Source organism: Stomoxys calcitrans, chromosome 3 (genome assembly GCF_963082655.1).
Source record: "Stomoxys calcitrans chromosome 3, idStoCalc2.1, whole genome shotgun sequence".
Classification (NCBI taxonomy): domain Eukaryota; kingdom Metazoa; phylum Arthropoda; class Insecta; order Diptera; family Muscidae; genus Stomoxys; species Stomoxys calcitrans.
Genome location: NC_081554.1, coordinates 122,842,298 through 122,986,476, shown reverse-complemented (window position 1 = coordinate 122,986,476; position 144,179 = coordinate 122,842,298). Strand labels below are relative to the sequence as shown.

At 36.7% G+C, this 144,179-nt stretch overlaps 2 protein-coding genes across 3 annotated transcripts; one reads left to right on the top strand and one right to left on the bottom strand.

Moving 5' to 3' along the window:
• Nucleotides 1-62,882: 62,882 nt before the first annotated feature.
• LOC106092801 (aquaporin AQPAe.a) lies at nucleotides 62,883-139,221 on the top strand. 2 transcript variants are annotated; one of them, XM_059364488.1, is made up of 7 exons: nucleotides 62,883-63,118; nucleotides 127,577-127,716; nucleotides 127,829-127,932; nucleotides 130,502-130,645; nucleotides 133,579-133,726; nucleotides 133,808-134,034; nucleotides 138,731-139,221. In XM_059364488.1, the coding sequence occupies exons 2-7, from the start codon at nucleotides 127,626-127,628 to the stop codon at nucleotides 138,764-138,766; spliced, it is 750 nt and encodes a 249-aa protein (XP_059220471.1). In that variant the 5' UTR covers nucleotides 62,883-63,118; nucleotides 127,577-127,625; the 3' UTR covers nucleotides 138,767-139,221. The 2 variants fall into 2 exon arrangements, with proteins under 2 accessions (XP_059220471.1, XP_059220470.1); XM_059364487.1 differs by having other exon boundaries at nucleotides 133,808-134,082.
• LOC131996127 (uncharacterized) lies at nucleotides 80,772-81,179 on the bottom strand. The gene has a single exon (XM_059365578.1). It carries the CDS (start codon nucleotides 81,177-81,179, stop codon nucleotides 80,772-80,774), a length of 408 nt encoding a protein of 135 aa, XP_059221561.1.
• Nucleotides 139,222-144,179: the final 4,958 nt, after the last annotated feature.

The window sequence follows — 144,179 nt, the reverse complement described above, 5'->3', positions numbered from 1 at the left end:
TCGATCCGTGGAGCGAATATAGATTCGGATCATTACCTCGTTGCAGCAAAGGTTCGCACCCGTTTGAACATAGCGAGGAAAGTACGATCTGACACTGCACGGAAGCAGGACATTGAAAAGCTGCAAACACAACAAATGGCAGTGGCATACTCCACTCGACTGACCCAACTGCTTGATGAAAGCACTCCTTGTTCCGATGATATAAAGGCGCAGTGGCAAACTATTGCCCACTCCATGGAAAATGCCGCGAAATCCGTACTTGAGTACCATGGTACCAAGAAACCCATGGTACGACTAAGAGTGTCGAGATGCTACTGAAGCCAAGAATACGGCATATAGAGCAACCCTGCAATCAGTAGCAACGCGCCAGATGAAGGAGAGGTAACAGGAGAAAAGGAGAGAGGAGAAACGTCTATTCCGCAGAAAGAAAAAGGAAATGGAAAGACGTGAGTGTGAGCGAATTAAGATGTACAGGAGTCAGAATGAAGTCCGGAAATTCTACAAAAATTAAACATCAAACCGAAGGCTTTGGTGCAGGCACATCCTACTGCAGAGACAAGGAAGGAAATCTGGTCACTGACACAGATATAACATGCTGAGGATATGGAAAGTACATTTTACCCAACTGATACCGCAGAACCAGTCCCTGATGATGGTATAGCATGTTTACCTCCTAGTCAGAATGAGGTCCAAGTAGCAGTGACCCGACTACAGAACAATAAGGCAGCAGGAGCCGATGGGTTACCCGCTGAACTATTAAAGACCGGAGGCGACACGCTGATAAGGCGTATGCTTATCTGCGCAATCTGGCTAGAAGAACGTATACCCGATGATTGGAACCTCAACAGACTATGTCCCGTACACAAGAAAGGAGACAAGACGGAATGTGCCAACTACAAAGGAATAAGTCTCCTCCCCATCGCATACAAGATATTCGCGAGCGTACTGTGTTAAAGATTGAAACCTAAAGTCAGTGAGATAATTGGGTCCTATCAATGCGGCTTTAGACCTGGTAAATCCACCCTAGACCAGATATTCACACTGCGCCAAATCCTGGAAAGACCCGAGAAGGACAAATCAACACATACCATCTCTTTGTTGACTACAAAGCCGCCTTCGATACTCCTTTACGTTCAAAGGTATTTCAAGCCATGTCTGCGTTTGGTATACCTTCAAAATTAATAAGACTCTGCAGGATGACACATGCTGATACGCGTTCCTCAGTAAGAATAGGAAAGAATCTCTCCAAACCATTTAATACCAAACGAGGTTTCAGACAAGGAGACAGCCTATCGTGTGATCTCTTTAACATCCTGCTGGAAAAGATTATACGAGATGCAGATGTGAATAGATATGGCACACTAATCACAAGAGAACACATGCTACTCGTCTATGCCGACGACATCGATATTACATTGTAGGTCGGTCACCGGAAGTAGTAACTGCAGCCTTTGAAAGAATCGAAATAGAGTCATTGAAACTAGGTCTGGCTGTAAATGGAGATAAGACGAAATTGATGGTTTCAGCTCCCAAAAAGCCTTGCACAACCAAGCAGATAAAGAAATTGGAAAAAGTTGGAAACCACAACTTTGAGAAAGTCAGTAAATTTATCTACCTCGGCACCGCCGTAACCGAAACGATTGACACCAGTTTTGAGATAAAGCGGACTAAGTAAGCAGTTTAGAAACAAGGCCACCTCTCGACAGACGGAGATTACACTATACAAGACACTGATACTACCCGTGCTGTTATATGGTTCTGAAGCATGGGTACTTGTGAAAGCAGATGAGGCAGTGCTTGGAGTATTTGAGAGAACGATTCTTGGTAAAATATATGGACCAGTTTGCGTTAACGGAGAATATAGGCGACCTATGAACCACGAGCTGTATGAGCTGTATGACGACGATAGCATGGTTACACACATCAAAATACAACGGCTGCGTTGGCTAGGTCATGTTGTCAGAATGGATGAAGAAGCTCCAGCAAAGAAGTCTTTTGAAGGCAAACACGGTGGTACACGCAACCCGGGAAGACCAAAAGCCCGATGGAAAGATCAAGTTGTGGGAGACACCTCGAAACTTGGTGTCAGAGATACTAGAATGAGCGCAGAAGATCGAGGCGCTTGGAAAGCTATTCTACGTTCGGCTAGTGGAACAAATATTTTGTAGTAGCCAATTAAAGTAAAGTATTGTCCCGATCGGTTCACTTTTATTTTTGGGTGGCATTTTACGGTAATGGGGTGGGGCCGTCTTTTGCGATATCAAAAAATTATATAGCCTATTGCCCCTACCGGACCACCTCCCACAATCTGTGAAAATTTCAAATTGTTTTAGCCATTTTTGAGTCTATACGGAACAAACAAATTTACAAACCCACAAACAAACACAAATTAATTTTTATATACAATATATAGACTAGCTGAGCCCGGCACGCTCTGCTGCGCCCGATAATGCTATGTTGGACATTTCTGCCTAATTTCAGTTGAAAATGTATTCCAATTCGCTGTGGATTTTTTCTATTCTCAAATACTTCTTATTTAAACCCCAATAAGTAAAAATTCTGTTTAAGGATGTGGTGTATCCCAAGAGACTTAGTCTCAAAAATGGATGTCAATTTCGTGCTCCAAAGACCTTTCATTTTATCCATGCTGCAATGGTCGGTTAATATGTCCGATTTGAGGGGTTTTTTGGGGGTGTGCTGACCCACGAAACATTTAGTCCCACAATTGGGTATCATTTTCTACTCTCAAGTATCATGAATTTGTAGTGATTGGTTTATAAATCCGTTTGGCGGGTTTTGGGGGTGAGCGGTCCTCCTGGGCACCCCATGGCGGATTCTGATACCAAATTTTTGATTATAGGTTAATATAAGTGTGCCAACAAAATTTCGCTCAAATCGCCCTACCTATCTCCGAGATCTAGTGTTTTGAAAATTATTGTTAATGCCCGTCTTATAGTGGGGAAGTTAAGTTAGGTTAGGATAGATTAGGTTGAAAAGAGGGTGCAGATATTAATCCTTAGGACATATACCTTAGGGCATAAATGTCCTTAGGACATACACCTAAGCCAGTAATCGGCTTGTTGTGCGCTCTAAAAACTATAAAGTAACCTCTAAAAAGAAAAATTTAAGTTAGGAATTCTATGCTACTTACAAAATCTTTAATTGTTTTCAATACCACTCCCCTAAGTTGGTTCATGTTTTATATTGTGTCTCCACCTAAGTACCGGTATCTGTCGGACGCGAAAGTCGGGCAATGACAAACCGTTTAGCTGTTCCACAATGTTGCATGCGCATTCGTCGCCCACACCCTTAACTCCGTTAAGGCCCGGCACCCAAACGATGCGGATTTTCCTGTCCTCAGAGAAGGCGTTAATCTCCTTCTTACACTGCAAGACTATTCGTGACCATACCGTCCTGGTTGTTATTGCCCTTTTGGTAATTTTACTATCGGTAAAGATGTTCAGACTCGACGTCCTCGCGTTAGCACCACACCACTTCACGCATTCCATGATCTCTGCCTGCAGGACCGTATTATGGTCAGGCAGTCTAAAACAGATGTCAGTCCCTGGGTTTTCAATGTAAGCCCCCAGGGCCACTCTGTCCTCTAGCTTTGATCCATCCGTGTAACATGACCTTCCAGATGGCAATACTATTGTTCCGTCAATCCAAGACTATGCCGATGGCAGCAGTGCGTCGCACTCGACTTCAAGGTTCATCTCAGGTATCCGATTGGAAACCTCTCCACTTCCTTCCAGGTTTCTTATCGTCGCCTCGATTATACCGCGATGGTATAAGCTGCTCCCATCCTCAATCCATTCTCCCATCGCCTTAAGTCTCATTGCCGTAGTGGCTGCCTCACACTTAATCTGTATGTCAATGGGTCGGATATCTAGAATAATCTCCAGTGCCCTAGTGGGCGTGGTCCTCATCGCTCCGCCTTTGCCAAGACAACATGTTCTCTGAACCTGTTGTATGGTCCTTGTGTTGCACTTTTTCTCCATAGCAGTCCACCAAACTACTGAGACGTAAGTAAGTATTGGTCTAATCACGCTCCTGTAGAGCCAGTGGACTATCCTAGGATTCAGGCCCCATTTCGAGCCTATTGCCCGTCTACATAGTGTCCAACATCTGTGAGCCTTCTCAGTACGCTCCTGAATGTGACACTTCCAATTCAGTTTCCTGTCCAAGATCTCACCTAAATATTTGACCTTGTCAGATATTGAAATCGTCTTATTGAGGAAACGTGGTGCGTTAAATTGGCCCACCTTCGTCTTCCTCGTGAACAGGCATATTTCAGTCTTCTCTGGTTTCTCTTCAGTCATATGCCATATGCAAGACCCGTTCGGCCCTTCTACATAGCTCATTCGGATCCTTACCTCTTAGAAGTATTAAAACATCGTCTGCGTAGCAGACGGGTTCAAATCCCTCCTCAGTCAGCATCCGCAATAGGTCATTTATGGTGGTTACCAATAGGAGTGGCGATAAAATGCCCCTGTGGCGTGCACTGTGCCACTGTCTCCCTTATATTTATGCCATTGGACACACAATTTATCCACCTGTTCCTTAGCATATGGTTTATCCAGTCTCCAAGGACCGGATCCACCCGGTACTGGTCTAAGGATTGGATCAGTGTGTCGCCCCGCACATTGTTTAAAGCCCCCTCGATGTCAATGCATACCGCCAGTGTGTACGTTTTGGCATCGAACGATTGTTCTATTTTATGTACAACCTCGTACAGGGCAGTCTCCACCGGCCTTCCCTTGACATAGGCATGCTGTTTGTATTTGAACAATTCGCTGGATGTCATACTCTTTATCATGGTGTCCACAATACGTTCCATGGTTTTTAGTAGAAAGGACGTAAGGCTTATGGGTCTGTAGGCCTTTGCCTCCTGCCGGGCTTTCGGAGAATACGAAAGTGGGGAAGTTAAAAAATAATACCGCAACGAAGTCATAACGAAGATAACTGCTGTATGATCAATTTTACCCACCCTGCTCTCTTTCTGTTCATTTTGGCTTCTCCGATTTAGCGCCGTTTACTGCCTGTTTTCAATTGGATCAACTAAACCCATTTCTAAACAGCTAGTAGATGGCGCTAACTTAAATGTTAGTGCTACTACTTTGCCTCTGTTCCTTATTGGAATGTTCATGGGCAAAATTTTCAATTTAGCTACTATTCGCTTGGAGTGGCTTAACGCCGATAACATTGATCATCATGTAATAGTTGTCTATACCTATTAAATAGTCATCATTTGGTCTTTTTATACCCTCCACCATAAGATGGGGGGTATACTAATTTCGTCATTCTGATTGTAACTACTCGAAATATTCGTCTGAGACCCCATAAAGTATATATATTCTTAATCGTTGTGAAATTTTATGTCGATCTAGCCATGTCCGTCCGTCTGTACGTCCGTCCGTCCGTCCGTCCGTCTGTCTGTCAAAAGCACGCTAACTTCCGAAGGAGTAAAGCTAGCCGCTTGAAATTTTGCACAAATACTTATTATTAGTGTAGGTCGGTTGGTATTGTAAATGGGCCATATCGGTCCATGTTTTGATATAGCTGCCATATAAACCGATCTTGGGTCTTGACTTCTTGAGCCTCTAGAGTGCGCAATTCTTATCCGATTGGGATGAAATTTTGCACGACGAGTTTTGTTATTATATCCAACAACTGTGCCAAGTATGGTTCAAATCGGTTCATAACCCGATATAGCTGCCATATAAACCGATTTTGGGTCTTGAATTCTTGAGCTTCTAGAGTGCGCAATTCTTATCCGATTGGAATGAAATTTTGCACGACGTGTTTTGTTATGATATCCGACAACTGTGCCAAGTATGGTTAAAATCGGTTCATAACCCGATATAGCTGCCATATAAACCGATTTTGGGTCTTGAATTCTTGAGCCTCTAGAAGGCGCAATTCTTATCCGATTGGAATGAAATTTTGCACGACGTGTTTCGTTATTATATCCAACAACTGTGCTAAGTATGGTTCAAATCGGTCCATAACCTGATATAGTTGCCATATAAACCGATATTGGGTCTTGACTTCTTGAGCTTCTAGAGTGCGCAATTCTTATCCGATTGGAATGATATTTTGCACGACGTGTTTTGTTATGATATCCAACAACGTTGCCGAGTATGGTTCAAATCGGTCCATAACCTGATATAGCTGCCATATAAACCGATCTTGGGTCTTGACTTCTTGAACCTCTTGAGTGCGCAATTCTTATCCGATACTACGAATCCTCTCATGACCATCAACATACGTGTTTATTATGATCTGAATCGGTCTATAGCCCGATACAGCTCCCATATAAATCGATCTCTCTATTTTACTTTTTGAGCCCCCAAAGGGAGTTTTTAATAAAATTAAATTAAATTTCCATATTAAACGATTTTCTGTGGTAAAGAACTAATTTGCCAGTCTATATATTTGGTGCAGTGGCGATAGTTCTTACTATTAAACCATCTAAAACTTTTGAACAAAAAAGTGTTGCTGAGCAGCACGTCATTTGGTCATGTCTATCGATGAGCTAAAAATGGTTGCAATCCTAATGTTAAGGTTTGCAACTCGTCCTATTACACTGAACGTCAAAATTTTTGGGGTATGGCGGCCTACATTTATTTGTGTCCCCACACATTGATTAAATCACGCAGTGTCCTGTCAGGTCATTTTGATTGATCGACTGTTTTGGGGTTAGGTGGTTCGCTAGATATATGAAGATATCAGATTCGCAGTCCACAAACGTATACTTTTAATTTAACCCCATCATGACAAATTGGTGTACACAGCCGTTTGGCAGGGGTGTCTATATGAGGGTTGTGAGCCACACTCCATCTGCCACTTGAGCACATATTTTAATGACGCACTCCACTCAAAAATATGTATCATTTGATCCCCCATTATTTTAATTGGTCAAATAATCTATTGGAGGCGACTTTTGGAGGTAGATTCTTGAGCACAAAGTTTAATGTCATATTCGTAATCAACTCTCAAATACCTTTCATTTAAGCCTTCTATAGCTATGATTGAGTAAAATACCCATTTAGGGGGCCTTTTGGGGGTGGCCTTTTTATACCTTTCATTTGAGTCCCATATTGATATCTACGTCCAATATGTTTGCTTGGGAAACTTTTAGGAATGGAGTTTCCCTGGGTTCCTTGGACTTGAACTTTTAATACCATATTCGTATTCTACTCTCCAATATCTTTCATTTGATATACATATTGTCCCGATCGATCAACCTTGATTTTTGGTGGTGTTTTTGTGGTAACGGGGTGGGTCCGCCCCTTTCTAATATCAACAAATTATATAGCCCATTCCTCCTTCCTGACCATGTTCGTAATCTACTACCGAATAAATTTCATTCGAGTCCCATATAGTCCCGATCGGTCCACTTTTATTTTTGGGTGGTACTTTTGGGATAAGGAGGACCACTTCCCACAATCTGTGAAAATTTGAAAGAAATCGATTCAGCCGTTTATGAGTCTATATGGAACAAACAAATTTACAAACCCACAAACAAACACAAATTCATTTATGTATACATAGATTGATAGGGTTGGAAATGGGGTCAAGTTGAAGGAGGATATAGACTGGCATAATACAACTCACTCTCCCAATTTTCAGCAAAGTCGGATAATTAATGTGGCTTTTATGAGCTTAAAATCCTAAATTGGCGGTCGGTCTATATGGGGGCTATATCAAGATATTGTCCAATATAGACCATCTTCGAAGTCAACCTGAACTTAAGAAAAGAATCTATGCAAAGTTTCAGCTCAATATCTCTGTTTTTAAAGAATGTAGCTTGATTTCATTAGACCGGCGGACGTGGCTAGATCGTCTTAGATTTTTAAGATGATCAAGAATATATATACTTTATAGGGTCGGATATTTCGATGTGTTGCAAATGGAAAGATAAAATGAATATAACCCTTTCCTTCGGTGGCGGGTATAAAAACATAAAATCGCCATCCAGAAGCATCGAGTTTTAGGTTCTACTTAAAAATAAAAAAATTAAATAACATCCCATGAGTTGAGCAATATTGCATCATTTCAAAATCTCTTTGGTTTAGAATAATCATCACCCATGTGCTTGAAAAGTGGCATAATAAAACAAGTAAAAACATAATAAGTTGGGCCGTGTCCAACTTTGGATACCTACCACCATGGATAGTCATTATCCCAATTTGATATCTCCACTATTATATCCAAATAGTGACAAATCCGGAATATTTTTCATTCAGGTGCAGAGAAGCTTAACTCAAGTCACAGTGTAAGCGAAATTGAGCAAAAAATCTTTTTTTTTTTTTTAATTAAGACAGTAAATCGGCAGATCGGTCTATGTGTAACTACGGTCTGATGTAGACCGTAATTGGGAAAGATGACAAGGGATTTAATATAACTTACTTTACTTACCTTTATTGGCTATGACAGAACATTTGTCCCTTTAGCCGAACGTAGAATAGCGTTCCAAGCGCCTCGATATTCTGCGCTCATTTTATTATCTCTGACACCTAGTTTCAAGGTGTCTCCCACCACTTGAACTTTTCATCGGGGTTCTGGTCGCCCTGGTTTGCGTGTACCATTGTGTTTGCCATTAAAAGACTTCTTTGCTGGAACTTCTTCATCCATCCTGAAAACATGACCTAGCCAACGCAGCCATTTTGTTTTGATACGTGTAACTATGCAATCGTCGTCATAAAGCTCGTGGTTCATACGACGCCTATATTCTCCATTAACGCAAACTGGTCCATATATTTTGCGAAGAACCTTTCTCTCAAACACTCCAAGCACTGCCTCGTCTGATTTCAGAAGCCATGTGATCTTTGTCTATCGAGCGGTGGGCTTGTTTCTAAACTGCTTAGTGGTGCCAAAGTGGCATCTGTTTGCCAGTGTTATTCTTCGCTTTATTTCAAAACTGGTGTCATTCTTTATGGTTACGGCGGTGCCTAGGTAGATAAAGTTCTGACTATCTCAATGTTGTGGTTCCCAACTTTCTCCATTTTCTTTATCTGCTCCGTAGTACTGGGCGTCTTGGGAGTTGATACCATCCATTTTGTTTTATCTTCATTTACTGCCAGATCCACTTTCGTTGATTCCCTTTCGATTCTTTCGTCGGCATAGGCGTGTAGATTATGTTTTCTTCTGAGTAGTGTGCCATATCTATTCACGTCTGCATCTCGTACTATCTTCTCCTGTAGGATATTAAAGAGATCACACGATAAGCAGTCTCCTTGTCTGAAACCTCGTTTGGTATTAAATGGTTCGGGGAGATTCTCTACTATTCTTACTGAGGAACGTGTATCAGCAAATGTCATGCAGGGTCTTACTAATTTTGCAGGGACACCAAACTCAGACGTGACTTGAAATACCACGTCTGAGCTTCTGGCTTCTTTGTCTCTGCAGGAGGATGTGCCTGCACCAAAGCCATCGGTTTGATGTTTAATTGGTAGATTTTCCGGACTTCATTCTGACTCCTGTACATCTCAATTCGCCCACACTCACGACTTTTGATTTACTTTTTCTTTCTGCGGAATAGACGTTTCTCCTCTCTCCTTTTCTTCCAATAAATTTCATTCATCTAACGCGTTGCTACTGATTGCAGGGTTGCTCTGTACGTCGCATTCTTGACTTCAGTAGCATCTCGACACTCTTGGTCGTATCATGGGTTACTTGGGGGAGGCTCCCGATACCCAAGTACGGATTTCGCGGCATTTTTCATTTGGGTGGGCATTGGATTGCCACTTGGCCGTTATATCATCGGAACAAGGAGTGCTTTCATCAAGCAGTTGGGTCAGCCGAGTGCAGTATGCCATTGCCATATGTGGTGTTTGCAGCTTTTCAATGTTCAGCTTCGGTGCAGTGTCAGATCGTACTTTTCTCGCCATACTGATACGGGTGCAAACCTTAGCTGCAACAACGTAATGATCCGAATCTATATTTGGATCACGGATCGATCGTACATCTAACATGGATGAATGCCTTCCATCTATCACAACGTGATCAATTTGATTTGTCGTGTTTTGACCGGGTGACAGCCATGTGGCCATGTAAACCTTTTTATATTGAAATCTGGTACTGCTAGATGTCCTTCCCTATGTTCGCATTAAAATCTCCCAGAACGATAAGAGTATCATGGGCATGGGAGGGCTTGTATTCTCTCGTAGAAAATATCCTTGGTCTGCTTGTCCTTGTCGTCCATCGGGTCGTGGGCGCAACTAATGCTGATGTTAAAAATTTTTGATTTACCGATTAACCACAAATCCACAGCCAAATTTATGCCTCGTGTCACTGCAGCTATAGTATAGTTCCTCTCTTTGGTGTTTTTGTGACGCCATTCCCTGTCCATCGCACTTTCCTTAGACCAGTACCGGGTGGATCCGGTCCTTAGAGACTGTGTCCTATGACATGTGGCGTGTGTCCTCACATGTGTCCTATGACATGTGAGGTACGCCACAGGGAGCCATTTTATTCTCACTTCTATGGGTGACCACCATAAATGACTTATTACGGATGCAGACGGATGCTGCTACGCAGACGATGTTATAATACTTCTAAGGGGCAAGTGTCCGAGCCATCTATGCAGAAGGGCCGAAAGGGTTTTGCATATAGCATATGACTGGGCTAGACCCAGAGGTCTTAATGTTAACCCAGAGAAGACTGAAATATGCCTGTTCACGTGAAGAACGAAGGTGGGTCAATTTAACGCACCACATTTCCTCAATTGGACGATTTCGATATCTGACAAGGTCAAATATTTAAGAGTAATCTTGGACAGGAAACTGAATTGGAAGTGTCACATTCAGGAGCGTACGGAGAAGGCTCGCAGATGTTGGGCACTATATAAACGGGCTGTAGACTCGAAATGGGGCCTGAAACGGAGGATAGTCCACTGGCTCTACAGCAGCGTGGTTAGACCAATACTTTCTTGCGCCTCAGTAGTTTGGTGGACTCTGATGTGGAAAAAGTGCAACGTTTGGATTATACAACAGGTTCAAAGACAACATGTTGTCTTGGCTTAGGCGGAGCGATGAGTAGCACTCCTACCAGGGCAACGGAGACCATTCTAGATATAGACATACAGCCTATGGGACTTAAGACGATGGGAGAATGGATAGATGATAGGAGCAGCTCATACCGTCGCGGTATAATTAAGGCGACGATAGGAAACCTGGAAGGAATGGGAGAGGTTTCCGATCGGATACCTGAGACGACACTTGAGGTTGAGATCGAACCGCTGGCAGCAGTGCCTCGCTGCCAGCGGCACTTTCTTGGAGTGACGGAACCCTAGTATTTGCATCTGGAAGATCATGTTACACGGATGAACCAAAGCTAGGGAACAGAGGTTGCCTGGGGTCTACACTGAGAACCCAGGGACTGAGATCTTCCTTAAACTGTCTGACCATAATAGGGTCAGGCAGACGGAGATCCGGGCCATCGCGGAATGCGTGAGGTGGTGTGGTACTAACGCGAGGACGTCGAGTATGAACATCTTTACGGACAGTAAACAGGCTGTGGAATCCTTTTCGAAGTCACAGTTCTCCATGAAGACTCAAGATTCTCTATTAAGAGCAAAAGTTACATGGGTGCACTTACTAGCGTTCACTACAATTCTCCATTTTTGGAGCCATTGTTCTAGCTCTCGGGTGTTCTTACTAGCGTTCATTACAATTCCCCATTTTTGAAGCCATTGTTTTAGCTCTCGGACGTGTATTTGTAACTCTTTAGACGCATTTATCGGATTGCGATGAATGCTTATAAGATCATCTGCAAAAGTCGACGTGATCATTGTGTCAGTAGTAGGCATATCTGCAGTATATAAAATATATAGCATAGGACCCATAATGCATCCTTATGGAACGCCGACGCTTATATTTTTGACACATGAGACAGTGCCTCTAGATTTCGTCTTAAGTGACCTATTTGCAAGATAACTTGCTAACAACTTATGGGTATTGGTATCCACGTACACCTTGTCTAATGCTTTTCTTATAGAAGTTGTTATACTTGTTCTTGTTACACTTGTTCTGGGGTGCTATGGCTTTCTCGAGAACCGAACTGGTGATTATGTTGTTCATCATAAAAATAATAAAACCTTTTTTCAAATACTTTTAATAAAATTGATAGGAGACTTATAGGTCTTTAGGACTTTATTTGTGTAGGGTTCTTTCCCGGTTTCTGGATCATAATTATTTCAGATCGTTTCCAAGATTGGGGAAAAAACGAAGACGTAATATGCCGTTGAAGATAAAAAATAATATTCTAAAAGCTGATTGCGAGAGTTCTCTTATCATTTTTGTGTTAATAACATCTCCGCCTTCGATTTCATGAAGCGTCAAACGCAATGAACTGTATTTACTGCAGAGAATTCAAAAGCTTAAGTTTGAAGGTTTAAAAGTACGAAACTGTTTGGAGTATCATTACGTGTGAAAACTTTTTTTCGAAGATCGAGCTCTTTGCCATTCTTTTCTGAGGTTCCTTTTCTCTCCGACAAGGTTGTCGATACTAGTTGATTGCATTGGGGAGGAGCTTTGTTGTAATAGGACTTTTGTGTAAACTACTGAAGTCGCGCTAGTTTAATCGCTTTGACCGCTTTCTGAGTGCAAATATATTTCTTATATTTAGTCCAGACTGTGATCGAATTATAGTGTTTATTTACACTTCTAGAGTCCAACAAAGTGAGGATTTGGGAGTGATCATATGAAAGGTCTAACGATGGACGAACTACCATGTTTTCACGTTCTATATTTCCTACTAACACGAAGTCAATTAGGTTTGAAGTTTTGTTAAGGTCCTTGGGCCAATAGGTTGGTTGCCCACTTGAAATAGCATCCAGCTTCGAAGATGTTATAGTTCTGCACAGTTGTCTGCCTCTGGATGTAATAAAGCGTGTTTAGCATTACAGTCTTCAGCTGCAATAAATATCGGTCCTAGGGCCGAGAAGTATTCGAAAAATTTAACTTTATCAATGTTGCATCTAGAAGGACAGTAGATCGCCGATATGACATTTTTGTTATAAGTGATGTTGATTGAAGTTGCTTGAATGTGGTTGGTCTTGTATTCGGGCAGTGGACAATATTTGATTGAGTTACGCATAATGATTGCTAAATTGCCATTTATTCTAAAGCAGTTCCTCGAGGTGAAGTTGGTCTTAGAAACTGGCAGAATATTAATACTTTGGTTTCGTAGAAAGTGCTAAACTTCTTTTTATGTTGGCTTAAGCCGTTTGCATACATACCAGTAACATATTACTAGGGGCATTATTTTTGGTTGAGAATACTTTAAATTAATATGTTTTGATTGTGCATCATTTCTTGAATCATAATGAAAATATAGTTTGAACTAATTTATCTTTAGAATTCTCAAGGGACGATTTAACTGGGGGTATATATAGTTTTTCTTAGTGGTGGTCAGTTTTGGCCTTTTTGATGCATTTTTTATTGTTGGACAATTGCTGCATTCCTTGATGCTTGTATCGACTTTTGTATGTGGGCAATCTACAGATTCTTGCACGTCGCTACATTTAACACAAATTGGGGGTAGCTTACAATAACCCCTTGTATAGCCAAACTCTTGGCAGTAAGTACATTGAGGGGGACCATTGCGTTTTAAGGGATCCTCCACAGTAATTCTTCGATTGCACAAGTTTCTGTTTTACACTTGAAGACTCGTACGTCAACTCAACTTTAAATATCAATTGAGGAATTTTGTTTTTATTTAGAATATTTATGATGGATTTAATTTCGCAACCTCCTTTTTCGAGTACTTCTTCGATTTCTCGGGAGCGACAGAACTGTCAATACCCTTAAAAACGACAACAAGGACTTTCGAACTTTTGAGTTTGTAGGTTAGGTAAGGTTGAAAAGAGGATGCGGATGTTAATTTATGGACATACAGTAATCGGCTTGTTGTGCGCTCTAAATATTAAAAAAAGGAAATCTCGAAAAAGAAAATCTAAGTTAGGAATTCCGTGGTACTTTCAAAATCCTTAATTGTTGGATCATACCTGGTATTCCGTCCCCAACTCAGTGCCGGTATCTGTCAGACGCGAAACCCGGACAATGACAAAGGAAATGCTCCAACGTATCATTATCTTTTCCGCATGTCCTACACATGCTATCACTTGCCGCACCGGTTTTACGTAAGTGAGTCCTATGTGTCCCGCTCTGATACCAATAGTTATACTGACCTCCTTCTTACTTCCTTTCAGAAATAGCCTCGTCTTCTCACGATCTGCATCCCCCATAGGGGGATCGCTGTTCCACGATGTTGCTTGCACATTCGTCGCCCACACCCTTAACTCGGACTGCGACGACCCGAAAGGCTTCGGGTTAAAAAAGTTTATTTACGGTAGTCCTCTGGCCTTCACCGCCAAATCGTCTGCCCTTTCATTCTCCCTTACTCCTTTATGGCCCGGCACCCAAACTATGCGGATTTTGCCATCCTCATCTGTTAATCTCTTTCTTACACTGGAAGACTGTTCGAGACATTACCGTCGTGGTAGCTATTGCCCTTATGGAAATTTCACTGTCCGTAAAGATGTTCACGCTCGACGTCCTCGCGTTAGCACCACAGTACCTCACGCATCTCCGTCTGCAGGACCGTATTATGGTCAGGCAGTCTAAAACAGATCTCAGTCCATGGGTTCTCGATGTAGACCGCCAGGCACTCTATCCTCTAGCTTTGATCCATCCGTGTAACATGATCTTCCAGATGGCAATACTAGGGTTCCGTCAATCCAAGAGTATGCCGCTGGCAGCAGTGCCTCGCACTCGACGTCATGGTTCATCTCAGGTATCCGATTGAAAACCTCTGCCCTTCCTTCTACGTTTCCTATTGTCGCCCCGATTATACTGCGATGGTATGAGCTGCTTCCATTCTCTCATCGCCTTAAGTCGCATAGCCGCATTGCCTACATTTAATCTGTTGGTCTATGGGTCGGATATCTAGAATGGTCTCCGTTGCCCTAGTAGGAGTGCTCCTCGTCGCTCCGTCTATGCCAAGACAACATGTTCTCTGAACCTGTTTATAATCCGAACGTTGCACTCTTTCCACATCGCAGTCCACCAAACTACTGAGGCGTAAGAAAATATTGGTCTAATCACTCTCCTGTAGAGCCAGTGGAATATCCTCGGATTCAGGCCCCATTTCGAGCCTACGGCCCGTCTACATAGTGCCCAACATCTGTGAGCCTTCTCAGTACGTTTCCTGTCCAAGATCACTCCTAAGTATTTGACCTTGTCAGATATCGAAATCGTTTCGTTGAGGAAACGTGATGCGTTAATTCGTCTTCTTCGTGAACAGGCATGTTTCAGTCTTCTCTGGGTTAACATTGAGACCTCTGGGTCTAGCCCTGTCATATGCAAGACCCTTTTGGCCTTTTTGCATAGCTGGTTCGGATTCTTACCCCTTTAGAAGTATTATAAGATCGTAGCAGACCGATTCAAATCCACCCATTTATCCACTTGTTCCTTAGCATATGGTTTATCCAGTCTCTAAGGACCGGATCCACTCGGTACTGGTCTAAGTATTGGATCAGTGTGTCGGTCCACACATTGTTAAAAGACCCCTCGAAGTCAATGCATAACGCCAGTGTGTACGTTTTGGCATCGAAGGATTCTTCTACTTTATGCACAACCTCGTGCAGCGCAGTCTCCACCGACCTTCCCTTGACATAGGCATTGAGTTGGTAAGTGTAGTATTTATTCTTTTCTTTGTCCAAATGAGCTACTATAATCCTATAGATGCCTTCGGTATAAGTTTGTACATTAGTCTCCAGAACGTTACCTCTACGTTAAGATACGACATGAACATTATTATTACCTAGTTTCTGCGACAATTTGTTCACAAGGTTGTTTCCCGTTTATTCACGCAAATATATAGGAGGAGGTTTTGCTAGCATGGTAACGGTATTGTTCTCGTCCATATCGTCTGTACTCAACAAAGCGTACCGGTTTACATTTAGCGTTTCGGCATCTTTCGTTTTTTTTTGGATTTGGCTCCTTCGGTGAAGATCTTCGGTTCGATTTTTATGTATCGATCAATTTCGGGTTGAACTTTATTTTTCGGTTGGTTATTATCATTATTGTAATTTGTAGTGATTTAAGGTGTAGATTCGGTTGACCCAGTTGTAGAAAGGTGTGTAGTGGATTGAGCCATACTTTTAGGCTCTTCAGTGTTAAAACCAGAATTTCTCTGGTTCACACTCTCAGATGGAGCAATTATTTTATTGGACAATTGTGGTCAACACGAGAGCGAACGAAATATAGGTTTCACGGTTAACTGTCGTCGCTCTTTGTTTGGCTTTTTGCATTGGTTTCCACTGATGTCATTGAAATGAAAGCATTTCTTCCGTTGAGACTCATGTGCCTCTCATTGGAGTATATTCTGTTTGTTCTTTTTTTGTAAGACTTTAAGTAAGCACTTAATAATAATATAGGTTACATCTTTATTATAAGACGAACTACACTTTCACTATGTTTAAGTAACTGATTGAGTGTCAGATCGCTTAGTAATGTTAAAATTTTTTTCTTCGCAGTGACTTTAAAAACTCGTCCACGAGAATGAAAACGGAATCTTATATATAAAAATCAATTTGTGTTTGTTTGTAGATTTGTTTGTTTGTTTGTATGTTTGTGTGTTCCTTATAGACTCAGAAACGGCTGAACCGATTTTCTTGAAATTTTAACAGATGGTGCATAATGACCCCGTGGTGAAAATAGGGTACTACATTTTTTGATATCTGAAGGGGGGCGGAACCTCCCCCTTACCCTAATTTTCAGAAACGCCAGATCTAGGAGATGGGTGGTGGGATTTAAGCGAAATTTTGTGTGCTCTCATATAATACCCTAAAAATAAAAATTTGGTATCCAAATTTCGGGTGGGGTACCTAGGGGGGCTGCCCCAGCCTAAAACCTACCAAACATATATTTAGACCAATCACGACAATATGGACTCAAATGAAAGGTATTTAGGATAAGAAAACGTATCTGATATCCAATTGTCGGACCAAGTGCTAGGGGGACCACCCAAGCCCCAAAACACCCCCAAAACGGACATATTTACCGATCATGGTAATATGGGACTCAAATGAAAGGTATTTGCGAGTAGAATACGAATCTAATATCCAAATATAGGACCACGTTTCTGGGGTTCCACCCCTTCCCCAAAACACCCAACAACTGGACTTATTTACAGATCATGGGAATATGGGGCTTAAATTAAAGGTATTGGCGAGTAGAATACGAATCTAACATCAAAATGTGGGACCACGTTTCTGGGGGTCCACCCCTTCCCCGAAACGCCCCACAAACTGGACTTATTTACTGACCATGAGAATATGGGACTTGAATAAAAGGTATTTGAATGAAGAATACGAATCTGATATCCAAATAGGGGACCAAGTGTTTGGGGGGCCGTCTCTCACCAAAAACATCCCCCAAAGGGTACCAATTTACGACCATAGCAATATGGGGCTCAAATGAAAGGTCTTTGGGAGTAAAGCACGAATTTGATATCAATATTCGGGAAAAGTGTCTATGGGGCCACGCCACCCCACAAAACCACCCAAATAGTAAGTATTTTCTGACTATTGCAATATGAGGCTCAAATAAGAGGGTTTTTAAAGTGGAACACGAATCCGATATATATTTTCAAGGCCAACTCACCGAGTGGCCACCCATCCCCCAAAACACCCCCCAAGCCGGTCATGTTTGCCGACTATGAAAATATGGGGCTCAAATTAAAGGTATGTGGGAGTACACCACGTATCTGATATCAACATTAGGGTCCAACTGGAACTAAATATTCATAGTTTTTAGGGCCAATACCCCAAACCGGACATATTTGCTGACTTTTGCAATAAGGAGTTTAAATGAGATTAGAAAACTAATTTGATATCCAATTTTGAGGGCAATAGCAATATGGGGTTCAAATAAATGACATATAGATATACAGGGTGATTTTTTTGAGGTTAGGATTTTCATGCATTAGTATTTGACAGATCACGTGGGATTTCAGACATGGTGTCAAAGAGAAAGATGCTCAGTATGCTTTGACATTTCATCATGAATAGACTTACTAACGAGCAACGCTTGCAAATCATTGAATTTTATTACCAAAATCAGTGTTCGGTTCGAAATGTGTTTCGCGCTTTACGTCCGATTTATGGTCTACATAATCGACCAAGTGAGCAAACAATTAATGCGATTGTGACCAAGTTTCGCACTCAGTTTACTTTATTGGACATTAAACCAACCACACGAATGCGTACAGTGCGTACAGAAGAGAATATTGCGTCTGTTTCTGAGAGTGTTGCTGAAGACCGTGAAATGTCGATTTGTCGCCGTTCGCAGCAATTGGGTGTGTGTTATTCGACCACATGGAAGATTTTACGCAAAGATCTTGGTGTAAAACCGTATAAAATACAGCTCGTGCAAGAACTGAAGCCGAACGATCTGCCACAACGTCGAATTTTCAGTGAATGGGCCCTAGAAAAGTTGGCAGAAAATCCGCTTTTTTATCGACAAATTTTGTTCAGCGATGAGGCTCATTTCTGGTTGAATGGCTACATAAATAAGCAAAATTGCCGCATTTGGAGTGAAGAGCAACCAGAAGCCGTTCAAGAACTGCCCATGCATCCCGAAAAATGCACTGTTTGGTGTGGTTTGTACGCTGGTGGAATCATTGGACCGTATTTTTTCAAAGATGCTGTTGGACGCAACGTTACGGTGAATGGCGATCGCTATCGTTCGATGCTAACAAACTTTTTGTTGCCAAAAATGGAAGAACTAAACTTGGTTGACATGTGGTTTCAACAAGATGGCGCTACATGCCACACAGCTCGCGATTCTATGGCCATTTTGAGGGAAAACTTCGGAGAACAATTCATCTCAAGAAATGGACCGGTAAGTTGGCCACCAAGATCATGCGATTTGACGCCTTTAGACTATTTTTTGTGGGGCTACGTCAAGTCTAAAGTCTACAGAAATAAGCCAGCAACTATTCCAGCTTTGGAAGATAACATTTCCGAAGAAATTCGGGCTATTCCGGCCGAAATGCTCGAAAAAGTTGCCCAAAATCGGACTTTCCGAATGGACCACCTAAGACGCAGCCGCGGTCAACATTTAAATGAAATTATCTTTAAAAAGTAAATGTCATGGACCAATCTAACGTTTCAAATAAAGAACCGATGAGATTTTGCAAATTTTATGCGTTTTTTTTAAAAAAAAGTTATCAAGCTCTTAACAAATCACTCTTTATGAGAATAGAGCATGTTGCTGATATATTTTCAGGGTTTAGTGTTTGGGGGACCACTCCAAACCCCAAAGCACCCCTAAATCGGGCATATTTACCGACCATGTCAATGTGGAGCTTAAATGAAGGGTATTGGGGGGTAGAGCAAGAATCGATACCCATTTTCGGGACCAATTTTCTGGGGGTCTACCCCACAAACAGCAATTTTTTAGTGACCATCGCAATAGGGGGCTCATATAAAGTTATTTGGGAGTAGAATACGAATTTTATATCCAAATGTAGGACCATGTATTTAGGGCATCCCCCCTTTCCCAAAACACCCCCAAAGTGAAAAAATTTTTCGACCATGCCAATATGTGGTTCAAATGAAACGTATTAGAAAACGAATTTGAAAACCTATTTTGGGGCCATGTATTTGGGGACGCCTCATCCTGTAAACTCCCCTTAAGCCAATGGCAATATGGGGTTTAAATAAATGGTATTTGAGAGAAGAGCACGATCCTGACTTTTTTTTAGGGCCAAGAATCTAGGGGACCATCTCTCCCCCGAAAACGCCACTAAATCAGACATTATGAGAATATCGGGCTGAAATGAAGTGTTTTAAGAATGGAGTACACCTTACATCCAAACTAAAATTCGTAGACCAATAAAGATCATGTGGGATTCCAATAAAGGCACTTACATTGTTAAACTATTAGTCAAATTAGCATGATATTTTACTAAAAGATCTTTAATTGTCGAAAATAAACATTCCAATGAGACTTTTGTTCCATATAAAGTAAAAGAAAGCGCATCGGAGCGGGCTCGGGTCAGCTAGTGTAATATAAAAACATAGCACTTTTAGGTGCTCGGACACGACTTCGGAGTCGGAGTAGACTAATTATCCCGGAGTCTAGTCAAAATTTGCACGACTCCTCAGGCCTAGTTGGAAGTCATAGAGGAACACTACGTACAAAATTTCATCCCAATCGGATAACACTTGCTGTTTCTAGGGGCTTACTATATCAAATCGAGAGAATTAATATATGGAGGTGTTGCAAACACAATGACTAGATTAGTTTTGAGAGGTCAAAAACAACTCAAAGTTTCTAATTGCGTTGATGTCGCACAATTGTGGCCCATGCATTCGAGCATTAACTAGGAGATCTGTCGGTACGACAGCTATTTCAAAATATGATCCGATCTTGACAATATTCAGAAAGTGTATCGAAGGTAACAAATGCTCTCCTCATAAGCCCAAGACCCTATATCGGGAGATCGATCTATAAGGCCGCTATAGCCAAATGTGGTCTGGATAGGGCCATATTTAAAACTTATGTCAATAACACACTGGTAACATTTTCGCGTAATAAGCACACATTTTATGGGTTTGAGGCGCTAATCAAAAGATCAGTCTATATGACAAATATATTTGTACAAGCCTGTCAAGGGGTCTTATATAACTCACTTTACCAAATTAAAACAAGTAAAAAGTCATTATGTTCGGCCGGGCCGAACTTTGGATACCCATCACCTCGGGTATATATGTAAACTCCCTTTCGTCACAATCCGGTGAAAACCGGATAAATTATGTACTCAAGTTCGGCACGGATACCGGGTGGTCTAATAAATATAAGTCACTTTTCAGTTTTGTAGATCAAAATATTGGTCTTTTTGGCAGTTATATCCAAATATAAACCGATCTGAACCACATAGGATACGGATGTTGAAAAACCTAACATAAGTCAAATTTCAACGAAATCGGGTAATAAATGCGCTTCTTATAGGGCCCAGATTTTAAAACGAGAAATCGTTCTATACGGCACCTATAACCAAATCTCGACCGATCTGGACCAAATTAAACAAGGTTATTGTAATCATCCTATTTTATTATAACTCCACTACTATATCAGTAATTATATCTTAATAGGTCTCGATCATATTTTTTTCAGGTTCCTGCTTTTTATGGGATTAAGACTCTAAATTGGAAGATCGGTCTATACGACAGCTATATCTATATAGTCCGATCTGACTTATATTTGGGTCGGATGTCGGGAGGCTTAAAAAACTCATTATTTCAAATTTCAATTAAATTGAAGCTTTATGTGTTTCAGACCCTTAAACGGCAGATCGGTCTATATAGCAGCTATATGTAAATATAGTTAGGCAGGCTTAAAATAACTCACTTTATCGGCAGATCGGTCTATATGGCAGCTATCCGATCTGAACCATATTAGGGTCGGATAACGGGAGGATTAAAATAACTCACTGTTTCAAATTTCAGCGAAGTCGGGTAAAAAATTCAGCTTTTATGGGCCCAAGACTCTTAACCGACAGATCGGTCTATATGGCAGCTTTGCATCTAAGTATAGTTCGATCTGAACCATATTTGAGCCAAATCATGCAATCACCCTTCAGAGGTTCAGGAAGTCAAACTAGGAGATCAGGTGATGAACCGATTTAGAAGATCGGTTTATATGGCAGCTTTATCAGGATATAGACCGATTTAAACCATACTTGGCGCATTTATTGTAAGTTATAACAACGCTACGTGCATAATTTTAGCCAAATCGGATAAGAATGACGCCCTTTAGATTCTCAAAAAGTCTAATCGGGAGATCGGTTTACATAGCAGCTATATTAGATTATGAGCCGATTTGAACCATACTTGACACAGCCTCAAAATTTCAAATAAATCGGGTGGTAATTGCGCTTTCTAGAAGCTCATGAATTCAAATCTGGAGATTGGTTAATATGGCAGCTATATCAAAACATGGACCGATTTGGCCCATTTTCAATCCCAACTGACCTACAATAAAAAGAAGTGTTCGTGCAAACCTTCAAACGCTTAGCTTTAATTCTTCGAAAGTTTGCATTCTTTCGACAGATTGACGGACGGACATGTCTAGATCGTCCTAAAATTTCATGACGATGAAGAATATATACTTTATGTGGTCTCAAACGAATATTTCGAGGTGTTCTAAACGGAATCACGAAATAAGTTATACCTATCCTATGTTATAAATACGTACAAGCCTGAAACAAATCAACAACCGACAATGTGGGTCTTCGAAGACGAGCCAAATCCTACAAAAGTTGTTCGTAAAAGAAGCTAATTGAATTGTATATTCAACCCTTTTTTGATGAAAAAAATTGCATTTTCATTAAAAGGCCATAAACTCTATTTTGGAGGCCACCGTGGTGCATGCATGCGTTAGGATGTCCGCCTATGACTCCGAACGTCTGGGTTCAAATCCCGGCGTGAACATCAACAACAATTTTAGCTGTGATTATCCCCCACTAACGCTGGCTACACTTGTAAGGTATCCTGCCATGTTAAAACTTCTCTAGCAAGTGGTGTCGCTATGCGGCACGCCGTTCAGACTCGGCATAAAAAAGGAGGCCCCTTATCATTGAGCTTAAACTTTAATCGGACTGCACTAATTGATATGAGAGAATTATCCCCTTAATGGCATGTCCATGGGAAATTTAGTAATTAGTAACACTAATTTACCTAAAACTAGGTCATTTACGTGACAGCGCAATCAGCTGAAGAAGTGAAGCATATGTAAAATCATATCTCAACCTACGCTTAACTTCGATTTATCAAATAAAAACGTTCTCCTGTAAACTTTTGGTTAAGGGGACGATATGTTATTGTCTATTTCTATGCCTTTAAAGAACTTCGTTATTTCGTTTTCAACTCATCGAAGTAGTGATCTGACACCCTTCACAGTATATATGTATATTCATGATCATTTGAAACCCAAAGTCGATTTAAACATGTCCTTCCGTCTATCCGTCCGATTTCAACCGTCTTGGGTGAAATTTTCCATGTAAAGTTCAGTTATGGCTTTTAACATCTATGCCGAATTTTGTTTGAATTGGAAAATTGATAAAAATAAAATAATCGTATAAATTGATCTCCGAATCGACTTCTTGAGCATCTGGAGCTTTTATTTTTTGATCCTGGAATTTTGCGGGAGGTGTTCTGTTACGCCAACTGTTCCCCAAATTTGGTTATAATCGGTCCGTAACCTGATATAGCTGCCGCATAAACCATTCTCCCGTTTTCACTACTTAAGTTCCTTAGTGGCGCAATCGTTTTCAAATTGGCATTTGCATTCTGTTATGACTTTCAACTGCATTTTGCTTTTGTTGCTATCAATAAAAAAGTTGCAGTTGTAAGGATACATGAAATTCTGCACGACCAATCTTAACCCCTTTTTTCATTAAAAAAAGCTAATCAAAAGCTTTTGGAAAAAATAAAAACCTTTTTCTCCCTTCCAAGCAACTATGTTTTTATACCCAAAAACTAATTTTCTTAATATTTTATGACCATTTAGAGAATAAAGTGGATTTTAATGACTGACATAAAATCGCAACTGCTTATAGTAGTGTAGCATATAGTAGTAGTAAGTTTATAGCCATACATTTATGTATGTAACATAGAAACCATGAAATGCAGCAAGACACTAAATCGGTTTCCAGAAATCTCAATACCAAAGCATGACCTGATACGACGGAGACTTTTTTAAACTTAACGCCTATCTAAATACAATGCATTAGAATACCTCTTTGCCTACTCGAGAAAGAATTTTCTAAAACAGCTCTATATTTGGCTATTTTCATTTCCATGTAGCGTTGATGGGTTAACGCGCTTTTAATTGTTGCAACGTCATTGAGTTAGAAAATAGATTTGGATATGGTTAAATGGGAAAGCATGCTTTCTTTTATCGTGGGTGACTTTTAAGACCTCCACGCATTCATTCTTCCTCGAAAATTTATCATACAATTTTATTTGATATGAAAATAAAGCATACTTTTTGGCGCTTGTTACTGCTGATATCAACAATGCCGCTCGGTTGTTGTTAGAAAGAGATTTAATAAAATGATAGACATACGGTAAAAACAACTAATTTTTATACCCTACACCACAATTCTGAATCAGGGAAGTACAAGAGCTAGCCCACTGTTAAGTATACCAATCGGTTTAGAATTGTGCAATTGTTTATTAAAATTGGTTGATTGCTGTAATAGCCACTATTTTAATATTTACAAAATTTTGTAAAAGTTGTTCCTCTTGAGGTCTAAATCCCCAATTTAATTTGGGGAATCTTTTATTTGACTGACAACAAAACCAGCTGATTTCTTTATGTTTTTGCCAGAAGGATTAGAGCTAGCTCTAGCAAAAAAATGCATATGCTATTTTAAAAAGTGATTTTCATATATTACTTTCATTTGTATCACACATGTTCAACTCTACTAATTTTGACATGTCATAAGACACCTACATACGGTGTAATAAAGCCTCCAGAAATTCGAAAATTACTGGAGAACATGCTTTATATTTATGCATGTACTGGCTGAATCAGGTCCGCTCCTCTGCGCCTTCTTTTACAATATGTGGAACAAAATTATTCTTTGAACATTCAATTTCGACAATAAAAGAGCTTTTAGTGAAGTATCATGCTACGAAAATTGTATATGTATAGCGCTCTACTTATAGTTAATGGGTTTATCTGAATCCCATATGATCTCATTGGCCTATGAATTCGCTCGGATGGTTAAGTTTCATTCAAGTTTGGATTTTCTTAAAAGACTTGATTATCGAGATCGATTATTTCATGGGGATTTTGGGGGTGGGAGGGCCCTCAGGGTGGTGTTTGGTGGATTAAGGGGGAGGTGTGGACCCCCAGAAACGTGGTCCCGAAAGTGGGTATCAATTTTAGCCCCATATTGTAACGGTCGGTAAATATGTATCTCCTATTTTAGGGTTTTTGGGGGATTGGGGTGGTCCCCAGACACCTGAAAAATACCAGCATCGTGCTCTAGTCTCAAATGCCATTTAATTAAACCAATTATTGCAATTGGTTTATGAGGAGTTTATGGGATGAGGCGTCCCCCAAATACTTGGCCACGGTCGGTAAATTTGTTCTCTTTGAGGTGTTTTGGTGGAAGGGCGGTGATATGTTATTCGCATTCTACTTCCAAATACCTTTTATTTGAGCCCCATATTGGCGTGACCAGTAAATAATTCCTGTTTGTGGGTGCTTTGGGGAAGAGGTAGACCCCCAGAAACTTGGTCCCGAATGTGGGTATCAATTTCGTACTCTACTCCCCAATACCTTGCATTTGGGCCCCACATGGCCATAGTTGGTAAATATGTCCGAGGTAGGGGTGTTTTGGGGAGTGGGGTAGTCCCCTAAAGACTTAGGCCGGAAAAAATATTAGCATCGTCCTCTACTCTCAACTTTCATTTTTTTGAAACCTATTTTACAATTGGCCTCAAAATTTAATATCAAACTCGTTTTCTCCCTTATTGGAAAAATCAGCAAATATGTCTGGTTTGGGGGGTGGGCCGTAAAAACTAACAACACCGAGCTCCACTCTTTGAGCACCAAATTGTCATGGTGAGCAACTATTTCCTATTTGGGGTTGTTATGGGGATGGGACGTCTCCTAGACTGTTGATCCCGAATGTTAATATGAGATTTGTGGTCTACTCCGAAATAACTTTCATTTGAGCACCATATTTCCATAGTCGGCAAACTTGTCCGGCTTGGGGGGTATTTTGGGGGATGGGGCAGCCACTCAGTGACATGCCCTTAAATATATATATCAGATTCTACTAAAATATCTTTTATTTGAGCCCCATATTATTTTCTCGAATATTGATATTAGTCCGTGCTATTCTTTCATAAGCCTTTCATTTGATCCCCATATTGCTATGTTCGTAAATTTGTCCTTTTGTCCTCTAATACCATTTGTTTAAACCCCATATTGCCATTGGTTTAAGTGGAGTTTATGGGATGAGGCGTCCCCACACACTTGGTCCCACATTTGGATATCGCTTACGTTTTTTAGACTCAAATACATTTTATTTGAGCCCCATATTGCCATAGTCAGTAAATAATACCTTTCATCTGAGTCCCATATTGTCATGATCGGTAGATATGACCGATTTAGAGGTATTTTGGGGGTTGGGTTGGTCCCACAACTGAAGCTCAGATACGTTTTCTAATCTTAAATTCCTTTCATTTGAGTCTCATATTGTCGTGATTGGTTCATATATAAATTTTGTGGGTTTTGAGAATGGGGCGGCCCCCAAGGTACCCCATCCAAAATTTGGGTACCAAATTTTTGATTTTAGATAACTTTAAGGGAGCTTTAACAATTTCGCTTAAATCGCACCACCCATTACGGAGATCTGGCGTTTCTGACAATTAGGGTAGGGGTGAGGGTCCGCCCTCCCTTCAAATATCAAAAAATTTAGTACCCTATTTTCACTATGGGGTCATTAAGCACAATCTGTGAAAATTTCAAGCAAATCGGTTTAGCCGCTTTTGAGTTTATATGGCACAAACGAACAAGCAAGCAAGACGGTTATAAACATATTTGGAAAGGTATTTCAGAGGGTTATTACAATGAAAAAAGTGCGGAAATTTCAAAATTTCACCCCAAAAATGATTTACATATTTGGGGTGAAATAGAAAAAAAAATCAAATTAATTTTTTTTTTTAATAAATATGTAACTTTGAGGTCCTATAAAATCGAAACGAATAAAGAAATCATCATGATTTTTTCCAATTTAGATAATAAAATCGAGTAAAAGCGTGCTAAGTTCGGCTGGGCCGAATCTTATTTGCCCTCCACCATAGATCGCATTTATCGAGTTCTTTTCAAAATATCTCTTTTTAGGCAAACAAAGGATAAAAGAAAAAAATTGCTATGATATTGGAACTATATGAAGTTATGGTCCGATTCCAACCATGATTAAATTGAATGTTGGAGACCACAGTAGAAATCATTGTGTAAAATTTCATCCAATTTGAGTAAGAAATGCGCCCAAGAAGTAAAATAGAAAGATCGGTTTATATGGGAGCTGTATTAGGCTATTAATCGATTCAGATTATATTTGACACGTATGTTAAAGGTGCTCAAGAAGTCATGATCGCAGATCGGTTTATATGGCAGCTTTATCAGGTTATGGACCGATTTGAACCATATTTGGCAAAGTTGTTGGATGCCATAACCAAACATGTCATGCAAAATCAGCCAAATCGGATAAGAATTACGCCCTCTAGTGACTCAAGAAGTGAAGATTCAAGTTTGGTTTATATGGCAGCTATATCAGGTTATGGACCGATTTAAACCATACTTAGCACATTTGTAAGAAGTCATAACAAAACACCTTATGCAAAATTGCAGCCAAATCGGATAAGAATTGCGCCCTATAGTGGCTCCAGAAATCAAGATCCGAGATCGGTTTATATGGAAGCTATATCAAAACATGGACCGATATGACCAATTTTCAATCCCAACCGACCTACACTAATAAGAAGTATATCTGCAAAATTTCAAGTGTACTCTTTCGAAAGTTAGCGTGCTTTCGACAGACAGACGGACGGACGGGCGGACATGTCTATATCGAATTAAAATGACATGACGATTAAGAATATATATACTTTATGTACATATATATATACAAACAGAATGACGAAATTAGTATACCCCATCCTATGGTGGAGGGTATAAAAAAGAATAAATGATGGCTATTTGATAGGTAGTCATATGGAATGAATGACTATTCATAGACAACCACCCAATGACGATTTACTCTAAGCGAGTAGCACCAACATTTAATTCAATTGGTTTTCCTTGATCCAATTGGATTTAGTTGCAAACAACCAGTAGATGGCGCTAATTTGGAGAAGCCAACATAAACAGAGAGAGAGGGCAAGGTGGTAAAAAATAATCATCCAGCATTTATCTTTTTTATGACAACCTATTGGTCCTTTGAGTAGACAAAAATAAAATATAGCAATTTCATTGCGGTTATTTGCGGTATTACTTTTTAACTTTTCCACCCAAGACGGTGTTTAATGTAGTTTAATTGCCATAAAAAAATAGGGGTGGGATGAAAATTGACTCTCACTTTTGGGACCAAGTCTCTGGGGGTCCACCACCCCACAAAAAGGACTTTTACTGACCATTGCAATGTGCGGTTTAAAAGGAGGTACTTGAGTGTAAAAAAATCCATCGGAAAAATTTGAATACATTTTCAACTACAATTAAATTAAAATTGTGTTTGTTTGTTTGTCAGTTTTTTTGTTTGTTCCGTATAGACTCAAAAACGGCTGAACCGATTTCCTTAAAATTTCCACAGATTGTGTGGGTTGGTCTGGAAGGAAACATAGGCTATATAATTTTTTGATATTGGGAGGGGGCGGACCCTCTCTCTTACTCCAAAAACGCCACCCATATCCGAAAGTGGTCCGATGGGCTCAATAAGTGTTTCAAATGAAAGGTATTGGAGACCAGAAAACGAATATGGTATTAAAATTTGGGTCCAAGTACCCAGCGGGCCCCCCTAACTCCAAAACTCCTTTAAACAAATAATTCGAAGTTCATGCCAATATGGAACTCAAATGAAAAGGATTAGGCAGTAGATTACAAATATGGCATAAAAAATTAGGTTCAAGTAATGGGAGGTCGCCCACCCCCAAATGGGCATATAAGCCGGTATTAGGGAGTAGATTACGAATATGACATTAAAATTTGCGTTCAAATCTAGGTGGCGCTTTTCCTCCTAAGGATGCGTCAAATGGATTATTTGAGCCATTATGACAATATGGGACTTAAATGAAAGGTATTTGAGAGTAGAAAACGAATTTGATATCCAATTTTGGAGCCAAATGTTTTGGGGTACACCCTAAAGCACCCCCTAAATTGAACTTCATTTCATTGATATCTAATTTCGGTGCAAAGTGCTGGTAGCCGCCCCAGCCCCAAAACACCCTCCAAACGGTTCATATTTACCGCCCATGGTAATATGGGGCTCAAATTAAAGGGATTTGGAAGTGCAGCACGAATTTGAGAGAAGTATCCATGTGGATACTTCTCTCATATCAATAAGTGCAGTCCGATTAAAGTTTAAGCTCAATGATAAAAATATTTTTTCAATACAGCTGCTGGGTAGAACAATATGCCTTTAAAATATCTTAAGCAAAACGTTTAAAACAAATTCTTACAGTCGCCCGATATACTGCCAATGTTCACCAAATTTCAGAGCTCAAGCTCAATCCAAAAAGAAAGTACCATTTTGCACTCTCTAGTATGTTAAGTTTAAATATTGTACAATAAATTTCGTACAAAAAATTTGTATCTCTATCCCAATTTATAGATAGAAAAAACCATTTTGTACTTTTAAGTACCCAAATGTAACAATTTCAAAAAAAAACTTTTAGTCGCCAAACATTTACTGTCAAGGTGCACCGGTATCCCTGTATTTTAGAGCTCTAACTCAATCCATAAAGAAAATACCAAATAGTACCCATTACAGCATTATGGGACATTCTCTTCCACACCTTGTTTGACTTAATACGCATATTCTATTTTTTTTCAAAACTACGATAATTTTTACCAAATTGGATACTGTACATGAAGGTAATCTATTTCCTACTATTTTCTACTTTTTGGTACCGAAATGCACGATTTTGCAAAACTTTTTCCACCCTATTTTTTCGAGAATGGGAAGAAAGGATACATATAGATAGCACCCAAAATTACCACATGATTACCTTCAAAGGACTCTGTGGCTTCCGATCACATTGTCATCATTTGTTTATCGGTCAATGTGCCAATTTACGGGAGTGGGTTGGGATTAGATTGGCCCCTGGATCACTAGATCCATATTTTAATATAAATACCTTTTCTATTCTAAAATTCCTTTCATTTGAGTCGCATATGGTTCCAATGGGTCTACTTTTTCTTGATTTGTTTCGGGTCGTTTTTTGGGAAGGGCAGCCCCCCTCAGACGTGGCGCAAAATTTGATATCAGTTTCGTATTCCAAACTCAAATTCTTTTGAGTTCCATATTGTCTCAATCAGTGTGGATGTCAGTTTGGAGGGGGTTTCATGTTGGTGCAGCCTCCCTAGGTATTGAACCAAAATGTTGTGATAAGTTTCGTATTGTACTCCCAAATACCTTTCATTTGCGACCCACATTGTTTCATCGGTTCACTTTTTATTATGGGTAGTTCTTTGTGGTAGGGGAGAGTCTGCGCACAATACCACGAAATCTACAATAGATCCACAGATACTGCATTTTTTATCTTCCGTCAACAGTGTCTTTTTCCAAGCCAATATAGGTTCTATAGAGATAAACAAGTAAAAGCGTGCTAAGTTCGGCCGGGCCGAATCTTATATACCCTGCACCATGGATCGCATTTGTCGAGTTCTTTACGTGGTATCTCTTTTTAGGCAAACAAAGAATATTGAATAAGAACTGTTATGCTATTGGAGCTATATCAAGTTATAGTCCGATTCGGACCATAAATGAATTGAATGCTAAACATTGTAGAAGTTATTGTGGAATATTTCAGTCCATTCGAACAAGAATTGTAGAGACCCAAGACCCTTGTAGAGACCCAAGAAGCAAAATGGTAGCTGTATCAAGCTACTGATCGATTCAGACCATATTAGACACGTATGTTGAAGGTTATGAGAGAAGCCGTTGTACTAAATTTCAGCCAAATCGGATGAGAATTGGGCACTCTAGAGGCTCAAGAAATCAAGACCCCAGATCGGTTTATATGGCAGCTTTATCAGGTATATGATAGAAACATACAATTTGTATTAAATTTCAATTTAATTCGTACAATTAAAAATTTGTTCAACGTATGCCTTCTTTTCCAATTACTTGCATTGATACAAAAAAAAACGGATTTCATTGTCAAAAATAATTAAAGCAAATAACACCTTGATTGAAAAGGTTTAAATAAGTCAATACCATGTTTATTCGGTCAAATTTAAGACAATATTTTTTCTGTGTATCTAACTGGTCCATAAAAAAATGTTGTAAAAAACACAACGTTTTAGACACTCATTAAAATTTACTTTTTAAAACCGATACATTTGAAGAATAACAATGCCAAACAACATGTGAATTGCAAAATAAAAGTTACAGATTTTTTTACTTATTTTTTTTTAATCAGTCATGTTCATTACCGAATCGATGACGTAAAACTGCCGATTTAAACTAGCAATGCAATAAAAAAATTCATGCAAGAAACCGGTTGGCTTATCTCATTTGACTCATTCGAGCAAGCCCCCAAATTGATTGTACGCAAATCTGATTGAGAATTTGTATGATTAAGGTTTATTTATTTATACGAGTATATAAAATATTAAAATAATAGGATATAAGTTTAAGATATTGATTATTTATTTTAGGGGTTTTGAATAGTAACAAATGAGTAACAAATGTGGAAAAGTTATAATGCTTTTGTTTGTTTATTCCATTAATCATATACTGATGTTCAGGAAGAAATGCCTACATTTGTACGAGGGCGCCGACCTAACAAAGAAAACGCAAATTTCGGAAAATTTTCTTTATTTTTCAACATAATCTCCTCTTAGCTTTATACACTTTTTCCAGCGACTTGCAATAGCTTCGATAATCCTTTTGTAATAAAAACTGTCTAGCTCCAATAGCCATCAGCCGCAACTTCCACCTCTTCATTAGAGGCAAATCTTTTGGGGGATGTACTAATTTTGTCATTGAAAGTTATCGAGCTAGATGAGGTCAAAGGAATTTCAAAGAGTCCTGTACATCGCATTTTGACGGAAAATTTGATGATGAGATAGCTGTTCACAAGATGGTGCTGCGTTTGCTCTCAATACAACAGAAACAGCGCCGTTCACAAATCTGCAATTGAAGCTCCATGAGCACTTAATTTTCCAGATTAAACTCCCTCGGATTAAAAACAAGTAAAAATCTGCTAAGCACGGCCGGGACGAATCTTTTATAGCTTCCACAATGGATCGCATTTGGAGCTATATAAAATTATGGTCCGATTCGGACCATAATTGAATTAAATGTTGGAGTCTGTAGTTGAAGTCATTGTGTAAAATTTCAGCCAACTTGGATAAGAATTGCACCCTTTAGGGGCTCAAGAAGTAAAATTGGGACACCGGTTTATATGGAGATGTATCATGCTATAGACTGATTCACACCATATTTGACACGTATGTTGAGGTTATGAGAAAAGCCGTTGTACAAAATTTCAGCAAAATCGGAATATAATTGCGCCTTATAGGCTCAAGAATTATAATCGGGAGATCGGTTTATATGGATGGTATATAAGGTTATGAACCTATTTAAACCATATTGGCATAGTTGTTGCGAGACAAAAAAAATGCCTTGCGTAAAATTTCAGCCAAATCGCCCTTTAGAGGTTCAAGAAATCAACATCCGAGATCGGTTAATATGAGAGCTATATTTGGCTATGAACCGATTTGAACCTTATTTACCACAGTTGTTGGAAGTCAGAACAAAATACCTAGTGCAAAACCAAATCGCATAAGAATTGCACTCACTAGTGGCTCAAGAAGTCAAGATCCAAGTCGGTTTATATGCCAGCTATATCAAAGCATTTACACTTCCAACCGGCTTACACTAATAACAAGTATTTGTGCAAATTTTCAAGCGCCTAGCTTTATTCCTTCGAAAGTTAGCGTCCTTTCGACAGACAGATGGACGGACGAACTTGGCTAGATCGACTTAAAATGTTATGACGATCAAGAATATATATACTTTATGGGGCCAAAGACAACTATTCTATGATTGAGGGTATAAAAACTAAACACCACCGTAGCGGCTTGAAACTTAAAACATTTGTTTTGCAAGGTTGACACTTTTTCTGTTCATACTACTACTGCCATGTATAGTCAGGTCGGCTTCTTTTAGGACCACCGTCGCATGAGTTATCGGTTACACGTTGCACAATATTATTTAATATTATTGGTTGGTTATCTTCTCCATGCCAAACCGAAACCTGTTTCGAAATCTTCTCTTATATATAAAAATCAATTTGTGTTTGTTTGTCTGTTCTGTATAGACTCAAAAACGGCTGAACTGATTTTCTTGAAATTTTCAAAGATAATGCATAATGACCCTAATTAATGACCCAGAATCGCCAGATCTCGGAGATGGAAGGTGCGATTTAGGCGAAATTTTGTGTGATCTCTTATAGTAACTTGAAAACAAAAATTTGGTATGCAAATTTCGGATGGGGTACCTAGGGGGCCGCCCAAACCCCCTAAAACGTACAAAATATATATATAGACCAAACACGACAATATGGGCCTCAAAGGAAAGGTATTTAAGATTAGAAAACGAATCCGTTATCCAATTGTCGGACCAAGTGCTTGGAGGTCCACATATTTAACGACCATGGCAATATGGGATTCAAATGAAAGGTATTTGCGAGTAGAATATAAATCTGATATTCAAATTTGGGACCAAGTGTTTGGGGGGTCGCCCCTCCCCAAAAATACCCCCAAAGAGGACAAATTTACGATTATAGCAATATGCGGCTCAAATGAAATGTCTTTAGGAGAAAAGCACGAATCTGATATCAATATTCGGGAAAAAGTGTCTGTGGGATCACCCCACCCCCGTAATACCATCCAAATAGGACGTATTTGCTTACCATTGCAATATGGGGCTCAAACCACCTCACGCACGAAAACACCCTTAAATCGGACAAACATATTTACCGATATGGGGCTTAAATGAAAGGTATTTGGAAGTAGACCACGAAATGTATACCCACATTTGGGACACAAAACCCACCAACCACCACCCTGGGGGCCTTCATATAATTTAATGTTGTGGCTTAGTATTTTTCTTTGTATTAAGAAAAAGACATTACGATTTGTTTCAAAAATTATTTAGTGCATTTTGCCGCTCGAATAAACTCAAACCGAGACACCAATTTCGGCTACTTTTTTAGGCTATATCCAGTGTGAATCTGACGTTCTGGATAAAATTTCAGTGAAAAGTGGAATCGAATGGTAAGTTGTCATTGGATAATCCATTGCGGGTACGGAATTGAGAATTATGTTCGGTATTGTGGATAATATATTTATACTGGAACAAATCTAATTTTCAGCAATGAGTTTTATTATAGTAGTTCGACGGCTAATAAGGCCTTTGTTATTGTGTATATATGCAAAACCGCTTTACAATCTGCAATCTTTCAAAAATGTTCTATGAGGTTTCATTCTTTCGTCTGCCAACAGACGAAATATCGAATGCCATTTTGGATTTTGGATGAAAGTGGAAAAGAGTATCTACTACACAATATTAAGCAAATTTGGTAAATGGGAAAAAGTAACATTTATAAGCTTCATTTAAAAACAACAACAAAAATATACCACTTACAGTATTTATAAAACATGACTCATGAATTATTTTAAAGTCGTCAAATTAATTTGATTATTTTTAAACTGATTTAGAGATGGGTACATGATTTCTTTTTAAGCTTCTTATTTCTTCAGAGTAGTCTAACAAGACAATTACCATTGGGTTTGCGTGACCGCTAAGCCTTGCAAGTATCTGCTACTATATCTATTGACTTCATCCTTTACAAACGATATGCTTCATTCTGTGTGAAACAGTTTACTACAGACATACCATGATGCGTTTGTTATTGCATGGAAAGATTTTGACCAAAAGCATTGAAGAATTTCAATATTTGAGATGCTAACAATAAGATAGCAATAAGATACTTCCATGCCATCTTGAGAATTGTCTTGTAGAGAATAATTTTTTTTCCAATAAAAGTTTTGACTTACGTCCCACAGTGGGATAGAACCGTATGAGAATGGGTAGAGATATCTCTTAAACATTTCGAATTGTTAGAGCTGATGTGTTAGCTGGATCATGTGCAAATCCTCGAAACAAAACGAGACATTGTAAACCTCAAGTGGATTTTTTTTTGTAGGGATTTTTGAGTACTATCCAGCAAAAAATATTAGAAATCGGACCACAAACAAAAATTTTACAGCCCCAAAATATTTTCGAAGTACCGCGGTGACCAACTTTAGGGTGCTGCCAAAATGTAGTTGGGCCTTTAAATTTTGCACACAACTTCCCTAACACCTCAGCTCTAACCATTTAAAATTTAAAAAAAGAGATATCTCTACTCGTTCTCCCATGGCATATTTTATACAAGTTTTTTCGGTTCTTTCCCACTGTGCGTCCTAATAACCAGTGCATTTTCTTGAATTTGATGTTAATCAAATTTTTTGTTGCTTCTTTATAATTTTTTCAAATTAGCCGTCTATCAAGTATAAATTTAGAGGTTTACTTTCGCATGAACTTCAGTTTCATTTAGAAATACTGGTAGACAAGTAACTCAGCTTTACTCATTAAAACGTTAGTGTGATTTCGACTGACAAAGAGATCTAGTCGGACTTGATCAACTTAATTATTGTTATTGTGTAGCAACTTCTTCAGTTCTTACAAGACCCAGTCTTATATTTTTTTGGAAAAAGGTCTTTTGTGCTACCTTTTTAAGAAAAATCTACTTTTTGTGCGACCTTTTCAAAATAATCAACGGTAGTCCTGGTGGCCACATTGTGTATTATATAGATCTAGAAGCTATAGCTGAAGTTTTCCATAATGAAATATTACCACCATCCTATCGTACACTAATCTTTGCAGATCTTTCCTTTTTCTCATATCACTGCAGTTTGTTTTAAATTTGCCGTCATTCCTAATTCGGTATTAAGAATTCAGAAATATTCAGAAAATTTAAATAATTGTTGATAGTTTTGTATATGATTTCAAACAGTCTTTGACGTTTTACGTGTATAATATAAAATTGAACTCTAGGGTTGATAAACAAAGATATGACACTTTTTTTTATGACAAATCACACTTACGTAGAAATTTAGCAGTAAGGAAAGTTTACATATTTAACGGTTTGACCGAGTCGACATATCCGGTACTAATCAAAAGTACATTTATTAAGACCCCAAGTAAGTCTTTACTCGTAGTACATATAAGCGTGCCGAGTACAGTGCAGGGCAAAATGAAGTAAATTTTTTCAACATCTGCAAAATTTGTATCTGTTTTTATAAAATAGGATGAGGGGTTCTTATATTTCAGGAAATAACGTAAGAACTTATGAACATGTCAACAAATGTTTACTTATTTTGAAAAAACATGATTTAATCAACCCACTCTATTTTTGTTAATCTTTGGGTATAGTTACGAAAAACGTTAAGAAAATATCAAATTTTTGTAAAAAATACTTACATGAAATTATTTGTCCCAGTTCATTTACATTTTCATATTAAATTAGGATTAATTGTTTTTAAGTGCTCCCTTTAAGCCATTGGCGTAAAAAATGCATTTATTTATTTCACATGTATTTAGTTCATACGTTTTTATACCCACCTCAGAAGGAAGGGGGTATATTCATTTTGTCATTCCGTTTGCAGTACATCGAAATATCCATTTCCGACCCTATATAGTATATATATTCTTGATCAGCGTAAAAATCTAAGAGGATCTAGCCATGTCCGTCCGTCTATCTGTTGACATCACGCTACAGTCTTTAAAAATAGAGATATTGAGCTGAAACTTTACACAGATTCTTTCTTTGTCCATAAGCAGGTTAAGTTCGAAAATGGGATATATCAGTTTATATCTTGATATAGCCCCCATATAGACCGATCCGCCAATTTAGGGTCTTAGGCTGACAAAAGCCACATTTATTATCCAATTTGCTGAAATTTGGGACAGTGAGTTGTGTTTTGCCACTTGATATCCATCTTTAATTTGGCCCAGATCAGTCTAGATTTGGATATAGCTGCCATATAGACCGATCCGCTGATTTTGGGCCTTGGGCCCATAAAAGGCGCATTTATTGTCCGATTTTGCTGAAATATGGGACAGTGAGTTGTGTTAGGCGCTTCGACATCCCTCTTCAATCTGGCACAGATCGGTCCAGATTTGAATATAGCTGTCATATAGACCGATCTCTCGATTTAAGGTTTTGGGCCCATAAAAGGCGCATTTGTACTACGATATCGCCGAAATTTGGGACAGTAAGTTAAGTTAAGCCCCTCGAAAACTTCTGCAATATGGCACAGATCGGTCCAGATTTGGGTATAGCTGCCATACAGACCGATCCGCCGATTTAGGGTCTTTGGCCCATAAAAGGCGCATTTATTTTCCGATTTTGCCAAAATTTGGAGTAGTGTGTTGTATTAGGCCCTTCGACATCCTTCTTCAATTTTGCCTAGATCGATCCAGATTTAAATATAGCTGCCATATAGTGAGTTAAGTTAAGCCCCTCGACATATTTCTCCAATTTGGCCTAGATCGGTCCAGATTTGGATATAGCAGCCATATAGACTGATCTCTCGATTTAAGGTTTTGGGGCCATAAAAGGCGCATTTATTGTTCGATGTCGCCGAAATTTGGGACAATGCGTTGTGTTAGGCCCTTCGACATTCATCTTCAATTGACCGATCTCTCGATTTCAGGTTTTGAGCCCATAAAAGGCGCATTTATTATCCGAATTCGCCGAAATTTGGGACAGTGAGTTGTGTTAGGCTCTTCGATATTTTCCTGCAACATGGTTCAAATCGGTTCAGATTTGGATATAGATACCATCTCGACCCATATATCTCGATTTAAAGTCTTGGCCCCATAAAAGGCGCAGTTAAAATCCGATTTCGATTTCGTTTTCCAACACCCGCGTCGTATATGGTTCTCATCGGTTTATTTTTAGATATAGCTACTAAAAAGACCAATATTTTGTTATAAAGAATTGAACAATGACTTGTACTTATTAGTATTTGGTCCAAATCGGAACATATTTCGATATAGTTCCTATGGGGCATAAGGTATGCATTTTTACCGGATTTTGACGAAAGGTGGTTTACATATGTACCCGAGGTGGTGGGTATCCAAAGTTCGGCCCGGCCGAACTTTGTGGAGTTTGATAGTTGTTCACGTGAAAATCCAAATAGAGTACCATCCGTAATATGATAAAAACTCAACATAAAGACGCATATTTCAGTGTACAAAGGAATTTAGTTTTTACTGCTTTTTTCAGGAAATTTTCCCTTCATTTTTCAATTTGCAGTTATTAGCTGTAAAACATGCCAAATGAAAGAAAATAAATCAAAATACACAAATATTAAAAGTATTTTATTTAGCCATTAATCGGATTTTCTCGCTTAGTTTGTATGGAGAAAAATGCTTACTAAGCGGCTTGGCTTATGCCCGTCTATTATCGCCGTTTATAAGGGGTGCTTTATTTACCCATTAAGCGGATTTCTAGCTCAGTATGGAGAAAAATGCTTTCCGCGATTAGCTAAGCGGCAAATATTATATATCGGAATGACAAAGCTAAAAGAGGGAGATCGCAATATATTTATTCAATGATTAAACGTTCTGCAAAACACTGCTTATGATTTTTATAAAATCACATTAGAGAAACATTTATTTCTGTTTGCAATACATTGAAATATCCATTTCCAACACTATATATTCTTGGTCGTCTTATAAATCTAAGACGATCAAGCCATGTCCTTCCGTCTGTCTGTTGAAATCAATTTATAGTCTTCAAAAATAGATATATTGAGCTGCACAGACTCCTTTCTTGTCTAGAGGCAGATTAAGTTCGAAGATGAGCTATACCGGAGTATATCTTGATATAGCCGATCTATCTTCGACACCGATCTACCTATTTAGGGTTTTAAGCCCATTAAAGCCATATTAATTTTCCGATTTCGCTGAAATTTCGGACAGTGAGTTGTGTTCGGCCTCTTGACAGCCGTGGTTAGTCCAAAATTAGATGTAGCTCTCTCGATCGGATCTTGGGCCCATAAAAAGCGCATTTATTGTCCAATTTAACTGAAATTTGGGTAAGTAAGTTATGTTAGGTCCTCGACATCTTTTTTCAATTTGGCTTAGATCGGTCCATATTTTAATATAGCTGCCATATAGACCGATCTTTCGATTTAAAGTCTTGAGCCCAAAAAGGCATATCTATTGTTCGATTTCGCTGAAATTTGGTATAGGGTTTTGGTATTGTGTAAGGTTCATCTCAATTTAAGGTATTGGGCCAATAAAAGCATGTTTATAACTAGATTTCGCTGAAGTTTGATACAGTGGGTTGTGTTAGGCTCTTCGACATTCGTGTTCAATATGGTCTAGATCAGTCTATATTTGGATATATCTGTCATTTACATATACCGATCTCTCGATTTAAGTTCTTAGACTCATAAAGGGTGCATTTATTAACCGATGTATTTGGTACAATGATTTGTGTTAGACCCTTACATAGCCCTTCCCGAATACGATGGAGATCGGACTATATTTTGATATAGCTGCTTTGGTTCATAAAAAATGAATTTTCCACCGGTTCGGCCCGGTCAAACTTAATGCCTTTTTATTTGTTTTGTTGATATTTGATTATTTTGGATGGGTGTTAGTGTTGCCAATGATAAAATACAAAGCATTTCGCGGGAAGGGCGTTTTATTCATCCATAATCTGGCGTATCCGCTAGAAAATAAATAAAAATAAATCCGCTAGTAAATAAAACAACTCAATTAATAACTTTGTTGGTAAATAGAAATAGAAAACATTGCTTAGGATTTTAATAAAATCACATTTATGAAATCCGAGACACATTTATGTAAAATAAATATGATGTATTTTCTTGTTTTGATGATATTTGATTATTTAGGATGTGTGTTAGTTTTGGCCAACTCTAAAATACAAAGCATTTAGCGGAAAGAGTGCGTTATTTATCCATAAGCTAGAGAATCCTCTAGATTGGCAAATAATGCAACCCAACTATTGTACTGTTGAATCCTCGTATACAGATTCAATCAAAAGATTAAGATATTAAAACATTCACTTTTGCACTCTAGTGCAAATGTGCGCTGGTGACATGCAGAAGCAGTAATAGCTAATAAGTGCAACAACGAATCTCAACTAATGCCATACTACATATAGTCATGTACTTTTGCTGTATATTGGCACTCTTCTTCAAAGAGTGTAGGATTCTGAGAAGACAGTTGACTGCAGCAGCGCTGTTATTGTTTATCGCCGACCTGGCGAATATCTTTGATCACATCAGATGTATGTTTACAAACAGTGTTGGGTTTATGTTGGACTTTCTGCTATAGAACTCGTTTTCCCCTTGATTGTTAGGTTAGTTGAGGATCAACCTACCACAGGTATTTTTTGTTGCTTTAATTGATTTAATTGATGACTAAATTTAAGTGACATCATATTGAACTTTGGATAACAAATTTAAGCAAAGTTATCTAATAAAAGTTTTTTCATACAAAAAAGTAGTTTTTTACAAGCATGTTGTATAGTGCTGAAGATAAGTTTAAACATGTAGATAGACCCAAGATTGCAAGTAACGACAATAGAAAAAATATTATACTAAAAATATTTATATATTTTTCATTATGGTCCCAGGGTTCTAAAAAAACAAAAATAGTCAATCCCACTTTAAAGCCTCTCTTCTTCTCAATGATACCATCTGTAAAGAGTATTATAAACTATATAATTATATACTTACATAGTTGAAATGAATCATAATAGATACCAATCTTACTTTTTGCGTGCAATACCAAGAAATCTAGATCCACGTGTGTTATCTTCCATTCTCAGCGCACAAGTCAATATAATCTATATATGAATAATAAAATATTAAAATAAGATGATATTAATAATATGTATTTATAAAACCTCGTTACATTCTACAATGTCCTCCTATTTGTTGCGTTTAGAATTTATTCTTTTTATTTGTAAACATTCGACATTTTTCTGCATAACACTATTTTAAATGCAACATTTTTATTCCCACACCACCACTGTGGTACAGGGTATTATAAGTTTGTGCATTTGATTGCAACGCTAAGAAAGAAAAGAGCTAGACCTATTGACAAGTATACCGATCGGCTCAGAATCCATGTCCGTCTGTCCGTCTGTGAGTCCATGTATTCTTGTAATCAAAGTGCAGGTCGTATTTGTTGTCCAATCATCACGAAATTTTGCACATATCACTTTTTTGGTCCAAGGACGCTATTGATTTCAGTAAAAATCCGTTCAGATTTAGATATAGCTCCCATATATATGTATCGCCCGACTTAGCCTTAAATGGCCACAGTAACTACAATTTTCCACCGATCTGCACAAAATTTTACAGGGATTGTTTTGTTACCGTTCTAAACATATCTGAAAACTTTCATCAAAATCGGTTCAAATTTGGATGTAGCACCCATACATATTTATCGCCGGATTTGCACTTATATGACCGTAGTAACAACAATTTTCAAGTCGGTTCAGATTTAGATATAGCTCTCATATACATATATATTTATATATTGCCCGAATTTAAAATTGTAGGGTAGGTGTAGGGTATAATATAGTCGGCTCCGCCCGACATTTGCAAAAAAAAACCATACTTCTAATTTTCTTGGTATTTTTTTTTTGTCTGGCGATGCAACTTTATGTCTGTATTTGATAGAAGCTAGACATATATTTCACTTATTCGGGAAAGGGAACAAAATATAATATCGGCCATTACACAATTTATACTATTAAATGACAACACAATTTTGCTAACTTTTAAATGTTTTTTTTTTGCAATTATATTCTTTGAATAGAAAGCATTAAACAATGGTCTAAAGCCGGACGATATCCTGCAATGGAACCTCAATTAAACAATTAAATAAAAATTTAATTAGTACAATTAAAAATATGTTAAGCATATGCCATATTTACCAATCACTTGCCGAGATACAAGAAATATCGAATTTCTATGTCAAAAATAATTAAAGCAATTAACACCTTGTTTGAAAAGAAAGAAAAGAAAGTCAATACTATGTTTAATCGGTCAAATTTAGACCCATATTTTTTCTGTGCATGAATTTGGCAGTGAAGGGCAGAAGACTGTCTTCAATAAACTTGGTTAATCCGAAGCCTTTCGAGGACAAGTTAAGGACGTGAGCGCCGAACGCTCATGTAACACTTTGGAGCAGCGAAGGTCGGTAAGACGACTAAAATCCTATGGGGAGATCTGGACACAATACCAGACATGAACCAACTTAGGGGCATGGTATAAGAAACAATTAGATTTCTTTTTCGAGGTTACTTTTTAGTATTAAGAGCGCACAACAAGCCGATTAGTGGCTTAGGTGTATATCCATGGGGCGGATTAATATCTGACTTGTTCAACAGTAGGAAGGCATTTGGTTTTTAAGCAATACCTTCCTACACCTGTTCCTGTAGTACTAAAGGGTGATTTTTTTGAGGTTAGGATTTTCATGCATTAGTATTTGACAGATCACGTGGGATTTCAGACATGGTGTCAAAGAGAAAGATGCTCAGTATGCTTTGACATTTCATCATGAATAGACTTACTAACGAGCAACGCTTGCAAATCATTGAATTTTATTACCAAAATCAGTGTTCGGTTCGAAATGTGTTCATTCACCGTAACGTTGCGTCCAACAGCATCTTTGAAAAAATACGGTCCAATGATTCCACCAGCGTACAAACCACACCAAACAGTGCATTTTTCGGGATGCATGGGCAGTTCTTGAACGGCTTCTGGTTGCTCTTCACTCCAAATGCGGCAATTTTGCTTATTTACGTAGCCATTCAACCATAAATGAGCCTCATCGCTGAACAAAATTTGTCGATTCACTGAAAATGATTTCACTGAAAATGATTCACTGAAAATGATTTGCAAGCGTTGCTCGTTAGTAAGTCTATTCATGATGAAATGTCAAAGCATACTGAGCATCTTTCTCTTTGACACCATGTCTGAAATCCCACGTGATCTGTCAAATACTAATGCATGAAAATCCTAACCTCAAAAAAATCACCCTTTACAATGGACTAGAATGTCTAAGTGAGTCTGATAGCAGACGGGCACTTAAGCCTAATCTTTGCAATGCTCTTGCATTTTTGTCATTACCCTGGTTAAGTTAGAAGATGGTTTATACCAAACACAAGAAATATAATCATTATAATCAGGCCTGTTGAAAAAAATTTGCAAACCATGGCACATAATACTTGCTTGCAATAATCAATGCCCTTCTCAACAAGAGGAATCTTAACTGATTTTAAACTTTAAAGGTATAAAGTTTAGAAAATAAACTTAAATCTACTTTTTTCGCTTTGCGAATTTGAAAACCAGAAGAGGCCGGAATGTGTATTTTAACTGGAAAGTGTTAAGATTAAAAAATTTTTTTAACTATGCTCCTTTATCAAAAATGAATACATTCTGATTACAAAAAAAAAAACAAGTAGCAGTGTGCTAAGTTCGCCCGAGCCGAATCTTGGGAACCCACCACCATGGATTCTGCTAAAAATTTATACAATGTAAATTTGGTTGAAGGGCATAATTTTATATGGAAGTCAAATCGGGAGATCGGTTTATATGGGAGCTATATTAAGTTATATTCCGATTTGGACAGTACTTGGCACAATAGTGGAAAGTCTTACCAGAACACCACATACAAAATTTCAGCCAAATCTGACAAAAAGCTGGGGCTAGTAAGGGCTCAAGAAGTTAAATCGGAAGATCGGTTCATATGTGAGCTATATCAGGTATAGACCGATTCGGACCGTACTTGGCTTAGCTGTTGGAAGTTATAACAGAACACTAAATGCTAATTTTTAGTTAAATGTGACAAAAATTGTGGCTTCCAGGGGCTCAAGAAGTCAAATCGGGAGATCGGTTTATATGGGAGCCATATAAGGTTATAGATCGATTTGGACCGTACTTGGCAGAGTTATTGGAAGTAAAAACAGAACACCACGTGCAAAATTTCAGCCAAATTGCTGCTTCCAGGGGCTCGAGAAGTCAAATCGGGAGATCGGTTTATATGAAAGCTATATCAAAATCTCAACCGATATGGCAATCCGTTTGCGACCTAGATCAATATTAAGTATTTGTGCAAAATTTCAAGCGACTAGCTCTAAGCGTTCAACCGCTATTGTGACTTCGGCAGACGAACGGACGGTGTTACAAACGGAATTACTAGATTAGTATACTCCTATCGAATGGGGGTGGGTATAAATATATCTATTATATAAAAATTAAATTATTGCACTTTGTTTTTTTGTTTGTTTGTTCCGTATAGACTCAAAAACGGATAACCGATTTTCATGAAGTTTTCACAGATGGTAGATTTTGGGCCACCACCTCCAAAAAAGCCCCAAGAGGACACTTTCATACTTTGGGCAATATGGGTATCAAATGAAAGTTATTTAAGAGTACGAAATTGGCATTCAAATGTTACCCTAAGTGTCGGGGGCCCCCATCCCCAAAAACACCACCCACACAAGACACTTTAACCGCTTTGAGTAATATGGCTATCAAATGAAAGGTATTTAAAAGTTAAATACAAATCTGACCCAAAAAATATTTTTTGGTGACTGAGGGCCCTCCCCACCCCCAAAAAACCCCAGCAGGGAAATTATACCGATTGGGACAATATGGATATCAAATGAAAGTTATTTAAAGGTTGAGTCGAATGCTTATATAAAAATTTATTCCTTGCTGTTCGACATATTTACCGATTGGGACAATATGGGTATCAAACGAAAGATATTTTGAAACTGAGTACATATCTGTTATAAGAATTTGGTTCAAGGTGTGTTTGAGTCCTACATTACCATACTGGTAAATTTTTCCGGTTTAGGGATTAATTCGGAGGTGGGATGGCCACCCAGACTCTTAGCCCTTAAAGTAAATATAAGATTCTACTTTCAAATAAATTTGATATGAGCCCCATATTGGCATGATCGGTAAATAAGTTCTTTTTGAGGGTGGGGTGGGCCCCAGGATCATTGTCCCGAAAATGAGTATTAATATCGCGAAAATTAATCAATTTCCACCGTAAATAGCATTTATTGGGTTGCCCAAAAAGTAATTCTCGGTAATATAGTAGTAATATAGTCGGCGTTGACAAATTTTTTCAACGGCTTGTGACTCTGTAATTGCATTCTTTCTTCTGTCAGTTATCAGCTGTTACTTTTAGCTTGCTTTAGAAAAAAAGTGCGCGAAATTTTGTTTACATTTGTTTGTTTGGCGTCAATTTTAATATGGGTACCACATGTATTGAAAGAAATTCATTTAACAAACCGAATCAACGCTTGTGATATGCACCTTAAACGCAATGAATTCGATCCGTTTTTAAAACGAATCATAACTGGAGATGAAAAATGGATTGTTTACAACAACGTTAGTCGAAAACGATCATGGTCCAAGCATGCTGAACCAGCTCAAACCACTTCAAAGGCTGATATCCACCAAAAGAAGGTTATGCTGTCTGTTTGGTGAGATTGGAAGGGTGTGGTATATTTTGAGCTGCTTCCAAGGAACCAAACGATTAATTCGGATGTTTACTGCCAACAATTGGACAAATTGAATACAGCCATCAAGGAGAAGCGACCAGAATTGGTCAATCGTAAAGGTGTCATATTCCACCAGGACTACGCTAGACCACACACATCTTTGGTCACTTGCCAAAAACTGAGTGAGCTTGGCTGGGAACTTTTGATACATCCACCATATAGCCCTGACTTTGCACCATCAGACTACCATTTATTTCGATCTTTGCAGAACTCCTTAAATGGTAAAACTTTCGGCAATGATGAGGCTATAAAATCGCACTTGGTTCAGTTTTTTGCAGATAAAGGCCAGAAGTTCTATGAGCGTGGAATACTAAATTTGCCAGGAAGATGGCAAAAGGTTATCGAACAAAATGGCAATTATATATTTGATTAAAGTTCATTCTAAGATTTATTAAAAATGCATTTACTTTCTTTTAAAAAATGCAATTACTTTTTGGGCAACCCAATATATAATAAGGAAGTTTTTTTGGATGGGAGCGGCTCTCCAAACAAATGGCCTTTCAATTGGATATCGATGTTATTGACATGAACATCGAATATATCTGTTTAGAGGAGTTTTGGAGTTGGGGCGGCCCGCTGGGTACTCGGACCTAAATTTCAATACGATACTCGTTTTCTAGTCTCCAATACCTTTCATTTGATACCCATATTGTGTCTATCTGTCCACTTTTGGTTTTGGGTGGCGTTATTGGGGTAAGGGTAAGGGTCCGCCCCCAACCGATTTCTAAAAATTATATAGCTTATTTTTTCTTCCAAATCAGTGAAAATTTTAGAAAAATCGGTTCAGACGTTTTCGATTCTGCAAACCGAGTCCCATATTGGCATATGCCCATTTGGGGCGTTTTTTGGGGGTGGGGTGAACCCTTATACTTCGATCTGATTTTGTATGCCAGATTAGTAGTCTACTCTCAAATACTTTTTATTTAAGCCCCATATTGACATGATCTTCCTATATGTCTGTTTGGAGGAGTTTTGGGGTTGGGGCGGCCGGATGGGTACTTAAACTCAAATTTTAATACCATATTCGTAATCGACTCTCCAAAACCTTTTATTTGATTCCCTTGTAGTTCTGATCGGTCCAATTTTGATTTTGGGTTGTGTTTGGCACCGACATTAAAATATTAAATAATAAAATATTAAAATGAAATATTAAAATATTATAGCCTGTGTTTCCATCCAGACCAATCTATACCATCTGTGAAACTTTAAGGAAATCGGTTCAGCCGTTTTTAAGTCTATACGGAACAAATAAACACAAATTAATTTTTTTTATATAGAAGAAGGAAGACTATATGAGCCCGGCCTGGTTCGCTGCGCCTTCATTTACACCAAGCGAAAAGTATGTTTGACATATTAATTCTACAGATTTGTATACCCTACACGTTTTCGATTCTGCAAACCGAGTCCCATATTGGCATATGCCCATTTGGGGCGTTTTTTGGGGGTGGGGTGAACCCTTATACTTCGATCTGATTTTGTATGCCAGATTAGTAGTCTACTCTCAAATACTTTTTATTTAAGCCCCATATTGACATGATCTTCCTATATGTCTGTTTGGAGGAGTTTTGGGGTTGGGGCGGCCGGATGGGTACTTAAACTCAAATTTTAATACCATATTCGTAATCGACTCTCCAAAACCTTTTATTTGATTCCCTTGTAGTTCTGATCGGTCCAATTTTGATTTTGGGTTGTGTTTGGCACCGACATTAAAATATTAAATAATAAAATATTAAAATGAAATATTAAAATATTATAGCCTGTGTTTCCATCCAGACCAATCTATACCATCTGTGAAACTTTAAGGAAATCGGTTCAGCCGTTTTTAAGTCTATACGGAACAAATAAACACAAATTAATTTTTTTATATAGAAGAAGGAAGACTATATGAGCCCGGCCTGGTTCGCTGCGCCTTCATTTACACCAAGCGAAAAGTATGTTTGACATATTAATTCTACAGATTTGTATACCCTACACCACCACTGTGCATTTGTTTGCAACGCTAAGGAGCAGAGCTAGACCCATCGATAAGTATACGGATAGGCTTAGAATCACTTCCTGATTCGATTTAGCTATGTCCGTCTGTCTGTCCATGTATTCCTGTAATCAAGGTACAAATTGCATTTGTTGTCCGATTTTCACAAAATTTTGTATATGTTTGTTTTTTCGTCCAAGGACGTATGTTATTGATTTTGAAAAAATTGTTCCAGATTTAGAAAGAGCTCCCATATATATGTTTCATCCGATGTGCCCTTTATAAAGCTGTAGAAGCAACAATTTTGGTCCGATCGTTACACAAAGTGTTTTTTTACGTCCCAATATGTGTGCAAAGTTTTATTGAAATCGGCCTAGATTTAGATATAGCTCCCATATATATCTTCCATCCAAAAGACCTTTTAAAGGTGAAGGAGTCACAATTTTGGTCCGATCTTTACCAAATTCAGCATGAAATGGTTCGTGTGACGTCTTAATACGTGTGCTAAATTTCATCTAAATCGGTTCAGATTTAGATATAGCTCCCTTATATAACTTTCATGCTAAAAATTTCATCAAAATCCAACCAGATTTAGGTAAAGTTCCCATATATATCTGTCATGCGTTTCGACTTTTAAGGCAATAGCTACAATTTTGGTCCGATCTCTACAAAATTTTGCATGCGATTTTTAATTGACTAGAATGTCAATATGTGTGCATAATTTCATCAAAATCGAATCAGATTTTGATAAAACTCCCATATATGTCTTTTATGCGTCTCGCCTTTAAGACTGTATAAGCCGCAATTTTCGTACCAACGTAAGAAATTCGTAGAAGGTTTTATTCAATATTTCAATAGGTATGCAAAATTAAAGACTGACCAGATTTGAATATAAGTGCTATATATTAAAAGTATTACGTAGACTCGGTGTTGCCTTTCCTTACTGGTTTCTTCTAAATTCTTTATTCTATACATTTTTTTTATATTTTATCTTTGACAAAGACAGGCTCTTAAATTATTTTAAACAATTATTGTTAAGGCTCGTTTCAGGGTAGGAACGCTAATATAATACCGCAGACAACTTCAACTAAATTCCTATATTTTATTTTTCTTTACCATAGGTTGCCATCAACTTCGACCACTCTTCCCTCTCTTTATTCGTGTTTGCATTTTCAATTAGATCTACTTGAAAACAGCCAATAGAGGGCGTTAAATTAAATGCTATTGCTACTCGCTTGTTAACGCCTTTAACATTTACCAGCAAGGCGGCCTACATTGTCCATTGTACTAAAATTAATTAAATCACACAGTATCCTGTTGGGTAATCATGATTGATCGACTGTTTTGGGGTGAGGAGTTTCCCTAGATTTATTACTAGATTAAAGATATCAGATTCACAGGCCTTAACCTCAAGTTAAAGTGCTACCTGGGTATTGGACACAAATTTCAATATTTCACATATTTTCTTCTTAACGTCCAATATGCCTATTTGAAGGGGTTTTGGGGTCGGGGCAGCCCCCCATGTACTTGGACCCAACGTTTGATATGAAACTATTCTTCTCCCGAATACCTTTCATTTGAGCCCAATATTGTCCCGATCGGTCCACTTTTATTTTTTGGTGGGACTTTTGGGGTAAAATGGAGAAAATAATATAACCTATTGCTCCTTCCGGACCACACCCCACAATCTGCGAAAATTTCAAAGAAATCGGTTTAGCCGTTTTTTAGTCTAAACGGAACAAACAAATTTACAAAACCACAAACAAACAAACACAAATTAATTTTTGTTTATATAGATAGTTGAGCCCGGACCGCTCCAAACAATATGGGGGCGTTTTTGCGGTTGGACGATCCCTCGCATACTTCATCCCAATCTTTAATACCATATTCGTATTCTACTCCTCAATATCTTTCATTTGATACCCATATAGACCCTATCGGTCCACTTTTGATTTTAGATGGTGTTTTTGGGGTAACGGGGGAGAGTCCGCCCCCTTCCTATATCAACAAACTAAAAAGCCTTTTCCTCCTTCCTGACTATTTTCGTAATCTACTCCCAAATACCTTTCATTCGAGTTCCATATTGTCATTATCGTCCAATAAACCTATTTTAGGGGGTTTTGGGGTCGGGGCGGTCCTCCAGTTACTTGGTTCTAATTTTTAATATGAAATTCGTAGTCTACTCTTGAATACCTTTCATTTGAATCCCATATTGTCCCGCTCGGTTCGCTTTTATGTAGGGGTCGTACTTTTAGGGTAAGGGGGGGTCCGCCCCCTATCAATATCAATAAAATATAAAGTCTACTAGCTGACCCGGGACCGCTCCGCTGCGCCTTCTTTTACTTTATATGGAACAAAAGTTTCCTTGGAATATTTATTTTCGAAGACCTTTAATTAATGAAATACCATGCTAACTGGACTAAGAATTTAACAATATAAGTGCGTTTATCTGAATCCCTTAGGAACCTTATTGGTCTACGAATTTAAGTTTGGATGTAAGGTGTACTCCATTCTTAAAATACTTCATTTCAGCCCGATATTCTCATGATGTCTGATTTAGTGGTGTTTTCGGGGTAGAGGTGGTCCCCCAGATACTTGGCACTGAAAAAATATTAACATCGTGCTCTTTTCTAAAACACCATTTATTTAAACCCCATATTGCCATTGGCTTAAGATGAGTTTACAGGATGAGGCGTCCCCCAAACACATGGCCCCAAAATAGGTTATCAAATTCGTTCTCTAATCTCAGATACCTTTCATTTGAGCCACATATTGGCATGGTCGAAACATTTCTTCCCTTTGGGGCTGTTTTGGGAAAGGGGTGATGCCCTAAATACAAGATCCTACATTTGGATATCAAATTCATATACTACTCCCAAATACGTTTATTTGGGCCCCATATTGCGATGGTCACTAAAAAATTGCTGTTTTTAGGGTATTTTGGGAAAGGGGTAGACCCCCAGAAAATTGGTCTCGAAAATGGGTATCAATTCTTGCTCTACCCCTCAATACCTTTCATTTAAGCCCCACATTGACATGGTCGGTTATTATGCCCGAATAAGGGGTGTTTTGGGGATCGGGGTGGTCCCCCAAACACTAAGCCCGGAAAATATATCAGCAACGTGCTCTATTCTTATATATCTATATATCACTTATTTGAACCCCATATTGCCATTGGCCTCAAAATTGGATATCAAATTCGTTTCCTAATCTCATTTAAACTCCTTATTGCAAAAGTCGGCAAATATGTCCGGTTTGAGATATTGGCCCTAAAAACTATGAATATTTAGTACAACTCTCTTTAAGATCCAAATTGTCTTAGTGAGCAAATACGTCCTATTTGGGGGTTGTTATGGTGGTGGGACGTCCGCTAGACAGTTGGCCCCTAATGTTGATATCAGATACGTGGTCTACTCCTACATACCTTTAATTTGAGCCCCATATTTCCATAGTCGGCAAACATGACCGGCTTGGGGGTGTTTTGGGGGATGGGCGACCGCTCAGTGAGTTGGCCTTGAAAATATATATCGGATTCGTGTTCCACTTTAAAAACCCTCTTATTTGAGCCTCATATTGCAATAGTCAGAAAATACTTATTATTTGGGTGGTGTTGTGGGGGTGGCGTGGCCCCATAGACACTTTTCCCGAATATTGATGTCAAAGTCGTGCTTCACTCCCAAAGACCTTTCATTTGAGCCCCATATTGCTATGGTCGTAAATTGGTACCCTTTGGGGAATGTGTTTGGACCAAACACTTGGTTCCATATTTGGATATCAGATTCGTATTCTACATTAAAACACCTTTTATTGAAGCCCCATATTCCCATGGTCAGTAAATAAGTCCAGTTTGTGGGGTGTTTCGGGGAAGGGGTGGACCCCCAGAAACGTGGTCCCACATTTGGATATTAGATTCGTATTCTACTCGCCAATACCTTTAATTTAAGCCCCATATTCCCATGGCCTGTAAATAAGTCCAGTTGTTGGGGTGTTTTGGGGAAGGGGTGGACCCCCAGAAACGTGGTCCCACATTTGGATATTAGATTCGTATTCTTTTCGCAAATACCTTTCATTTGAGTCCCATATTGCCATGATCCGTAAATATGTCCAATTTGGGGGTGTTTTGGGGCTTGGGGTGGTCCCCCTAGCACTTGGTCCGACAATTGGATATCAGATACGTTTTCTTATCCTAAATACCTTTCATTTAAGTCCCATATTGTGGTGGTTGGTGTAAATATATGTTTGGTAGGTTTTAGGGTGGGGCAGCCCCCCTAGGTACCCCTTCCGAAATTTGGATACCAAATTTTTATTTTAGGGTACTATATGAGAGCACACAAAATTTCGTTTAAATCTCCCCACCCATCTCCGAGATCTGGCGTTTCTGAAAATTACGGAAAGGCGGAGGTGGAACATTCAAAGCTTCAATTTGTGACAATCGGCCATCAGTTCATTTCGGGCTTCATTTAAAAAAATTCCATGCACTTCGCTAAAGGCATACCCAGTTATCCTGGAATGTGTAAAGTGTGCCTTGTATAGGTTTAAAGTCTTGCAAGCTCCACAATTCGTTGAAATATCTCTGTTGCGCGGCACCAAGAATTTCTAACTGTTCAACCATCTCGTTGAGGAATATGCAAGTCGAAAGCGGCTTTTGACCTTAGAAGACATTTATGCCTGGGAGCCACCGTGGTGCATAGGTTGGCTGTCCGTCTATCGCCCGAATTCAAATACTGCCGGCGAGAACTCCTTAACATTTTTCATCAGTGGTTATCCCTTCACCAAATGCTGGCAACATTTGTAAGTATTGTAGCCTTGTAGAACTTCTCAACAAAGAGGTGTTACTTTTCGCAAGTCGTTTGAACTCGGCATAAAACAGAAGGTCCACTTATCATTGAGTTTAAATTCGATTCGATAAAATTATGTTCCGTTACTATTCAATTCCTAAGCAAGACTATTCCAAAATTCTGTCATTACGTCCTTTGAAATTTTGAAAAAGCCACACGCAATTGTCCTGTTATTTTGCATTTTGTTGAGCAAAATCTCGTGCTGATTTTTGTTCACACTTCGGCTCCTAAAAATTTTAAATAAGGCATTATTGTTCTAATAAAACCTCACAAATACTTACATGTTTAAAGCAACTCCCCAGCAAAAACGATGTGAACAAATTTGTGGGAAAAAAATTAAATATTTTTGGGAAAACCCAAGTTTACGATAAGGGGATTTTTTGTTTGATGTGAATGGGTTAATATTGCCCTTTGAATTATCACAAAAAAGGAAAACATTTCATGGGAAAATTTGTTAACGGTTGCAAATTTGCGGAATGAGAAAATATTTCGAGGGAAAAACTTTGACGATAGGGGTGAATATTTTGTTGTTGGGCAACTGCCACTACCTGTAAATAAATATATCTTTGTTACTAGCTGTTACTAAAAAATGTAAAGCCTTCATGGAGTAGGCTAGAAATGGACTCCAAAGATCCAACAGCTGCGGTGGTGGCGTCAGACTGTAGCATGTTGTTTTCCCCTCCTATAGGTGTGGATGCCTTGGCACCTGTAGTCGAGAGTAATGCTTCAAGCGCACAACTAGTCATCAGACTAATTAATGAGGAAGAGACGAATAAATCAGAAGGATCCACAGTTCGTCCCCAGCCTTTAAGTGAAGGTGGTGTTTCCAACTTGGATTCAGATAGCGACAGTGTCAATGAAAATGTCATCGCAGCTGAATAGAGAGATGAGACCAGCGCGATGACGGCAGAAGTGAGCGAGGGCTTTGCCAAGCTCACAAGCAGACCGAAAAAAAGATCCGGGGCATGACGAAGGAGATAGAGGAGAATGTACCGGCATCGCAATCGGGTGAAGAGCATAACGCTGCTGAAATGCGGAAGAAGAAAAAAAGCTTTCCGCTTTCAAGTACTCTGGGAAAACCAAGCCAGCCATCCAGCAATGGAAACTCCAGACAGTGTCCTGCGGAGGTAGACAAAGTCGGAACAGGAAGGAAGGAAGCGCGCACGGCCCCTGAGTCTTCATGGAAGACTGTGACTTCCAAACTTAGGCCACAGCCATCACGGAAGGGGAAGATGGTCGCTGTGAATGGTAAGGAGCCGCCCTCTTAATCCAGAGTGGCATGGAAGCGCAACAGAGATGAGCTGACATATGCAGTCATCAATATCGGCAGTGTATCCGGAAGGATTCCACCATAACATCGGTCCCAAGTGAAGGATCTGGTTAACGAACGGATTTTCCAACATGTGTGGAACTCTGTAGAGGGACCACCCATACAAATGATAAGCTGCGAGTATAAAGGGGACATCTTTACGCTGCGTTTTGCGTCGGCGCAATGTATTGATACCGTCAAACAGCTCATTAGAGGTATCAATGCTCCCTGGGAAGGCGCAAAGCTCGACCTGGTCAGAGAGATGGACATCTCCCAGCTCATGAGAGGGACGGTCTTGATCAAGAGATGGGACACTAAATTTGCGACGGAATGCATATTGGGATTCTTGGGCAAACAAAACCAAGGTTTGATCGCAGAGAAGTGGAAGGTCTTCCACAGGGAGGAGAGGGAGAAAGGAACTCTCCTTATGCTTAGCATTGATCAAGTCTCCGTGACAAGTTTGGCTGAGACTAAAGGCATGGCGCACTGCGGTAGCAAGGCTTTTTCAAGATTGGGAAGACTAGGATAGTCCGAAATCCTTATATTAAGACATCAGGGGGAGCAGTGGCAGGTGACTCAATACCGCCCAACGAACAGGGGGCTGACGACGAAACAATCATCGCCTCTTTCAATATTTGAAAGACTATGATAAACAAAGATTCTTATACGAAAGAATCTCTGCAGTGGCGAGAGACCCAACACAGCCTACTAAACAGGGACTCGACGACGGACCTATTACCGACTGAAAGATTCGGAAGACTAGGATAGTTAAAGATCCTAATATTGAAACATTGGGCAGCGACAGGAGTCTGAATGCAACCAAACCAACAGGGAGCTGACGATAGTACGATCACCTACTCCCAAGCCTATTTACTTAAGATTTGGAAGACTAAGATAGGCAAAGATCCTAGTATTGAGAAATCAGGCAGTACAGGGAACGGAAACTCAATACAGCCTAACGAACAGGGATCCGACGATGGAACCATTACCGACTTTATATAGAGTCGGAAGACTAGCAAACAACCTAATACGATGATATCGGTTAGTGCAGTGACAGGAAAGTCAATGCAGTCTAAAGAACAGGGAGCAGACGATGAGATCATCGCCCACTCCCAAGATGCACATTTACTGGAGGACCAATGATTGAGGTAATCCAGATAAACTTCCCCCGGAGCGAGACTGCTTCATACGCTCTGATGGAGAAAATCAGCAAGGGTAGGATTCATATTGTCTTAATTCAGGAGCCATGGACGACCCGGAACAAAGTTTCTGGCCTGAACCATATCGACTACCAATTACTCTATGCTAACACTGGTACTCGGCTAATGACCTGCGTTGCTTGTCATAAAAATTTTAATTAAATATTTTCCCCAGAGTTGTCAACGTCGGATGCAACAGTGGTGAGACTCTCTGACACCGCCATCCACGTCGAAGCTGCAACGGCTGGCGAAGAAAGCAAAACAGACAGGAAACGAGGTACTAATAGGGTGCGAAGGTAACTCTCACCACATTTCGTGGGGTAGTACCAACACTTATAAGAAGGGCCAAGCCCTGGCAGACCTAAAAACACTTAATATTGGTAACACTGCTACCTTTGTTAATAGGATTAGGGAGGAATTATTAGATGTGACGATATGTTCAGAAAATCTGATCGATGAGGTTCAGGATTGGAGGGTCTCCATGGAACACTTTTTCTCTGACCATCGCTACATTAGGTTTAGAATAGCACGGCCAGCGCCGAATCCGATCAGCTTCCGGAATAAGTTGAAAACCAACTGAACAAAATTCGTAAGACTACTCAGAAGAAGACTTGGGCAAGATAATTTAGATTCTCCAAGCATAGAAGAGATTGACGAAAATGCCAACAGGATTACGACTGTACTGGTGGGGTCTTTCGAAGATAGTTGTCCTCTTCGGGAAAGGAAATCAGCCCAAGAAAAACCCTGGATGACCAGGGAGATTCGCAACAATGGAAAAGAGGTCCGCACACTTTTTAAAAAGCACGTCGTAAAAACGCGGTAGTTTATTGGGATGTGTATTACACACGGCTCAAAGAATACAATAGGATTATCAGAGCGGCAAAACGTGCCTCCTGGAAGCTTTTCTGCGAACAGGTCGATAGCGTTAATGACGCCGTTAAGATTAAAAGTACCATTAAAGCTAAAGGAGCAGACGGACATACTGCGTGATAGCTGCTACTTATCCATCAAATTTACGAGGAAAGAGACATCAAACAATCTTGGATCCACTTCCAAACAAAAATATAGGGAAGGTGGCACTCCTGACGGTGTAGAAGACATTCTTGCATGCCTAGGTAAGTCAGTAAAAGCTATATTTCTCCCACAAAAATTGCAAGAGTTTTGTATTTTCACACTGGAAAGTTAATGTTCGCACCAACACCACAAAACCAAAACAATAACATCAGCTGGCCTTGTTCTTCAAACATAGTGATGATATAAAAACGATAAATCTCGATAACTTTGGAAAAAATATCGATTACGAAAAAAGCGAGTTGCCAACCACAGCAAATTTCCGTTAAAATATTTCTGGTTTCAACTTTGAAGATGCAACGTACTCCTCCAGCTAACCCCACTGCTACCCAGCAAACAATTAATGTTCAATCTGCGAAACGAAACAGAAACGAATTATCCCCAAATATTGAAACAGAAAGGGCAGTAACTCCGACTGGTCTTTCACAAATCGAACTCATAGAGCTTATTAGCAGCACAATCAATTCAAATTTGGATGAAAAGCTAAAAACTTTGTCCACAAAAGAAGACATAGAAGAAGTCAAAGTAGAAATCAACTCTATAAGTTCGGAAATAAACCAATTGAGAACTGAAAATCAGAAATTAAAAGAGGAACTTAGATATGTACGACGAGAATGCGAAGAAAACAAGAAGGACTTAATGTGGATGCACGAACATATCAAAAGCAACAAGATTTTTATCAGAGGGCTAAATAGTTCAAGTGAACCTGTAAATGAGGTGAACAACATATTAACCAATAAATTAGAACTCAAAGTGATGGCTAGATCCGTTCGGAAGATACACGAAAGAAATGGTAGAATGACTGTTGTGACAGAGTTCACATCAAGCCAAGAATCTGAGGATGTCATTCGAAATGGTAGAAAGTTAGCTGGTTCGAACATATATATAGAGCGTGATCTCATCCCTTCGAAGCAACAGTTGAAAAAGATCTCTCTATGTCTGAAGTCAAAAATAATGAAAATATCTAAGGAGCATAATATTACTGTGAGAGAAGACAAAATCAAAATAAAAAATATATGGTTTACATGGAATAAGGACCGAAAACTAGTTGCCGGAAAAAACGATGCCAAGGATGAACTACATAAGATCTACGGTGATATTATTGAAACTTTGGACACCAATTACGAGTATTTGCTATGTGAAACTCAGTCAAAAAACTAATTACAACCCCAAATACAACTTACCGAAACCTTACTGCCTTATCGTATAACGTCAATGGAATGGAAAACAAATATTTATATCCATCATTCTTCAATTTCTTAAATAAAAATGATATACTTGTATTAACAGAAACACATCTACTTGGAAATAAATTTGAAAACGTTAAGAAATATTTCCCTGGATTTGAATTGTATAATGTTCCGGCAATAAAAGTACACACGCACGGTCGTGGAATTGGTGGTATCATATTTGCAGTAAATAACACTGTTTCAAGAATGGGTATAAACCATCGAGTAATAAAACATGAAAATATAAACTGCTATCTGTTTTATTCCCAACAGGGACCAATATTTACAATCATACCTCAATATTGGAGACCCGCACAATGGTCATATGACTATAATAAAATCCGTAAACTTTTCGAAGAAAAAGATGTATTTAATCCAATTTTAATTGGGGACCTTAACTCAAGGATAGGAGAAATATCACAAGAAGTAAACGAAGTATACAGGGAATTATTCTCAGCTGGAATGAACACACGAAAATCTCGAGATAAACAAGTTAATAGAAAGGGAAATCTACTTGTAGAACTATGTACAAATAATAATATGCTCATTCTAAATGGTAGAACACGCGGAGACGAGGAAGGAAATCTTACCTTTATAAGTGGAACTGGCGCATCCGTAAATGATATTTGCGCAGTATCACAAGAAATACTAAATCTGGTAGAGGAATTTGTAGTAGAAAATAAAACGTGGTCAGACCACTTGCCAATAAAAATTCAACTCAAGTTACCTACAGAAAACACTACTAACAAAGGCCTTAATTTACTTCCTAAACTTTTATGGAATAAAAATAAAATCAGCAGGTACCATGTAGATCTCCAAGAAAATCTAAATAAGTTTATAAGCAGATCAAATGACCTTACATTGGCCGATCTTGGAAACACAATAAAAGCGTCAGTAAAACTTGAGGTACACCAAAGAGGATTTACACCAAAACAACCTTGGTATGACTTTAAATGTCACAATGCAAGAAATAGTATGTTCTCTCTGTTAAAAACTTACAAAAAAGACAACTCACTTGAGTCCAAAACACAATATTTAGAATCTGCCAAAAAATACAGATATATATGCTTAATCAGTAAACAGAACCATAACAGATATTTATTGAATACAATAAACAATGTAAGCGACTCTAAGCAGTGGTGGAGAGCAGTCAAAGTGATAAGGAACCAAACATTTCAAATAAGTCCAACAATATCATCAGAATGTTTCAAAAATCACTTTCAAGAGCTTTTAAACCCTCAACAGAATGCATTGCAAATATCTTACGCCCTAAATTTTAACACTGATCTGATTTTAGATAGTGAAATCAGTTTGGTAGAGCTAAAAAGTGTTCTTAGAAAGTTGAAGATGAATAAAGCGCCAGGAGAGGATCGAATCCCATATGAACACATTGTATATGCAACAGAAGATTTCCATAAGCAATTAGTAGTTAGATACAACAAAATTCTAAATACTGGAGATATTGACAATGCATTTAATAAGACTATAATATTCCCGATACATAAAAAAGGAAATATGTCAGAACCTTCAAATTACAGAGGAATTGCGTTTATGAACTGCTTGGCAAAAATAATGATGGGTATCCTAAACGAAAGACTATGTAAATGGGTAAATCATCATCAGGTGTTATGTGAATATCAGGCCGGATTCAGAAAAGGTTATTCCACTGTTGATAACATCTATAATCTAGCATCTATTGTGAGCCTTAAAATCAAGGAAAATAAAAAAGTATACGCATTTTTTGTGGACTTCAAAGCGGCTTTTGATAATGTTCACAGAAAATCACTTTTATACAAACTGGCTCAACTTGGTGTATCAAACAAGTTCGTAAAACTGATTCAGAATATATATGACAACACAGAATATGCGGTTTGGACAGGAGAGGAACTTTCGGAATATTTTGGAACTGATTCGGGTGTTAAACAGGGATGCCTATTATCGCCAATGCTATTCTCTCTATATATAAATGATCTACATGAACACTTAGAAGGTGGAATATACATCAAAAATTTGAACATAAGACTTTTGCTATATGCAGACGACATTGTTATCCTAGCAGATGATATACATATACTGCAAACCATGATCTTAAACCTCGAAAACTACTGCAGAATGTGGAACTTACAAGTCAATATGAGCAAGTCTGAAATACTCATATTCAGAAAGGGAGGAAGGCTTAGCGCAAGAGAGAAATGGATGTATAATGGAAATGAGATTAGAATTGTAAACGAGTATAAATATCTAGGCGTCACATTTACACCAAAGCTATCATTTTTAAAGCATGTAGAAAATCGCACAAACCAGTCAAAGATGGCAATAAATACCACATGGACTAACTTTCTGGGAAAAAAAGATGTCAATATTCCCATGAAATGGAAAATCTACCAGGCCGTTTGCAGGGCAATACAAACATATTCTGCTCAAGTATGGGGATTTGCTCACTTTGACGAGGTTGATAAACTACAACGTTATTTTTTGAAGAAAATACTGAAGGTGCCCTGTTTTGCACCTAACTACGCACTCATGCTCGAGACCGCGGTTGAAAGTTGCCATTTATATACACTAAATCTACATCTACAATACATACACCAAATAATGCACAAATATCAAGAAACTCGTTTACCAAGAAAGCTAACTAATTTATTACTGCAAGAAGAAGGATTTTGGGTATCAGATATTAAAAGAACTGCACAACGATTAAACGTACAATGGCCAAATACCACGAATGAATATGAGTGGAATTTATTCAGCACATGCTTGGTTAATAGTGAACGACATTATATCTTTTATGAAAACTTGAAGTTAAAATATCAAAGCCAATCTAGAATATACAAACATTTAGATTATAGAATGGGAGAAATGTACTTTACTGATTCTTACTCTAGCGATCAAATTTCCTGGGTCTTTAAGGCAAGATGTGGATTGATCAACCTGAATGCCAACAGATTTAATGCAGAAAACGAGGAAAGAAAATGTTCTATGTGCAACCTTAATCGAGATGAAACATTACTGCACTTTCTTGGAGAGTGTCCTGTTTTGAGAGAATTTAGAATTACAATATTCCAATCTGCTGTGCTATCTGAGGAAACCATGATCAACATCTTAGACGGCCGTGAACCTGACAATTGGCGACAGCTAATTTCATACTTAAAAACTTGTTTATCCTACAGGAAATTTCTAGTAAATGAGTACAACTCCGTATAGAAGGCATGAAAAGTTATATATATGACAGACGGCTTATAACAGAGCCATTGTCTATTAATACCTTACTTTCTTTTTTTTACCAAACTGTAATTACAGATCAGCAATCTATTGTAATGTAAAGAAATATGTTGGTGAATAAAGAAATTATTATTATTATTATATTATTAAAAAGTTTCTCTCAAAAACCCATGTTCAAACTTAAACGTTAGTAGGTAACATGGCAGTGAGAGCAGAGACAACGGAGGACATGTCAAGCAGGTCTAGACAACATTCATGCAGACACGGTAGCAGATGCGGTAAATGGGTGAAGTTAATCCTTGGAGAACGACCGCCTTCAGTTGCAGCTGAAGAAATGGACCTCCCCCGTCAAACCATAGTAGTTCTGGCTCAATTACGTTCCGGCAGATGCAGCCGCCTCAATTCCTACAGCGAAGATTGATGCAGAAGTGCCACCGGAAACTTGGAACAATGATGTTGATCGAGGGTTTATAATTACGGAATTTCAAACCATTTAAGTCACCCGGACCTGATGAAATATTTTTGATGTTACTACAGAAAGAGACCGACTATTTGGCGCCTCAACTGGCCTCAATTTTCACAGCGTGGCTGGGACTTACATACATTCCGAAAGCCTAGCAGGAGGCAAGGGTCGTATGTTTCCCAAGCCCGGCAAGGCAAGTAATGTGACATCAAAGGCCTGCAGACGCATAAGCCTTACATCCTTTCTACTCAAAACCAGCGAACTGCTTGAATACAAACAGCATTCCTATGTCAAGGGAAGGTCGGTGGAGATTGCCCTGTACGAGGTTGTACATAAAATAGAAGAATCCTTCGATGCCAAAACGTACACACTGGTGGTATAGCATTTTATTGCCACTCCTATGGGTGACCACCATAAATGACCTATTCCGGATGCAGACTGAGGAGGGATTTAAATTATAATACTTCTAAGGGGTAAGGATCTGAACTATCCATGCATTAGGGCCGAAAGGGTCTTGAACAGTCTTGCAGTGTAAGAAGGAAATGAACACCTTCCCTGAGGGTGGCAAAATCCGCATCGTTTGGGTGCCGGAACATAACGGAGTAAGGGGGAATGAAAGGCGGTGAAGGCCAGAAACGGTCAGTAGGACAACGAAAATCCTATTGGGGATCCAGATCGTGAGAAGTCGGGGCTATTACTAAAAGGATGTAATAAGGAGGTCAGTATAGCTATTGGTATCATAACGGGACACATAGGACTACGAGCTCACTTATGTAAAATCGGTGCGGCAAGTGATAGCATGTGTAGGGCATGTGATGAGACGTTGGAGCACTTCCTTTGTCATTGCCCGGTTTTCGCGTCTAACAATTACCGCCACTTAGGTAGGGCCACAATACCAGACATGAACCAATTAGGGGCGTGGCATGGAGAACAATTAAGGATTTCTTAGTAGCACGTAATTCCTAACTAAGATTTTCTTTTTCGATGTTACTTTTTTAGCATGGTGCGGATTAACATCCGCACTCTCTTTTCAACCTAACATATCAATAAAACAGTACTTTTATTTAATTTATAGGATCTGCAGTTGTTACATACGGCTATGCAAATTTGCCCGTGAACATTGCATAACGAACAGGGGCAAACTTCTCACATATTTTTTTTAAGCTGAATGATAGGGCTTCCTTTTTATAGCCGAGTCCAAAGGACGTGCCGCAGTGCGACACCTATTTAGGGGGAAGTTTGTACATGGCATGGTACTTCGCAAATGTAGCCAATATTAGAAGGAGATAACCACCGTAGAAATTTGTTTTTCTGATGTTCTCGTCACAGGCGGACATGCAAAACTCTGTGCTACGGTGCCCTCCATACGGCTATGATCAGGTAATGTTTTTGATTCCTATTTCTTTAGAGTATACCTTAAAGCTTATAAGGTCATTCCTGCATATAAATTGAGCAATGTGAGATCCGCAAACTGACTTTTCATTGGTAATTTTTTACTTTTCGTATAAATTTAACCCACTTGTAAACAAAGCAACTACCATAAACAATGAGACTGACCCACTCCTGTATTAACTGGAAAAAAAAAACTTTTTTTGAGCGCAACTTAGAATTTAAAAAATTAAAAAGCTTAGGTTAAAACCACAGTGCGCGATTAAAATTGAAAGCATTAATAAAGCAGAACGTTGGCTGATGCTTCAATTGGTTGTGGCGGTTAAGGTATTCGCATACGCTCGATTGGCGAGTGATATGACTGAAGGGGTATATAACACTTATTTTATCCAATATTATCCGTTGATCCAAATCCGACTCAATTATTTCATTCACTCGCTTGCTCTTGTGTTCATTCATTCATATGTTTGCCCGAATGTTGGAAATTTTTTCGTTTTTTTTTTGCTGCCACAGGTTTTTATGTGCGCGAGCTTCGTTGTTTTATAAGTTTCTGCTAATTATTTCTTATGTCTTTGCTGCTTCATACTGCCTGAATGCTGCCTCATGCTCTGCTTACTTATGCGGCTGCTGTTGTCGGAAAGTCGTTGCTGCCGCGTTGTCTTTAGCTTTGCGAATTTTCATTGTAAACAGTTTAATTCGAATAGCCAAAGTGCGCGCATCTTAAGTTAACAAAGTTCTTAAGTCATAACCAAACACAAATAATACAAAAAAAAATATTTTTTTTCTAAAAGTGTGAAGATAAGGAACATTTCAATATTGTTCGAGTGCCTAATAAAAGATAATTAAAAGATATTTTGTACAAATTTACTATTATAACTCATCTAGACTTTGCTTTGAAATATTTATCAGAAACCAACAACGGTGAGTTTATACCCTTCATTAACGGTTTTTTTATACGTGCAAATATCGGTTCGGTTTTGTTTACAATGGATGTTTTCCAAAGTCCAAAGTGGAATTGCATATTGTATATAATATCAGAATATAATAATTTAACCTACTAAGGCAGTGTCACTCCTACAAACACTTTTGTTCAAACATACAAATAAGCTATGACCAATGTTTGAATGTCGTCAGAGGGTAGGTAAGGTTAGGTTGAAAAGAGGGTGCAGATATTAATCCGCCCTATACCACTATGGACATACACCTTAGCCAGTAATCTGATAATCGTTGCGCGCTCTAAATACTAAATAAAAAAGTAACCTTCAGTAAGAAAATCTAAGTTAGGAATTTCTTGCTACTTACGAAATCCTTGTTTTCCATACCACGTCCCAATGTTGGTTCATGTTTGGTATTGTGTCTCCACCTAAGTGCCGATATCTGTTAGACGCAAAATCCGGGCAATGACAAAGGAAATTCTCCAATGTCTCATCATCTTCCCTGCATGCCCTACACATGCTATCACTTGCCGCACCGATTTTACATAAATGACCTTGTAGTTCTATGTGTCCGTTATGATACCGAAAGCTATGCTGACATCCTTCTTACTTTCTTTCAGTAATAGCCTCGTATTCTCACGATCCGGATTTCCCATAGGATTTTCTTCGGCAAAAGTTGTGCGTTGCTCTTACACAAGATCGGATCAATAGTAGGTGAAAGTACTTCCTTTAGAAGTACTTTTGTAATTCTAAAGGAAGTGTTTGATTATTCATGATCATCTATTTTGGACCACTGATAAATGTTAGTTTTGTCCAAGGTTTAAGCGGATATTTTTATTGGGCTTTATTTGGCAATACTCGTAGTAGTAGCGCGAGTCAGATTTGTTCAAAAAGTTCAAAAAAGAACCATTTGCAATTTACGAGAATTTAAATGTAAAACAGGAGATACATACATGTTTATGAAAGCTATACAAGTTGACAATTTAAGATTCTTCCTTATTCATAGGATTTTAGCAATGAAAATGAAAAATTACTATCCAATTGTTATTATTTGAAAAATTATTTTTTAAACTTAGCATTATAACCAAAAAAAAAACTATACTTTTAAAAGCGCTCCTATTTAGAAGGCTATTGTGCGCCTTTAACTATGGTACACTGTTATCTTGTCCCTAACTAAATTTGCTAACTTTCAACGATATTTTCACCTTCGTTTTTAATTTTTATCATTAACAAAAAGTCACAAAGGTAATGATCTATCAACCTACCATTTAAAATAAAAAAATCCTTAATATCAAAGAAAATGTATTTCACCAAGAAAAACGATTCCTTAAAATGTTGGAAAATTTATCATCTTTAAGATAAGTTTGCTTATCTTTGGCTTAATATCTATCTTATGTTTTTCAAATAAAATCACTTCGCAATCACTTAACAGAACAATCTGGCTCATCGCAGTTACTTGAATAAAATGAAAATGGATTTAAAATCCAATCCTTAGTATTTCTAGATTTTTTTTTAATTCTAAGCGATTCTTCAGTGGTTTACCTAACTTTCTTAAATATGGTTCAGTGGACACGGATTTAGATATCTCAAACATTTTCACCTATTTTTTTGCGAGTACCTATTCTGATAAACTTTACACACGCGACTATTAATAACCTTATATAAATATAAATGCAAATTTTGCCCATGAACATTCCAATAAGGAACAGGGGCGACCCCTTATATATTAAGAAATTCCATTAACATAGATGTTCCACCGATAGATGAAGACACTATAGAACAAAACTTACAGTCAAAAAATCTACATTTTAGTAAAACCTTCGATAAGGTTAATCATTCACTGCTGATTTTGAAATTATGTATATGTGGTTTCAGTAATTCGGTTTTAAATTGGCTAAATTCATATCGGATTGACCGCAAAATTGAAATTTTGGTAATGCGATCTCTAAGACCGTCATTGTTTCATTCGGTGTAGCCATCTCGGCCCGATCTTCTTATTTCTTTTTATTAATCACTTACCTGCTATAATAAAGCATTATAATGTTTTGATGTTTGCCGATGATGTAAAAATCTTCAGGTCTTTTAATGGCCCAGATGATCAGTATTATTTCCAATCCGACCGTGATCTATTTTTAGAATGGTGTGATATTAATGTTATGCAACTGAATATTTCCATATGCAAAATAATGCATTTTTTTAGACGAGCTCATTTTATTGCAAATAATTTTATCGGATACCATGTGCTGGAATTAGTCGTTTCATTTAAAGATCTTAGGCTGCTTATGGATCCACATTTAAACTTTCGTCACCATATCCCTATGGCAGTTGGTTAAGCCTACGGTGTCCATGGTTTTATGAAACGTTGGAGCGGAGAGTTTAATGATACTTCTATGACAAAAAATTTATATACTTCTTTAGTACGTTGAAACCTAGAATACGCATCTATACTTTGGGACCCTTAGTACACTCTTCACTCTAATCCTCCGAAGACGTGGGTGGGATCGGCAGTATCTACCTTCAAATTGGTGTACACTGGGCCTTATTAAAATATCTACATTGTCAAGCCGGAGGCAATATTGAACATAATCTTTGCAATGAATATCATCCACGGGAAATTTGAGTCTGAGTTTCTGTAGAATTTTTAATGTCCCGATCATACCTACCAGAATTTTTAAATTATTACGTAAAACATATTTTACAACAAATTTTGCAAACAGCGATCCTTTTCGTCGTAAATGCTATCAATTTTACAAGCTCTATAATATTATCAACATATCTGAGAATCGAGACGCATTAAAAAGAAATATTATATTGTATTTAATATGTTGTTGTTGTTTAGGGTATCAAGAGGTCATCGTTGCCCAACTGTTGTTTTAGATAAAATCACTATCTAATTGTGGCACATAATAACGTTGTTATAATTACAAATAACATTTCAGTCAACAAAATAAATCCATGCAATGTTATTGAGTGTTTCAAGAAGAAGGCAAACAGATTGAACTCATTATATGTTGTGTTAAGATAAGACCGTATCAAAGTAATAGGTCGACACTTAGAACAATGTTTAATTTGTAGGACTTTTATCAGTTTTAACCACTCCTCACACATATCTCTTATTTATGAACAAGACTATAGTATGCCATACTACATTATAGTAATTTAGACTAAATTGAATCATTTTGTTAAAACAATTGATAGATTAATTTGTTCCCATTATAACGGATCGGTGCGGCATTGTGTGTCGTAAAGAATGTCTTTTGATCTTCAAACCAGCAAAACAAACAAGGTTAAATGACAGTGTTTCTTTATTAGTGAGTACAATAGTTAACAAGGAGAAGCAGAATGTTCATTGCAGTGGCAAATTTTTTACGAACATCACATTAGTAAATTTCGGAAGACTTATTCTTATCACAAAAGCTGGAGAACAGATGGAGAAAAAATCAAATTCTCAGTAACTTTGTTGTCATTTGTATAAATTGCAAAAATTTACTTCTTAAGAACGAAAGAACATCGGCGATGTTTCGAAATATTCAAAAAACAAAAAAATATATTAAATTATTAACAAAATAAAAAATCAGTTAATTATTTTTTCACATATAAACTCAAGCCAGGAAAATTAAAGCTTTAAAAATTAAATATAAGATATAATATACATTTTTTAAAGAATTCTAGGCATTCGAAAGCTAGAGTAACTGCTTCCTAACTAAACTGTTGTAACAAAAAAAATAGAACTGTTCCATTCTTAACAGAATTTCCGTTGCTACAGCAATCTTCTTTGCTGATTTTTTAAACAAACTTCTTTGTTTTTTATATGGATGGAATTACTTTCGGTGCATATGCCAAATATTATTCTTAATAACTGAATGAGGCCTTAAAACAGGTTTATTTGACAACTCTGTAAAGGAAATCTGTCAAATAAACCTATTTCAAATAAACGTAAAGTTTTGTGGATACTAGTGTAAGCCAATTGAAAAACTTTTTACAAAAGTAATAGGTAAATAAGAATTTAAGTGAATCGAACTTCTGAATTCAGGCATACAGGCATGTTAGTGAAATATATTTTTATGGGATCTATATTTTAATCTGACCCATCTTTAAGAATATATTTTCATGTGGGAAGTTTTTAAACGCCGGCTTATAAAAGTCTTGACAACAATATAAACATGTAAAGAAGATCTGTTGATAAAAGAGCTAGCTACGAATAAAATAGTGAATATTTGGCAATGTGTATGTGAGAGCTGTTTGTAGCTCAACTTACAACGATGTAGACCAAATTTATTAGATCCCAAATTGTATTATTAGTTCAAATCGAAATATATATATATATATATATATATATATATATATATATATATATATATATATATATATATATATATATATATATATATATATATATATATATATATATATATATATACATATATATATATACTGGTGTAAGTCAATTGAAAAACATTTTTCCATTTTTTTTCTTTTTCTCCAATCCTCGAAACACTTCCACTTAAAACAGTTCCTTCGATTCATTTTTTCGAATAGTCACAAAACGGCTAACTGACAATGGCAGATATTACCAAAAATATATGTGACATGTGTACCAACATAACAAAAACAAGTAAAAGCGTGCTAAGTTCGACCGGGCCGGATCTTATATACCCTCCACCATGGATCGCATTTATCGAGTTCTTTTCCGGGCATCTCTTCTTAGGCAAAACAGGATATCTGCTATTACAGCCATATCAAGATATGGTCCGGTTTGGATCACAATTAAATTATATGTTGGAGGCTCTCTATTTACTTCTTGGGGGCTCAAGAATAATAAACACGTATGTTGATGGTCATGAGAGAATCCGTCGTACAAAATTTCAGGCAAATCGGATAATAATTGCGACCTCTACAGGCTCAAGAAGTCAAGATCCCAGATCGGTTCATATGACAGCTATATCGGGTCATGAACCGATTTGAACCATACTTGGCACAGTTGTTGGATATCATAGCAAAACACGTCGCGCCAGGATTCATTCAAATCGGATAAGAATTGCGCCCTCTAGAGGCTTAAGAAGTCAAGACCCAAGATCGGTTGATATGACAGCTATATCAGGTTAAAGACCGATTTGAACCATTCTTGGCACAGTTGTTGGATATTATAACAAAACACGTCGTGCAAAATTTCATTCCAATCGGACAAGAATTGCACACTCTAGAGGCTCAAGAAGTCAAGACCCAAGATTGGTTTATATGGCAGCTATATCAGGTTATGAACCGATTTGAACTATACTTGGTACAGTTGTTGGATATCATAACAAAACACGTCGTGCACAATTTCATTCCAATCGGATAAGAATTGCGCACTCTAGAGGCTCAAGAAGTCAAGACCCAAGAGCGGGGTATGTGGCAGCTATATCAAAACATGGACCGATATGGCCCATTTACAATACCAACCGACCTACACTAATAAGAAGTATTTGTGCAAAATTTCAAGCGGCTAGCCTTACTCCTTCGGAAGTTAGCGTGCTTTCGACAGACAGACGGACGGACGGACATGGCTAGATCGACATAAAATGTCACGACGATCAAAAATATATATACTTTATGGGGTCTCAGACGAATATTTCGAGTAGTTACAAACAGAATGACGAAATTAGTATACCCCCCATCTTATGGTGGAGGGTATAAAAATGAGAAAGTCAAACAACTCACGAAACTTAAAAATAGCGGTTATTTTTTATTGGACCTCATATATATATATATATATATATATATATATATATATATATATATATATATATATATATATATATATACTTCCAAAATAATATGCGAAATTTCAAAAAATTTGCGAAATCTACATTCGATACTTTGATCATAAATAACAATGTGAATACTGGGAGACGGTCATAGCCGCATTTATTTGGACTCGATCGTATATCCTTAAATATCTTTTCTATTTATTTAAATGTATTAAAATCAAATGGCCTTAGTGTAGGGGTATATTAAAATGATAATTTTAGTTTACACACCTTGTTCTAACTCATTGTTTAAAATATTCAAAACATTGTTCAGCTTTCCTTGCATTCACAGTTACAAACATATTTTAAATGCACAAAACGTGATTCAAATACAAACAAATATGTAAATTTCTGCCATTGACATCTCAAAAACATGTTTGTTATAATTTTTATTCCGACGCAAATAATTAAAATAAGTAATGATATAGGATGAATATATTTTTGGTAACACGAACTGAAATGCTTTTTTCGCAAAATATTTTTACGCTCTTCAAAAAACAATAATCAACCCATATGAATTTTAAACATACATCTTTTGCACCTGCTAATTAATAAAAAATAAGTAATTCTTATATTTCCTTTTCAACTGATGTATTTGTTATGTGCCAATAAAATGTAATATTTTCAATTACATCCGTTTGTTAAATTGAAAAGTTTAAGCTGGTTTTGCTATTTGATGTTTGCTATTCCACTTCCTTACACACCTGGTGGGGCGTTTTTAGAATTTTCTATTGTTAATAATATTGTTTTTAATTGACTATTGATAAATATATGTAATAAAAACATTTTATCATGAGCTAATAACAATGGTCAAATCGACTTTTGTTTCGTCAAAAAGTTTTTTTTTCTACCTCGCATTAGCGCATTATTTCAAAATTTATTTTGAGGTACAAACATTGCAAAAACTATGTGGATCAAGCACACATCATCTTCTTTGCGAATTCATATCAAACAATTAAGAGCGTGCTAAGTTCGGCCGGGCCGAATCTTATATACCCTCCACCATTGATCGTATTTGTCGAGTTCTATGCGCGGTATCTCTTTTTAGACAAACAAAGAATATTGAATTAGAACTGTTATGCTATTGGAGCTATATCAAGTTATAGTCCGATTCGGACCATAAATGAATGCTGATTGACATTATAGAAGTCATTGTGTAATATTTCAGTTCATTCGGATAAGAATTGCGCCATGTAGGGGCTCAAGAAGCAAAATCGGGAGATAGGTTTATATGGGAGCTGTATCAAGCTATTGATTGATGCAGACCATACTAGACACGTATGAAGGTCATGAGAGAAGCCCTTGTACAAAATTTCAGCCAAATCGGATGAGAATTGCGCCCTCTAGAGGTTCAAGAAGTCAAGATCCCATGTCGGTTTATATGGCAGCTATATCAGGTTCTATATCGATTTACGCCATACTTACCACAGTTATTGGAAGTCATAACAAAACACCTCATGCAAAATTTCAGCCACATCGGATGAGAATTGCGCGAACCGATTTGAATCATACTTAGCACAGTTGTTGAAAGTAATACTAAAACACTACGTGCAAAATTTCAGTTAAATCGGACGAGAATTGCGCCCTCTAGAGGCTCAAAAATCCCCAGATCGGTTATATGTCAGCTATATCAAAATATGGACCGATTTAAACCATACTTAGCGTAGTTGTTGGAAGTGATACCAAAAAACTACGTGCAAAATTTCAATAAAATTGGATAAGAATTGCGCCCTCTAGGGGCTCAAGAAGTCAAGATCCAAGATCGGTTTATATGACAGCTATACCAGATTATGAACCGATTTGAACCATACTTGGCACAGTTGTTGGATATCATAACAAAACACGTCGTGCAAAATTTCATTCAAATCGGATAAGAATTGCGCACTCTAGAGGCTCAAGAAGTCAAGACCCAAGATCGGTTTATATGGCAGCTATATCAAAAAATTAACCGATATGGCCCATTTACAATACCAACCGACCTACACTAATAAGAAGTATTTGTGCGAAATTTCAAGCGGCTAGCTCTACTCCTTCGGAAGTTAGCGCGCTTTCGACAGACAGACGGACGGACAGACGGACGGACAGACGGACGGACATGGCTAGATCGACATAAAATTTCGCGACGATCAAGAATATATATACTTTATGGGGTCTCAGACGAATATTTCGAGTAGTTACAAACAGAATGACGAAATTAATATACCCCCCATCCTATGGTGGAGGGTATAAAAACAACTTTTACATATTTTTAGTGTCCAAACACTAACAAAAATTTTAGAGTGGCGGATTACTTTCCAAACAGATTCGCTTTCAGTCTATTGTGATACCATAAGAACGACAGAACATTTTTAAGGAGAAGAGGAGGGACGATCGAGCATTTTTTAGGAGAAGATAACGGATATTGAGTGATTCTCTCTTTCTGTGCCTGTATTCCCTCCTGGCACTCAATCGCCTTGTCACTCTGGATCATACCCTAACCTAGGAGAGAATTTCTTCCAGGTTTGCCTCGTTCTCTCCTTTTTTTGTCTCATGGATAGGTTTTACTAGGATGTATATTTATCTACATATGTCTGTCCTTTTAAAATATTAAACATGTTAGAACATACGCCAGTCGTGGCCTAGCGGTGGACGTTTTTCCTTCTGCGTGTAACAAACAAGTAATAGTGTTGGGTAAAAAAAGCTATATACCCTATTTTCACTGAATGGCCGAACATATCCCCGGGTTTCAATCTGTACATTTGCGGGAGAAATTTTAGTTTTTAGTTTATAATATTTGGTTATTGGATAAAGGGTTGCCATGTTTTATAAAGTTCTAAATTTCATTTCATTATTTAAGGAATTCATTTTCTTAAACTAAATATAAATTTTATTTTTGTTGAAGACGCTTCAATTCAATTCCGCGGTTTTTGATTTTTTGTTTTGATAGGGACATTAAAAATACATTATGTTATACATAAAAGAAATGTGAAAAAATAGACATTGTTTGTTGATTTTGGCCACAAAAAGTTCTTGCTTTTTTGAGTATAAATATTATATATGTGCATTTTTGCGGTTTTTAATTGCTTAAAAGATATGAGACCGACAGCAAAAAATAGAGGAAAGTCCGATATGCCGCATTTCTGAGATTCAAAGGTAATTAAAGGGATCAATTCTAAAAAAAAATCCTCTTTAAACGAATGTATACAATATTTAATTTTTTGGCAAAAGTCTTAAGTGTGGAACCATTTGTCTTTTACTACAGTGGTGTCACAATTTACTAAAACTGTTTAAGAGTCTGTGGCAGACTACTTCTGCTACCTTACCTAAATTAACGAAAATGAAATGCTTAAATGTCGATATTAGTTTATACCAATGATTTGGATAATAAATTGGAAATTAAACATTTCAAGTTTTCTAATGAGAAACGTATGGCACTTTCACAATAAATTGTATCAATACTGCATCAAAATAGGATCAGTTTAGGCTATAGCATCATTCAAAAAACTTGTAATCCAGTGTAGTTTTTATTTCAGCAACTAAACTATATACTTCAATATTATTTTTTGAATAGCTATACAATCTCACCTACTTTGAAATAAAGGCGAATAGTAATACATTTTGTGTCGACTACCACATAGTCTGCTGAATGTTTTATTGTTCTATACAAATTGTAAGATATATTAATTTTGGGGAACTAACAAAGTGTATACATATATATCGTATATATGCACACCAATTTTTTTCTGAACATTATATGTGAACGACCTTTTAGGCTGCTACTAAAACTATGTAACAAGTTGTCTTTATTTCGTTGGATATTCAAACTAAGGAAAATGCAAAAAAAGTCGATCGTAGTCTTGTTATATGGTAATGTCATTTCTCTTACGGCCTTATTTACAAAACTTAATATAGATTTAAAATAGTTTGATTAAAAAAATTTCTGTTATAGAACTGTCAAATAAACCTATTTTAAGGCTTCATTAAGTTTTGTAAATAAGGCCGTTAATATTTCAAACTAAAGTATGTTTCTTTTTCGCAGGAGAAAACAAAATATTTTTAGTTCACTGAAATTAAATTAATATTACAGTTGTATTGATATAATTACAATAATGCTACCAAATGCACAAGGTTTAGACAAACGTTATAAAATACACGCAAAAACAAACATCCTATAAATCGGCAATTCCATTGTTTAGGTGGTTGCAGTATTACTGAAATATACGAATATTCATCGGAAAAAAATATATTTAAAAGCTTCACAAAATATAATATTTTTGCAATTTTATTCCCATTTATGAATCATCAATTCATGTTATAAGTATTGCCAGCAAATACTTTGACCTCTTTGGAAATCAATTCTTTGACCTCTAATGCAATTATTCAATATAAATATGATAAAAAATTCTATTTTTCCTCGTTTCTTTTGTTATTGTATTGCTTTTTCGATATGTTCCTTTCATTGATTGGCTAGTTATCCCTGTGGTAAATACCAAACCAAAAACACATGAACTTGAACTCACATAGATTTCAGATTTATTGTAGATATAGTTTTGGTTAGGTTAGAGTGTAGTCTGCCATAAGACTCACTTAGACGTTTTCGTTCATTGTGATACCACTGGAAAAGAAGAAGGAAGATGCCTTCTAGTTCCTACCGTTGAACCATCCAGATCCCTTTAAAAAGCCCAACAACTTGCGAATGATCACATCCGCTAAATCAGACAGGTTATCTAAGAAATGAAAACCTAAAGTGGAACTTCGTCTGACTGCCAGTGCGGGACACACACAGACAGAAGGTGTTCTATAGCCTCTTCTTCTTCGATGTCCCCACAGCTTCTGCAAAAGTTGTTGCTGGCAACCTTCAATCTGTCAGCATGTTTTTCGATTAGACAGTGACCCGTCATGACGGACACAATGACGGAGACGTATGTTCTAGCCAATGACAGCAAAACAGTAGACCTCTTCAAGTCTAGATTAAGCCACAAAGTTTTGGAATGCTAACAGCCCCCTCTTTGTGACCATCTATCATTCATTGTCCTTCGAGCCTGGTCCTGAAAATTTAGCTTACATGTCGCCAGAGGCATACCCACAGATTCCAGTTTCACAGGAATGTGTAGGGTAGTTCCTAGTCTCGCAAGCTCGTCCGCATTACAATTCCCTGGGATATCTCTGTGGCCCAGCACCCAGAACAGGTGAATTTTGAAATGTTCAGCCATATCGTAGGGAGATCTGCGACAGTTGGGGGCGGTTTTTGCGTTCAGAAATACGTTCTTCAGGGATTTAATAGCTATTTAAGATATTAAGATATTTATGCCAATCGTCGTTTTGACATTATATCTTTACCATTTTACCACTTTCTTAATGGCAAGGATCTCCGCTTGATACACACTGCAGTGGTCGGGTAACCTTTTCGATATGACCAGTTCTAGATCTTTAGAGTATACCCCAAATCCCACCTGCAAAATCGGATATTATATCATGGATACACAGTGTCTGTAGCCGCCCCATGACCATGGAGAAAGCTTCCTTAGCCTCACGGCAGTGGTCGCAGCAATTTGTCTAGCCACAATGTCGAGAGGCATAACATGTAGCATTAAATCCAGTTCATCAGTAGATGTCGTCCTTGGTGTGGCTGTGATGCACAAACAAGCTATCCTTGGATCCGGTTGAGTAGGTGGGCTTTTGAAGCGCCGTCATCCAGACCTCAACACCATATAGCATTATAGGTCTAACAACTGCAGTAAACCCCCAACTTTTGCCAATGGCTCTCTTCCAGGTGTATAAGCCTTTCTTGCCATTCTTGCTCTTTCCAAAATATTGAATTTGAAGTTCAATTCCCTGTCCAGCACAACACCCAGGTATTTTGCTCTTTCTTTAAATAGAACATTCTCTCCTCCCAAGGAGACAGGTTCCTCTGTATTCAACTTATATCTCCTGCTGAAAATAAGTACTTCTGTCTTACACAGATTTCGTTAGCCCACTTCGCTGTTGCACGTAGAGCTTCCTGAAGTATATCTCTTAGAGTGCTGGGAAACTTTCCCCTAACCGCAATAGCAACGTCATCAGCATACGCGATCACTTTTACACCTTTTTCTTCTACAGACAATAATATATTGTTAATGGCTATATTCCACCACCTTCAGGTGTCCCTTTGCTGACCCATCTTTTTAGATCCACAGATCCCAAGCTTGTCATAATACATCTTTTAGTAAGTTATTAATAATCTTTCTTACGGTAGAATTGATGCCTAGAAACTCCAATTCCTTCATGATTGACGTCGATGACATTGAAAGCACCTTCAATGTCAAGAAATGCTATCATTGCATATTCCCTATATAAAGCCGACTAGGCCGCGAAGAACTGTTTCAATGGATTTGCTCTCACTATATGCATGCTGCTGCCGCGACAGACAATCTCCAGGGATCTTTACCCTTAGATATGTTTCTATCAAACTCTCTCTCAAGAGCCTTCAGCATAAAGGAGAGGATGGCAGACTTATAGGACGAAAATCTTTCGCCTTCGTGTGGTAAGGTTTTCCTGCTTTCGAAATGAAAATTACCTTCGTGTCCCTCAATCCCACAGGTATATATCACATGCTGATACAAAAAGATTATACATATCTCCCTAAGCCAAGGAACCCGTCTATCTTGTAATTCAACCGATATAGATGTAGTAATAAATTTTATAGGCCCCGTGGCGAAGAGGTTAAACTTTCCGCCTATACTGCTAAATGTCTGTGTACAAATCATGTCAAGAAAAAGAAAATTATTAATTTGTGAAGTTTGTTACAGTGTATAGCTTCTATTCTGAATAATGTCCCTGGGCGGCACGTCATTCAAACATACATATAGCAAGAAGGGTCATTATCCTTAAGTTAAAAAAAAAAGAATCGCTCGCCACGTTCATTAAAGTAAAAAAAAAAGAAACCCCACATGTGTTGTATAGTTCCGCAGAAATCAGGGTTGGAAAAAAATATAATGTTAACTTTTTATGTAGTACCAATATGTCAAAATGTATTAAGTTCGGCCGTGCCGAACTCTACATAACCATAACCGTAACATATATACATATCCACTATTAATGCCGATTTGGATCATATTTAGTTAAGATGCCCAGTCTCAAATTTCAGCAAAGTCGGATAATAAATGCGCCTTTTACGGGCTCAAGACCTTAAATCGAGACATCTGTCTATGTGGCAACTATACCCAAATATGGTCGGATTTGGCCCGCTCAGTATCTTAGCCAGCGTATGGAAAAATATGGGTCTTGTCAAATTTCAGCTTAATTTGTAAAGGCAGTAGCGTGATTGCAACAGACCGTCGGATAAACGGACAGACACGGATATCGTTAAATAGTCTTAGAATTTTTTTTAGGGTCGTAAAGTGTTTTGCTAATGACTAAATGAATATACTCCCTATCCTATGGTGCAGGATTCACCAATATAAGGTTAGGTCACATTCGAAAACATAAAGTGAATAGGCCCCATAACATCATTGAGGATGTCAAATGTGTCATCAAATGTCAGTAGATTTTTGTTTTCTTTCATTCTCTCCTTCTTTCTCTGAAAAAAAAACTATCTGTTTTGTTATTTGCTGTTTGTTAAACATTTTATGGCATATGATTTTTCTGCTGACAAAGGCGTAGACGTATTCAATTTAAAAACATGTTTCTTGAAGCCGCAGTCTTGGAAAAGAAAAAGTTCTAAATGGTCATGAATGTAAGAGGTCTTGCAGGATTCACTGAATAAGGTTAAGCCAAGCGATCAGCCGATATACTTTTTTTTTAATATTTGGCAGTACTTGGCATTGAGGATGTCAACTTGTTCTCTTTTTACATTCATTCTTTGTTTACGTTTTCTCCTATATGATGACATTTTCAATCGTCAGATTTGACATCCTTAATGATGTTTATGGGGCCTATCCACTTTGTGTTTTTGCATGTGACCTAACCTTCTATTAGTGAATCCTGGAGGTCTTGTTTGTTAAACATTTTATGGCATATGATTTTTCTGCTGGCAAAGGCGTAGACGTATTCAATTCAAAAACTATGTTTCTTGAAGCTGCAGTCTTGGAAAAGAAAAAGTTCTAAATGTAGTTTTTCAAATCTTTTATTTCGAAAATTTCAAACGTTTCAAAATTCAAATTTAAATAAATGACATATGCAAACCATCAACGAATGTGAGAATGTAAGCAAAGAGCAAGTTGACATCCTCAATGCCGACTACTGTCAAAAATTCAAAAAATTGTATGTCGGCTGATTGCTTGGCCTAACCTTATTCAGTGAATCCTGCCTATGGTGGTGGATATAAAAATAATATTGAAAAAAAGTATTTTTATTTAAAATTTTTCCTATTATATTTCCTATTTTTCTTCTTTTAAAATATTAGGGCTTTAAAAAAGTGAAATTTTTTAATACTTTTCCTGAAATGGATTTTTTTTATGAAAACTTATAATAAAACTGGCACAGACAGTTTTTCCGTAAAAAAATTGTTTTTTTATGTGAGTAATATATATATAAGATATGTTACGTATTTGGTAATAATGAAACGCAACAATTAAGTTTTTTACAAAAAGAGTGATAAGGTTTTTATTGTTTGAAAGACAATTTCCAACTCAACATATTTACAAATTTTCGTTTGTCATCCAGAACAAGAAATTTCAAGGCTACCTTGTTCAAAATAAGAAAAGTGACAAAATCAAGGCTGACTTGTTAAAAAGAATGAAAATTACAAAATCAAAGTAAAAAATGAAAAACAAATAAAATCAAAGCTAAGTTGTTAAAATAATTAAAAACATTTTAAATTTCAAAGTAAATTATTTCCAGCCGCCACAGTACTCCCCCTCCAGCATTGTCATTCAGCAAAACGAACTTTCTTGACGACCGTTCGCGTAACAGGGGACTCGGCAATATCATCCTGGAATACCAAGTATGGCTTCAATCTGTCTATTGATACCACTTTTTCTTTGCCTTCAACAAGAATCTTGAAAATTTTTTTATTCCTGGTAACAACCTTGTATGGGCCTGAATATGGTGTTTGTAATGGTTTCTTCACTGCATCGCATCTTAGGAATACATATTGGCATGTTTTCAGCTGTTCATTGACGTAGCTTTTGTTGTTCGTGTGACATCCCGTAACCAAAGGTTTAATATTATTCATTCTATTTTGGAATAGCGTTATCCAGTCATGCTCATTCTGTGAACGTTGTGAATCAATAATCAACTCCCCGGGCAACGTCAAACTAGATCCATAAACCATTTCGGCAGCACACACATCAGTATCGGTGATAATTCGTGTTCTCAAACCAAGCAAGATTAGCGGTAGAGTACTAACCCAGTCCTTGTTACTGGCACATCTTAATGCTGATTTTAGAGTTCGGTGCCACCGTTCTACTAATCCATTCGCTTGAGGGTGGTATGGAGTTGTATGTTTCACCCTTGAGCCGCATAGCTTCGCAAGTTGTCTGAATAATCTGCTCTCAAATTGTTTACCTTGATCGGTAATTATTTCCTTCGGTACTCCAAATCGAGAAATCCATATGTTAACAAAGGCTGAGGCTACAGTTTCGGCTTTGATGTCTGCTAGAGGGACAGCTTCAGACCATTTGGTGAATCTATCGATGCAAGTTAATAGATACCGATAACCTTGACAGGAAGTCAATGGTCCAACAATATCAATATGAATATGCTTAAAACGTTGTGTGGGAGGTTTAAATTCGGCATGTTGACTTTTTGTATGTCGATGAACTTTCGATCGTTGGCAATCTATACAGCTTTTAGCCCATTCGGTCACGTCCTTCTTTAATGATTTCCAGATGTAACGTGATCGAATTAAATCGACAGTACCTTTAACGCCAGGGTGCGACAAGCCATGAAGAGTATCAAAAACTAATTTCCGAAATGACGGTGTTAAGTAGGGCCTAATATTAGAGCTCGATACGTCGCAGAAAATTTCATAGCCGTCGTATTTCATGAGTTTCAACCGCAGGCCAGAACTTTTGTCGGTCAATAGTGACCTCAATTCGTCATCAAATTGTTGTTCGATTGCCAAATCCTTGAAGTCCAAGTATTGAGGTGATTTGACAGGTGACATTGCATCGGCCACTACATTGTTACTGCCACTAATATGACGAATATCTGTTGTATATTGACCAATATAATTCAAATGCCTCAGCTGTCTCGGAGATGCCTTTTCTGGACGCTGCCTGAAGGCATATGTTATAGGTTTGTGGTCCGTGAAAATACAAAATTGTCGACCTTCCAAGAAATACTGGAAATGTTTCAGAGTGGAATAAACTGCCAAAAGCTCACGATCATATGCACTATATTTATTCTGAGTGGGCGACAATTTCTTAGAATAAAATCCAAGTGGTTTCCACTCACCATTAACGAATTGCTGCAGAACACCACCCATAGCATAATCAGAAGCATCGACACAAATTGATGCTGGAGCGTTTTCACGTGGATAGGACAAAAGGGCTGCATTGGCTAATTCTTTTTTGCACCGATCAAAAGCTTGCTTCTCTTCCTCAGACCATTTTATAACACTTTTGTCATTTTTTACATTCCCATTATACATGCTGTGTAAAATTGCTTGAGATTTTGCAGCGCCGGGTAAGAATCGTCTATAGAAGTTGATCATTCCCAGAAAACGCCGAAGATCCTTGCCTGTACTAGAAAGCTTGAACATTTGAATAGCCTCCACTCTACTAGGAAGAGGTTTCAAACCATTCTCTGTCACAAGATATCCTAAAAATTCCAACTCCGATACACCAAATACGCTCTTTTTAATGTTGATAGCGAGACCATAGTCGCGCAGCTTTTCAAACAGTAGTCGTAGGTGCTTTTTATGCTCCTCTGGGCCTTTCGATGCAATCAGAATATCGTCTATATATACGTAAACGAACTCAAGATCTCTTGTTACCTCGTGCATAAACCGCTGGAAAGTTTGTGCAGCGTTGCACAATCCAAATGTCATCCTGGGAAACTCAAAATTGCCAATGGGAGTCGTTATTGCAGTCTTTTTAATATCCTCCTCTGCCACTGGTATATGGTGGTATGCTTTGTTTAAATCCACCTTGCTAAAAATATTCTTACCATCAAGTAATGCTCCAAAATCATGAATATGGGGAACAGCATATCGGTCCGGAACTGTACGAGCATTTAATCCGCGGTAGTTCCCACATGGGCGCCATTCTCCATTGGATTTCTGCACCATATGCAACGGACTAGCCCAACTGCTACTTGATGGACGACATATACCAAGTCGAATCATTTCTTCGAATTCTTTTTTAACAAGTTGTAGCTTTTCCGGCGATAAACGTCTGGGTTTGCAAAAAACGGGAGGACCTTTAGTGGTTTCTATATGATGGTAAATTGAGTGTCTTGCCTTAGATTTGAAGTTAACTTTCGCTAAATCATTGAATTCCTGCAATAACGATGCGTAACTCGTCGAACTTGATATGCACTTTATGGAGGAGTTTTGAACACTTGCTACAGAACCACCACATTTACGATTCGTGTGAAGGTCTATCAAACTATTATTCTTTATGTCGATAAGTAGTCCATATTTAACCAAAAAGTCAGATCCGATAATTGGCTTTTGAATATCAGCAATCACAAAGTCCCATTTAAACAATCGATTTAGTCCCAAATCAATGGAAAGAGTTTTTGTTCCATACGTCTTAATTGGTGTCTGATTTGCGGCATATAAAACAAGTTGACTGGGTGGTTGATTGCGCATGGATCGTGAGACTGGATATACTGTTAAATCCGCTCCTGTATCTACTAAATACCTGGTTTTCGATTTGATATCCCGAACAAACAGGCGACATACTTCTGGGGTGCACCCATCCCTCACCAAAGACGGCGCACCATTTAGTTTTCCGAAGTTGAAGATTTATACGTACATGGAGCTACACATTTCCTGGCATTTTCTCCAAATTTAAAATGATACCAGCAATAAGGTTTCGCTTTGCTGCCGGATTTTGAATGTGAACGTCTTGAAGATGATGACTTATTACGGCTTCTGGACTTACGAAATGATTCTATTTGTGTGCAAAGGCTAGCCAACTTCTTTTCAATTTCTTCCAAACGATTTACAGGAGGTGAAAAACTGCATATTTCTGATTCGCTACAGTCAGCAATCTTATCGGCCATGGTAGCTAATTTGTCCAGACCATCTTCGCTGACGGATAAAATTGTCTTCATTTGAGTTGGAAGCCGCTGCATCCAAAGCTGCTTCAAAACATCATTTGACACCTTATCTTGTGATAAAGACCGCATTTCCCACAAAACACTGATGAATTGCTATCGCTCGTTGCCATTATTAGTCAAGTTGTTGAAATCTTAGCGTCAGGGGTTACCAATTTGTTACGTATTTGGTAATAATGAAACGCAACAATTAAGTTTTTTACAAAAAGAGTGATAAGGTTTTTATTGTTTGAAAGACAATTTCCAACTCAACATATTTACAAATTTTCGTTTGTCATCCAGAACAAGAAATTTCAAGGCTACCTTGTTCAAAATAAGAAAAGTGACAAAATCAAGGCTGACTTGTTAAAAAGAATGAAAATTACAAAATCAAAGTAAAAAATGAAAAACAAATAAAATCAAAGCTAAGTTGTTAAAATAATTAAAAACATTTTAAATTTCAAAGTAAATTATTTCCAGCCGCCACATATACACCAATCATATACTTGTAAATGTTTGCCAAGTCACTGATGCGAGAACGCAATACTTTGCTGAAATGGGATAAAAGAAGTCTCCCCCTTAATGAATGCATTTTTAAACAAGTAAAAACGTGTTAAGTTTGGCAGTACCGAACTTTGGATACCCACCACCATGGAGAAATGCAATGGATCATACTTGATTCAGGTCCGGAGAATTCTTATACAAGTCAGAGTTTCAGCGAAATCGGACAAACTACCACTGTTTGTGGGATTAAGACCCTAAATTGGAAGATCAGTTTATATCGCAGCTATATCTGAATTAAGACCGATCTGAAACATATTTGAGTCGGATATCGGGAGGCTTAAATAAACTGACTTTTCAAATTTTATCGAAATCGGATAATTATTGCTGCTTTTATGGGCTTAAGACCCAAATTGCTAGATCGGTCTATAGCCAGTTATATGTGAATATAGTCCGGTAGAAATACACATACTTTGTAGAGTTGGAATTGGATATTTTAATGTATTGCAAACGGAATGACTAAATGAATATACCACATATCCTATGGTGGTGGGTATAAAAATGTGCAAATACGAGTATATTTGATGATTTATACATATGTACCTAGGCGGCTTCTATAGGCATTATTCGAAACTTACTTTGCAAATATTGCAAGATGCTTCCCGGGCAAGATATATTCATTTACAGGTAGTGGCAGTTGTCCAACACCAAAATATCGTGTGCACTATCTGTCAAAATCAGTGATTAGTAAAACTCTGATTTTGAGTATGCTACTAGTTCGCGCCATTTTTCGTTGTTTGTGTATGTTATAGTTCTTAACTTTAAAACACACCCACAACCAAAACTTGTTGACAGATAGTAAACTTCGCGAGAAAAAATTTTACTCAACTGTTTACGGTACACTACCTGGTAATTATGTCATGCTTCCTGGGTGATATTTAGGCTCGTTTGTACACAATTTCGCTTTAATATCGAGCATTGATATTTATGATCATTACACGGCCTGCACTTTTTGTAATCATATGTAAATTAAAATGCTTGTCAAATTTGTCAATTTACATACATACGATTCATCAAGTTTGCTATCACATGGGTTTGCTATTGATTTTTCGTATTACATAACCCAAAAATGTGAGCAAATCTAATGATTGTTAATGTTTCAAAAAAGGTGGTTAAATTATAGATTTGTGAAAACAATTTAATTTGGGGTTGTCTATTTCTTTATGTTTTTGTCAGATAGAATAGAGCAAAACAAAAAACAAACAAACAAAAAATTGCCTATGCAATTTTGAAAAGTTATTTTCATATCTTAGTTTCATTTGTATCAAACGACATGTTCAACATACATGTGCCATGTGACTTGTCATAAGACACCTACACACCGTGTAATAGAACCTTTACTGTCATATATGTATAGGTCACCATGTTTCAGGTTTGAATGCTGGGGAAAAAATCAAAAAAATTATCAGAGATTGTCATCTTCTCACTTAATACGCGAAAAATTGACGAATATTTTTCTTGACAAAGAGATCTTGTATTTAGTAGTTATGGAATGTTGACAGGAGAATTTTATTTTCTTTTTCCAACACACGTTGGCAGTTTCATTTTATGTTTTTCCTCGTTATCTAACTGACATTTAAATTTTAATATGTAAATTATTCATTATATTCGGGTTTTGATTTGGCAGATTCTGGGGCATTCAGAATTTTCTTTTACCAAATTTTTGATAATATTTGTAGTTAACGGACTTGGACATTGCATTGTCGTCCTTATAATTGGGCCTAATTTTTATTCGTGTGGCTTGTACCACATTTGTTTTGAATGCCACATCGTATGTGTTTTTTTTATAAATAGAATTTAAGATGAAATATAAAATTACACATCTTTTAAAGAGGCCACACATTTCTTTTGATTTTCATGACACTCAATTTGTCTTTTTTTAAGTTCTCAAACTAAAATGAATCCATGTGGGTGTTTATTTATGTCTATAGTCGTACTCGTATTCGTATACACTTGATCATTGAATTTTGATATTACTTTCGCTTGAATATATTAATATTCCAAAAGTACGATTTTCGTAAATTCAATGTGATTATGATGAGACGTATCATGACCAGAGCACAAGTAAAGTACATGATAATATTATTAAATAATAGATAAAGTTAATGTACTTATAAATATATACATGTGAATGTGTACCTATAAAACCAATTAAAAAATCTTGATATCACTGTCCGTATGCTAAATGAATCCAATTAATTCCTCATTAATTCCCATAAACGTTCATAACATTTATTTACGCATAGTTTTGATGACAAACATATTTGACATACCTTCTACACAAGACGTATGCCTTAGGATAGGCTGGTCTACACGGCATTAAAACTACATTACCATTAAATTCAACAAATCAAATAAAATTTCACTTAAAACGCATCAATAACGATGTTGCCATTTTGAAATTTATGACAAGCTTAACAATTCAATTAAAGTTATTAACAACTCAATAAATCTAATGATTGCGATTAAATTACTTGTAACTGACTTAATAAAGATCAAAAATTGGATTTTTTAATGGATGAAATGGATTGGTTAGAAAACATGTTTGTTTTAATTAGCCGAATATATGTGTCTGAAGTTTTGCATTCATCAGTTTGCACATCCATCTCAACGCCGTCTTCCAGCTAGATTTGTATATTACTTATCTATTTAATTTTCTACATGTAAAATATCTAGAAACTTAAGCTGATTAAAGATTATATAGCTTTAAAATATAACACTTCTCAAGTTATCGCTGGATTAACGTAAAATTTCATGACGATCAAATATATATATTTATATGAATATACTTAATAACGTTTAAAACAATATTACGATATGTTACAAAACTTTTTTATGTGTGCATACAATATATCAATAATAAAGCAAACGAAAGTCTATAAAATTAACTTTAGTGGGAACAATTCTTAAATGTTTACCACTTTAGTTTTTTCTTAAGAAAAAACTTTCAAAAAGTTGCCACATTTGTTCTTTCTAAGAGCATTTAGAATCAGAGCAGTTCTAAAATATTAAATGTGACTCTAAAATCCAATCAACACGAGTAAAATAGAGCGGTAAGTTAGGTTAAGTTTGAGTGACAATCTTTAAACAGACTTAGCAAATTTTAGTCCATTGTGATACCAAAGAAGCGATGAACCAACGCTTCTTGTGAGAATTGAACCTATAACCCTCACACTGGTAATCCGAGCACGTTTCCAACTCGGCTACCGGGGCGCACACGTTTAGGGGTAAATGCTCTCACAAAAATTGGTCGACAGCGGCGACTATTTGACTGGTTTTCCTGTGCTTAGGAGTATGTTAGTATATATTCCATATAAAAATTATGCTATAAAATACTCCGCAATTACTAAGTGGGAACTTTATTACATTGGTGAATTTTCTACAACTCTTTTTTTTAGCGTATACAGCCTAATTCTATTTCTTTATTTTTCAACCTGCCCTTATGTATATACTTCTAAATATTTTGTACGTTAGCATGATAACGAGCTGCTTATGAATGACAATTTTTTGGTTTGCTTACCAGTAGGTTAATTCTTCAAGACGATTATGATTCGCACAAAGCGTCTGTGTCTACTTGTATACGTATAAAATTACGTGCGCAACGCATGCGTACAAACATTAATGTGGATAGCAAAATGCAAATGCAAATTTGATAATGAACATTCAACTAAGGAACAGGAGCAAACTTCTCGTGCTGTCCGATTCAAATTTTAAGCTTAATCATAAGGGGCTTCCTTTTTATAGACGAGTCCGAACTGCGTGCCGCAGTGCGACACCTTTTTGAGGAGAAATTTTAACATGTTATTATACCACACAAATGGATTTAGCATAAAGAGTCGATTAACCGCTACTAAAAATGTTTTAATTTTTCATTTTTGTTTCTCATGTTCTCGCCAGGATTCGAACCCAGGCGTTCAGCGTTATAGGCGGACATACTAACCTCTACGCTAGGGTGGCCCAAATGTGAACAACACATTCGTTTAACATAAACTCTCAAGCCTTTACATTGCGTTTCATAAAGGGTGATTTTTTTGAGGTTAGGATTTTCATGCATTAGTATTTGACAGATCACGTGGGATTTCAGACATGGTGTCAAAGAGAAAGATGCTCAGTATGCTTTGACATTTCATCATGAATAGACTTACTAACGAGCAACGCTTGCAAATCATTGAATTTTATTACCAAAATCAGTGTTCGGTTCGAAATGTGTTCATTCACCGTAACGTTGCGTCCAACAGCATCTTTGAAAAAATACGGTCCAATGATTCCACCAGCGTACAAACCACACCAAACAGTGCATTTTTCGGGATGCATGGGCAGTTCTTGAACGGCTTCTGGTTGCTCTTCACTCCAAATGCGGCAATTTTGCTTATTTACGTAGCCATTCAACCAGAAATGAGCCTCATCGCTGAACAAAATTTGTCAAAATTTGAACACATTTCGAACCGAACACTGATTTTGGTAATAAAATTCAATGATTTGCAAGCGTTGCTCGTTAGTAAGTCTATTCATGATGAAATGTCAAAGCATACTGAGCATCTTTCTCTTTGACACCATGTCTGAAATCCCACGTGATCTGTCAAATACTAATGCATGAAAATCCTAACCTCAAAAAAATCACCCTTTACAATCCACCTTATTCTCATATTTTACTGCAAATACCTAGTATTCTTTTCCTATCAAAGTTTACCAAATACGTTTTGTATATGGGTAATTTTGAAGCAATTAGTATGTATGACATGTTCTTTGTTGTTCCATATCCAAATGCGCGATCAAAACATTACAATTGGAAGTGACAAAAATAGTTGTCAATTTCCAGTGGTGATAGAAAAACACAATAAAATAGAGATAACACACGGATGGATGGCGACGCACAGTGGGCCAAATGGCAAAAAAATTGGAAATAAGTCTACAACTTTTTATCTGTTGATTTTAGCCATACAAAATGTTCTAGACATTTGTAGAGGAGGACATAGGCTTTCAGAAAAGTGCTGTTGTTGGTCCATATCTTTAATACAGGGTGAGCTACAGGGTGTCAAAGTTGACCACTTTTGACTTCTCCAAGCTTCTGGGGGCCATAACTTTTGATCTACTCAACCGATTTACATGATTTAGGACTCTAGAGAAAGAGCTTGACAAGATCTAAAAAACTTATGCATAAAGTACCATGCCATCGTGTACTGTTAAGGAGTTATGAATTGTTTAATTTTAAAATATGAAAATTTGGCCTTGGTTTTTTTCAGTGTTTTTTAAATAACTCCGTCAATTTTAAAGCTATAAACTTCATACTTCACACAAATTATGCCAGCATATGTGTGCATAAAATACAAAAGGAATCACGTGAATATCTTTGGCGGTTTAAAAATGGCATCGTTTTCAATATGAAAAATATTTTTTTTGTCAAAAAATTGCAAAATTTTTCAAAAAAGATACTCCCATTTCCTTTAAGTTTTCGCAAACTTTGGCCATCAAAGCATTATCATTTCTTTCCATTTTCACAAAGTCGAGGTATTAAGAAAAGTTTTAAGTGCTAATTTGGCTAATTTCGATATCAAACAACACCGTTATCTTAAGACCAAAATGGCCAATTTTTTTACTAAACTTCAAAAGTTTCTCACTGGAAAAAAAGTTCCACGGGGATTTTTTCGCTTTTTTTGAACTTAAATGAAAGCTTAAAATGTTCCCAACATTTTAAGGTATGTCTCGCCATATCCTAGCCATAAATGAGATCGTAGCGATCAAAATACTGAAAAAAGTCAATTTTCAAGTAGTGCTATATTCATTGCTAAAAAACAAGTATTACGTCACATTTTATTGCAAAGATGTTAAATAAACTTTTATTTGGTAACACTTCTTCTACAAAACACAAAAAGAATCATGGAAATATCTCTATTCTATTCCATTTTATGGAACCGGCAATAAAAAAGTCAATTTTTCAAAAAAGTCGAATTTCCCAAATTTTGTTTTTGTTGTCCTAATTGCACATGACACACTATAGCCATATTTACGCAACATACCTTATCGTAAAGGAAATTTTCATACCTTTCCAACGATGTATAAAACATTTCTCAACTCGGATTCTATCTACTCTAAAATTCATTTACACTTCATTAAACTCTATATAAAAATGTCTATTTGTGAAATGGAACCTTATATGGGGCCTACACTAAAACATTGATAGATTTGCCCAGGGTTTACAATACAAATGTGTTAGAATAAAAAAAGGTCTCCTGCCAAAGTTGAAAAAAATTGGAATAAAAATATGTGTTTTAGAGCGAAAACACTTCGCATCGGCGTGCGTTTATATGTATATTAGCTACTCCCAAAATAAAAAAGCATTTTAGTTTTGTATTATTTGATTTTATTCTCTACCAAATAATCTAAGGTATCAAAATTTAAAAGCTCTTTAATTTGAATGGCATCGGGATCGTCCTTATCTATATCGTCACATATTTTTGGTAGCCATTTAGTTCTGATGCTGTATAGTACCGGATCAGACGATAACAATAAATATTGAAGTAAATCATAATTTTGGTTAAATTTGGTGCTCTTTCGGGTATTGAAAAGCCGGAACTGTTTAACATCTCTATTACGGGATTCCTGAGCTTCTTCTGTAAGTTCTCCTAACGGAAGTATGTTGTATTCCACAATTTCCTTGCCATGATGTAAGACTTTATGTACTGTCGGTGTTAAAGCTTTCCACGAATATAAATCAGATAAAATGTTTTTTGTGTCATTACTATAAGCTTCAAATTTGGTTGAATTTATCATCTTTTTGCTATTGATTACAGCCAAAATCACTTTGAATCGTCTTAGCAAGTGTTCATCAAGACCGGTTATTTTAGATGTCGATACGGGGTCCTCAAAAAACCGCCTTGCCGAGTTGCCATCATTTGTGCTTCCGTATCCGTAAAGAGGTTTATCTATTATAAGTCCCTTTTGTTTAAACTCCAACTGGATTCGATTCTTCTCTTCCTGCCTCATTTTGTGAAGATCTTGGTTGTTTCTAGCAGAGACATCGCGGTTTCCAGGGCTAGTCCGATATTTAAGGTCATACGATAAATGCAAACAATACTCCATGAATCGAATTCTACAGTGCAGGGGCGAAATACCGAAATTGAGCGCATTTTCGTTTACTAAATTTTCATCAGACTTGTCCTCGAATTGCCCATTCTTCTTGCCACAAATATTGCATCTCCAATTGGACATAACGCCAGTTAATGCGTTTGCCACCTTTCCATCGATCATAGTGAGTTGTAGTTGAAACGAAACTTTTATATTTCTTCCCAATTGGTTTATAACAATCATGGGTAATGCAGCAATTTCTTCCTTTATTTCGTTCACCAAAGATCGTGTTGTGTTCCGGTCTTCCTTTGTATACTCAAACCGAATTGGGCGACATAAATATTTTGACCCAGGTGTTCTATTTATCCATATATCTTGAAATGCATTTTCTTTCGATGATGAAGATTGGTCCTTGTACAATCTCATTCTCAATGGTACTAATGATGCCATGAAAATTGATGCGAAGTTGGTATCTATTTCTGTTTGTTGCTTATATTCGGAAAATCCAGATGATCCATCACAACCCCATTTGCTGATCAAAACCACTTCGGAATTATTACATGTGTTCAACTGTTCTTCAGTAAAATTAGAAATAATTCTAACAGCTGTATTTTCAACAAGATCAGCAAGTTTCACTCTTGCTTTTAATTCGTCCACGTATATATTTGATGGCACCATTTTCGTCCTGGTGTTGTACAATTTATGTTTTGAGGGTAAACAACCCCATCCTTTTTCACGAAGAGCCTTCCTCATTGTTGAGTATTTGTTTCTTGAGAGGCCTAGGTTCAAAATCAGGGCCAGTGCATCTTCCTCCGTGAATTCTGTAGTCGATTTTGGAGTTGGAATACTTTCTACCATTCTCTTTACCCTTTTCGGAGATGCTAATGGTAAAACATCGACAATTCGTCCAACATTTTTTGGTTGTGTTTTTAACAATGCTGTTTTGAACGTATCTTTTATTAAATTTGGCGGATGTGCCACCAATAGTTCCTCTTGTTTTTTCTTTTTGGTTTTCTCCGTAACTTCGTCGTATGCTTTGCTAGGCCGGCCGGGAATCAGCGGTTTAATTTCAATAAGTAGATCCGATTTCAGCCACTTCTCATACATTTTGAAAAACTTGATTTTTGCGAATGAACATTCTGGCAACCTTCTCTCAAATGATTTGTAGAATTTTTCAAGTTTGTCTAAAGCGTCTTTATTTAGCCTTATTCCATATATGTGGTCCAAAGTGTAAACAAGTTCCTTAAATGACTCCGTGTATGATTTGGAATCATTTTTGATGTCCCATACAATTTTCGAAAGAGTGGAATACTTCAGTATGACTTTCATAACTTATAAATGTCCTTTACGCCTCTACAAAATATAATGAAGAAAATTTGGATTTTGTTCAAATATTTATGCAATATATTCACAATTAATGACCCATTTCAGGTATCAGACGCAATCGTAAAAAGGGGTCCAAAGTGCCTCTTTTTACTTACTCTTCTATAATTATTTACCTGGACTCGAATTTGGTTAAAAAAAATGACAATGAATTTTTTATGGGTAGGTTTTTTCACATTCATTGATACGGTGGATTTCCTGGGAATTCGACATAGCGAAACAGGTAACATTTGTCTGCATCAAATCTTAACACAAATATATATATATATGCAGGTATATTTCTAGGTTACTTTTTATTCAAAAATCATCAGCTTACATTAAAAATAGATGTAGGTACTATACAAACGCACGCCGATGCGAAGTGTTTTCGCTCTAAAACACATATTTTTATTCCAATTTTTTTAAACTTTGGCAGGAGACCTTTTTTTATTCTAACACATTTGTATTGTAAACCCTGGGCAAATCTATCAATGTTTTAGTGTAGGCCCCATATAAGGTTCCATTTCACAAATAGACATTTTTATATAGAGTTTAATGAAGTGTAAATGAATTTTAGAGTAGATAGAATCCGAGTTGAGAAATGTTTTATACATCGTTGGAAAGGTATGAAAATTTCCTTTACGATAAGGTATGTTGCGTAAATATGGCTATAGTGTGTCATGTGCAATTAGGACAACAAAAACAAAATTTGGGAAATTCGACTTTTTTGAAAAATTGACTTTTTTATTGCCGGTTCCATAAAATGGAATAGAATAGAGATATTTCCATGATTCTTTTTGTGTTTTGTAGAAGAAGTGTTACCAAATAAAAGTTTATTTAACATCTTTGCAATAAAATGTGACGTAATACTTGTTTTTTAGCAATGAATATAGCACTACTTGAAAATTGACTTTTTTCAGTATTTTGATCGCTACGATCTCATTTATGGCTAGGATATGGCGAGACATACCTTAAAATGTTGGGAACATTTTAAGCTTTCATTTAAGTTCAAAAAAAGCGAAAAAATCCCCGTGGAACTTTTTTTCCAGTGAGAAACTTTTGAAGTTTAGTAAAAAAATTGGCCATTTTGGTCTTAAGATAACGGTGTTGTTTGATATCGAAATTAGCCAAATTAGCACTTAAAACTTTTCTTAATACCTCGACTTTGTGAAAATGGAAAGAAATGATAATGCTTTGACGGCCAAAGTTTGCGAAAACTTAAAGGAAATGGGAGTATCTTTTTTGAAAAATTTTGCAATTTTTTGACAAAAAAAATATTTTTCATATTGAAAACGATGCCATTTTTAAACCGCCAAAGATATTCACGTGATTCCTTTTGTATTTTATGCACACATATGCTGGCATAATTTGTGTGAAGTATGAAGTTTATAGCTTTAAAATTGACGGAGTTATTAAAAAAACACTGAAAAAAACCAAGGCCAAATTTTCATATTTTAAAATTAAACAATTCATAACTCCTTAACAGTACACGATGGCATGGTACTTTATGCATAAGTTTTTTAGATCTTGTCAAGCTCTTTCTCTAGAGTCCTAAATCATGTAAATCGGTTGAGTAGATCAAAAGTTATGGCCCCCAGAAGCTTGGAGAAGTCAAAAGTGGTCAACTTTGACACCCTGTAGCTCACCCTGTATTAAAGATATGGACCAACAACAGCACTTTTCTGAAAGCCTATGTCCTCCTCTACAAATGTCTAGAACATTTTGTATGGCTAAAATCAACAGATAAAAAGTTGTAGACTTATTTCCAATTTTTTTGCCATTTGGCCCACTGTGCGACGCACGGTTGGGCAGTTAACAATGATTGTCTAAAAAAAGAAGACATGCAATCATACATATGTATGTAGTTTATAGTCTCTTCGCCTATGCTTGCATGTGGATAGGATTTTATTAATTTAAATCATACATTTAACCCAAATTTGCATACAGACGCTCTTTTAGATGAGTTTAACATTTATTTACACGTATGTTAATACATACGTATATTCTAATGCCTATGATACTCGCCCAAAAATGTACACAAATATGTATTTTTTGAATGTTAGTTAGTCAAAAACAAGTAAAAGTGCGCTAAGATCGGCCGGGCCGAATCTTGGAAACCCACCACCATGGATTCTGCTAAAAATGTATACAAAATAAATTTTGTTGAAGGGCATAATTTTATTCTATTGGGTTGACCAAAAAGTAATTGCGGATTTTCTTTTAAAAAATCCGTCAAATCTTCTGTCAAACTACCAAAAATTAAAGCTTCTAGTTGTAGACTGAATTGAATCGTATTTGGCACAGTTGTTGGAAGTCGTAGCACAACACCGCATGCAAATTTAAGCCAAATCGGACAAAACTTGCGGTTTGTATGGACTCAATAAGTTAAATCGGGAGATCAGTTTATATGGAAGCTATATCAGGTTATAGGCCGATTTAGACCGTACTAGGCACATTTGTTGAAAGTCATAACAAAACACTACATACTCAATTTCAGCCAAATCGGACAAAAATTGCAACTTGTAAAGGCTCAAGAAATCAAATCTGGATATTGGTTTATATGGGAGCTGTATCAGGTTATAGACAGTTGTTGAAAGTCATAACAGATTTTAGCCAAATCGGAGAAAAATTGCGACTTGAAAGGGCTCAAGAAGTCAAATCGGGAGATCGGTTTATATGGGAGCTATATCAGGTTATAGCCCGATTTGTACCGTACTTAGCACAGTTATTGAAAGTCATAACAAAACACTACATGCTCAATTTCAGCCAAATCAGCCAAATTGTGGTTTATAAGGACTCAAAAAGTCAAATCGGGAGATTGGTTTATATGGGAGCTATATCAGGTTATAGCCCGATTTGTACCACACATGGCACAGTTGTTGGAACTCATAACTGAACACTATGTGCAAAATTTCAGCCAAATTGCGGCTTCCAAGGGCTTAAAAAGTCAAATCAGGAGATCGGTTCATATGGGAGCTATATCCAAATCTGATCCGATATGGCCCATTTGCAATCCCCAACGACCTATATCAATATTAAGAAACTGTGCAAACTTTCAAGCGGCTAGCTTTACGCGTTCAACCGGTATCGTGATTTCGATAGATAGATCGACTCAGAACGTTGAGACGATCAAGAATAAATATACTTCATGGGGTCTTAGACGAAAGTTTCGAAGTGTTACATGCGATGGAGTCGTCGCGAAACTCTTTCATCGTTTGTTCTCTTCTCTCTGTGATTTTTTATACCCACCACCAAAGGATAGGGGTATACTATACGATGAAAGAGTTTCGCGACGACTCCATTGCATGTTTAATTATGATGTCATGAATTAAAAGTAAGAAACAAAAACAAAATATTAACTGTTACAAGAAGCTACATATAATTAAAAATAAAAATGTCTATACAGATATTTTTGTCATGCTTACTATTAATCGTTTTCATTCAGTTTAACTTATTCATAGATTACGAATTCAAAAGTATTAAAGCCAATCCATAAAGGGTGGTATGCATCTCAAACGAAATTTTCGTTGCCATAAGAAATGCATTGACATATCTTAAGCAAATTTTTCGTTTTGCTTTGTGTTATAGGGTGATATTAAAAAAAGAGAAAACAAGAAAACTATTGCTTTGATCATGTTTTGCATCACGTAATGGACTTCTTTCTACAAAATAACGCTTAATTTTGATATATGTGTACTTTATCAGCAAAAAAAGACAGATTGGCCAAACGAATGCTTAGTTTTTTTATCACCATACGTTTGCTATCAAAAATTTCGCTTGAGGTGCATTCTGTGCCTCAGGGACGTAGCCAAATCCTTCAAAATATGTTTTTGTTTGCGAATATCTTAGTTTTGTAGTGATAGTTTCGGCAAATTAGCTTCAGTATTTGAATGAACTTTTTTCTTTTGCGCTCATTTTAGTTTACTCTCAACAGGTTATTGTTTGTGTCGGCCAATTGGTTTTAAAATACTTTTATTTTCAGCAACTAAGCAACTATAATTGTTAACTATTTCAAAAAATAAATGATGATCAACTTTTACGAAGAGCCTTCTACTAATGGGATTTAACAAAAATCTTTCCTTTTTTAAGACATTTCTTACTTAGAGAGTTTGATGTTTTTTGTAAACATAGAATTTGACTCATCAAATTTCAGTTTTTCGTACATAGCACTTCATTATTTCATTTCATTTCATTATTCGAAATCATGTTCATTGCAAAAAGATTTTTTGGACGAAAATCAAAAATTCAAAAAGTAAATTTTGAAAATTTTTAAATAATATATTTCTCTGTACTCAAATCTACGGTCAAAGGCTACAGAACTAATAAAATTCTACGAGAGTCAACGCTGCTTGCTATTGACTGGCAGATTTCACTATGGGCTCCGAATCAATTGGCTTAAATACTGTATTGTGAATTATGGAATTCCAAAAAAAAGGCGAATTGGTTTTATTTGAAATACTTATTCTAAAATGTAAATTAATCGGGATGATTATTTCGGAGGCCACCGTAACGCAGTGGTTAGCATGTCCGCCTATGACGCTGAACGCCTGGGATCGAATACTGGCGAAACCATCAGAAAAAATGTTCATCGGTGGTTATCCCCTCCTAATGCTGGCAACATTTTTGAGGTACTATGCCATGTAAGACTTATCTCCAAAGAGATGTTGCATTGCGGGACGCCGTTCGGACTCAGCTATAAACTTGAATCGGACTGCACTCATTGATATGTGAGAAGTTTGTCACTGTTCCTTGGTGGAATTTTCATGGGCAAAATTGCAGTTTTGATTATTTGGACGTTTTAAAATTGTGTTTCCAAGTGATTACTGATGTGATTCAAATAATTTATACTTAAATACTACAATACTTCATTATTATTTGAAACCATATATATTAATAACTAAAGTTCTCACAATAACAAGCAAATTTAAAGACATTTTTTAAATAAATTTTTTTCAACAGGTAACATTTCAATTAAAATTATAAGACTAGAATTAAGTGAAAATTCGTATAGAATTATGTCTTAGTGAAAATTTTGGTAAATGTTTGTCTTTCGGAACAATTTTTAATGAAAAAGTTTTTGAAAAAAATTCCATGAAGAAAGAAAGATTATTTTAATAATTTTTTGTTTAGAACAAAAAATTTCATCTTTTGATAAAATTATTTTCCAATTTAGCCTTTAAAGAAGATTTCATTAGGCCGGAACAAAATTTTTTTTTGTAGGCAATATTTTATTGATGCCTACATCATTAAAATTTTTTATCGTTAGAGAACAATGGCTTTAAAGTGTTATCTTTACATAGAAAAAAAATAATTTGTGATTGGAATTGTGTCCAGATTAGACCAAAGACCGACTCGGACCGTACTTTGCACAATTGTTGGTAGTCATAACATTACATTTTGTGCAAAATTTCATCCAAGTCGGATGAAAATTGTGGCTTCCAGGAGCTCAAAAAAGCAAATCGGGAGATCGGTTTATATGGGAGCTATATCAGGTTCTTGACTGATTTGGGCGGTACTTGTCACAGTTTTTGGAAACCATAAGCTTCCAGGAGTTCAAAAAGTCAAATCGGGAGATAGGTTTATATGGGAGCTATATCAGGTTAAAGACCGATTTGAACCGTAATTGACACAGTTATTAGAAGTCTTAGCAGACAAAAATATGCAAAATTTCAGCCAAATCGGACAAAAATTCCGGCTTCCAGGGGATCAAGAAGTAAAATCGGACCGACTCGAACCGTACTTAGTACAATTGTTGGAAGTCATAACATAACACTATGTGCAAAGTTTTGACCAAATCAAACGAAAATTGTGGCTTCGAGGGGCTCAAGAAGTCAAATCGAGAGTTCGGTTTATATGGGAGCTATATCAAGTTCTTGATCGATTTGGAGGGTACTTGGCACAGGTATTGTAAGTCATAACAGAACACAAGTGCAAAATTTCAGCCAAGTTGCATGAAAATTGAGATTTCCAGGGGCTAAAGAAGTCAAAACGGGAGGTCGGTTTGGATTTGGAGGATACTTGGCACATTTGTTAAAAGTCATAACAGACAACTACGTGTCAAATTTCAGCCAAATCGGTCAAAAAATACTGCTTCTAGGGGCTCAAGGATTCAAATCGAGAGATCGGTGGAAGCCCATCCAAATGTGAACCCATGTGGCCCATTTGCAACCCCCAACGACCTACATCAATATTAAGTATCTGTGCGAAATTTCAAGCGGCTAGCTTTATACGTTCGATCGCTATCGGACTTCGCTTGATCTATTCAGGACGTCGAGACGGTCAAGAATATATATTCTTTATGGGGTTCGAGATCAATATTTCGAGGTGTTACTAACGGAATGACTAAATTAAATTTGTTTGTTTCTCGATTACTTTGTTTGTGTTCCATAAATGCTCAAAAACAGCTGAACGGATTTTCTTGATTTTCCGCCCACTTCCCAAAACCAGCCAAAATTGATTTTAAACCAATTACTACAATATGGGAATCAAATTAATCAAATTAAAGGTATTTGGAAGTAGATCTGATATACAATTGCCGAACTATGTGTTTAGTGAGTCATCGTACCCCAAAAAAAAAAACCCTCAAATTGGACATATTTACCGACCATAGCAATATGGATCTTAAAGAAAAGGTCTTTAGGAGTAGAGCACGGAATTGACTTTCACTTTTGGGACCAAGTCTTTGGGCGTCCACCACACCCCAAGATGGACTTTTACAGATGGGGTTTGAGTGTAGAAAAATCCACAGCAAATTTGGAATATAATTTGAACTGAAATTAGGCAGAAATTTCCAAATTTAGAGTACTCCTCTCCAATACAGCATTATCGGGCGCAGCAGAGCGTTCCGGGCTCAGCTAGTATCTATATAAAAATGAAATTGTTGTGCTTTGTTTGTTTGTTAGTTTGTCTGTTCAGTATAAACTCAAAAACGGCTGAACCGATTTTCACAGATGGTAGAGTTTGAGCCCCCGGTGAAAATAGGGTACTAAACTTTTTGATATCCGATGGGGAGCGGACCCAATACCCCCATTTTCAAAAACGTCTGATCTCGGAGATGGGTGCACCGATTTAAGCGAGATGGGTGCACCGATTTATATGTTACCTTATGGTAAGAGTAGAGTACGAACTTGCCATTGAAATGTCATCCTAAGTGTCGAGGGTTCCCCTACCACCAAAAACACCACCCAACAGGACACTTTAACCGCTTTGAGCAATACGGGTATCAAATGAACGGTGTTTGAAAGTATTTTTGGTGTCTGAGGGCCTTCCCCACCCCCAAAACCCCCCAGTAGGACATATTTACCGAATGAGACAATATGGACTTGAATGATAGGTAGTTGGGAGTTAAACACGAATATGGTATTAAAAATTGGGCCCAAGTACTAAGAAGGCCGCCCAAGGAGCAAACCTACCCTAGAAGCTGCATCCAAAATCAAAATTGAACCGATCGGGACAATATGAGATTCAAACAAGTTAAAGCGTGCTAAGTTCGGCCAGGCCGAATCTTACATACCCTCCACCATGGATCGCATTTGCCGAGTTCTTCTCCCGACATCTCTCCTTAGGCAAAAAAGGATATAAGAAAAGATTTGCTCTGCTATTGTTATATTACTACATGTTGGAGACCTGTATAAAATGTTAGTCAATTCGAATAAGAATTGCGCCCTTTGGGGGCTCAAGAAGTAAAATAGAGAGATCGATTTATATGGGAGCTGTATCGGGCTATAGACCGATTCAGATCATAATAAACACGTATGTTGATGGTCATGAGAGGATTCGTAGTACATAATTTCAGGCAAATCGGATAATAATTGCGATCTCTAGAGGCTCAAGAAGTCAAGATCCCAGATCGGTTTATATGGCAGCTATATCAGGTTATGAACCGATTTGTACTATACTTGGCACAGTTGTCGGATATCATAACAAAACACGTCGTGCAAAATTTCATTCCAATCGGATGAGAATTGCGCACTCTAGAGGCTCAAGAAGTCAAGACCCAAGATCGGTTTATATGGCAGCTATATCAGGTTATGGACCGATTTGAACCATACTCGGCAACGTTGTTGGATATCATAACAAAACACGTCGTGCAAAATATCATTCCAATCGGATAAGAATTGCGCACTCTAGAAGCTCAAGAAGTCAAGACCCAAGATCGGTTTAAATGGCAACTATATCAGGTTATGGACCGATTTGAACCATACTTGGCACAGTTGTTGGATATAATAACGAAACATGTCGTGCAAAATTTCATTCCAATCGGATAAGAATTGCGCCTTCTAGAGGCTCAAGAATTCAAGACCCAAGATCGGTTTATATGGCAGCTATATCAGGTTATGAACCGATTTGAACCATACTTGGCACAGTTGTTGGATATAATAACAAAACTCGTCGTGCAAAATTTCATCCCAATCGGATAAGAATTGCGCACTCTAGAGGCTCAAGAAGTCGAGACCCAAGATCGGTTTATATGGCAGCTATATCAAAACATGGACCGATATGGCCCATTTACAATACCAACCGACCTACACTAATAAGAAGTATTTGTGCAAAATTTCAAGCGGCTAGCTTTACTCCTTCGGAAGTTAGCGTGCTTTCGACAGACAGACGGACGGACGGACGGACGGACGGACGGACAGACGGACGGACAGACGGACGGACGGACGGACAGACGGACGGACATGGCTAGATCGACATAAAATTTCACGACGATCAAGAATATATATACTTTATGGGGTCTCAGACGAATATTTCGAGTAGTTACAATCAGAATGACGAAATTAGTATACCCCCCATCTTATGGTGGAGGGTATAATAATGAAAAGTAATTTAGGATTAGAGTATGAATATAATATTTAAAATGGGGCCAACTACCTAGGGAGCCGTCCCAAGCCCAAAACCGCCCCAAAGGTATTGCCAAAAATTAAAATGGACTTATAGGGACAATATGGGACCCAAATGAAGGGTTGTCGTGTTAAAAACATGAATATGGTCCCAAAAGTTGGATCCAAATACCTAGGTCGTAGCCCCAAGAACAAAAGGACCGATCGGGACAATATAGGACTCCAATAAAAGGTATTCAGGAGTAGAATACGAATATGACATGACAAATTTAATCCAAGTATTTAGGGCGCAGCCCCAAGCTCAAAACCGCGCCAAAAGTACCTCCCAAAATCAAAAGTGGGTCACGTCCTGCCGTTCAGCAGGACTTGTAGATCGCGGCAATAAAGGACTCAAATAGTCTTTTGGGCCTTAGTGTCATGTAGGACGACCGAGAATTTATTGTACTCAAATGAAAGAAATTGTCAGGCAAATTGGGATAGACACAGGAGGACCAGCGGATCTTTAAAAATGTGGTATCCCAAGTGATAGCTTTGATTGATAGCCAATACCAAAAAAAAAATAATAAGCATATACTGTCTGCTGATTATTAGTAGTTAATTTTCTGCTATTGTAGCAGTAGTTCTTTTGTAACAGCAGTAGTACTGCAATTTTAAAGTTTGCTGAAAGTGAATGCTGCTTAATTATGAAGGGGATGTTAGAAGAAACAAGTAAAAAAGCATTAAGTTCGACCGGGCCGAACTTTGGATACCCTCCACCTCGGTTATATATGTAAACCCCCTTTCTTCACAATCCGGTAAAAACTGGACTCGATCATGTTTTATTTTATTCCCGAGAACTCATATACAAGTAACATTTTCCGACAAAAAATAAGCTTTTTATGGGATTAAGACCATAAATTGGAGGATCGGTCTATGTGACAGCTTTCAAATATGTCAGATGTCCGTAGACTTAAAATAACTCACTGTTTCAAATTTCAGCGAAATCGGGTATTAAATAAAACTTTTATGGGCTTCAGAGACGCTTTATCGAAGGCTTAAAATAACTCACTGTTTCAAATTTCAGCGAAATCGGGTAATAAATAAAACTTGTATGGGCTTCTGAGACGCTTTATCGGCAGATCGGTCTATATAGTGGTGGATATAAAAATAAAATGCATATGTAAATGTGTGTCTCAGTTGATGTTTATAATCACCACTGAATGTATACTTTCCACAAACCTTTTTGCTTTAAATTTAAATATAAAATGTAATGCAAGCCATGTGCACATTAGTAGAGCAATAACAAAAAATGCCCGCTAGCTCGGCCACATTTCGAAATGTATACCAATGGATGGATCAGGTAGCTTCTTTACAGTAATATTCCACAAATTAAAATCATCTCTTCCAACAAAATTTCTAAAAAAAATCTAAAAAATGTCTTTAGTAATCAAAACATACCATAAAAGTAGCATACAATTTTTTTCGGCAGACTTGTGTACTCAAAACAGCATATTTTGTTAGTTGAAACAGCAGCAAAAAATGTTTGCTTATACAGCAGCCCAATGTTTGCTGAAACAGCAGTAATGTCTGCTTTCCCATTTTCAGCAGACAAAAACTACTGTTTTAGTAAACATTTTTGCTGTTTTGAATAACAAATTTGGTTGAATGGATTAGAAAACGAATTTGATATCTAATTTTAAGGCCATGTGTTTGGAGATCGTCTCAACCCATAAACTCCTCCTAAACCAATGGAAATTGGGTCTCAAATAAAAGGAATATGGGAGTACAGCACGATTCTGATATTTTTTCAGGGCTAACTGCATTTGTGGACAATGGTAAAAAGGGTATCAAATCTGATATTTGTTTTATGGCCAAGTGTTTCAGGTACGCCTACCTCACACATATTTACCGACTAGCAATAATATAACTTAAATGTAATTTTTGGGTGTAAAGTATGAATCTGATATCTACTTTCGGGGCAAAGGGGTTTGCTACTCCAATCCACACCAGAAAAATTAGTCTGCTGATATCAGCACACACTGTCTGCTGATATTAAATTTAAAATGTTGAACTTTTGAATAAATCCATTCAAAATTTTTGAACTTCAAAATAACAATTGAGGCAATTATTATATATTAGCAAACAAATTTGGCAATTTTGGACGTTAATTTTTTGTTGAAAAGCATACATAAAAAAATATTAGTTAGTTTGTCTGCTGTTATTTAAATTCGATCAAAAATTAGCAAATTGTAGACAATTTTAAGAAATTTTAAGTTATATGCTTGTAAAATTGAAAATTAAGGTAAATATAAAATTTTTTAAATATTTATGGAACATTTGACCTTTTCTAACTTTTTAAAGTTTGAGAACCGATGAAAATGTTTGCTGTTTCAGCAACAAATTACCGCTGTCCCATTTTCAGCAGACTTTCTGCTCTTTCAGCAAACATTTTTGCGGTTTTTACTTACAAATTTCTATGAGTACACCACCAAAACCAAGAGAATGAAGTGGATCTAACATCCAAAACTTTAATGGGCGGAACATCTCCTTATCCTATTTTCAAAAACACCAGATCTCAGAATGGGGTAATGTAAGCAAAATTTGTTTGTTTATAGTAAATCAAAAACAGAAATAAGGTGTCCGTATTTATGGTGAGATATCTAGGGGGGCCGCCCCACCTCCAAAGCCACCCAAATGGAAATATTGACCAATATTGACAATATGAGGCTCAAATGAAAGGTATTTGAGACTAAATATATGGGGGTCCACCTCACCCCCAAAAATAGCCCCATACCGGACATATTAACCGACCATAGCAGTATAAGGCTCAAATGAAAGGTATTTATGAGTAGAGCACCAATAACATATCCACATTGGGGCGAAATATCTGAAAGGCCGTACCAGCACACCCAAAGAGGATTTATTTCTTGACCGTACCAGTATAGGGCTCAGATAAATAAGAGATTGAAAGAAGGCGCAGCGAAGCGGTCCCTGTCTAGCTAGTATATATATAAAAGTGGGATTTTTTAGCAAGTATCTTCTTACAAACACGGGTTTAAAAGCTCTCGCACGTTTCGTGATTTGTTCCATTCATTTTTCTGAATTTTATGTGTCTTTTTTACTACATTCCTATAGCTCTTAAAAAATCACCCTATATCGCCCGATTTTCATTTCTGGAGCTACTGCAAGCGAATTTATTGACCAATCTTCACAAAATTTTGCACAACTCTTTTCCAGACGACTACCCCAGTATCTCAAAATTTTGGTCGAAATATATTCAGATTTAGATAAAGCTTCCATATACTAGTATATGCTTGTTCGATTTTGAGAAATTTGCAATAATGTGATAAATGACAACATTATTGTCACGAAAATTGGAATATAACTGTTGAATTTTTTTGTTCAATTTTATAAAAATCGGTTCAGATTGAATTTAAACTTCCATATACATAAATACATCGCTCTACTATTTGCACTTATAGAGTCGTAGTTATTACAATATGAATTTGCTAGAGATTTGATCCGAATACTAAAACACATATGAAAACCACAGCCGAGGTCTATCAAAATTTTATATAGTTGCCACCGCCTGACTTTTGTCTTTCCTTACTGGTTTTTATTATATCTTCAATACTCATATACAAATACACAATATGGTTCATTTAGCAAATCTTCCAGTTTGAGTTCTGGAACTTTTGTTTTTTTTTTTAATTTCCAAGTCTGAAATGACATTTTTACCACTCTCCCCTATATCCAATTTAAATATAAATAATATACATTTTCCCAATGTCTAAAATAGTTCCCATATAAAGCGATCTTCAAAATGTACGTCATTGAAGACTTATTTCGTATTGAATCTCATATAAAACAAGTAAAAGCATGCTAAGTTCGCCGGGCCAAATCTTATAGACCCTCCGCCATGGATCGCATTTGTCATGTTGCTTGAATGAATTTTTGCAGATATATATGAGGTATATCAAGTTATGGCTGTTAGAAGTCATAAAAAAACACCACCTCCAAAATTTCAGGCAATCGAGTAATAATTGCGCCTTCCACAAGCTCAGAAAGTCAAATTGAGAGATCGGTTTATATGGCAGCTATATCAGATTATCAACCTATTTAGACCATACTTAAAATTGGCATGACTTCCAACATGCCAAAACGACATATGTAAAATTTCAACCAAATAAGAATTTCTAGAAGCCCAAGAAGTCTAATTGGGAGATCGCTTTATATGCGTCCTCTAGAAGCTCAAGAAGTCAAGACCCAAATGGGTCATATGGCAGCTATATGAAAACATGGGCCGATTTGACCCATTTACAATCCCAACCGACCTACATAAAGAAAAAGTATTTGTGCAAAATTTCAAGCGTCTAGCTTTACTCCTTCGAAAGTTAGCGTGCTTTGAACAGACAGACGATATATATATATATATATATATATATATATATATATATATATATATATATATATATATATATATATATATATATATATATATATATATATATATATATATATATATATATATATATATATACATATAGTTTAGTGGAGGGTAGAAAAATTAAATAAACTCTATACTTTTCAAACACAGGCAAACTTTTTCCATTTTTGATATAGTTTACATACAAAATAAAATGCACTCGTAAGTAATTTTTTTGCTGGGTAATTGTTAGAATTACCATAATCCATAAATTTTGGCTTTAAGTTATGGTATACTCTTTTTCCTCGGGGTTTCCTCTTTAAACGTTGAAAATTTCATACTTTCAAGTGACATTGAAAGTGATGTCATAAGATGACACCTTGTAGTAAATCTGCGAAATATTTCACTTTGTGAACATACATTTAACCGTCTAATTAATTAACTTTAACTATATGCTACCATGCATTTCGTTTTCATAATTTTATCCCTCAAAACGTCTGTCATTCGCGTGCCTCAAGTACATTGCTTGTCGGATATGATAAGTACACATCAATAGAGAAGAAAATTACCATAATTATTGTTTTGTCTTTCCGTCCCCATTTCTCAGGCATCAAGAGGAATTCTTCATAGAACATTAACATTGGGGTGTTAATTGCAGCTCACGAGAACAGTTGAATTGTATAGTGGATAGTACTTAAAAAACCAATAAAACAATGCTATTTCAGCAACCATATGCAAATGTGTAAGCGTGCAGTTTATTCTCCACATTTAAATATGGAAATGTTTTTATAGTGTCTTTAATTGCTTGTTTAGCGAACCCAATTTTGTACTATTTGTTCTGAGTTGTATTTGTTGAATTAAAATTGACTCACATAATATTTGTGGAATTTTAATTGAATTTTTGTTTTAAATTTCTTTTTGTGGAGAGAATAAGGGGAATAAAGAATTTAAATAAATAATTTTTTATTAAGCGTATGAGATCAAAAGGAGAACACGTATTTAATGTTAATAATATAATTTGCCACTAAATAACGTTTGGCAATTGATCTTGCGTTATTTTCGTACCCTCCACCATAGAATAAGGGTATACCTACGTCGTCATTCTGTTTGAAACACATGGAAATATTGACCCCATATATATATTTGGTCGTCATGATATTTTAGGTCGATATAAGCATGTCCGTCCGTGTGTCTGTCTGTCGGAAGCACGCTAAATTTCGAAGGAATAATGCTAGGTGATTGAAATTTGTACAAGTCTTCGTATTTCAGTAGGTCGGTTGGTATTGTAAATGGGTCATAAGGGTTGATGTTTTGATATTGCTCCCATAAAACCCGATTTTGGATCTTGAATTCTTGAGCCTCTAGAGGGCGCAATTCTTATCCGATTTGGGTGAAATTTTGCACAATGACTTCTACTATGGTCTCCCACATCCAACATCCAAACCAAGTATGCTCCGAATCGGTCCATAACCAGATATAGCTCCAATAGCATACCAATTCTTATCCATTAACATTTATTTGCTTATAAAGAGATAGAGGGCAAATGCGATCCATGGTGCAGTTTATGTAAGATTTGGGCCGGCCGATCACGCAGAGAAAAAATATGGTTGACGTAACCATTTATCGGCAGGGTAATTCATATTATATATTGTCACGTTTTATCATATAAAATAATACATTCTACAATATATTTGGCCAAACTACAGGTCTAACTACTGGTAAATTTTCGTAATAATTTTGTTAAAATTTCAAATATTATTTTCAATTCTTATAATATGTATTGGTAAATTTCTTCGATACGATTTTTAGATCTCGACCACGTTGTCGTATGTTAAAGAATGTATTGTCACCATTCAATATTCATATTATAAAAACTTACAATACTCTTGTTTGGTGGTGAACATATAAATGTCATTATACCGACATAACTACTGTGGTACAGGGTGTTATAACTTAGTGTATTTGTTTGTAGCACACAAAAGGAAGAGAGCATTGATAAGTATCACTTTCTGATTCGACTTAGCTATGTCGGTCTGTCTGTCCATGTTAATTATGAACAAACTACAGGTCACAATTTGCCTCCAATCATCATGAAATTTGGCAGAGGCATTTTTTTACCAAGAAACATAGTCTAATACCCTATTTTCACTAGAGCCACTGCCATCACGTTTATTTAAATCTTCCCAAAACGTTTTCCTAGACGACTACCACAATATCTTAGCAGTTTGGACGAAATCAGTTCAGATCTCAGTAGATCTCATATATATGTTCGTTAGATTTTGAGCAATATTCCAATAATCGGTAATCGATTCAGATTTGGATACAGCTCCCATATATGTGTATGTGCATATATATGTATCGCCCGATTATTACTTCCAAAGCTACTGCAAGTGCATTTATTGACCAATCTTCCCAACTTTGCACAACGCTTTACTAGACGACAACCACAATATCTAAGGAGTTTGGTCGAAATCGGTTCAGATTTAGATATAGCTCCCATATATATGCTTCTCCGATTTTGAGTAATTTGCAATAATGTTTTCATTAGTCAACAGATTGTCATTTGTCAACAGATTGTCACGAAAATTGGTATATATTGGGTTGCCCAAAAAGTAAATGCATTTTTGATAAAATTAGAATGAACTTTAATCAAATATACCTTTTTTACGCTTTTTTTCTAAAGCAAGCTAAAAGTAGCAGCTGATAACTGACAGAAGAAAGAATGCAATTACAGAGTCACAAGCTGTGAAAAATTTGTCAACGCCGACTATATGAAAAATCCGCAATTACTTTTTGGGCAACCCAATATAATTCTCTTATAAATAAAATCCTCCGCCGAGGTCCATCGAAATTGGTTTAGAATTAGATATGGCTCCCAATTAGTAGTTACAGGTTATTGTATAGTCGGTACTAATTTTTATTGTTGTAACTACACTATGCTCATGTTTTTAACTAAAATATTATTGTCATTATATGGTTATAATTTGTAATTGCATGAGCTTTTTATGGTTATACTAGCTGACCCGGGCCCGCTCCGCTGCGCCTTCTTTTACTTTATATGGAACAAAAGTTTCCTTGGATTATTTATTTCCGACAATTAAATACCTTTTAGTGAAATACCATGCTACGAAAATAGTATATCGCTTGACTAACAGTTTAACAATATAAGTGCCTTTATCTGAAACCCATATGATCTTTATTGGTTTACGAATTTAAGTTAGGATGTAAGGTGTCCTCCATTCTTAAACACTTTATTTCAGCCCGATATTCTCATGACATCTGATTTAGGAGTGTTTTCGGAGTGAGGTGGTCCACCAGACACTTGGCCCTGAAAAAATATCAGCATCGTGCTCTTCTCTCAAATACTATTTATATAACCCCATATTGCCATTGGTTTAGGGGAGTTAACACGATGAAGCGTCCCCCAAAGAAATGGCCCCAAAATAGGTTATCAAATTCGTTTTCAAATCTCAAATACCTTTCATTCGAGCCACATAGTGGCATGGTCGAAAAATTTTTACCCTTTTGGGGGGTGTTTTGAAGAGGGGGTGATGATCTAAACACATGGTTCTACATTTGGATATCAAATTCATATTCTACTCCTAAATACCTTTATTTGAGTCCCATACTGCAATGGTCAGTAAAAAATTGCTATTTGTTGAGTATTTTGGGAAAGGAGTAGACCCCCAGAAAATTGTCCCGAAAGTAGGTATCAATTCTTGTTCTACCTCCTTTACCTTTCATTTAAGCTCCACATTGACATGGTCGGTAAATATGCCCGATTTAGGGGTGTTTGGGAATTGGGCTGGTCCCCCAAATACTAAGTTCTGAAAATATATCGGCGATGTCATATATCTACAATATATATCATTTATTTGAACCCCATATTGTCATTGCCCTCAAAATTGGATATCAAATTCGTTTTCTAATCTCATTTAAACTCCTTATTGCAAAAATCAGCATATATGTCCGGTTTGGTGGTTGTTATGGTGGTGGGACATCCCCTAGACAGTTGATCCCCAATGTTGATATCAGATACGTTGTCTACTCCCAAATACCTTTAATTTGAGCCCCATATTACCATAGTCGGCAAACATGACCGGTTTGTGCTTTACTCCCAAAGACCTTTCATTTGAGCCCCATATTGCTATGGTCGTAAATTTGTCCCCTTTGGGGGTTTTTTTTGGGGAGTGGCGCCCCCCAAACACTTGGTCCCATATTTGGATTTCAGGTTCAAATTCAACAGTCAAATACCTTTTATTTAAGCCCCATAATCCCATGATCAGTAAATATGTCCTGTTTGAGGGGGGGTGTTTTGGGGAAGGGGTGGACCCCAGAAACGCGGTCCCACATTTGGATATTAGATTCGTATTCTACTCGCAAATACCTTTCATTTGAGTCCCATATTGCCATGGTCCGTAAATATGTCCGATTTAGGGGTGTTTTGGGGGTTGGGGTGGTCCCCCTAACACTTGGTCCGACAATTGAATATCAGATACGTTTTCTTATCCTAAATACCTTTCATTTGAGTTCCATATTGTTGTGATTGGTCTAATATATGTTTGATAGGTTTTAGGGTGAGGCGGCCCCCCCAGGGTACCCTATCCGAAATTTGTATACCAAATTTTTACTTCTAGGGTACTATATGAGAGTTCACAAAATTTCGCTTAAATCGCACCACCCATCTCCGAGATCTGGCGTTTCTGAAAATTAGGGTAAGGGGGAGGGTCCGCCCCCCTTCAGATATCAAAAAATGTAGTACCCTATTTTAACCACGGGGTCATTATGCACCACCTGTGAAAACTTCAAGAAAATTGGTTCAGCCGTTTTTGAGTCTATAAGGAACATACAAACATACAAACAAACAAACCTACAAACAAACACAAATTGATTTTTATATAAGACTAGCTGAGCCCTGTTCGCTCGATTATGCTATGTTGGAGAGAAGTACTCTAAATTTTAACATTTCTGCGTAATTGTAGTTGAAAATGTATTCCAATTTTCCTATGAATTTTTCTACACTCAAGTATCTCTATTTAAACCCACATTGCAATGGTCAGTAAAAGTCCTTCTTGGGATGTGGTAGACCCCCAGACACTTGGTCCCAAAAGCGGAAGTTAATTTCGTGCTTTATTCCCAAAGACCTTTCATTTAAGATCCATATTGCCATGGTCGGTAAATATGTCCGATTTGAGGGGTTTTATAGTGGTGGGGTGACCCACGAAACACTTAGTTCCGCAACTGGATATCAGATTCGTTTTCTACTCTCAAATACCATTAATTTGAGTCCCATATTGTAGTGGTTGGTCTATAAATCTGTTTGCCGGGTTTTTGGGGTGGGCGGCTCTCCTAGGCATTTGATACCAAATTTTTTGCTTTTGGATCCTTCCTATATTCCTATACTTTATTTTTCTTTATTCAAAGGACCGATAGGTTGTAATAACAAAGATACACGCTGATGATTAATATTTACCACTCTGCCCTCTCTCTGTTCATGTTGGCATGTTTTTAATTGGATCAACTAAATCCAATTTGATCAAACAATTTCAGTTGAAGACTGCCAGATGACGCTAATTGAAATGTTAGTGCTACTCGCTTAGAGTGGATCATATATGACTACCTATAAAATAGTCATCATTTAGTCTTTTTTTATACCCACCACCGAAGGATGGGGTTTTATTCATTTTGTTAATCCGTTTGCAACATTTCGAAATATCCATTTCCGACTCTATAAAATATATACATATTCTTCATCAGCGTAAAAATCTAAGACAATCTAGACATGTCCGTCCGTCTCTCCGTCGTCTCTTGAAATCACGCTACAATCTTTAAAAATAGAGTCATTGAGTAAAACTTTGCACAGATTTTTTTTTGTCCATAAACAGGTAAAGTTCGAAGATGGGCTATATCGGACTATATCTTCATAAAGCCTCCATATAGACCGATCCGCCGATTTAGGGTCTTAGGCCCATAAAAGCCACATTTATTAACCGATTTTGCTGAAGTTTGGAACAGGGAGTTGTGTTAGGTCCTTCAAAATCCTTCGCCAATTTGGCTCAGATCGGTTCAGATTTGGATATAACTGCCATATAGACCGATCCTCCGATTTGGGTCTTAGGCCCATAAAAGCCACATTTATTATCCGATTTAGCTGAAATTTGGGACAGTGAGTTGTGTTAGGCCCTTCGACTTCCTTCGTTAATTTGGCCTAGATTGGTTTAGATTTGGTTATATCTGCAATCCCATGGCAGCCGGTTGTACGCACCGGATTGACCCGATGGAATCCTCATCGACAAGGGCTGCCGCCTCAGTATAAGTGTTCGTCTTTTTTTGTCATGGGAGAGGCACATCCCGGAGTGCCTTCTCCGCACGCTTCTGGTCCGTGCCGGGATTGAAAAGAACCCCGGACCCTGGTTCTGTTTGGTTTGCCGCCTTCATTATTGGTCGGTGTCGGTGAGGTGTAACCGGTGCATGGAGTGGGTACATTTCCGATCTTGCTCTGGCCTCACTTCACTACGGGAGTATAGTCATACTGGGAATGTCGCAAGGTGCTGTGCGATCATAGCCAGCAGTCACAAGCGTCGTCGTCGTCGCCTTCTGCGTCCTCGTCGTCGGACTATGTGACCCCCTGGACCTCTCCCGTACGGCAATTTACGCAACGGCAGCATCCTAGCCCAAATATTGCCAGGCCAGTGCCGGGAAGTGTATCGTTCTTGCAGTTAAACTGCAACGGACTTCGTGGCAAGATCGATGAGATCGTGGACTTTATGGGTCGGAAGAGCATATTGGTCGCAGCGATCCAGGAGACAAAGCAGAACAACACCTGCAGCTTGCACAGTTGTCAGGGTTACAATGTGCTACGTAAGGATCGCTCAAGGAATGGAGGTGGGGGATTGGCCTTCATAATACACCATTCCGTGCAGTATAGACCTATCTCGCCTGCGCATGACGCTATTGACCCCTACATGGAATGCATGGGGATAGCAGTCAGGTCTGGTACTGCCTAGATAGAGCTATACAACGTGTACATACCGCCGGTTGGTAGCTGTATCCCGATTAATGGCCAGGCTTACAACCCCGACATAAGTGGGTTGCTATCTGGTCATAGTCGTCTGGTTCACGTCATGGCATTCTCCCCTAGGTAACGACCAGCGTGCTAGAGCAGATTGAAATGTCCCCGTTTTGCACGGTGAATGAGGATGCCCTCACTATGATTACGAGGAGGTGCAGCAGCTCGCCAGACCTCTCCTTTCATCCCCTGATCTCTTGAGTGACGTATCCTGGCAAGCCGTCATCTCTTTGGGGTCAGACCATCTCCCCATAATTCTCACCATCGACCGACCACCTGACTTCATAACCTCTGAGCGCCGGACGTTTATTAATTATAAGAAGGCCGATAGGACTGGTTTCAGAGAGTATACCAATCGCCGCTTCAGTGAACTGCCACCCCCCTCTAATGTGCTTGTGGCCGAGAGGAAATTCGGAGACATCATTTACGCAGCAGCCGCTCGCTTTATACCAGCCGGTCGAATTCCCCAAGTGCAGCCCAATTTCCCGGCGCAAGCAATGGTACTCGCAGACGAGCGTGATGGGCTTAGTGCTATGGACCCCGCCAACCCCAGAATCAGCGAGCTGAATCTGAAAATAAACAGGGTAGTCAACGAACATATGCGGAATTTGTGGCTGGAACACTTGGAGCAATGTAATTTAGGTACCGGTGTAGGCAAACTGTGGTCACTCTCGTTAGGCCCTTCAACTTCCTTCGTTAATTTGGCCTAGATCGGTTTAGATTTGGTTATATCTGCCATATGGACCGATCCTCCGATTTAGGGTCTTAGGCCCATAAAAGCCACATTTAAGTTAAGCCCCTTGACATACGTTTGCAATATCGCACAGATCGGTCCAGATTTGGCCATATAGACCGGTATCTCGGTTTTAGGTTTTGGGTCCATAAAATGCGCATTTATTGTCCGATGTCGCTGAAATTTGAGAGAGTGAGTATAGTTTGGCTCTTCGACGTCCTTTTTCAATTTGGCCCAGATCGGTCCAGATTTGAATATAGCTGCCATATAGGATTTAAGGTTTTGGGCCCATGAACGGCGTATTTATTGTCCAATTTCGCCGAAATTTGGGACAGTGCTTTGTGTTAGGCTCTTACACATTTTTCTGAAATCGGTCCAAATTTAGAAATAGCTGCCATGTAGACCGATATCTCGATTTAAAGTCTTGGCCCCATAAAAGGCGCATTTATAATCCGATTTCACTGAAATTTGAGACAGTGACTTGTGTTAGGCTTTTCGACATCCGTGTCGTGTATGGTTCAGATCGGTTTAGTTTTAGATAGAGCTACTAAAAATATCACTATTTTGTTATGCACAATTGAATTGTGCTTATTAGTATTTGGTCCAAATCGGAACATATTTCGATATAACTGCAATGGGACATAAGGTATGAAATTTTCACCGAATTTTGATGAAAGGTGATTTACATATATACCCGAGGTGGTGGGTATACAAAGTTCGGCCTGGCCGAACTTAACGCTTTTTTACTTGTTTTTAAATCATATTAAATTCCCATATTAAACGATTTTCTGTGGTAAAAAACTAATTTGCCAGTCTATATATTTGGTGCGGTGGCGATAGTTTTTACCGTGTAAAACTCTTGAACAAAAAAGTGTTGCCTAGCAACACGTCGCTTGGTCTCGTCTATCGGTGAGCTAAAAATGGTTGCAACCTTATCGTTAAGGTTTGCAACTCCTGCTTTCACGCTGAATGATATATCTGCTAGATATATGAGCAGAATAATTATATCAGATTCTCAGTACACAACCTTATACCTATAATTTAACCTCATATTGTCATGATTGGTGTATGCAGCCGTTTGTGCGCTACACTGCCACTTGAGCACAAATTTGAATGACGTACTCAACTCAAAAAAATCTATCACTTGATTCTCCATTGTTTTGATAGGTCAAATAAGCTATTGGAGGCGATTTTAGGAGGTAAAACACCACCTAGGTTCTTGGACACAAAGTTTAATGTCATATTCGTAATCTGCTCTCAAATGCCTATCATTTGAGTTTCATCCAGCTATGATTGAGTAGTATTCCCATTTGGGGAGCTTATCGGGGATGGGGCGACTGTCAATTACTTGGACCTCGTTTTTTGTAGTCTACTCCCGAATACCTTTCATTTGAGTCCTACATTGATATATTCGTCCAATATGTCTATTTGGAGCAGTTTTCGGGCTTGGCCTACCCCTTGGATACTTGAACCCAAGTTTTTATAGCAAATTCGCTTTCTACTCTCCAATATCTTTCATTTGATACCCATATTGTCCCACTTTCGATTTTGGGTTGCGTTTTTGTAGTAACGGGGGAGGATTTGACCCCTTCCAACAAATTACATAGCCTATACCTCCTTCCTGACCATATTCGTAATCTACTCGCAAATACCTTTCATTCGAGTCCCATATTGTCATTATCGTCAAATAAACCAATTTGGGGAGTTTTGGGGTCGGGCGGCTCCAATTACATGGACTCAATTTTTAATATGGAAATCGCACTCTACTCTTGAATACCTTTCATTTAAGCCCCATATTGTCCCAATCGGTCCACTTTTAGTTTTGGGTGGTACTTTTGGGGTAAGAAGAACGTCCGCCCGCCTTGCGATATCAAAAACTTATATAGCCTTTTGCTCCTTCCGGACCATATTCGTTATCTACTCCCGAATACCTTCCATTCGATTCCCATTTTGTCATTATCGTCCAATAAACCTATTTTAGGGGGGTTTTTGGAGTCGGGGCTGCCCCCCAATTACTTGGACCCAATGTTTAATATGGAATTTGTACTCTACTTTTGAATACCTTTCATTTAAGTCCCATATTGTCCCAATCGATCCACTTTTATTTTTGGCTGGTACTTTTGTGGTAAAGGGGAGGGTCCGCCCTCAATGCGATATCAAAAAATTATATATCCTATTGCTCCTTCCAGACCACTCCCCACAATCTGTGAAAATTTCAAAGAAAACGGTTTATCCGTTTTTGAGTCTATACGGAACAAACAAATTTACAAACTCACAAACAAACAAACAAACATACAAACACACAAACAAATAAAATTATATATCCTATTGCTCCTTCCGGACCACTCTCCACAATCTGTGAAAATTTCAAAGAAAACGGTTTATCCGTTTTCGAGTGTATACGGAACAAACAAATTTACAAACTCACAAACAAACAAACAAACATACAAACAAACATACAAACAAACATACAAACACAAATTCATTTATATATATATATAGATAAACATCAACGACAGAAAGTTTTTTATCCGTTATAACTACAATTCATTGACTTGAAGAATGAAAATTAGAAAAGAACTTGGCTAAAGTAATATGCTTTCATCAAACTAGTATTTTTTCAATTTAAAATAGTTTTCAGTAAAAAATGTGATATTTATTGAAATTGTTTCTTTAAAGTTGGTGTTTCCAGTTAACATGTGATTTTCTGCAAATACCAAATTCCAGTCTGTGGCAATGGTTTTGAAAGTCTCTAATCCCCTTGGGTTTTATGTTGTATAAGCATTGTCATGTCGTCGTATAAAAGAAAATTAGAGAGTTGTTATCCTTTTTTTCTATTGCCAAACCGGACCGGGTCCGCTGTGCCTTCTTTTACTCTATAGTATGTTTATGGGGTGGGGACACTTTGCTCTGAATGTACATCGAATTCGTGCCACTTTGGCTACAACGGCAATGTACATTCATCGGAATTCGATATACTTTCAGTGCGCCCACCTATGACGCCGAATTCCTGGCGAGAACGTCGGACAAAATTTAAAGCGGTGGTTATACCCTCTTAATGCTGGCGACATTTGCAAAGTACAATGCTATGCATGGTGATTTAAAAAATTCCTTCCAAAGAGGTGTCGCACTGCGGCACGCCGGACTCGGCGATAAGGTCCCTTATCATTAAGTTTAAACTTGAATTGAAAAGCACTCATTGATTGGAAAGCACTCATTGATGTGCAAGAAGTTTGCCCTGATCGGTTCCTACACCCAAATGCCTTTTTTTGACTCCTACATTACCGTATTGGTAAATATTTCCGACTAAGGGGGTATTTCGGAGGTGGGGTGGCCAACCACATACTTGGCCCTTTAAGTTAAAATAAGCTTCGTGCTCTACTTTCAAAAAGATTTATATAAGCCCCATATTGAGATATTTTGAACTGAAAATTGGTTTTGTGTCCCTCCATCCCACAGTTATATACGATATGCTGTTACAAGCAGAGGTAATCTCCCTAAGTCAAGAAGCCAGTTTGTCGGACACAGCTTGTAATGTCACCAGTGATACATCATCAGAGCCTGACGACTTACAAGAGTTGCAACCAATGCAAATCAGTGCCAATCACTTCTGGCCCCACGTTGTCCGTTGGAGAATTTCCCGGTATATGTTTATCAACGAGTAGTTCTAGAGTTTCCTCACTAGACATTGTCCATACATTCTCTGACTTCTGAATAAATTCCACTGTAATAGGTCTCGTGGATAGGATCTTCCTTAGCCTAGAGGCCTCATATGTATCCTAAACGGAACTGCATCTCACCCTTGTATTTTCTTTCGATAAGTAATAATATTCGATCTGATGATCTGCATTAGATGATCACTTCCTACAATAAGGTTCTTTTTCCCAGCAGAAGCGCCTTCAACCAGCAACTTAAGGCTTAAAGGCGGCATCTTTGAATTGTGTACACCATGTAGTTCTTAAAAAAATTGTATGGAAACTAAATCAGAATCTGCCCCGACTTTCCTTCAACTTAATAGAGCCTATAACCGGCAAGAAGGGCACACAACTTATTAAAATTTCAACGGTACCGTTGGAACAGATACACCACCTTTCAACTAAGTGGTAGAGAAGGCTGTAAAAGTTCGTAATGTAATCTAATCTATGTTTCTAAGCCATTTCGTTGTAGTGTTTATTTTACGGGCATTTGTTTAATTTTTGCTTATACTCGTATATTATTACATTACATTACTGTATTACATTTGCTCTGAATTAAGCGAATACATATAACTCAATAAGACAAATTTACTTATAAGTATATTCAATCGTATATGGTATGAGTAAGTTTTCAATTTAGACAAGTTTTAAACTTGTTCGAGATAAATTAGATACAAACAACAACATTTTTAACACTGACAATGCCGTCTGCGGTAGATACAGCTGTCTCATAACATATAAATATTTTCAAGATACATTTATACACAGAATTACATGTGTTCTCTAAAAGGCAAACGAACCAAAGCCATAAATGTAATATAACTGATTCATTATATGAGGAGCGTAATCTATCAGCGAGCTGGTTAAGGCTATTGACCCACTTCTTCAAGTGTGGTTTGTTTCAAACGCCTTTTACGTTCTTTCCAGCTTTAAATAGTTATAAGGTTATAATTGGTTTGTGAGTTTTTGTGATTGTTTGTTTATGTGAACATTAGATTATTAATAGCTACTGGGATTACATTCAGATGTATTAGCTTTGTAACACGCAATAAAAAATAAAATGTTTGTTTTTTAGGAAAGTAAATTTATTAAATTACAAAATGGAAATTAGCTTACCTTTCCACCCACTTATCGTTAATTTATTGTACGACTTGCTTTCTAAGTCTTTTTGAATAGTTCACATTTTTAATCTTTCTAATAATGAGACATTTACACAATTTCAAAATTGTTTCTTTGCAAGACACTAGAAATTGAATAGCATTAGTAGGCAAAAGTGTTTATATGTTTATATATATGTTGGTAGAATCGAGAGATTGTTCTTTGAATCCTGAAGAAAATAAATTGTCTTATTTCTAAAAAAGCAGGGACACAAACATGATACCACTGAAAATTTCTTTCCTTTAGAACTCAAAGAAACAATTTGCCTTCCTAATAACAGTCTCGTAGTCGTTAAGCTCGATCAATGACCCGCAGTTCGTATTATTGTTAGGTTAATACGAATAGTTTCTTTTGCAAAATTTTGGAAAATTACACGAGAGACAAATAGTAATATACATATATGTGAAACTACGTGTGTTCCACCAAATATTTTGCCTAAGAAATTTCTCTTCATAATTTTATACTGCTACTAGCTGGACAGGGCCCGCTCCGCTGCGCCTTCTTTCACTCTCTTATTTACCGAGCCCTCTACGAGTACGGTCAGGAAATAAGTTTTGTTTGGTGGTGCTGGTACGCCCTTTCAGATATTTCGACCCAATGTGAATATCACATTGGTGCTCTACTCCCAAATACCTTTCATTTGAGCCTTATATTACTACGGCGTGTAAATATGTCGGGAATAGGGGTGTTTTTGGGGGTGAGGTGGACTCCCATATATCAGATTGGTGCTATAGTCTCAAATACCTTTCATTTGAGTCTAACATTGTCATTTTTGAATTAAATTTCCATTTGGCGGGCTTTGGAGGTGGGGCGGCCGCCCTAGACATCTCACCTTAAATAAGTATACCAAAATTCTACTATCAAATACCAATTATTTGAGCCCCTTATTGCCATAGTAGGCAAGCATGTCAGGTTTGAAGTTAGTTTAGGGGGCGGACCCTGAAATAATGTCAGCAGCGTGCTAGAATAGATTTTATTTGCGCACCATAATGTCAAGCCTTTTGAAGGTGGCGATCAAGATATTCAGGGCTACGGGTCTCGCTCAGATCCACACTAATTAAATTTTTTTGTTAGTTATCTACATTCAAAGTCATATTTCGAAGCTACCACTTGGGATACGACATTTTTAAAGATCCGTAGGTCCTCCTATGTCTATCCCAATTTGAAGGTAAAAAGCGTACTCTCCTACCAAAAAACTTTTATTGTTGTTCTATTCTATCCTGATCGGCCTTCATTTACTATTTCTAATTCCTTTTTTTTTTTGGTAGGATGAGGGGAGGGCAGTGGCCCGTTGACACGTCCTTTCATTTTAATACATTATATTTTAAGTCCTTTAATGGCGAGATCTACATGTCCGGCAGGACGGGAATCAGGCACTTGAATCCTTATGTCAACATTGGATTCGAACTCTACTGTCATAGACCTTTCGTTTAATTCCGATATTATCCTGATCGAATTACTCTTCTTATTGAAGCGTATTAGGTGGGTGGCCAGTCCCAGACTCAGTCCCAAATGTGTATATCAGATTCGTTGTCAACTCTTAAAGACCCTTCATTTTATACCCATTTTGTAACGTTGGACATTCATATCCGTTTTGTGAGTTTTTGTGGTTGGAGAGGCCCCGTAAATACCTTGGAACAAATTCTTATAACATATGTGTACTCAACTTCCAAACACATAACATTTGATATCCATATTGTCCCAAACGGTTAATATGTCTTCTTGAGGGGTTTTTATATCAGCTTTTTACTATGCTTTTAAAAACCTTTCATTTGATATCCATATTGTCCTGCTGGGAGGTTGTGAGGGTGGGAAAGCCCTCAGACACAAAGGAATACATTTTTATGTCAGTTTTTTACTCTACTTTAAATACCTTGCCCAAAGCAGTAAAAGTGTTCTGTTGGGTGGCGGTGCGGAACCCCCCGACACATAAGATGACATTTTTATACCAAGTTCGTACTCTACTCTTAAAAACCTCTTGTTTGATACCCATATTGCCAAAGCGGTAAAAATGTACTGTTGGGTGGTGTTTTGGGGGTGGCGATGCCCCCGACACTAAGGGTGACATTTTTATGCCAAGTTCGTAGTCTACTCTAAAATACCTCTCATTTGATACCCGTATTGCTCAATGCGGTAAAAGTGTCCTGTTGGTGGTGTTTTAAGGATGACATTTTTGTGCCGGGTTCGGACTCTATTCTTAAATACCTTTCATTTGATACCCATATTGTCCTTGTCGGTAAACATGTCCGTTCGGGTGGGTTTTGAGATGGGTCGTCCCCCAGGTTGTTTGACCCCAAAATATTATACCAAATGTTTTTGGGGTATCATAAGAGCATTTTGATTAAATCGGTGCACCCATCTCCGAGATCTGGCGTGTTTGAAAATTTGGGTAAGGGGGAGGATATTAAAAAATGTTTCACCGGGGTGAAAATAGGGTACAACATCTGTGAAAATAAACAAACAAATAAGGCGCAACAATTTAATTTTTATAACCACCACCGAAGGATGAGGGTATATTTATTTTGTCATTCCGTTTACAACACATTGAAATATCCATTTCCGACCCTATAAAGTATATATATTCTTGATTAGCGTAAAAACCTAGTCATGTCCGTCCGTCTGTCCGCCTGTCTGTTGAAATCACACTACAGTCTTTAAAAATAGAGATATTGAGCTGAAACTTTGCACAGATTCTTTTTTTGTCTATAAGCAGGTTAAGTTCGGATATGGGCTATATCGGACTATATCTTGATTTAGAGTCTGAGCCCATAAAAGCCACATTTTTTATCCGATTTTGCTAGAATTTGGGACAGTGATATCGGTTGGCGATATCCTCCGATATCCTCCGCCAATTTGGCCCAGATCGGTCCAGATTTGGATATAGCTGCCATATAAACAGATCCTCCGATCTAGGGTCTTAGGCCCATAAAAGCCACATTTATTATCCGATTCTAATGAAATTTGGGACCGTGAATTGTATTAGACCCTTCCACATCCTTCGACAATTTGACCCAGATCGGTCCAGATTTGGATATAGCTGCCATATAGACTGATCCGCCCATAAAAGACACAAAAAATATCAGATTTTGCTAAAATTTGAACAGTGAGTTGTGTTAGGTCCTTCGACATCTTTCTCTAATTTGGCTCAGATCGGTCAAGAGTTGGATTTAGCTGCTATATAGACCGATCTCTCGATTTAAGGTCCTGCGCCCATAAAAGGCGCATTTATTGTCCGAATTTGCCAAAATTTGGGACAGTGAGTTATGTTAGGCCCCACGACATCTTTCTTCAGATCGGTCCAGATTTGGATATAGCTGCCATATGGACTGATCTCTCGATTTAAGGTTTTGGGCCCATAGAAGGCGTATTTATTGTCCGATGTCGCCGAAATTTGAGACAGTGAGTTGCGTTAAGCCGCTCGACATGCTTCTGCAATATGGCACTGATCTGTCCAGATTTGGATATAGCTGTCATCTAGACCGATCTCTCAATTTAAGGTTTTGGGCCATAAAAGGCGCATTTATTGTCCGATGTCGCCGAAAATTGGGACAGTGAGTTTTGTTAAGCCCTTCGACATCTTCCATCAATTTGGGCCAGATCGGTCCAGATTTGAATATACAATAGCTGCCATAAAACCGGTCTCTCGATTTAAGGTTTTGGGGCTATAAAAGGCACATTTATTGTCCGATTTCGCCGAAATTTGGGACAATGAGTTATGTTAGGCTCTTCGACATTTTTCTGCAACTTGGCCTAAATCGGTCTAGATTTGTATATAGGTCTCATATAGACCGATATATTGATGTAAAGTCCTGGCCCTTTAAAAGGCGCATTTATAATCCGATTTCACTGAAATGCTACACACTGACTTATGTTAGGCTTTTCGACATCCATGTCATATATGGTTCAAATCGGTTTATTTTTAGATAAAGCTTCAAATATGTCAATATTTTGTTATACACAATTGAACAATGACTTGTACTTATTAGTATTTCAAATTAGTGATTAGTAAATCGAAACACATTTCAATATAGCTGTATGGGGCATAAGGAATGAATTTTTCACCTATTTTGACAATAGTGGTTTACATATATACCCGAAGTGGTGGGTATCGAAAGTTCGGCCCGGCCGAACTAACCAAAAACAAGAAAAAATAAATTAAGATCGCTGTTGACAAGTTCTGTGGATGATTTTTTCACCTAAAAGTTTATATTGGAGCTATAACATATAATGGACCGATATAAACCACACTTGCCATGTCTGTTGGAAATGACAACAGACCACCGACTAATTTGAACAATACTAGTCAGAGGTGTAGGAAGTCATAGCAAAACACTACGCTCAAATTCATGGTGGAGGGGATAAAAAAAATCGTCGTCTATAGTATAAAACTTTCCTACCTTGGCAGTAACCTTTGTTCTAACCATGAATCCCGTTACGACCACTTTACACGATTGACAGCAAAGCAACTAGTTTGCAATAAATTTCGATTTTCTTATGAAGTCATGACAAAAAAATAACAATTATTTAATAATTGGAAAATAGATATTATTAACAATTCAGTGTTGGCAGAAATACCTTAAGGTAACACTATGTTGAAATGCAATTGCAATGCGGTAAGTTGACTAATTATTCGCAGGAAATACAATTAAATGAGGAAATTCTAAGTATTCAATTCACTACAGGTAATTCATGCAATGGGAAACCCTACAACTTCTACAATGAAACGCTAAAATCATTAGTAGGAAGGTAAACATCAATGGTACACTCATAGAAAAAGTTTGTTGAAAATAGCAAAAACGGTCTGCTGAAAATTAGTAGTTAATTTTGCTGCTATTGTAGCAGTAGTTCTGCTGTTACAGCAGTAGTACTACAATTTCTGATTAGCAGTCTTACTGCTGAAAAGTCTGTTACTGCTTAATTATGAAGGAGATGTTGGAAGAAAAAATAGAACGCATATGTAAATGTGTGTCTCAGTGGATGCTTATAATCATCTCTGAATGAATACTTTCCATAACCTTTTTTCTTTAAATATAAATACAAAAGGCCATACCATATACCATACCATACCAAGATAAACTCAAAGATAAGGGTCCACCTTATTATAGCCGAGTCCTAACGGCTTGCCGCAATGCCACACCAATGTGCGGAGTAATTTTTACATGGCATAGTAACTCAAAAAAATCGACCATATTTGGAGGGGATAACCACCGCTGAAAAATGTTTACAAATGTTTTCGACAGGATTCGAACACAGCGTTCAGAGTCATAGGTGGATATGCTATCCTCTGTATTACGGTGTCTTCCTATACAATATATAGGGTTAATATAAATCGAATACTCAATAAACAATATTCGTTTAAATTGTGTAAAATTTTCAGGGACAAAAAAAAGTATAGTATATATAAGTATAACAAAATGCTTGATGTATGAGAACGATATTGCAAGAAGGTGTAATATTTTCAATGACCCATAGGTCCGGAGAATCACCAGTATTTTACAGTAAATATCTTCGTTGCTCTTAACGATCCATTTGTAAATTTATTGGATGTCGAGGAGTGAGGCGACCTATTACACACTTGGTTCTAAATTGATATCAATATCATAGTATACCCAACCATATACTTCATTTGGAATTAATTTTACACCCTGCATTCTTCTCCGAAATCTCCGAGAGTCCGGCCACCTTAAGGTACAACAAGTAAAAGCGTGCTAAGTTCGGCCGGGCCGAATCTTATAGACCCTCCACAATGGATCGCATTTGTCGAGTTCTTTCCCAGTATCTCTTTTTAGACAAACAAAGTAGAAGTCTATGTGTAAAATTTCAGGCAAATCGAATAAGAATTTTGCCTTTTAGGGGCTCAAGAAGTAAAAAAGGGAGATCAGTTTATATGGCAGCTGTATCAGGCTAAACGCCGATTCAGATACATTGGACACGTATGTTGGAGGTCATGGGAGAAGTCGTTGTACAAAATTTCAGCCAAATCGGATAATAATTACGCCCTCTTGAGGCTCAAGAAGTCAAGATCTCAGATGGGTTTATATGGCAGCTATGTATATCTGGTTATGGACCGATTTAAACCATATTTATTTATATCTTTTATTACTCCCAAAAACCCTTAAAACGGATTAGAGATTGTCTCGAAAAAGGAGCGATATTTTTGATTTAGCACTAGTTGATTTGTAAAATTTATACAAAATTTTATTAAAATCAATGAAATTTTTTTAAATCATAAAATGTTAATGAAATGTTTCCCAAACACAAAATTCCTATGAAATTTTTTAAACAAAATTTTAATACATTTTTTCAAAAGAATTGTTTAATGAAATATTTTTTAAAGACATATTTGTAATAAAAAATTTTCCAAAAACAAATTTTCAATGCAATTTTCTCTAAATACAAAAAAATACGCTCATAAAAGAAGACCATCGAAGAAAATTATCTTGTTTTTGGAAAAAACGGACGAAAAGTTTCTAGTGGTATACAACCATCTCTTTGCCAGCAGACTTCGAAAATGCAAGAAATCAATAAGAAAAGAAAGAGCATTTTGTAACAGAAAAATGCAAGCTCTTACACATCAGCGACAAAATTAAATCACATAACGAATTGAATGGATGAGTCATCAATCATACAGCTTATATTTGCACTCATTTAATATTTATTTATTATCATAGTCTTCAGAGAGAATGTTTTGAAAAACTAAAAAACATTTCCAAAAAGTTGTCTTTTATGTTAAACTCGCAATTTTAATTGCAATAGCAAAATGCTAAATAATTATTTGTTAGACCTTGGCAAACATTTAGCAATTATTTGCTCCAAACAAATAAATAGCTTGTGTTTTTGTTGTACATTTAAAATCTACTTACGGTTTTTGCATAATCTATATGTTAAGAAGATAACTAAATGAAACTCTCCTTTAATATAATTTCACTTGTTTGTTTCTTTGGAACACATTTTTGCCAACGCTATAAAAATAAACATTAAAACTAGAAACTAGGGAGAATTTTTCGTCTAGACAGACATTCTAAAAACTTAAGAAGCGGTTATTCTTGAAAATTTCTTTCTTATTAGCACAAAATGACATTAAATTTTTAATAAAACTTATTTCAATCAAAGTACTTGTATTTATCGATGTCAATATTAACCTCTTTTTCAAACAGTTATTATTATCATAATTCAATATTTTGCATGTGTTGTAAAATGTACATATAAATTAATGTGTTTTAACGGTATTGCTTCATTACTTTTGAAATGTCTCAATAAGAAGAGTGTTGCCTGTTTTGCCATGAATCTCTGTTTTTTGTGGAACTGAAAATTTTACCTTATTTTTAGTAGCAAAAAAGTAGGAGCAGTACTTAGTAGTCTGCTTCTGCAAATAATCGGAGTTTTTACAACTATCCTTCTTTTACCAGTCATTCCAAATAACCATTAGGCATAAAATTATAATGTTAAACATACACATATAGAAAATATAATGCTTACAATATACTACATATACAAAACACATTGCATTGTAAAAAAATTACAATAACCACCTAGCTATCTTCATTCATTATTTGGGTTAACCTGAACTTGAACTGTGCATAAATTATTAATTTTATAGTTAGATTTAACATAAAACTTTACTTAGTACGCTTTTGTTTCTCTTTCAAAATCCTTCATTGTCAATTTCATGTCTAGCTCAACCCTTTTATTTGTATGATATCATATCGTAGTTAGACCACAGCAATTTATGTATTATGATATCACATTGAGATGGTGTCACTTCCAGTGTGCTTATTTCCCCCATATTTTCGTAATTGGAAATGATTTAATCGTTAGTCTTGAGTCGTTTGTCGCTTTGACGGCGGTTAACATTTGTTCACTTTTCTAAAATACAAATATAAATCATAGACGCTAGGCCTCGAGTTAACCGTTGCGCTTTTTCGCAATGTGTCTAGTGTGAAAAACAATATCTTTACAAGTGTTGTATTTGCAAACATACCAATCCAAGTAATATTCAAAACAGATTTTTATAACAATTGTGGTCATAAAGAACAGCAATTTATGTAGATAGCTAAAACCACAATCGTAGCAAAGCAAAAATCATAAAACCTAAGCTAATAATTTAAAATTTCCATAAAAAGATGTGCATACTAAATAACTATGGCACAAATTAGGGTATAATATCAATAAAAGGCAAAACTTGAGTTTAACGTCTAGAACTGTTAAAAAAAACGTTACAAAAGCAGAATGAAAATATTGTGAGGATGTAAATATTATTTGTGGGCACCACCATAGGGTGGTGCCTATTACGTAAACCAGTCTAATCATTCCATTGGTAACACCTCGAAATATTGATTTGTGGTCCTATAAAGTATATAGCGTCCTCTAACCGCCAAAAAAAATTTAAGTGCCAAATTTTGAGATTATCAGATTTTAATAGGAATCGATAATTTACCACTGTTTCCACCTGGTTTAAAATTTTGCGACGATAATCCAAACTGTTATGATTTGACAACAAAAACAATTTTAATGTAAGTGCCACTTTAATTTTGGTAGACAAATTCTGAGACAGCAAGTTAAGCAATCACTGTAAAAAATATGTAAGTTATCATATTTAAATGTTTTATATTAGGAAGTAGAGTACGAATCGGATGTTACAAAGTAGGGCTAAGTATCTGAGGCAAACCACCAAAGGGATATATTGGCCGACCGGTACAATGTTGGACTCATATTTATAGTCTTTGGAAGTGCATTAGAATCTAATATTTGATTTTGGGTTCACCAATAAACCATATTGGTCATCCGGGACAATATGGGATGCATATAAAAGGCGTTTGGAAATAAAGTACGGGGACATCCAAACTCCCAAGACGTAATTATACGTCGATTGGAAAAAGTAGGTTTAAATGACTTTGGGATTACGGATTTGATCTATTGAAACGAAGGGAGCGAAGCGGTTCTGTTTGGCCCCTTTAGTCCACTCCAAATCCCCGATTATAAGTACTATTAAAGCAAATAAAATAATTAAAAACGTTAAATTCGACCGGGCCGAAATCCGATGAAAATGCACTATTTATAACGGAAGAATTTTATTCGAGAAATCCATATACATTTATACTGCAATATCATATTACTTCCCGGTCAAGATTTTATCGGGTAAGAGTTTTGAGTTATCTAAAACAACTCACATTATCAAATTCGTTGATATCGGGTATTTTAATTGCAGATTGGTCTATACGGCAAAAAATGCTAATTTTGCCCATGAACGTTCCGCTAAGAATCAGGGGCTAACTTCTCACTTATCAATAAGGGCAGTCCTATTCAATCTTCCGTCGTTTGCAATGCGATGATGTCTTCCGTGGGAAGACGAAATATCGAATGAAGAAAAAAATATAAACTACAAACTAAGACCTCGAGCTCGATTATTACCTAAAAACAACGAAGTTTAAGCTTACTTTCAAACATTGGTATTATTTGCACTTACTTGTAAATTGCAAATTGTGCCCATGAACATTCCACTAAGGAACAAGGGCAAACTTCTCACATATCAATGAGTGCAGTCCAATTCAAGTTTAAGCTCAATGATAAGGGGCCTCCTTTTTAATGCCAAGTCCGAACGGCATCCCGCAGTGCGACACCTCTTTGGAGGGAAGTTTAACATGGCATAGTACCTCACAAATGTTGCCAGCATTAGGAGAGGAAAACCAATGCTGAAAATTTTTTCTGATGGTCTCGCCATGATTCGAACCCATGTATTCAGCCTCATAGGCGGACATGCTAGCCTCTGCGATACGGTAGTATAGATTTGCTTCTATAATACTTAAAACTAGGTAATTGATGTGAAAGCGAAAAAGATGTAAGTTCCAAAAATACCGTTATCTTTATTTAAATGCATATAATTTTTTACCACTTAATGCATCAGCCAAAGAAATGATAGATATGTAAAAATCATATTTCAATCTAAGTTATGCTACGATTTACTAAATAAAAATCTTCTTCTGTAAAGTTTTGATTTTGTCACTTACATCTTTTTGGCGGTTAAGGGACGATGTATTCTTGATCAATTCAGATAGTACTTGTTTTAATTTTTCTCAAAAATATTAATTTAATTAATTACTTTAAACTTTTGTGGAATTTAGAGCGGTGGGTAACCAAGATTTAATAAACAGTTATAGGAAAACAAATAAAAATGTGCTAAGTTCGGTCGGACTTACCACGTTTTAACTTGCTTTCTTATATTTGTTTATTATTATTCTTATTGGAACGTGTGCTTTAATCTTCAACACAAAATTTATGGTATAGATTAAAGAGTTGATTATTGATAGCAACCCAACTAACTATATTTGCGTTATCAGAAGATAAAACCAAGACGTAACATTTGCATGAAATATGAAATTTTTGCCAGTTTCATTCAAATCAGTGTTTATTAACGTTCAGCTACTAAGAAAATTGTAAAAAGTATGCAATTCATTAAAAATAGGGAAATTTCTACAACAAAATTTGCTCGTTGGCAACGCATCTGAAGTTGGGTTGCATTCAATAATCGACAAATGAGTAATTGTTGTGTATCAATTTATTTGAAATATATTTGATCTATATATTTAATGCTTTCTTTCACATTAATAGACTATTTTTAAAAGGTTTAAGTGATGTAATGTTTGTAAAAAAAATGGACTTTGGAGTCTAATCCTCAATCCGTTCGATTGAAAGAGGGTAGAGCTTTCTCGTAGTCCTTAGAATTTCGATAAGTCATTTAATCAGAAAATTCACATTGGCGTTTTGTATTTAAAATTGCAATGCTCTTCCTCCAAACGTAAAGAAATAAATTTTGTAGAAGTTGTTTTTCTCAGTCTTTTTGTTCAGAACTTATTAAAAGAAAATAAAAATAATGTTTATTACATTTTTGCTCTACGTTCGTTGGCTTTTTTCCATCATTATCAAGAGCGTCTTTATAAGAAATTCCGGTAACAAAAATTCTTTTTATTTTCATTTAATAAATTTCGACCAAAAAAGTCCGAGAAAAACATCTTTAATAAAAAGTAAAAGATATGAATGCAAAGTAAAACCATGTTTCCACTAGAGCCCAATTCCACTTGATTTGAGATAATCTCAAAAACCCGCTTCCACTACGATTTATGCGGTTTTTATTTGTCAACAGTGACGTTTTTGACAATGTTTTTACTGTGATTAGCATTTTTATTGTGTTCAGCATATACATTGCGGTCAGCAATTAAGTTTGTGAAACGATTTTATTAAATTACTACTAAATATTATAAATTCAATAAGAAATTGTCAGATGTTAAGAAAAATTGCTGCCCAAAAATCCCAAAAATAACCGGTATTCAATGTAAACGCAGTGTTGCATTTGAATTTGGAAGGAGATCTGCTGCAAATCAAATAAGTAGATTTGCTCACATTGAAAATGTATGGGAAACCTCGTTGCAAAACACGAGATTCCCGAAATCTCGTCGCAAACTTAGATTTGCTCCAAGTGGAAACATAGTTTTAGATATGTATGCATTTATGTTTACGAGTTTGAGAAAACTTGATATACTATGCTTATTAAATGAATATCGTTTTTGCAAACCATTAATAAGTTTTGCCTTTTTCCTTACAGGTTTGTAATAATAACCGATTCTTTCATTTTCTAAACAAGTGACAAAACTATGGCGGGGAAATTTGAATATACGCTGGGTGTCAACGAATTGAAATCAAAAGATTTTCGTTTATGGCAATCACTCATTGGTGAATTCCTAGGTAAGTTGCCTTTTACGTATAAAGTTTTTGTTAAGTTGAACATACAAAATTAACAGTATGACAGCTTATTACCTTAATCTAATAAACATATTTTTCCTGTGACACCTCTTAGGAAATTTAATACTAAACTTTTTTGCCGTGGGTGCATGTACACAAAACGAAGATGGCACATTTAAGGCTTTGGCATTTGGCTTAGGAGTCTTTATGGCAATTACGGTAAGACAATAAATATAATATGTCATGGTGACCTGCATATGTCATGTAAAGCTGAATATGTTATATAGACAAATGTTTTATGGTTTCAAGCGATTTTTTTCTCTATTTTGTTGTATGTCTCTATTTTATTGTATAAAAAAGCGCATACATATAATTATTAAGGGTGATTTTTTAAGAGCTATAGAAAAATTTTTCAAATAAAAACATAAAATTCAGAACAATTCATGAAATCTTAATTTTAATCAATTGTACGGTCTGTATAATTAAATGCTTACAGATTATTTCATGCTAATGTTGACCGTGAATGTGCCTCCAATGGTCCATCTGCTTAGTCCATGTTTGGCAATCTCTTTTCAACATTTCGACCGGTATCTCACGAATAAATGCTTCAATGTTGTCTTCCAATGCTTCAATTGAAGCGGGCTTGTCTGTATAGACATGAGCTTTGACATAACCCCATAAAATATGCTCTAAAGGCGTTTAACCGCACGATCTAGGTGGCCAATTGATAAAATGTCCACCGAACTCGCCTCTCAATAAGTCCATTGTTACGCGAGCTGTGTGGCATGTGACACCGTCTTGTTTAAACCACATGTCATTCAAGTCCAGCTCTTGCATTTTGGACAAAAAAAACATTGGATATTATCTCACGATAGCGCTCACCATTCTCAATTACGTTACGATTCCCACAACTTTGAAGTAGTACGGTCCAATGATGCCACCAGCCCATAAACTGTACCAAACTGTGACTTTTTCTGGAAACATTGGTAGCTCTTGTAATGCTTCTGGAAGATCTTCAATCCAAAATCGATAATTCTGCTTATTTAAGTACCCATTGAGCCAAAAATGAACCTCGTCGCACGCATTTTGATAAGGAAATTCAATAATTTGCAAGACGATTCATGGTTAAATTATAGACCAAACTGAAGATGTTTGACCGTGAAACAAACACGAAACGTGCGTGCGCCGTTTAAACCAGTGTTGCCGAAAAGACAATAGCTAAAGAATCACCCTTTATAACTGTTAATTTCTACTTTCCACAGTACAAATTTAACATCAAAAAAAATTCACAAGAGTTGAATGGTCTGAAAGGAAATATAGGCTAGAGCATGTTTTAATTTCATTGCTTTTTTGGAGTAAGGAATGTTGTGAGCCGACACTCACTAATCCTATGGTACTAAATCATGAGGTATTTGAGATTAGATTACGTATGCCTAAGATAAGTTGAATGATAACCTGTTCCACATTAGAGGTATGGGGTATAAATATGGACTCTGGAATGACTTGAGATTTTGAAAAAAAATTAACGATATGATTTTTGCAAGGATTTTTAATGAAAGATATTGAAAAGAAGATAACATATACAGAATTTATGTTTAGCCCATTTAAGATCACTATCCCTTTACACTTTACATGGAAGAAGCACGGTTCTCTTATAAATTTTTTATTTTTATGTAGTATAAGGGAACCGTGCTTCTTCCATGTAAAGTGTAAAGGGGTAGTGCTCTAAAATGGGCTAAACATAAATTCTGTATATGTTACCTTATTTTCAATATATTTCATTAAAAATCCTTTTTTTAAAATCTCAAGTCTTTCCAGAGTTCATATTTAGAAAAAATATAGGACAATATCAATATTTAATATCAAAAATAAAATTGAAAATATATACTTTTATTAGTTTTTCCTATCTATTAGTGGGCCTTGAAATGTTCTAAATTAATATCTGTGATATAATTTTTTTCCCCCATCAAAATATCAGGTTGTAAGAGAGTGAAATTAGAAAAAAATTGGATAATTTTACGAAAAATTATAATAAAAATACCACAGGCAACTTTAAAAAAAATGTCCTTTATAATTCTTTAGAGATAGAGCGATCCGCAAAATTTGTTTCTTCAATATAAGTTAGTTACATACAGCAAATACATGCACATTATTAATCAAGTCACTGGTGGAAAAACGCAACACCTGTCTAAAATGGTTTAAAAATGTTTGGATTTTCGTAATTAACTCTCACAAAAACTTTCGCCTTAGTACCGTTATACCCCATTTCTTATACCATTCCGTTTAAGAATATTAGGCGCGGTCGTGGTGGAAATTTACCTGATGACCTTTTATTTAATGGTATACCTTCCACTTAATTATGATATAAACACCCGATCATTTATATCAAAAAATTTCATTTTTCTTTCAATACCAAAATAATGCCTCTTATTGGAAATCCCAATATTTTTGGGATACTGCAACCTTGCAGAAAAACAGTCGTATACTTAATGAAGCCTTAGAATAGGTTTACTTGACAGTTCAAGAAAGGAAATCTGTCAAATAAACCTATTTTATATCTGCATTAAGTTTTGTAAACACCAATGAAAATCTTTAAAATTAGTTCACCATTCAATTTTTACTCTTCAAATTTTGTTGATATCAAAATCAGATATTATCTATTCCTTCAGATCATTCTACAACAAATTCATTAAAATGGGTTCATTCTATGAAACAAACAGCATAAAATCATACTAAAACTTGTTTATCTAAGAAGTACATTTTTATGAATATAATAAAATTGTTACAGATTGTTGGTCATCTTAGTGGTGGACATGTAAACCCTGCTGTCACGATTGGAATGCTAGTAGCCGGTCGAATAAGTGTTCTTCGATCCATCCTATATATAATATTCCAATGTCTTGGAGCTATAGCCGGCACAGCAGCTATTAAGGTATGTACATTTATCAATCTGCTGAACACAAATATACATATATGAAATATACCTCTGCTTATGGTGTTTTATATACAGAAAAAAAATTAAAAATATTTTCTAAACGAAGACAGTTAAACTTTTGCTTAAACTTAATGAAAATAACAGCAATATTTTCCATTATAATGGAGATACATGAAATCGTGCATTTTGTATATTAAAGGGCCTGCCGAGAACTTAAAAAAATATTCAGTTTTGGTTATTACATACTGCCCCTTAATGGGAGGTTCGTGGGAAAATGTGTTTTTTAGCTCTAACAAGTTTAAATGAATGACTTAATAAGGTGAATTATATGACAGCTATTCTAGCGGTCACATTTTTGTGTGAAGTTATTTTTATATAATTAATATAGAATGAGCAGTCTACTAATTTCGCCATCCCATTTGTAACAAATATTTGTGTATGGCCCTAATGATGTCTTAATATAAAAAATTTATAACTCGATTTTTTTACTTTACAGAAGAAGAAAAAACCGCAATTAAATACTTAAAATTGTATATAATAAGAAAAAAATTTAATGAGATTTTAAATGTATGCTTCTTTTCAACAAAAATTGTATTAAAATGTTTGCTTTATCTAAAATTTTACGGATTTTGTTTTTTCTTCTTCTGTAAAGTAACAAAAAATCGTGTTTGAATTTGTATACCCTACACCACCACTGTGTTACAGGGTATTATAACTTTGTGCATTTGTTTGCAACCCTTAGAAGGAGACGATGTAGATTATTGATAAGTATACCGAGCGGCTTAGAATAACTTCCTGATTCGATTTAGCTATGTCTGCCTGTCTGTCTATCCATGTATTCTTGCAATCAAGGTACAGGTCGCAATTGCCTGTCCTATAAATTTCATAAAAAAAAATAAATTTCATAAAACTGTCATAAAATTTTTCACAAGTCTATTATATGGACGAACGCTGTTGATTAAAAAAAATCGATTCTGATTTAGATATAGGTTCCATATATATGCTTTCAACCGGAGTGACCTTTTAATGCTGAAGTAGCCAAAATTTTGGTCCGATCTTTAAAAATAATGAAACGTCGGAGCATTTCCTTTGTCAGCATTTCCTTTCACGTCAAAAAGGTACCGGCACTTAGGTGGGGACACTATACCAGAAATAAACCAACTTAGGGGAATGGCATAGGAAACAATTAAGGATTTTGTAAGTAGCACGGAATTCCAAACTTAGATTTTTGGAGCTAACTTTTTTCTGAATTTGGACTGCACTTATATATATATATATATATATATATATATATATATATATATATATATATATATATATATATATATATATATATATATATATATATATATATATATATATATATATATATATATATATATATATATATATATATATATATATATATATATATATATATATATATATATATATATATATATATATATATATATATATATATATATATATATATATACATACATATATATCCGATTTGTCTAAAATTTTGCAAATTAATTGCGGTTATAACTAAGATTCACATCAGTGTACGAGACTTTATCAAAAAATAACCGTTATTTCTGTTATGTTGGTACACATGTTTGTTATATGTGTCGTTATATCTGTCATTTTAGATTGTCACATTGTTTTTGACAGATAAAAATGTTAGTCGTGGTTTGGTGTGCTCTTCAATTTTGTACTATACAAAAAATGGATTAATGAAACTGTATAAAAATTAACCAAAAAGCGCATATCAGAAGTGTTTCGACGATTGGCAAGTACCGAAAAAATTGGAAAAATATCTGAGGTGAATTACTTTGAAGGGCACAAGATAGTTACTGATAAATATTTTAATATACAAAAAAAATGGAAAATAACGTTTTTTTTTTATCAGGCTCTTATACCCCAATATAAATGTATATAAACCTATCTTCTGATTGACTTATAGAGCACCTGGAAAACTGAATTATTACAAATTGGACTGGAATTTCGCATGTTACCTTCCATTATTACTTTCACTATCCTCGCCCAAATCGGGTATAGTCTTTATGTCTCATCCAAATTTTTGCCTTCGATTTCTATTCCTAAGCATCTGCGTGTCGCAATTTCTATCCGATTACAATTTAACTTTGCATATTGAGTTTTGTCGTAATTAGTTCACCGATCTTCCAGTTTGCCTCCTTCAGCAGTTACTGGGCGCTATTTTTATCCGAATATGGTTTTTCAGCTTCCATTAATGCACCATTTAGCTGCAAGAAAGCTTCCAAAAGTTTTTTCAAACGCGATTCATGATATTAGACTTATAAAATTCGTGCCAGCCGAACTTAACGTACTTTTTATGATTTATCTGATTGGCTTAAAGTTATAAACATTACTTTGTAGCTGTATATTCAAAAAAATTTGTTTGTAAACACGGTAAACATATTCGTTATAATAACGGCAAATGTATTCAGTAAACTCAACATTTTAATAATGGTAAAATACTCGAATGAACAACGTCTGCAAATCAAACAAATTTACTACCAAAATTCGTAGTCGGTGACCGCTTTTTTTTTTTTTTTTTGGCCTAATGGGTCCGCCAATAAGCAAAATATGCGTTATTGGTCAGATTAAAATCCACATATGCTTCACGAATCAACACTTCATCCACAAAAAATTACTGTTTGGTGCTGTTTGCATGCCGATGGCTTCATTGGGCTATACATCTTCAACGACGATGCCAATCGTGAGCACCATGCTCACTGATTATTTTTGGCCTGAATTGGTTGATATGAACCTGGAAGGCATGTGGTACAGACGATAAAGTTGTTGAAACAACTCAAATGGTTTGCGTTTTATTAAAAAAAATAATTGTCAAGTCCTTTTTGGAAAACCCATAGTAGTCTCACATTATACCAAACATTTATATATACCTTTTATATTTCATATAGACTCTACTCCATGATACCTACCATAATGGCTTGGGTCACACGAATCTAGCAACCAACATTACCGAACTCCAAGGACTTGGAATTGAGTTCTTTTTAGGTTTAGTTTTGGTACTAACCGTATTCGGAGCATGTGATTCTAATAAACCGGGTTGGTATTTTTAAAGCGACATATTTTGGTTTTCTTCCTTTCTACTTTCTTACATATATATAATTACATAAATATTTACAGATTCTCGTTACACTGCCCCCTTGGCTATTGGCATGGCCGTTACATTAGGACATTTGGGTACAATTAATTATACTGGATCTAGCATGAATCCTGCACGCACAATGGGTACAGCATTCGCCTCAAACAACTGGGATGCACATTGGGTTTACTGGGCAGGTCCCATTCTTGGAGGAGTGGCTGCGGCTTTAATTTACACACAAATTTTGGAGAAACCAGCCGAGGCCAAGGTTAGTGAAGCATCGGAAAAATACCGGACTCAAGCTGATGAACGTGAGGTGAGGGCTATAGGGTCATTAAAAACATAATCCATTATCCTTTTTGGCAATAATATTTTTTGTTTAATTTTCGAGCTAAAAACACACCAACACTGAACACTTTAGTACGTTTGTAAGTTATACACAGAAAGACGTTAAAAAACAAACACACGGATTGTATACAAATTCATCTTAAGGTTATAGGAAGCTCTAGAGTATATATATATATATATTTTTTTTTTAATTTGGCATATTGGACTACTAATTTTCTTATTTAAAAATCCAAATTCAAGTTTGAACTACTAATAATGTTATTCCTGCAAGTAACCATTTGTAGACTAACAAAAAACAGACTTGCATTTGAAATATTTTCAATATAGCTTCGCTTTGGTTGCGTAAATTCGCCTGTATTAGTATTGTATCCTCCACCATAGGATGGGGGCATACTAATCTAGCCATTTCGTTTAAAGATGTATAATTTTGATCGTCTCCACATACTGAGTCGATCTAGCCATGTCCCTCGATAAGAAATTGTTGATGTTTCATATATTAAAATTCGGCTTATGAAATTGCATTTAGCACGTTTTGATCTCTCTTATTTCAAAATATGAACGAAATATATTGACGTTAAATCTGGTTTATGCAACATGAAAATTACCCAAATTTTTATATACAAGTTTACAAGTTCTGAAAATTTTACGTCCTTATACACTAATTTAAATAAATAAAATTTTGATATTCTCTTGTTATCTACATAAACTAGAATTTTTACAAAATTTTGATTTTGAAATTATTTTTTTTTTCAAACCCATTTTCTTTTTCATCCGATATTCCAAATTAATTTGATATACTTCCCCTGTAACCGTTTAGCGTCACCGACCGTTAACGACAATTTAAGTTAAATTTCTTCAGCAAAGTCGCCTCTACCGTATAGCAAACGAAATTTGTGTGTTTTGGCTGATATAGCCGATTTTCTGATTTAATAGCTTCAAAAATATGTGCGTCCGTCATTTAATAAAAGCACTATATCATGAAAAAGGAAGAGAGGTGTCCACTTGAAATTTAGCACAGATCCGTTTTGACGGAGCAGTTCATTGAAAATTTTGTATGAGCCGTATTCATGTATATTTAAGTATAGCTCCCATATATTGTGATTTTACTTGCTGGCCCATACATTTCAAACTTTTATTAGGAATTGCTAGGCATTTAATACAAAATTATGACTTCCAATACGTTAAATAACTAAAAGCTACCGAAATCATGTATAGTGCGAGGTAAAAAAAGACTTTCATACGACAAATTTTGCAAACATTTGCCAATTAATTTAAAATTATCATTTCAGGCAATAAGTACATGAGGCAGGTATACCTAAATCTGTACCTACTGCAACGAAATTTACTATGAGTTGTTAGAGATGCAAAAACATCTATGTAGCAAATTTCGTTAAATTCGCTTCATAAACTTTCGAATTATGGATCCATAAGTGCAAATTCAGCTCGCATGTACAATAGATAGATGCTTATGAAAACCATTTTCAAAATTTCGGGAATATTGGTTGATTAACCTGCTTGCAATGGCAATGAAAGTGAAAATGGGAAATTTATCTAAACCTAAACCGATTTATATAAAATTTATGGGCTATAAGAGTCTTAAGAAAATAGTCTGTGCCAAATTGGTAGATAGATGTGCTCAACAAAACAATTGTAGTCAAAATCATTCGAAATATTTATGGTAGCTAATTTTTCTTATATAATGCACAACAAAGAATTTAATTATTTACTTTATTTTGTTCATCTCGACGAGTTCTTGCGATACAAGAAAAAAATTATATAAAAGTTATAAGTTCTGACACCCTGTAGTGCAGCCTGTGTCTCCAAAGAGCGCAAATGACAAAATGACTTCTACTATGACCTGAAATATTCATTCCAAGTATAGTCAGAATCGATCCACAACCTTATATAGCTTCCATATAACCTACTTGCTGACCCGGGCCCGCTCCGCTGCGCCTTCTTTTACTTTATATGGAACAAAAGTTTCCTTGGAATATTTATTTTCGACAATTAAAGATCTTTTAGTGAAATACCATGCAAACTTGACTAACAGTTTAACAATATAAGTGCCTTTATCTGAATCCCACATGATCTTTATTGGTCTACGAATTTAAGTTTGGATGTAAGGTGTACTCCATTCTTAAAATACGTCATTTATGCCCGATACTCTCATGATGTCTGATTTAGTGGTGTTTTCGGGGGAGATGTGGTCCCCCAGATACTTGGCCCTGAAAAAATATTAGCATCGTGCTCTTCTCCCAAATACCATTTATTTAAACCCCATATTGCCATTGGCTTAAGAGGAGTTTAAAGAATGAGACGTCCCCCAAACACATGGCCCTGAAATAGGTTATCAAATTCGTTTTCTAATATCAAATACCTTTCATTTGAACCACATATTGGCATGGTCGAAAATTTTTTTCCTTTGGGGGTATTTGGGAAAGGGGTGATGCCCTAAATTCATGGTCCTACATTTAGATATCAGAAACGTTTTCTTATCCTATATACCTTTCATTTGAGTCCCACATTGTCGTGATTGGTCTAAATATATGTTTGGTCGGTTTTAGGGTGGGGCGACTCCCTTGGTACACCTTCCGAAATTTGGATACCAAATTTTTATTTTTAGGGTACTATATGAGAGCACACAAAATTTCGCTTAAATCGCGCCACCCTCTCTCCGAGATCTGGCGTTTCTAAAATTAAGGTAAAGGGGAGGGTCCGCCCCCCTTCAGATATCAAAAAATGCAGTACCCTATTTTCACCACGGGGTCATTATTCACCATCCGTGAAAATTTCAAGAAAATCGGTTCAGCCGTTTCTGAGTCTTTAAGGAACACACAAACAGACCTACAAACAAACACAAATTGATTTTTATACCCTCCACCATAGGATGGGGGTATATTAATTTCGTCATTCTGTTTATAACTACTCGAAATATTCGTCTGAGACCCCATAAGGTATATATATTCTTGATCGTCCGTACGTCCGTCTGTCTGTCGAAAGCAAGCTAACTTCCGAAGGAGTAAAGCTAGCCGCTTGAAATTTTGCACAAATACTTCTTATTAGTGTAGGTCGGTTGGTATTGTAAATGGGCCATATCAGTCCATGTTTTGATATAGCTGCCATATAAACCGATCTTGGGTCTTGACTTCTTGAGCCTCTAGAGTGCGCAATTCTTCTTCGATTGGAATGAAATTTTGTACGACGTGTTTTGTTATGATATCCAACAATTGTGCCAAGTATGGTTCAAATCGCTCCATAACCTGATATAGTTGCCATATAAACCGATCTTGGGTCTTGACTTCTTGAGACTCTAGGGGGCGCAATTCTCATCCGATTTGAATGAATTTTATGCACGAAGTATTTTATTATGGTATCCAATAAATGTGCCAAGCATGGTTCAAATCGGTTCATAACCTGACATATAAACAGATCTGAGCTTCGAGAGGGCTCAATTCCTATCCGATTTGACTAAAATTTTGCATGACGTATTTTTTTCTTACTTTCAACAACTGTGTCAAATGAGGCTCAAATCGGTTCATAACCCGATATAGCTGCCATATAAACCGATCTGGGATCTTGACTTCTTGAGCCTCTAGAGGTCGCAATTATTATCCGATTTGCCTGAAATTATTATGGTCTGAATCGGTCTATACCCCGATACAGCTCCCATATAAATCGATCTCCCTATTTTACTTCTTGAGCCCCCAAAGGGCGCAATTCTTAATCGAATTGGCTGACATTTTAAACAGGTCTCCAACATATAATTTAATTGTGGTCCAAACCGGACCATATCTTGATATCGCTCTAATAGCAGAGCAAATCTTTTCTTATATCCTTTTTTGCCTAAGAAGAGATGCCGGGAAAAGAACTCGACAAATTCGATCCATGGTGGAGGGTATATAAGATTCGGCCCGGCCGAACTTAGCACACTTTTACTTGTTATATATAAGATTGCTTGAGCAACTACGGAAAGCATATCTTATTTATTTGTTGCCTCACCAAATGCGATCTATGGTGAAGGGCATATAAGATTCGGCACTGCCGAACTTAGCACGCTTTTACTTGTTTTATTTTAACCTAACCATTGTTATTTATGAGAACTACAGATTAAAATAACTTACTTACATACATTAGCCGAACTTTAAAATGGATAAAAATGCTCGATCTTTCCAATTTCTGACACCACTTTTCGAGATGTGTCCACTTAGTCTAGCCTTCGGACTTTTGTCTTCCCCTTATGAGTGCATCATCGGGTTCATTTTCCTTGCTGATATTCTTCATTAGTGCATATATTATATTTAACAATCCAGGCAACATTTCATCTGTTTTCGCAAGTACCCAAGAAAGGAAGATAAAATGAATGACTTATTCAAAGTTATAGTACCTGTCGCAAATTCAATTGTTTGAGTTGTCACTCTTCATGTTCAAAAGCAATATATATTAACACGTATATACTGGCTCTTGCCACTTTGTAAACCAGTTCAAACAAGTATTTATTCTAGCTCCCCCCAAAAAAAATTATGGATTTATGAACTATGTTTTTACATGCAATATTATAATACATAGATACTTTACTTCACTGGTGCCTTTTAATATATATTCCTTTTCTAACACAGATGAGAAAATTGGAAAGTGGACATGACTATGCTTAAATCCAGTGTACACTCCCTAAACTGAATATTACATTATTCTGCCTGATATCATCAAATGTGTGACAAAGATATCTCCCCGAAGTAAAGGATGTATTTGCGTACAACGAATGATGTATGATCAACAATTGTTTTAATTATTTTTTAAGATCATGAATTTAAATATGAATTTAAATACATAGTTATTGCAGAGATCACATTTGTTTATAACAGTTAAATTCAATTTCATTATAATCATTAAGCAAACTCTGTTAAAAATTGTTATTTGGAATAAGTTTATAAATTAAAATGTATTGAAACATATTTTACTAATTTATAACACTTCCATACAAAAATATGTACACAACATAATAACTGCATAAGGAATATTATTCAAATATTTTCTGCTATGCTTAATGCTGTACATATTTTTTTTATTGTATACAAAACAAATTAATAAATAAATAATGAAAGATAAACAGTGTGAGCTCGATAATTGCAACAGTTACGATAACGAAATCTCATGGTTAAAATTGGAGCAAATTAAAAATTTTGATTATTACGTAGGTTAGGTAACGTTAGGTTGAAAAGAAGTTGCGGATATTAATCTGTAAAAGTTACGTAGAGGTAACATAAAAAATACACAATTTAAAACCGTCTTTAAACAAAATGCATAAAAAAATGCCATCAAAACGAGCTTCGCATGAAAGTGTCAAAAAACCGTATTAATATACGTACTTACAAACAACGATCAGTTGTTATCATCGAGATCTCACTATACTTCGTTTCAATATCAATTTGTTAAACAGTCCTTAATAGCCTTACACTGTGCACCAGAGAAATGCAAGCGGTAGTATTTTTATTATTTGCGGTATATTCACAAAAATGCGGTGATAGTACCTATCGCTACCTCAATTAATGCGGTGTTATGCTCAGCTCACTGATATGAGTGGCGATCGTATGAATACTCGTATAAATTTTCATTGCTTCGCGTTCCACCGCTTTTAACATAGTCTTTGCCCATGGCGGTGTTATTAGTGAATGTAAGACGACGACGAACCATCCTCATCAAACCTGCATCAGCACAAAACATTGACTCGAATCATATTTGCGATGTGCCTTTTGCAACGATGAGATCGCCGATCTATTTTAACAAACATTTATTTTAATATTGCTAATATTTAATTTCGTTCCTGAATACTAAATTTCATAATTTTTTGAGATTTTTGAAAAACTTTTTATGTTAAAAAATTTTTAGCTTTCAACACTAGAGAACTGTTGTCGTTGTCTAACCTTCGGAGCAGTCAATGCAACTTCCAAAAAGATGCACAGGTGACATGTGTATACCATGGAAGCCATGGAAGCCATGTAGATAATAAGTTTATCACTACGAAGAAAACACATACGGTAGAAGAGAAGTGTGAAAGGTGTCAAATTTGTGTTAGTATCGTGTTTACATCGTTGGCACATTTTCGATATAAGTACAGCCAGGCAATGTATGGTCCTCGAAGCCTCCACAAAGTCTTTTTACCAAAGTGCCATAGTGGTTGGTGTGTTGTGATCTCTGGCTTTCCTTTTCCTTTGCAAAAATCTTCGATCTTTAAGCTCATCTCGAAAGAGAATCAAACGAAAAATTGTGAAAGAAAAATTATCTTTGCCCTAACAGGCCAAATTTGGTAAACAAATTTGTATTAATAATAACATGATGTATAACAAATGCGTGTCATTTTGATTAACAGGGTATCAGACAGAAAATTGTTACCAATTCAAAAGACCACATTTTAGTGTGTAAATATTTTTTATTTATCCGTGATCTTGGTATGACTCTTTTTGCCTTTACTTGTATTCGGAATAGTTAAAACAAGTAAAAAGGCGTTAAGTTCGGCGGGGCCGAACTTTGGATAACCAACACCAGTCAGAACTTTGGATATCCACCACTTTGGATACCCACCATGATATAAACCACCTCTCATCAAAATCCGATGAAAATTGTCCAATAGCAGTTATATCGAAATATGTTCCGATTTGGACCAAATACTAATAAGTACAAGTCATTGTTCAATTGTGTGTAACAAAATATTGGTCTTTTTAGTAGATATATTTAAAAATAAACCGTTCTGAACCTTATACAACATGGATGTCGAAAAGCCTTACACAAGTCAATGTGTCAAATTTCAGTTAAATCGGATTATTAATGCGCTTTTTTGGAGCCAAGACTTTAAATCGGGATATCGATCTATATAGCAGCTATATCCAAATCTTGATCGATCTAGACCAAGTTGCAGAAATATGTGGAAGGGCTTAAATTAACTCTCTTTCCCAAATTAAGGCAACATCGGACAATACATGCGCCTTTTATGGGCCCAAAACACTAAATCGAGAGATCGGACTATATGGCAGCTATATCCAAATCTGGACCGATCTGAGTGAAATTGAAGAAGGATGTCGAAGGGCCTAACACAACTCACTGTCCCAAATTGCGGCGGCATCGGGCAAAAAATTCGCTTTTTATGGCCCCAAAACCTAAAACCGAGAGATCGGTCTATATGGCTGCTATATCCATATCTGGACCGATCTGTGCCATATTGCAGAAGTATGTCGAGCGGCTTAACGCAACTCACTGTCCAAATTTCAGCAAAATCGGATAATTAATGTGGCTTTTATGGGCCTAAGACCCTAAATCGGAGGATCGGTCTATATGGCAGCTATATCCAAATCTGGACCGATCTGAGCCCAATTAACGAAGGATGTCGAAGGGCCTACCGCAACTCACTGTACCAAATTTCAGCAAAATCGGGTAATAAATGTGGCTTTTATTGGCCTAAGACCCTAAATCGGCGGATCGGTCTATATGGGGACTGTATCAAGATAAAGTCGGATATAGCCCATCTTCGAACTTAACCTGCTTATGGACAAAAAAGAATATGTGCAAAGTTTCAGCTCAATATCTCTATTTTTAAAGACTGTAGCTTGATTTCAACAGACGGACGGACGGACATGTCTAGCTCGTCTTAGATTTTAACGCTGATCAAGAATATATATGTACTTTATAGGGTCGGAAATATATATTTCGATGTATTGCAAACGGAATGAAAAAATGAATATACCCCCCTCCTTCGGTGGTGGGTATAAAAAGAGTTGTAAGCTGCACGAATGTTATCTGCCGGCAATTTGGCCCATTCCCGTACAAGGGATTCAGCCCTTTTTTAGATTTTTTTAGATGTTGTCTTCCCTTGACTTCAAATTGGCAACATATTTAACAAAATTCGGATGGATAAAGCCATTGCTTCTTTCTTCCTTATTTATTTTGTGTAAATTTAACATATATACTAAAAAAGTGATAATTTCCTCTTTTCATATTATAAATACACTCAAGTACTTACTTTTTATACCCAACACCGAAGGCTGGGGGTATCTTCATTTGTCATGCCGTTTGCAACACATCGAAATATCCATTTCCAACCCTATAAAGTATATATACTCTTGATCGTCGTAAAAATCTAAGACGATCTAGCCATGTCCGTCCGCCCTTCTGACTGTCTGTTGAAATCATGCTACAGATAGAGATATTGGGCTGAAACTTTGCACAGGTTCTTTATTTGTCCATATGTAGGTTCGAAGTTTGAAGATGACCTATATCGGACTATATCTTGATATAGTCCCCATATAGACCGATCCGCCGATTTAGGGTTTTAAGCCCATAAAAGCCACATTTGTTATCAGATTTTGCAGAAATTTGGGACAGTGAATTGTAATAAGCCAGTCGATATCCCCCTTCAAATTGGCCCAGATTGGTCTAGATTTGGATGTAGCTGCCATATAGACCGATCTCTCGATTTAAGGTTTTGGGTCCATAAAAGGCGCATTTATTGTTTGATGTCCCCGAAACTTGGGAGAAAGAGTTGTGCTAACCCTCACGACTTCTTTCTTCAATTTGGTCCAGATCGGTCAAGATTTGGATGTAGCTGCCATATAGACCGATCTCTCGATTTAAGGTCTTGGGCCCATTAAAGGCGCATTTATAATCGCATATTTGTCCGATTTCGCCTAAATTTAGGACAGTGAGTTGTGTTAGGCTCTTCGACATCCCTCTTCAATTTGGCCTAGATCGGTTCAGATTTGGACATAGCTGCCATATAGACCGATCTCTCGATTTAAAGTCTTGATTCCATAAAAGTCGCATTTATAATCCGATTCCGCGGAAATTTGGCTTAAGTTATTCTTTTCGACATCCATGTCGTATATGGTTCAGATCGGTCTATATTTAGATATAGCTACCAAAAAGACCAATATTTTGTTCTACAAAATTGAACAATGACTTGTACTTATTGTACCACTCAATTTCCATCATCGGATTATGTCGAAAGGTGGTTTACATATATATCCGAGATGGTGGATATCTATTCTCACGAGTGGATTTCGAACAGCTGATAAGCGATTATGCACACGAATGCCATAATTCGGCATAATGCGGTAATTCGGCCCCAAGGATTCGGAGTAGAGAAATTTTTGCTCGACTCCGGAAAGTATATTTCTTGAATTAAACACCATTCATACTCTTTTATGTTTTTATATCCATAACCATTGGAAAGGGGGTATATTAATTAAATCCTTCCGTTTGCAACTTATCGACATATCCAGTTTCGACCCATCATATTATATATATTCTTTATCATCGGAAAAAATTCGGATCGCATTTACATATAGCTGCGATGTAGACCAATCTACCGATTTAAGGTCTTGAGCAAACTAAATATGTCCGATTTATCCAATTATTATACGATTTTGCTGAAATTTGAAACAGTGGGTAGTATCAGTGGTAGTGCCTCAAACTCCTTTCCAAATATGGTCCCGATCAGATTGCAAAGGGTGTTTGCACATTTTGTAAAATTTCTACTTATTGATTGATTTTTCTGAAACTGTAAATTCAATTACGTCCTTCAATCACCATACCGAATATGATCAAATATTGTATGTAGATATTGCTACTATCTAAAATGATCTGGGCGTTTTACTTCTTATGTTTTCCAAATTCAACTTTAATATTTAAATAAAGAATAAACAAATGAAACCGCAAATCATATTAGTTTCATGTGCCGAGCAATTTCAGCAAAATCGGGTAATAAATCCACATATAATAGTAATAAGCCTTAAACCAGAAGAAGTGGTCCAAAGACGACTATATAAAACCTACCCACCACCACTTTAAATATAATCTATCTCTAACCTATCTTTAAAATTGGTCAAACTTTAATTTTGCATACCTTTTAAAATGTTGAATATAACCTTGTAAAATTTTGTTACGATAGGACAAAATTTTTGATTTTCTACGGCCTTAAAAGGCCATATCATATGAAGAATATATATGGAAATTATATCTAAATCAGGACCGATTTTAATGGAATTTTGCAAGTATCGGGACATCAAATAAAACGTC

Excerpts from the sequence above, each read along its gene's own strand:
- LOC131996127 (XM_059365578.1), bottom strand. The coding sequence starts at position 81,179 with ATGCGGTCTTTATCACAAGATAAGGTGTCAAATGATGTTTTGAAGCAG.
- LOC106092801 (XM_059364487.1), top strand. The coding sequence starts at position 127,626 with ATGGCGGGGAAATTTGAATATACGCTGGGTGTCAACGAATTGAAATCA. Across the intron at positions 127,717-127,828 it reads ACTCATTGGTGAATTCCTAG|GAAATTTAATACTAAACTTT; the intron begins GTAAGTTGCCTT and ends GACACCTCTTAG. Across the intron at positions 134,083-138,730 it reads CTCAAGCTGATGAACGTGAG|ATGAGAAAATTGGAAAGTGG; the intron begins GTGAGGGCTATA and ends TTTCTAACACAG.